Source organism: Strongylocentrotus purpuratus, unplaced genomic scaffold (genome assembly GCF_000002235.5).
Source record: "Strongylocentrotus purpuratus isolate Spur 01 unplaced genomic scaffold, Spur_5.0 spur5_scaffold_6, whole genome shotgun sequence".
In the NCBI taxonomy this organism is placed as follows: Eukaryota; Metazoa; Echinodermata; class Echinoidea; order Camarodonta; family Strongylocentrotidae; genus Strongylocentrotus; species Strongylocentrotus purpuratus.
Genome location: NW_022145612.1, coordinates 56,877,238 through 57,021,416, shown reverse-complemented (window position 1 = coordinate 57,021,416; position 144,179 = coordinate 56,877,238). Strand labels below are relative to the sequence as shown.

At 35.8% G+C, this 144,179-nt stretch overlaps 5 protein-coding genes across 7 annotated transcripts; 3 read left to right on the top strand and 2 right to left on the bottom strand.

Moving 5' to 3' along the window:
• The first annotated feature begins 44,930 nt into the window (after positions 1 to 44,930).
• On the top strand, positions 44,931 to 99,808 carry LOC100888944. Of its 2 annotated transcripts, none has more exons than XM_030972357.1 (14): positions 44,931 to 45,106; positions 68,096 to 69,967; positions 82,492 to 82,719; positions 83,268 to 83,360; positions 84,826 to 84,948; positions 86,715 to 86,930; positions 89,242 to 89,364; positions 91,119 to 91,227; positions 92,413 to 92,548; positions 94,641 to 94,689; positions 95,047 to 95,159; positions 96,722 to 96,868; positions 97,158 to 97,257; positions 97,875 to 99,808. In XM_030972357.1, exons 2-14 carry the CDS (start codon positions 68,099 to 68,101, stop codon positions 98,019 to 98,021), a joined length of 3,453 nt encoding a protein of 1,150 aa, XP_030828217.1. In that variant the 5' UTR covers positions 44,931 to 45,106; positions 68,096 to 68,098; the 3' UTR covers positions 98,022 to 99,808. The 2 variants fall into 2 exon arrangements, with proteins under 2 accessions (XP_030828217.1, XP_030828216.1); XM_030972356.1 differs by lacking the exon at positions 44,931 to 45,106 and adding an exon at positions 60,858 to 61,425.
• Positions 99,809 to 103,691: 3,883 nt separating this feature from the next.
• On the bottom strand, positions 103,692 to 108,920 carry LOC580690 (mitochondrial substrate carrier family protein ucpB). Its single transcript, XM_011675252.2, has 6 exons — positions 108,313 to 108,920; positions 106,866 to 107,025; positions 106,285 to 106,424; positions 105,518 to 105,723; positions 104,875 to 105,040; positions 103,692 to 103,947 (listed from the first exon to the last, which is right to left on the bottom strand). Exons 1-6 carry the CDS (start codon positions 108,380 to 108,382, stop codon positions 103,760 to 103,762), a joined length of 930 nt encoding a protein of 309 aa, XP_011673554.1. The 5' UTR covers positions 108,383 to 108,920; the 3' UTR covers positions 103,692 to 103,759.
• A 1,495-nt stretch (positions 108,921 to 110,415) lies between these two features.
• Positions 110,416 to 118,551, top strand: LOC763729 (U3 small nucleolar ribonucleoprotein protein IMP3). The gene is made up of 6 exons (XM_030972160.1): positions 110,416 to 110,625; positions 112,383 to 112,490; positions 112,981 to 113,135; positions 114,834 to 114,885; positions 116,328 to 116,400; positions 117,500 to 118,551. Exons 1-6 carry the CDS (start codon positions 110,492 to 110,494, stop codon positions 117,521 to 117,523), a joined length of 546 nt encoding a protein of 181 aa, XP_030828020.1. The 5' UTR covers positions 110,416 to 110,491; the 3' UTR covers positions 117,524 to 118,551.
• A 4,815-nt stretch (positions 118,552 to 123,366) lies between these two features.
• LOC580807 (mitochondrial substrate carrier family protein ucpB) lies at positions 123,367 to 129,870 on the bottom strand. Of its 2 annotated transcripts, XM_780841.5 has the most exons (6): positions 129,737 to 129,870; positions 128,815 to 128,974; positions 127,878 to 128,017; positions 127,025 to 127,230; positions 125,760 to 125,925; positions 123,367 to 125,308 (listed from the first exon to the last, which is right to left on the bottom strand). In XM_780841.5, exons 1-6 carry the CDS (start codon positions 129,858 to 129,860, stop codon positions 125,121 to 125,123), a joined length of 984 nt encoding a protein of 327 aa, XP_785934.4. In that variant the 5' UTR covers positions 129,861 to 129,870; the 3' UTR covers positions 123,367 to 125,120. The 2 variants fall into 2 exon arrangements, with proteins under 2 accessions (XP_785934.4, XP_030828019.1); XM_030972159.1 differs by lacking the exon at positions 128,815 to 128,974.
• A 1,334-nt stretch (positions 129,871 to 131,204) lies between these two features.
• Positions 131,205 to 142,424, top strand: LOC115919160 (cadherin EGF LAG seven-pass G-type receptor 2-like). The gene is made up of 2 exons (XM_030972184.1): positions 131,205 to 134,275; positions 139,977 to 142,424. The coding sequence occupies exons 1-2, from the start codon at positions 131,392 to 131,394 to the stop codon at positions 140,780 to 140,782; spliced, it is 3,690 nt and encodes a 1,229-aa protein (XP_030828044.1). The 5' UTR covers positions 131,205 to 131,391; the 3' UTR covers positions 140,783 to 142,424.
• Positions 142,425 to 144,179: the final 1,755 nt, after the last annotated feature.

Below are 144,179 nucleotides of genomic sequence, written 5' to 3'. Positions count from 1 at the left end.
AAACAAAAAAAATCATCAAAACCTGGAAATTTTCTGTGCATTTCTAATAAGCATGTAGTCATAAATGGACTTTTGGTAACAGGTTTTCAAAATGGACCCTTACAGTAATAGAAGTTTTCAATCCAGTCATTCCAGCTCTCAGCAGACTATCTGTAGCCAAGATATAGATTTCATGTTTTAAATGTAAACATTGATGATGATTTGTAGCCAACCTTTGTTGTTTATGTTATTTCATATCCATGTATGTTTTAAATGTCAAATAAGACATATTGTATAGCTGAATCATGACTGTTTACATTATTTCCTTTGACATATGGGGATCAGATTCTGTATGAGGTTCTGCCACAGTTTGACCCTTTGGTTGCATCAGAAGAGGAATTTAACACTACCATACAATGTCTAGGTCCACAGGTATAGAACCTTGGCTTGCATCCATTCTGCCTGCCCGGCTTCCACATGCTTTCTTGATTCATTCATTCATTGATAAAAACATTGCTACTTTCACATCAAACTGAGATGAACATTTCTCACATGACATAATAAAACCAGGACAAAGTTGGGAATAATGTTTTGTAAAATCATTGTAAACCTGCTAATGTTATAACATGGCATAATGTGATTGCAAGTTGTACTTGATGGGCTTAGATGTACCACTAATTGTTAATATTCTAAAATATAACTCTAAAGAAATATGAAATATGTGATGTACACACTATTGATGTAAACAAGAATGAACGAACATATGGATGAAAATTGCAAAAAAATATTCTATCCCTGTTTAGAAGATTAGTGAATATGACACCTTTGTCCAGGTTTTGTCTTTAAAGATCAACAAGTTAATTTACTTAGTCACATCGGTTAGAAGAAGAACATTTTGTTTCTGTCTTGTCCTTCATTGTTATGTGCCTGTGAAATCTTGTTGTTTGTTTGTTATCAATTGACTCTCTACTTTATGCTATGGTCACATTACCCAAAAGTAGCCTGCTTGGCGGTCGAGCAGCGGCCGCCCAGGCACCGCTCGGTCGCCGCTGAAGTTTTAGCGCGGAGTTAAAATTTACGCTCAGTGCCTGGGCGGTCGCCGCCTGGGCACCGACCTAATCGCTGGGCAATGCCTAAATTCCAGCAGCGACCGAGCAGGCTACTGATCAGTCGGTTGCTGCTCTGATTTGTGACCATAGCTTTAGTCTTGAATAAAAAACAAACATCTGATCACCTACTAGTTTTCAAAACTCTATAGATACATATTATTTTTCATTTTCATTCTAATAATAATATTTTTAATATTATTTCTTGATTTAGTGAAAATTTGCTAGGTGATATTTTGAGCTGGAAAATATCAGAACAAATATATAAGTATATTGTCAGATTTGTACACATGGTTGCATATGTTGGTTGCATATGTTTTAGAACTTTATGTGGGTGTACCATTAGTTACACCCATATAAAAAGGCTATTGTTTAGGAGTATATGTAAAAAAAAAATACATTAGAAAATACATGGGTATAAATACTTTAATATAGATTGCTATAGCAATCTTATTTTGGAAAATTGAAAACATTTCATGTAGTATTTTCATGTCATTTCACATATCATCAAAATATGGGTAGAAGCTAATTTTCATATTCACTTCATAAAGCCTCCCTAATACACATTACTCATATGCCACTCATCAACATGCATCACAATACTTAATCAGCTATGATGAATAACGATGGCTAACAGAGATATAGAACTGCTATAAATAACCCTTCGAACTGCTCCTCTGCATGTTGGAATCACCCTGGCCTGAGCTGAAAAAAGTCTGCGATTTTTGCCAATTTTGTAATTCTGCCATTTCCGTTGCTGCCTAGCGAGTTAAGCCTACGTATCAAATTGATAGTTTGCTGTCAGTATTTGATATCGCCAGCCTGATTAAGTATATTATGCTTTGGAATGTAATGGCATATAGCATAATAGCATTAAGGAATGAGATATGGAGATAGAAAGAAACTATAGTCTTGTGTTGCATGAAAGTGTCTGCTGATCTGTACCTTCAAAGGCAAAGTTTGTGTCCTCTGAAAACGGAATTCGGAGAGGATTAGAGTTTCACCATAGAATTCCTCTCAGTATTGGTTATTTGCAGTATCATTGTATGAATTTTGCTGACATTTTGATTCTGATTGTCCTTATCTTGAATATATCACACAACATGTATATACATTGAACTGGTTATATTTTCCTGATCAATTTTTAACAGTGTGTGAACTATACACATTTAAAGCCTAATCTGAATTTGGTACATTTATATTAACACTAAATGCCAGTTCTGAAAATGTATGATAAGAAAAACATAACCTGTATATTTCATATATGTAGTTATTAAGCACTATTACACACAACATCCATGTACCACCTGGGCACAACAGAATCAGATCTACATGTGTAGAAGCCTCAAGCTCTAGATCTGAAAGCAGGATCTTACAAGTCACTCCATTGTCACAGGGATACTCATAGTGGCAAGAGACCAAATGTCTGAAGTAATCTTCTACCAATATGACTTTGGCTTTTCAGGATTTATTTTGCTATTTATTATTGAATGAGTTCTCACACAGAGTGAGGTGGTATTGGGGATGGAGTTGAAGACATTGTTAACAGATTATACCCCCTTTCTATCTCTCTCTCTCTCTCTCTTTGATTTATGTAAGAATGGTAAATCTGGAACACAGTATAATAAACTTTATTTCAAGTGAATGTAATATATCTTAAACCTAAATGACTGAGTATCAACAAGCTGCAATCACTATGCATTACCAATCTTGAGAGAACCAACATATCTGCAATTAACAGAAGAAGTCACAAGAGAAGGGGCCAATTTGATACTCACAAACCAATGTTGTCTGGTAATAGTTGGCAAAATGGAGACTTAATCATTAAAACATGGAAATTATCATTACTTTGTAAAGGTCGATGTATAATCACTGAAACAAGTGTGGAAATCATTATTTGCAAATTGAGACATTAAATGACAAAGCTTAGTGGAGATCATGGTTGGTCTGCTGAATAAGACATAATCACCCTTTAATATGTGTAAATCATTATTGTGGACTTTAGGACAAAATATGTTTCATATTATTAGAAATCATTATCTCAGACCTGTATTAGTAAAGGCTCTATGTTGTGTGGTTTGTGGAGCCAGGCAGGCCTGGGAGTCGTTACGTGGCAGACAGATAATCTTGGTGTGAAATCACATGCTCATCCTGGATTAACTCCTGGGATTCTGCTAGCTCTCTAAATCAATATCATTTACTGCACTCAATCTATATGCTCCTCTTATGTTTCAAAATGAATACAGCTCAAATGTGTGTTTTTAATTTAATGATGATTCAATTAAAAGAGATATAAGTGTTATATATGATGATTGATGTCTATGCACAGTGTAATATATTGCCATCACTTCAGACTTGCTCACCATGGCTGCGAGGTAATAGTGAGGTTCACGTGACAATCCATTAACTTTAAGTTTAGGTTGTGGTAAACTTCAGAGTTATCTTGTAGAAAGGGGCCGTGCAGATGCACTCATGGTTTTAAGTTAACTCAAAGTTTCAAATCACTACAGATATTAAGGTAAGAGCAATAACTACAAGCAGCAGCTGGTCCTTACCTTAAAGTTATGTCCCATGCGAATGCAATTAACTTTAAGGTTACGCCAGCTTGTAGTTCAAATGAATGCTTTGCCTTAGATGTAGTTTACTTTGAATACTCATTGTTTTGGTCCTGTGTGAACCCTCATCGTTGTTAGGGGATCCTTGTTTATAACGTAAAGTTTAAAACTATAATAGATCCATGTGTATAGAGGTAACGTTGACTTATTTCTTTTATTTAACTATTTAAGTAGCCTTAGTGAGAGAGAGAGAGAGAGAGAGAGAGAGAGAGAGAGAGAGAAGGAGGGAGAGAGATTGGTTTCACTCCTTCCCCAGCAACAAAATATCAATGTTCATGTAAATTTGAAATTGTTTCTTGAAAGACCAGTGAACAAAATAGAAGCAGGGATTGTGCAATGTTGTACAAAACAGAAGGAAATGTGACTTGACAAGCAATAAGAAGTAACTGGGTCAGAGGATTCTTCCAAGCAAATTTCATTTTATTTTAACTGTTCGATTTATCACCATTGAAATTGACCTTAATATGTTGCAAAAAATAGCATCTTTTCTTCCCTTTGTATTGAAACTGTAACTTAATTGTGTCTGCATGTGGAAGGTAATGGCACACTGAAGATTCTTTCAGGCAGTGAGTAAAGCAGTATACTTGTGACCAATGCTGAGTCTCGCGGGTCAAAGATGTGGTATGAAACGGGAGGCCATATTATGACCAAAAATATGTGTCACTGTTCTAGTTTTTCATCACCTTGAATGTCATCTTTTTTGAGAAAAACTATGCTGTTGTGGAAAAATATGACTATTACATACAAGCCCACATGGACCAAGCAATGATTCATTGCATTTATAGAGGGCAGCAAACATATTATTGGTTGACTCCTCATCAATTAGGCTGATATCTTCTAATTTTGCTGTGTGAAAGGACAGGAAATATGGAAAATGGAAAATGAAAACAGTTTTCTTTTGTTTTTCATTGTATTAATAACATAGTGTTTAGACAAGTGAAATAGTAATCCATTGGTAGAAAGATCTTCTCTTTCACTGATGCTCTATAGATTTTTCTAATTTGTTTAATATGTTTCTTTTCCCATGTAGTAAAATATAGAGACTTGATTGAGACTCGGAGGATAAATACTGGTATATTTTACACTCAACTTTTTTTACTTGATAGATTAGAAATAGAAGGTGAAGATTGGCATAATCTCACTCTCCATCAAGGATCTCTTCTAAAATTAGCCATCCATATCTATCAGACACATCTCTTAAGTCACGAGGGGTATCACCAGCCCTTCTAACTTGGGGTGAGGGGGGGGGGGGGGTATGTGTCATCAAGACTTGTACATCATCTCCATACACAAAAACATATTCAAAAATTTTTATTTTGTTCACTACCTGGCGCGCAACAGGCGTATTGCGTTAAGGATATCAAAAACAGAAAAAATCAGGGAAAATATTATCAAATTGACTGGTGATATGAAGATACGCGGAAAGGATAAGAAACGAGAAGAAACAATCCTCAAGTAGGATGTAAAATACTTTGCAAGATTTAAGATCCCTGTTAAAGAGAAGGTTGAGTTCTGGGAAGAGGTGAAAAATAATTTGTGAGCGTTACTCATTCTTATTATGCAAGTGTGGAAGAACATCATATAAGACATGTTCCCTGAAAAGCATGGCTCTTCAAATGCCTTCATATTCTATATATGCATGTAAAATCGTAAAAATCGGGGGGCCGGCTTTTTACGCCACGTGTTCGTGTAGTCCCATATACATCTTTCTGTGTACAGTGTTTGTAACTTTACCAAGACTTGGCCAAATTTCTTATCATTTTGATGATTCCAGAACCTTGCAATACACACAAATTCTTATATGCTAGATGATCAACCTTTTCTGATCGATTCCACACCGTTTTTTTCACAATGCAATCGCATGACCAGAACTCAACTTCATCTTTAAGGGTCGAAAACTCTTAGATGAGGTATCAAAACTAATCTAGACTTTGATCCTCGTATAGGGTGCTTTTCAGAAAATGATTTATGCGGATGATGTACAGTACTCAACGTGACACCCCCTCCTGGGGCCCTTACCCTCCCCCGCCTTGACCCATATCCTCATTCTCATTCACCACTTCCCCTGGGTAACAGAAGAAGACAGATCAGGGGTAGGGAGGTGTGAGTACTTGTACTTTGTTCAGTTAGTTTAATCCTAAATTGGCTCCAGCAGAGATCCCCTTCATGATTTTCTTTTAGATTAAATTCCTATTTTAAATATCAATTTTTTACAAATATAGTTCTCATTAAAATCAAACAGTTAATTTTTTTAATTATCATGTTCCAAGGGTCTCATGCATAAAATTGTGTTTGCACACAACACCAAGAAGTATATGCAAGTCCTAAATATATTTGATTTGTTGAAAATCAAGTTACATATTGTTCTTTTCTTTGTTGATTTATTGATTGATTGATTTTCATTTATTTATTGTTATATAAAGACAGACCAGCATAATCTGATAAAGGATGAAGTAACAAGGAGACAAATCATGCACAAGGCCCAAGATGACTATTTTTATCAAATGATAGTGTTCATCTATCAACAATGTTAGGTTTGGATTTAAGGTTTGGATAAACTTTTAGAAGTAATGGTGTTACTATAATTAAGTTATCTACAAAGTGTGTCAAATTTTAGATTATTAACCCAATTTTTATTTTGTTCTCCAATGAAATACATGAAACACCCTGAACTTGTAGAGATGAAGTTTTGAGAAGGGGGAGGGGTAAGTGTGCTTGGTCTACTCCTTGTAACCTTCCATGATGAGGAAAGTTCTTTTCCTCTCCTGTCTCCTTGATCTAAAGGCCAGTCTGGGGTGCATCCTGGGAAGGCCGTATCTTGTCTCATCATCTCCTGATGTGTTACCACGGCACCCTCCTATCTTTCCTTTTTATCTTAGCCGCGAGCGAGAACAAGATTGTCTAAAAAGGGGCACCATGCTTGACTCCTGAATAAGGAATTACTCACATTTTTCAGATACCTTTCGATATTAATTTTTTTTTTAATGACACCCCAGCATAAACAACCTGGAAAAGAGAGGTTATCACACTTTTTAAGGGGTCTAAAAGGGGGGCATGTGCTCGTTGGCCCTCCCTTTCCCCCTTAATCTGTACCTAATGTTATTGTAGCATTCATACTATGTGAGCTGTGCAGCTGATAACTGGTCTTATTCACATGAACTATCAGCCTCTGTTCAGACTGTACCGGATTACAATATTGTTTCAATTACCATTTTATGTCAAATGAATGAAGGCTGCATGTAGCTTGAATGCACACATATTTAATCTTGTTATTGCTCTCACCTCAGAGAGAAAAAAATGAATACAAATTTGCTTTAAATTGCTGCTCATATAGTCATGTAGCTATTTCTCGAGGAATGTATACACATTTACTATCCATTGAAGTACTATCAAGATTGTTTTGATGATTGTTTCTATGTACTTTTGGATGATGGTAATTAATGATAGTGAAAGTGAAAAAGTAATAAGTCATTACAAGAGCAGAAAGTTATAGTTTTATAGCCTATGGTACATGGTTGCTATGAATTACTGACTGGATGCTTGTAGTGTACTTTATAAGTGTCTCTCATTTAAATGACCCTTCCTGTCACTTCTCACCCCCTTTCCTCCAAAAAAGACATGAATGAACTGAGAGTAAGAAATAGATATAACCTCAAATTTTTCCTAAAGCTTTAAGCTTTCTTTTTGTTAAAAAGGCATTAGATATTAGTTTTGTAGTTTTCTCCTTACAAATATGCCTTTAAGACCTTCATCACTGACATCGCAATACCAATATCCAATACCTTTTTATTTAAATTGGAATGCAGAAACAAGGAAAACATGGGGGAATTAAGATCCTGGCTTTATTTCTTTCTTATTACATACATGAAACAGAATGTAAGAATTTAAAAAAAGATTTCTGTCTTTAAAAAAATATATATATAATTTCTGGTTTTTCTAACTAAAGCTTACATTGGTTTATGAAGCAGGGAACTGAAGTAGATACTTGGCCTAATAGTAGTGTTTTAAATATGAAGCCAAATCTTTGTATTTGTCGCATTTAGAAAGTGTAAAGTCTACGCATATTGCAAATACCAAGAATGAAGCCAAATCTTTGTATTTGTCGCATTTAGAAAGTGTAAAGTCTACGCATATTGCAAATACCAAGAATTTAGAATTTTGTTCCAAGTAAAAGTTACTAAGGTTCATGCATAAGATGAGTATGGTCCTGTGTGCCTGCATCTTTTTGCTGATATTTTCATTCAATAATATGTTTATAAGGAATCGATTATTGCTATTAAAAATGTTTAATATCCAGACTTTTAAAGCTGAACCTTGGGACACTTGAACTTGAACTTGAACTGGTGAATGTAATTGTATAGCATACGCCCTCTACCGTTCAAATAGTTTAAGCTGTGCTGTTTGGAGCAAAAGTTTAGACCGTAAACCAGAACCTAATCAATGTGCTTGAGTAGATGACTTACAAAAAGCCCTCAACTGTTTGAAATAGGTGCATCTATAGAGGGTAAAAGTAATGTGTCAGAATCTAGATCATGAAATAAAAACCATGTTCTGAATGATATAGGATTTCAAACAAATCGTGGCAAAATATATGCCTGGTCAACATGCAAGTTTTATTTTCAACCATTTTTAAACTTTATTGCTACTCATGGATTGTTTGTCTCATTAATCCTGCTTTCAAGCTCTCAGGTTCTTAAACTTTTAGGGATGACGTCATAATCATATCCTAAATGGCAATGCAGCCCAGTTCTTGGGGTGGCCTGTCAATCTCTTGAGGAATTCACAGAAGAAATATTTTATACAAATTTTTAGATAGAAATACCATATGAAGAATCGTTTTAAAGTGAAATGAATGAATGTACTGGATTAGAATATTGTATTAAGAAATGGCTAATTTATTTTTAAAAAATGAATTTGAGAAGGCCAGCCTTTGACACCCACTTTGTAAGCTTAAGTCATGGGCATTTAAGTCTAAAGAATCAGTACAGCTGGCCAATCATACAACACACGCTCACGATAACCCTTTCTATTTGAATACCATAATGCAGTTGTCAAACGAGTCTACAGTATATGAATATAAGGTTGAGAAATTACTTTTATAATACAATTTTTTAAAAACGCACAGTCATGGGATCCGCCATTTTCTTTGAATGACATTATAGTACGTAAGCGCAGCTCAAAAGTGTATTGTGCATCTCAGTTTGGGCATCAGGAAAATTACCATTTGAAACTGCGTGCACTTCATTTTGCCTACCGGTATGCGCCATAGAAACGCGTAGGGGAATCTCAGCTGTGCATTATCATTGTCAGCCATGGGTCATCACTTTTTGATTGGAATATTTTTTTTGGACAGTAGGCGTGGTAGGCATTCAGAATGATGCATGGTCAAGTAATGTCATTTAACCAATTAGATTGACTTCATTCTAGAACCTAATTTATGAAAAAAGAAAAAATTACCTGTCATAACGCTATAATTTTATTGGTCTGAATTGGGTATATTGACCCTCCTGAAGTACCCCCATGTATCATCAACATATGACACCAGTGGTCATCCATGATGTCCTTGCATGGAGCCTTGTTAGACATGACAGGTGGTACCTTCTGGTGCATTTGTTCTCAGGAATTATTATCAAATATTGCCCAATGGCAGTCACCATGTATTACCCTCCCCCATCGGCCCCCATACAATTGTACTACAGGGTCATTCCTTCGTATATGATATGAACTGATCGAACAATTGCAGTAAAGAGCTGAACGAGTACGAGCTGAACATCAATACTCCAATGAAGATATTGCGCTTTGTGCTCCCTAGCTGGAAATTAGTTGATTTTGATATTTATCAGAGAAAAACAGGGACAATGAATCATTTTCTTGAAGAAGATTCTTCTATTTCAAAAGGAAGATATAAATGTTAGAATGAAATGCCAGTGATATAGACCATTATATTTGGGAAGCATTTCTGAAGGCTGACATGGTTGAGACAGAGGATCAGAATGCCTAGGCTGCCTGGCGGAAAGGTATGTTTCACAATATTATTCTTGAATGTTAAGTTGAAAAATAATAAAGAGATGGCGTTCTAGATTTTGGAATGAAGATCCATTAGTTTGACAGCCCTTTTTTGGCCAAGCAAAGAAGCACAGGGAGATATGGTTCCTGACCTGAGAAATTTAGTATCAGAATATTTGTCCTATTTATAATTGAAGTTCCGAAAGGCAGCTAACATTATATTCCCTGATATGAGTAAATGCTTTGAAAGAAAGGTATGAAGGAAAGAGGATACAACTTAGCTGCCTCATATAAAGGAAGGAATGAAGAAGGAATATTTTGTGTTTTAAAAAAGGAATGGGACAGGGTGAATACCCTCAATGAAGGACGAGCCAAAAACAGAACATAAGAGAATCAAGCATAAAAAAGGAGTCGATCCCCCCCCCCCCCAAAAAAAAAAAAAAAAAAAAAAAAGTAAAATAAAAAATCTTGCAAAATAGGAGAAAATTCACCTGAGTGCCGGGGGCAGGGAGAAGGGGTTGTTCTTGAAAACCAAAAATAGGGGGTCTATGACTCCATAGATGTGCTCCATGAGAGGAAGACTGTATGATGCAGATCTGATGAGTGTCTGTTATTGGATCAATCAGAATGTCTGTGGAGCATGTATCACCTGGAAATGTTGTCTTCCTTCCATCCTGAAACTAGTCATGTCTTTTCCATCATCAACCCACGACTGATTCACTTTCCATATCCAGTCAACAACTGGACAGTTTGTGTTTTCAGAGGTCTTTTTCATTTCTCATATTTCATTTTTGATTTTATGTTTATATTGTAGCCCTGTAAGGCTTTATATAAAACAAAGAAAGTAGTACCCAATAACATTGAAAGTTTCACAAAAATTTAAATTTCCTTTTTCCCACAGGCTTATTTATTATTGTTTTTATTTAATTTTCACATTTTTTTAAAAATGTTTGTTTATATTTGCTGTTGAGCATTCATATAGTAAACTGAAGGTAGTACAACAAAACATACCCCAAAAGTGTCATATAATTTAGTTTCCATATTCATTGAGGCACTGGATACAGTTTGTGTTCTCATAGATGTATTCTTTGCCGTTTGAGTCTCTTATTTAAAAAATAAGGAGATTAGAAAATTTTCTGGAAAGTTGAACATGACTTAGGATGAGAGATGCATAGTAAATGCTTCAGTAGACATAACATCAGTAGTTTTGTCTTCATCCAATTCCATATTTTGTAGGGAAAAACTAATCGCATCCTTTTCCTGCCTACTTGAAATAAATCTTGGTTATGTTCAAGTGCTTGCATGTTTTGTTTTTGTTAACAAAGAAAAAAAAACCATAGCAGTGATATCACATACAAAGATTGGTTAAATAAATGCTTAATTATTAGTTTCCTCATAATTTGATGATTGCACTTTGAATCATTACAGCAGATTTATTCTCAGCATCATATTGCAGTGGTAACTTCCACAAAAGTTGTCCCAATTTTTCCCAGTTAGTACAAGTGCACTTGAAAGTGTTTTAACCTATTCAGCAAATGCTGCTACTTAATTTTGTGGAAGGTTACACTCTGTCTCCCTCTCTGGATGATAGGATGAAATCAATTAAAAGAAGAAACTGGAGTAGAATGCGGCCTGCCAAGTGACACCACGGCAGCTTATAAGTTTGATGGGGGATAGAAAAGGGTTCTAAATGTAGTGCATGATAAATCTTTGTCATATAAGCTATGTTCTACATTGCAGGTAAGCAATTTGAAAGAGATATGCCTTTATGTTAGATGTAATCTTCTGTTTGGGGGATGCATGGGCTGTCTGCTAAATGTTCATATGGCATTCTAAATCAGTGAAATTTGTTTTTCATTGATTTTCTACTTTGATTGATTTAAATATCAATATGTCAAAGTCTCATCACAACAATACCCAGTAGCAAAGAAAACAAAAGATTTGAAATCAATTCCTTTTCACTATGCCACCTGCTCGTACATAAGTGTATTTTACATATATTGAGAGCCCTTCTTGCTCATAACAGAGATCTGAATTATATCAACTGCTGAGTGCTAAAAGAGCATTAATCTGTCTTTAATTGACTCTTTTGAGTAAATGCCTTTCTCTCAGCAGATTATGGTTATTTTTTTATCAATGTGTCACTTATTTTATGCATTTCCTCAAGATTCAGTTGGATTTTTTTTTACTAACTTAAATTGGTTGATTCTGCATTGAACTCTGGATCATACTCGCATGTGACTCATTATAAGAATGTTTTACTCCACCCCACCTGGCCTTAGAGGACCTTGAATATACACCTGCCTTGGGGAGGGGGGAGGGGGGAGGCAATTTTCAAAGAGGGTATACTTTTTTAATACAGGAGTAGGTGTTGTCCAGATACAGTATGAATGGTATTCATCATAAATTGATGTTCATACACTCTTTTTTTATGATTTCAATCGCATATTTGAAAGAATATTAAATATCTTTGTGGAAATTGATAATAAAATCTTATTTTAAATCATTTCTAGGTATTAAAATTGATCATCTTTGTGAATAAGAATACTATGCATATTTCAATATAGTGTTCCCCCATATACACTGCTCTTAGTAAGCTCAATTCTATTATCTCATCACAGCCTGTCTAATGCTCCAGGAAACTGTTGAGGAAATTTGACTGCTGTAAATAGCTCAAAATTTGATGATACAAACTACGAGGTGAACAGAAGTTGTTCATCTAATTATAGATTGTGCAAAGTATTCCAATGCTAGCTGAATTGTGCAGACAGACTAACATCATTAACTTGCCAGAGTTTTGCAGAAATTAATTTATTCAGTTAACTCTGGTAATTCGCAACCAGGAAGATCGTTAATCCCAGGATAAGAAAAGAGAGGAACGATGAATTAAAATGATTTCTCAATGAAATATGATACTGATGTCTGCAATCTCATGGTTTGGTCTCAATCAAAAGTGACATATAATGTGCAAGCAGGGCTTGAAAGATTCATTAAGAACGAGGAAGCTTCAAACAGCATCATTTCCCCCGTCTTACTCAGACACTAAATTTAGTGAGGAAGATAAATGTGAAGAGTGTGTGTTTAATGTAAAGAGAGATTCAATTGAAATAAGAGAATTATCCTTACAGTTTGACAGGCTCTTGCATTTATCTGTGTACCAGTAGTCTAAATTCACAAAGTTATCAAGATCACATTGTTTAAAATAAGTGAGCACTACCCCAATGACTGTACATGATACTTACATGAATGTTACCTCTGTCCCCTAAACATAGATAGAAAAGGGCTTATTCCTTTTGTAAATATCAGGGTTAGAATAACAGAGATGCTCTATTTTTATTCTTAAGAAGGGATGACCATGCATACAAAGACCTCATTCAGTTAAGTGCTTAAAAGAAAAGTTGTGTAATTGAATAACCATTAATGGGTACAAACATAGCCGCTCGTCGTAAATAGGTTTGTAAGCATGATATCTGTGCAACATTAGCAATCCAAGGCAATATCAATACCCCTAGGGTTTTTCCCATATAAATTACATTTGAATTGCATTATTGTATGTTGACATGTTTCAATAGGTGTCGGATAAGGCTATTAAAAATGTCTTCAGTTTCCTTATTTTAAAGATCTCTGTGATCGATCATGCGATACGCGATAGCTCAGTCGGTAGAGCAGTGGTCTCGTAATCCGGTGACCCGGGTTCGAAACCAAGGCGATGCGCTAGTGCCCTTTGGTAGGGCATTAATCCTCATTACCAGGTCCCTCAGAGAGGACCTAAAGCCGTTGGCCGTCTGGTTGCTTACTTACAAGCATTTATGCTTCCTTAGCAGTCAGGTAAAATAACCACCAGCACCAAAGTACAAAAAAAGGAAATGTGAATTAAACAATGCTTAAGACATTAATTTTTCTACGTCCTATGGTCTTTCAAGGTGGTTTACCATGTCATGTATAAATAAGGCTTTTCTTGAGTACATAATAAGATGAGAAGGAAATGCTCAAGGTGAGCAAACTGTCAGGTTTGGTTCTATTTTAGGTGACTTGAGGAAATGCACCTTGGGCCTTTCAAGAGAAACATGAAAGACAAAGCATGTTTAAGATACATGTTCATCAAGTTTTGTGGATTATAGGTAATAGATTTATTATCAAACCATGGTAAACCTGTCATAAATTTCATTTGCTCCAATCTTCTACATTTAAAACATAATTCTATAATGGGATTGAAAAACCTTTATTATATTCAATTTGGAAACATAATCTTTGTGTTAAAATTCAATTCAATTCAATTCAAATGAACATTTATTTTCTTCCAAACAATACAATTTATAAGTAGGAACATAAATATAATTAAAGAACTTGTATTACAAGGAAGAAGGCGTGAAACTCGAAAAGCATAGTTTGTAGTGGGTACGCCCGAATACATAAATACAATTATACATTATAAATGGGAGAAAGGAAGAAAGGGATAGGCAAAGAGGAGAGGAGGATAGAGAGCTTGGAGAAAGAGAAAAGATGAGAGGAAAAGAAGAGGACTGCAACATAGTATCAATGGAGTGTATGGCATGCATAAACAACATAATGGCAAGATATAGGTGAAGAGTGTAGTGTTGAAATAGTAGACTGCATATATACATATATATATATATATATATATATATATATATATATATATATATATATATATATATATATATATATATATATATATATATACATGTATTTACTTCGTTACAAGTTCATGCATTTATACAACATAGGCCTATATATACATACATGTATGTTTACATAATTATGCACATGCATACAACACATACATATATACTTATACATCCATTTTTTGGTACTTACAGGTTTCAATGAGGAATATATTGTTCTACAGAAACAAACAATGGTCTTTTTGTACAAGTTCCAGTGAGAAACTCCATTCTAGAGAAACGAAAAGGTCTTTAGAGACGAGTGGTCTTTCTGTACAGGTGGTTTCTTAAGCAGGTTTTAATGTAGCTATATTTAAATCCCATCCTCCTCATCCATCCATCATCTACTGTGAAATTTAGTCACATCCTTAAGGCACTTAAGCCTCAAGCATGCTACTTATTATTGTAGTACCGGTATGCATCAGTATCTTATTATATTCTGATACCAATTTTAGAATATGACAGATAGGTAGTGGCATAGATTTGGTAACCTCAAAGATACAAATAGCATCCTTCATAGCCAGTGGCCAGCATGATTCAAGAAACCCAACATTTGCTTGGCTGGATATTAATAATTTTTAAAAAAGAGAATGATAAAGTATTAGAGACTTAGTTAGAAGAGAATGGTGTCTTTGGAACTTCATCTCAATTTGAAAACACCTAATTTTCATTAAGATGAGATACAAAATGAGAAACCAAAAACTGAAAGTATTTTCTGTTATTTACGTTTCACTGATACATTATGAACCTGATCATTTGAAAGATTAATGAGTGCAATATATTATCTAATTTATATAAGTTTTCCTGAATGACACATTTAAGATTCATTTTTCTTCCTTTAATTATTCTTCGTACTCTCAACTATTCATTTTCCATGTCTTTTACAAACAGTTACATCAGCAATGTCAATTTGTGCTATTTGACATCAACCCATTTTGAGAGGGGCATTCCAAAGAATATGCCCTCCTCCCATTGTGACACCCCTACCTGTCATATCCAGCAGTTGTAACACATATCTATCACCATGTCCCATGTCACTCCAAGTGAAATTTCACTCCGAGGGCCTTTCAGTCATCAAAATCATACCTATAACTATAGCATACTCATCCCAGACATAATTTCAAAATCGTTTACCCCATATTTTGTTGAGAAGAGCAGACAGCGACAGCAGCTCGACGGAAACATCATCGATGAGACCGTCTCATGCACAAAACAGAGCAACAGAGGGGATGACTCGACTAGGCATGATTTCAACATCAGAAGGGAGTAGATATCTGTGGTTTTTTGTGATTTCCTCATCAATCATGTCACCGGTGTATTATGTAATGTTATACTGTGTACAATAAATAGTGAGAGAACATCGGAATATGTTCTATTTATAGTAGTCTAGGATATGATCTGTTTTCATGCATTACATTATTCATGTACTAGTTTTATGGGAAAACCTGAACGTTGAGTGACATGGTTGCTACACACTCTGGAAAGTGAAGAAAAGGGATGGTTCGAATACATTGTTTTTAAAGATTTAGGAGAAAGGCGCAAAAAGCTGTCTGTTCACAGGTCCCTGCCACATGTCTTTTTATTATGTTTCAATTACAGTTGCAATATTTAGATCTTTGGGCCAAGAGGGGCAAACTCAGTTTAAAAGTATAATGAATATGTACAGCTAAAGTGAAATTGGGATGTGAGGCCTATATTTCTTTCAAAATAAGCTCAATTTGGAGAAAACAGAATATAGGGAAAATAGAAACTGTTATTAAACAGACTCCGTAATGAGTTCATATCTAAATGAGATTAAGTAAGGTTATCTCCTCAGAAGCTTGATTGATAAAATTGATTAATGCTTGTAAAATCATAGAATTCTACAACAAAATAATTTACAACCTTTCTTAGAAAAAGAATATGAATAGTCCAGTGAAAAGATAACCTGACATGAAATATTTCATTGAAGATATTTTGAGAAAGTATTCAACTTTGAGTCTATCAATCAGGCTTTTGTGGGATTAAACTCCAAAGGATTTGTCTGTGTCTGTCTTTCTTTCTCTCTCTCTCTCTCTCTCTCTCTCTCTCTCTCTCTCTTCTCTTTCTCTTTATCTTTCTCTCTCTCTCTCTCTCTCTCTGTGGCAGCCATGACCAAACAAATTAGTAGTACAGTGGTTTTCTTTGAAAAACCATCAATCATACAAATTTCAAAACAAGTTAGCTCTATAGATTGGCATGGATTAAGAGGAAAAGGAGCTCAATTCCAACGCTCGGCTTTATTTTCAAACCACAAAATTAGAGATCTGTCGAAAGGCTAAAGACCACATTTTCCTCTTCAACCACAGTACACTGCTATATGGCAGTAGCCTAGATAACAAAATAATTCCTCATCAAATATCCTTATGTAATGTCATTATTCATTTGGCTGTATTGTTTTATTACTTTTTGGGGGGCTATTGGTGACTTCTTCTGGAGGGATTTAACAAGAGGGAAAACGGATGCAACAAAAAGGTAATTTGGGAGATTATGCTTAATATTGTTACCATGGCAGCACTTTGTGGTGATGCAAAGTCTTGGATGTTTTTGCTTCGTTGTGGGTGCAAACCATATACTTTTTGTATAGAAATATAGATCGATTTCAGGTTCTGTATATTTTGTTCATCAGTGGTTTGTATGAGAACTTAGGATTTCAAGTCATCACAGACATGAAATGTAAAGAATATTAAATATAAGGTGACCCAACACTTGCTCTCGTAACAGTTGCTCCAGGCTTTATTTCAGCATTAGAGTTAGGTTTAGTGTTGGGGTTAAAGTTTGGCATAGCGTTTGGACCAGATAGGCATCAGGAATTTGATTTGTGTAGGATATTCACTCCAGAACAATTGTTGTCAGAGTACCGTATGTGCCCTAGTACTTTTATGAGTTGGATTATACCTAGTTTAAAATCTGTCAAAGCCATTTTCATTTGAAAATTGATTTTTTTTTTTTCTTTTTTTTCTTTTTTTCCCCTCAATTCTGCCATTCTCTTTTATATGAAATCCGCAACTGCTGATTGCTGTTGGCATCTGTGTTACTTGGTTTTAATTTAGCTTATTGCTAGAAATCATTAAATTAAATGTTAAAAGACAAGAATATGTATACCTTATCAAACATAACCTGGTAACTTTGACATTATGATATAGTGTGTTTATCGTTTAATGAAGGAATTGTGAATTATTCTAAAAACTTGCCTTGATGTCCATTTAAATTGTAATCGGCCTATTTCAATCTCTTTCCACCATTTAAAAAATCTGTTTTCCGCAGATTTCTTGGCATACATGCAACAAGGCCATACACACACCAGAAGTATATTAATAACTCAATTGTTACTGAGGGGATTATTCAATTGGGTAATTTCTTGCTAATTCAATCTTAAACTTCCCCCAAATCATAGTACATACATTTTTCTCAAAGTGAGTCACAATTCATGATTATAGAAGATGTTTGTCTATTGTCTACATGCTATTTTAAGCAACAGATGTTCTAAAGTCAGGTTATCAGGACAATCTTCTTATTTTTAGATAAAAGATTTCAAAACATAACATTGTTGGGTATGAGATCCATGAGAGGAGCATCTTCAAGGAGCATTTGTGTTGATAACTGTAGTTTATTTTGATCAGTATGCTATTGGAGGAGAAAGAGGCCATTTGTATCTATGCAATCAAGAGGTACAGCTGTAGGATGAATAATAATGTCACGAAATTAAAAACACAGACCTCCATAGCTTCATGTATTTATTCATGTTATTATGAACATAATTCTTTTCAAGAACACTATCCCAGTCTTCAGCCACTTTCATTTAAAATATTCTGAATTGGTCTGCTTGTTGGGGTACAATTTTTGGAAATTTCGCTATATTATTTTGTCACGTAGAGGCTAATGATGTTTTCAATGATTTTTTTTTTTAATTTAATTTTTAGTTTCAGCTTTCATTCAACCACATTCAATAAGAACTTTGAATAATGTTAAGCACCCTTTGCTACCACAAGCAGTTTTTGTTAGAGTAGTGATATATACTAGCCAATAGATTAGTTAAAGAAATTAACATTTACAGGATTCTTTTGCCTATTAATATTACAAATATAAAACATGCCCCATTGCATGTCTTTTCTACTGATCTATCAATTAGCAATGTTCTATGTTAATCACATCATGTGTTTCAAGAACGTGGTAATGTCACCTTCACTTTGGTCACAAGCAATTAAGTATCTAAATTGGAAAGCAATTTTCCTTAAATAACTCTGAGGTTTACTGGAAAATAAGTTTTGACAATGCACCCAACAGCTTTGATAACATACGTTACGTTATCCAAGAGGGCCCGGAGAGAGGGAGTGTGTGCATGCAAGAAAGAAAGAGAGAGAGAGAGAGAGAGAGAGAGAGAGAGGGGGCAAGACAAGTGTGAAAATAGCAAAGGAATAGATAAAACTTGTTAGTTTGAATTAAAAAAAGGGTAAAGACAGGCATATTTAGATCTTTGAATACCAGAAAATCAAAGAAAACTTGTCATCACTTAATTACATTTTTATATTTTTATTCTTCTAAGAGATGCAACTAATTTTAATTAATTTCTTACATACAGACCTCAATTATATGAGATTATTGACCTTCATCTTTCATGCTGTCCTCAAATGGGCAAAAAAGTGATGTTACGTGATGTTGAACTAAGATTATTGACATTTTGATGGTAAACATGTTAATATATTTTAAGTTTATGTGCACTAACGCCTCTGTCAAAACTGATTATCTCAATGTAGTTTAGAGATTTGTGACTCAATTAAGCTTCAAAACACTTAATACTAATAAGACAGTAATAGACCACTAATTGAGTGACCATGTTTGTAACGCCACTCCAGGATTGGATTAGGTTAAGTGACCGTAAGATTGAACAATGCATAACCAAATAGCACCTTGAGGGACAGTGACATTTACATCCTAAACTGTTCGTTAGGAATCTGTGATGTTGTTATCAATATTATTATCATCATCATTATTGATATCATTATCATTATTGTTATCGTTAGATATTCAGAAGTTTTACATAACCTCCTAAATTTAGACAAGCAATGTATAGAATCATAGAGATGCGAACAAAATCAATCAATCTTTAAAAAAGATTGCCTCTTCTAGCTAGGATTACCATCCTGTCACCTGGATTAGAGTTATCCCTACCCCTCAGGGAGGAGGATATAAATGGGTTCAGGTCCGGTCTCTTAATCCCAGGTAGTGGGCTTGGTTGGTACCAAAAAGCCAAATTGGGGGCTAAGATCGGATGATGTACTTTAGTCCTGTAAACATGAGGTAGGTTCACACAAGAGGACATAAAACTTTAATTTTAGCTCATGGTTTAAAGGTAAAGACCAGTTATGGTCATGCGATTGCATTGTGAAAGAAACGTTGTGGAATCGATCAGAAAAGGTTGATCATCTAGCATTTAGCATCTGCAAGGTTCTGGAATCATCAAAATGATAAGAAATTTGGCCCATTCTTCGTAAAGTTACAAGCACTATACACAGAAAGATGTATATGGGACTACCCTATATCTCTCACAGACCATGAGAGAAACAAATTTACCAAATATATGAATGAGTAGGCGGTTTCCCGGCAAATCATCATGTATTGGTCAAAACATATTCTTTCACATGATTGGTAATGAGAGCTTCCATTTTATTTTTTGAAATTGGGGCGTTTCCAATACTGGTCTTTACCTTTAAACTTTGATTTTATCTTATAGGTAAGGATCATGTAAAAGCACTTGTTTCTAAACTTTAAGTTTACTAAAAGTTTCAAACCAGTAGCAGTCGTATGGTTAATGGGAAGTCTACAGCAGTGGGGTCCTCACTTGAAGTTATGTGTCGTGTGGATTCAATGTACTTTGAGCTTTTGCTAGCTTACAGTGATGCAGTTTCAACGGCTGTTTGCTAGATTTCTAGTTTTCAATTGTCAAATGTTGGAAGTTTTGGTCGCATGTGAAATCTCGTCACTCTCTGTGGATCACTCCCGCTAACATAAAACTTAAAATTGCACATGGTTCATGCGAACATAGCTATGATTATAGCTATAGCTGGGTTGGGTCTAATTGGGCTAATCTCTAAGCTGATGAGAAATGGTTTACGGTAGTGTGTCATACGATCAGCCATTGAAGAGGTGTTGGACCGATAAGAGGGATTATGTCAGTGATCTCTGGATAAAAGGATAATTGATATCATTTCTACAAATGTATCTAAAGCAGATAGAGCTGCTCGCCTCACCCAGACACAAAAGCATATGACGTTACACATATCATTTACTATTTTTTCATTTTATTATCACGTTTTTTTAGGGGGGGAGAGGGGGCAATTAAAGTGGCTTGTATTAGGAAGTCCATCATCTGTTGAGAGCCAGACAGGCATAATCAGACATACTTTTACATGAAGTTAATGCCCTTCTGGCTCTCAACAGACATTACATCCCCTGTTGAGGACTAGAAGGACATTGTTTAATTTTGCAATTGCTTTAGAATTAAGTAGAAAACTGATAATGACCTGTTGTATTTGTGTCAATATTACTTGAATTTTTCCTCCCAGCTCAAATTTCAGTGATACAAATATATTACCCTCCTATTGTATGGTGGCCCATTTATGACTCACATAATAATAAGATTACTGGTATAAGTAAATGTATCCAGAATCAGAGTGCTTGCCAATGTTTAGTCCTCCAGAAGATAATCCATCAGAGTCAGGTGCACCTTGTAATTACCAAAAAGCTATGATTCACAAGAGACTCTTAATCAGATGGACTTTTGATATCAGGATTATTCCACCATTTTAGTTTTCTTAGGCTTTCATTTAGGGTCAAAACAGGTATTTTGTGACAGATAAGGGTATACTCAAGGTATAACTGGATACTCACATATAGGTATTACATGAATATATATGCATATTATACTCCTCTGAGTAATGAGATAAAGTTTCATATCATATTTCCTTCTCTTATATATTAAACATATTTCAAACATGTACTATATAATGTGGGTGACTTAGAAATTCAATAAAGCGAAACTATATATGACAGGTTGACTGTAAACATCATAATCTCTATCTTCATCAGTATGATATTACATATTTGGGTTGAACTAGAAATTCAAGAAATAATACTTGGATTGTGTGTCACTGACAGATAGTCTTAAAGAGGTCAAATCTTCATAATTTGATATGTCTAGAGGCAGATTGAGAGCAAGAGAATCCTGGGGCAGTTCTGTGTCTTCCCCAGGAAATTGACCCTTGTTTGGGAGGGTAGGTCCTGGGTAGGTCCAGGGCATGCCTTATCCTGCTCCAAGGCTGCGTGCGCTCAACGTCTCATTCCGTGACTTCATCATAATTGGGGATAACTCTGCTCTCAATTCGACGTTTAATATTCAGAGGACTTGCTACCCATGACAAGCAATCAGGGAAGCCGTTTGGAAGTTGGGTTAATTACTTGAACAACATGTGATTGCCAAGACCCTAACTTGTACGTGCCTTAGGAGAGGTTGGTTTTCGTGAGACATCAAGCTCTCTCTTTGAACTTGAAGGTGGAGTGATGGACGTTTATAACGTGATGAGATTACAAGCTTATTTTAGAAGGTGTCCTGCAGTGGGACTATTCTCTAATGTTTTGAAAGGAAACCTTCATCCATGTGCAGCCAGACAACAGCCAGGGCCGGGAACCTGACTTGGCAGTTTCATTGAACATGTCTGACGTCTTTTGTTGGTTTTCCTTGGAAAAAGATTGTTCATAATTAAGCAAACAGTCATGCAGTGTCAATGTAATAGCTACAGGAAAAACATGGCATTAGCAAAATCAAGTTGAGACTATTTGATATTCATGATCAAAAATATCAATAAGCTTTGACATACTTCCTACTAACATTGATCAGTTCAATAGAGGTGCATTTAACAGGTAGAGCAAGGAGTTAGGGTAGAGCTGGCATGTGAGGTATTATGATTTGGCTTTCCCCTCCCCCCACCCCTTCACATCAAGCGACCTTCTTGTCACCCCCACCTGTTAAGCTGAGGACAGTACAAACCGCAATCGTGCTCTACTACGAGGAATGACACAGCAAACAGACTCATTGTAACCACCCTAGCTCTAAGATTGTGTAAACCTAGCTTGCTAATCATCTGTAGATAGTTTTTTCATGGACTGCTTATCAACATGTACTCCTTATATTCTTCTGTGGCATAGGAGCAATGAGGATTGTGTTGCATATGGTTTTTGTGAATGTTGTTTTTACTGCTGTGACAAGTGTTATCGTGCTGTGACTATGTTCCGTCAGAGATAACAATCATGCAGTCACAGGATTTACCTCATCACCTTACCTCTGCTTTAACGTGATGCAGCCTCTGTCAATCTATTCTCGTAGCATCAACTCTTGGACACTATTTTGTATATATGCAGCATTGCTTTAAGAAATTACATGAAGACATTTTTGTTTTGTCAGTGCCTTTTTAAACTTATTTTGGATTACTCATGCATGGGGGATTTTTGAGGAAGAAGAAGCAACATAAGTTCACCAAGTGTTCATTGTTTAGAAAAGTGCATGCAAAAGTCAATGTCACTTTTACCTTTGTCTACGTGTGGGACTGAAGCAAAGATGGGAACCATTTTGTGCACAACACTTGTATCCGTGCCAACTTTACCCTTTCCTCGTGTTGCTCACTCATTAATGTGAGAAAAAGATTGCCATGGTGTGATCACGCTAAATGTACTTGTAAATGTATTAGCAAAACTTCATTTGCACTTTATTTGAATGTTGACAAATATTTGCTGGCATAATTTTAAGCGGATGCAAGGGATGCACATCATTTGTGGAGGAATCAGTACTGCAGCATCATCTCAAAGGCCCATATACATAGCAACTTGTAAAGCTTTGCCATTTGTGGAGAATTGTTTTATTAATTCACCAGGAATTGAGAACCTTTGTGTGAGGATCATTAAACTTACACTGATATCATGATGGGATTAACTTTGGATTAATCAGCTTGTACCTGAATGTATTATTTTCCAAGGCAGCAGGAGCACATCTCCATGCCCATAATGATCCCAAGACTGGGATTTATGATTGGGGTAAGTTGGTCATTTTTCGTGTTCCTCCTGCTAATGTCTAAGCTACCAGCATAGTCAAATGTATTATTGCTTTATAGCATGATATCAGATATACCTATACATTTAGCAACTATCATTACATTATTTCATTATCTATAGCAGTTTGACATTTTGATGAATATTGCTTCAAAATACTTTAGCACTGTACATGTATGTCACTGTCAATCTGTTCTCATTGATATTTTCACCTCATAGTTAACAGGAAGTGATTGTCTTCTGTATACAAGATCACCTAAAATGCTTTTTTTTTTTTTTCATAAGGTGAAATTCACTCTCACTCTCTCTCTCTCTCTCTCTCTCTCTCTCTCTTTCTCTCTCTCTCTGTCTTTAAAGCTTCATAATCCTTTCTTTGCTTCTCTCTTCCTTTCTTTACTGTTACAGTAATAGTGCTCATCAGGAATAAGTTCACTCAACAATATAAAGCTTTTCTGATCTTTGGCACATATTATGAATTGAATTATAATCTTGTATGCAAATGAGCAGCTCTGGATTTCCCTGAGTGTATTAGACCTATTTCTATCCTACTATAATCTCTATATAATCTCTATATAACTGTTGCGAGATGAATGTCCTTTTAAGAGGTCAACGGCAAGGATTTTGTAGGGATCACAAAGATGCCAACAAATGATTTTAAAAAATAGAATGAGAGACTCTTTGCCATCTCCACATTGCCAATGACACTTCCACAAGTTTGTGTGACCTCTCGTGAGGTCAATGGCAAGGAATTAGTGAGGTTTGCCAAGAGGGCTTAATCAAATAATATTCTTTATTTCCCACTCACAGATGTGAGTCTCTTGATCCTTCTTTCTACCTTGTCTTTGATCACATGACTGGATTAAGAATAGATTAAAGCATGCAGTGATTGATAGGAAGTAAGCTTAAGTATCTAATTGCTTTCTAAACTTAGATCCAACACCTCCACTGTTTGATCTTAACACTTTGCAGCTAAAGCACAAATGCATTTTAACACATGGACTTTAATATCCACTCTCTGCTGTTTAAACATTGACATTAATGTGAACTTGGTGGATTTGATTTTTAGAAAATTGAATCTACCAATCACATTTTGCTTCGGGAGTTTAGGAAGTGGGCACGTCCATGCCTTTTGGTCCCCCTCCCCCCCCCCCCCCTCAAAAAAAAAGTCACACAAAAATGTGATTAACATGAAAAGTACTACTTTCTTTGACATTAGACTGTTGCAAGGTATATTGGTTGATTTGCTTGTTTTACCTCACTGCTAAGAAATCATGTGTGTGCTTGTAAGTAAGTCACCAGGGGACTGAGGGCTATAGTAGAGTTGTTTATATAATATGATCATCAGGTATACAACATCTTGAATGCTGTAAGTAAGATATGGGACAAATTGTCTGAGACTTTCTCAAGGTCAAGGATAGAAATGATAAGAAGATGCTCTGAACTATATAATATTAAACAAAAGAATCACTGATTTGGACAGATATGTTGCACATTGTATTGACAACATCATTTATCATGAAAAAACTGTTTTCTTTAAAGTTGAATTTAGTTTGTGAATAGAGGCTTGCACTTTTCAATAACACATGAAGTTTCCAACTTTAACAGATGAAACAGCATTTTTTTAAGCAGAGAAGAGTATTTCATTACATATGATACTAAAGAAACCAAACCACTGAATGGTTTGTGGTCAGTTTGATTAGTGATTAGTGATTAAATTGCTGTTTTCTCAGTAACCAAAACCTAGCCATTTTGGCGTGGTGATGATTTGTCTTGTCTTCCAATGGGCCAATTAGAACCAAAAGACTAGACTTTGTAAGCTAACCTTAGCTTTTCATCTGTGGAGATCAAATAATGCACTATTGAAAAGCTGAGATTTATGGCTATCCTTGCAATTCTATCCACACATTATTTAAGTGCAATAACATGGAACGGAATATATAATTAAAGAATGCTCCAATATTCTGAGAAATGATGTAAGAGTTTGGTAAAAGGCCTGAATGTACTTTTCCAGCAATCACAAACAATAAATTTTGCTGTACAATAACATTTGCTTTCTTTCATTGCAAAGTGTAATTACCATCTTGACTATGTCTGTCTGCTATCAGCGTTGTTTGCAAAGTTACTGACATCAACCACTAAATAGGAGTTCTGGCAGGTGGCCAGCAGGGAAGGGGGTCAAAAAGGGACATTTTATAATATTCTGTATCAAAGAGTACAGTTTTAGTTGCAGCAATATAAAATTTCAGCTTAAACAGGATTCCATTAATCAGGATATATTGTCTATTTGGTGCCAGAAAGAACTTAACTCATTTAGTCTTAACACAGAGTAGACACCCTTCTGGCTCTGCACAGATGATATGCTGTGCTCCTATATCCCTAATTCTTGTTAATAATGCCCTTTCTTCCAAATGTTTTATCACTCGTGCAGTATTTCTTATATATTGGTATATGATTAATTGTTGGGCACCACATTGACACATCTCATTGTTTCCAACCCTTTTCAATATAGACATATTGATGTATTTAATTAAATGTATGTTGGAAACAAGTAAGAAGTGTATTTTCACTGCTCACTCAGAGCTGTTTTAACCCGTTGGCTACTGAATTATCTAATCCCCATAGGCTTCACACAGGGGCCACCAGGTTCCAGTAAGCAATGGGTTAATGCATTTTTATATATTTGACATTTCAAATAATGGTAGCAGGCTAAAATTTAATTGACCCCACTTCTCACACAACATTAAGAATGACAGCAAAGGGCCAGCTGTTCATTGATGAAGAAAGCGGCAGTACAGCCTGCTGTATACTTGTTTTACAATGTTCCAATTCTTCTCATGTCCTGAGCCTCTCCAGAGCTCCACCTAATCTCTTTCAAACAAACCTTACTCATAATCAACTTGTAATGATCCACCTTCAGGATTTAAGGATTTGTACCTGTCTATTAATCTGACACAGGGCATTGTTTACAAAGCCCAATGGACTATATATACATGTTCACATCTAACACGATCGCAATGACTTTCCAGTAATGATCTCATGCAATGTCAATACCGTATTGTACTGTATAGTCCATAACAATCATGCTCGGATTAAGTAATGTTCTCACATTTCAAGAGGTGATGGAGAGGAATTTTGAAATTGTGAAAAATCCTTGCGATCACATGCTCTTCTTTTATGACCAGAATGTACCGTGTACACATCATGAATTTAATCCATAATTTACTCGGATAGCAACTATGATAAATAATCAGCACATACATTTAATTACTCTAAGAGGAAATCTTGGTAGCCAATTGAAAGAGTTTCCAAGCATGGATGTATTGCCCAAACTTAAAAAATAAGCTTATGATACATAATGTGCAATATTGGACTAGGGGCAAAAACAGTCATGAACTTGATATGCTTGCATTCAGGAGATGGCTTTTGTCCAAATAAAATTGCAGCACCCTAATGTTATCAATACTGAAGTACCAATACAAAATGTAATAATTTTGCAAACTATTCTAAATTCTTCCAGATGATATAGATCACACCAATGTGAATGATATTTGTATCGAGAGGTGGCAGAGTTGGGAGGGGTACAATCAGCTTCCTTGAAGCTTAATGCCTTGAAACCTAATGCCTTCCCCCATTATTTATGTAATTTTCAAACAAATCTTGGATCTGTGCCCAGACTCAAGGTTTGTTTTGTTGTCTTCCAGATATTTGTTCATGGAGGAGATTAAGATGAAGAGGAGGAGGATAGATGATATGAAATCAGAGCAGGAAGAAGATAGTTCATTACAGGGTGACATTGAATTAACATTGAGAGAGGATACATGTCTTCAGATCATAATGATATTAACATTTCAAAACATCAAGAAACATGTTGCAAAGATTTGATTAAAAGAGTTTACTCTATAATGAACATGAAATATCAAGTTCGATGCTTGCTCTTTGCCAACAAATGCTCCAGGGAAACTGTGTAGCTGCATCATTTTCCCAACCAGTCCTTGAACTTGCCTGGGTTCAACTTGTGAAAACAGTTCTAGCTAATACATTATGCACCCTATTGAACTAGCTTGCTGTTAGGGTTAATTGTTACAGGGCTCATTTTCTGGATGAGGAATAGGGCTAGTTTGACAATCTTATGAAAACATGCCCACCATTATTTCATTACTTCTTATGATTTTTTCACAATGAAATCAATCCAGTTGGATTCACTCTCTGTGATGTCCACAGCTGAAATCTTGGTCCTTTGTATATTAAAATTGCTTACATTAAGTCAGGTTATCTAACTTTCATTTTACAGTGGTTGTTCTATCTAACTGTTTGGGAAAGCAAGTTTATCCTGTAGACGGTTAGATAATACATTGCAGGAGATATACATATCTACATCCTATCCATGAGACTTGATGGCCATAACCAGACTGTTAGCTGCCTTTTTTTCAGCCATGTTCCAAGATACACTTTTGTCCACCCACTTGACCACTGTCATCACAGAGCCACAATGCTTATAACAATCACGTTTGCATGTAGATACTTTAATCCCAGTACCTCTTATCTTATGAAGATCTGAACGTATTATAAAGGGATGGGGTCTTTGGGATTTGTATTCAAAAAGCAGTGAAAGCAGTGTTGAACAAATTTCACTTGGTTGAAGGCTTTGTACATGTACATCCTTATACTATTCTATGTAATATGATCAATCAAGTACTTCAGCTTATTTTATTCACAAGCCCTATTATCAGCCATTTACTGTTTCACAGAAATTGAGAAAAAAATTCAAGAAATTTGTGAATTCAACATGATTGGTACATGAACAGTTGTATATACGTAGGCTTCTATTGTACTCTAAATGTTTTTTTTCCTGTGAGTGTGTACTTGTCATACAAATAAAACCCAGGATAGAATGGCAAACATGAAGACAAAAAATAAAGGTTTAATATGGGTCTGAAAACAGGAAAATCTATTGTGTTTAAATCTATTGCACAATATAGACACAAATGACAACCTTTTATCAAGGGAAGATTTATGAGTGAAGGTATAACTTGTTATGTTTCTGAGCACATAACAAGTTACCTTCACTCATAAATCTTCCCTTTCAATTGAATATAATTTACATGATTCAATATTTTTCAATGATCTATATACACAAACATGCATTTTACCTACTTGATAAAACATTGTCAGAAAATCACATTTTAAGGACCTGCCATACAGCCATGCCCTTTTAGTACAATGCACTGCCCCCATTGATCAAGTTTGGGAAGTGTATGCTAAGATTGTGATGTCATCAATGACTCAGTCATGACATGAGAGGTATCAGGTCCCACATGGGATTGGCAGTGATAGGCTTTTGATACCTGACCTCATATCATAGTCTCCTTGCAACTCTTATTCACTCTCCTTCCTATCCAATCTTTAATCACATTTAATCAGTCATATCCTAATTGGTTTATTTTTCTACCTCTTGTCATATGAGTGCTAAAATTTGTGCATTCATATACATTCTTCTCTTCAATCTCTAGTACATTTAGATTAGCTAGGCTTATTTTCCTTTGGATGCCTAGAAGGCTAGCAGGTCTCTCTTTCTTTTTTTTGTATGAATACTTTCATTTTTGTCTTCTTCCCTTTTTCACCTTGTCTTCCTCTTTTTTCTCAACTTCTATTGGCATGTCTACAATTATTCATATTCCTTTGTCCACGTGGCCTCACATATCTGAAGCTCTGTTAGAAATCTTTTTATGTTATGATGGATATAGGAATTCTCGCACCTTGTTTATAAATGCAGTAAAATAATAATTTTCCTTTGAGAATTCCTCTTCCGTTTCTCATCATGGCTCCTTCTTACTCCTTATTTGCAATTTGCTTTAATCTGTTGGGGTGGTTTTTATTTTCATTTTGCATGCATATCCGATGAGTCTCATCAAGAGTGATCTCGAGCTTAAATTAGCTGCTTAAATGACAAATCAAATCAATTTATATTTATGCGTTGATTCACTGCATAACTTATTCCTTATTCCTTGGCCTTGTTGGATGAACTCTATTATATTTATACATAGGACATGAATCATCTAATGTGGTCATGATATATTTCTTAAATATGACAATATACAATTTGGTGAACCATAAAACAAATCATATGAAATCAATTTCACACACTCTCATATCTTTTTACTGCAGGAAATGTTGCAAGCACAGTGAATGTTTCTCCTTAACAACACATCTATTTCAACATACCGCAGTTCTTTGAAATGTCACATTATAGACTATAGATGGCAGGGTTTAACTTCACCAGAAGAAGAGTCATTGAGTATCCTCATTCTGTGCCTCTATCTTTCTACAGTTTCTTCCTGTCTTTTCAGCATTCGGTTATCCTTCCTTGGTCTGCCAAAGTGTCTCCTTCTCATGGCCAATTTCTTCATTTTTTCTTGACAGCTTGAATCGATTTGTTATCTTAACAGCTTTCTTCAAATTAGATTCAAATCTTTTAAATTAGTAGGATATTATGCTAATGTCCCACTGTAATTATGGACCTTAAGCATGATTCTAGAAGCCTAAACCATATCTTAAATCACAACTTATGTCTTAATGTGAAGGTATGAGAGAAATGAAACAAAGTAACGGTTACTTTTACTCTCACTTGTTACTTTTATTCTTTGATGTCATTTATCAGTTCCATGTCTTCCTCTCCCACTCTCGCTCCCTCCCTCCCTCTCTCTCTCTCTCCCTCTCTATCTCTCCTTCTCCCTCTCTATTTTCCTTCTCCTTCTCTATCTCTCACCCACACTCACACACATACACCCTCTCTTTCTTTCTCTCTCTCTCTCTCTTTATCTCCCCTACCTGTTATTTTGTATCCCTTTTCATCTCCCTCTCTTTCTCTTGCTGTTATTCCTCATTCACCCCTTTCGGTGAACTGTGTCTCCAGCACAGTCAAACATTAGCCAGGATATTGCACTAATTGCCCATTGCCACCCTGCAACAATCCTGACATGCCACCATGCATATCCTCTAGCGTTGACAGTGTGTTTTAATCTTGTCTGTGCAGGATCTCTGTGGTGCATGACTTCAGTGTGATATGTTGTATTTCCTGGAAACTTGTACAACAAAATAATGTGACAAATACCCTTCCAGACACTTGATAAATTACTTATGTTTTACTGTTTTACTGTCCCTACTTATTCTGTTCTCTTGTCTATTCATCTTGATAGTCCTACAACATGATTCACCTGTTGCTTTTAATATAAATGGCAATGCTTGTAGGGGGTGCATTGATACATTCGCAATGCTTGTAGAAGGTACATTGATACATTCGCAATGCTTGTAGCGGGTACATTGATACATTCGCAATGCTTGTAGCGGGTACATTGATACATTCGCAATGCTTGTAGAGGGTACATTGATACATTCGCCAAAGCTTGTAGAGGGTACATTGATACATTCGCAATGCTTGTAGAGGGTACATTGATACATTTGCAATGCTTGTAGAGGGTAGTTTGATACATTTGCAATGCTTTCCTGTCCATGTGCAATGATTCAGTCACGCTTTCCCCCCTTAATGCTTGGCACATCAGCAATCTCTGACCTAGTTCTCGACATTTGACTATTTCACATCTCATTCCGTCATCCTCATTGCTAATTTGCCAGAGATCGGCTGCAAAAGTACTTTTAGGGATTTTTACCGATTGAGATACCTGAGAATGATTATGGGAAAATCTTTACTGAATGTTGAAATGATTGGATACATTACATGTCTTGATTTAATTTTGCATGAGATGAGACCCTGCCAAGTATATGATTCATCCACTCAGGGGGTGATCCCAAAATGAAATATAAAGATTTCTTGAGGTCCAGACAGGGCTCTGAGTGTCTTAAGATACTTTCCTGTTGGAAACAATTTGATTTTGGTGTAACATGCTTTTTTTTAATAGACTATGTTGGCTCTCTATTCAAGAGATGTAAAAGCTCCTACCGATAAAAGGTGTTACTGTTAGATTCTTTTGGTTGAGTGTGTGTCTATCTCTCCCACTGTATTTTGTTATGATTCTTATCCAATAGTTATCCAGCGATAAACTTTATACTTAATAACAGTATCTGTACAATGCAATTTATTCATGTCTAAGATATTATTCAACCGGTCCAGGTAACATATTTACATTGCTTGGCTGCCATACGAAATTAATTTTCATTTATTAATTTTCTAGATTAACATTTGACTTAATGGAATGGATATAATGGAAACTATCATTACAGGTTTAAAAATCATTTTCCTCTCCAAATGGTGGTAACTAATACTCACTGTTGATAATGCATTTATCTTTGATGCTCACTGTCTACTTCCACCGCCAAACCTGGATGAAGTGAGCATTACAGGTGATTCTGCTTCCCACCTGCTGCTGAACAAACCTAGTCATAGACTCACCAGGAAAACAACCTGTTGGGTCAGGGCCCAACAATGATATGCAGTTTTAAAGGCAATGAACTAAGGCTGAACACCCCCCCCCCCCCCTTCTTCAAACTCATATGCCTATGCTGTTAAGGGTTTGGATTAGGGCTAAAGATAGGGATACGGTAAACATTTTATTCCAGACAGTCCAGTTGTAAAGGCCCGGTCACACAGCCTTTCGCGTCTGTATCGCGGGTAAAATTTCGCGATTTTTTTTTTTTGCCCGCGGTTGCCCGTGGTGGAAAATGTGCAAAATTGGCTTACCCGCGGTTTACCCGTGGTATGCCCGCGGAACAGACGCCGGCGACTGTTCTGCGTGCTTATCGCGGGTGAAGCGCGGCGGTACCGCGGCCTACCACGCTTACACGCGGTACACACGCTAATGCACGTGATAACAACGCGGTACAGACGCGGAACAAACGTGCTATGACCGTGCTCCACCCGCGATTACCCGCTAAAATTTCGCGTCCAATTCCGCGTGTAACCACGTCTTAACCGCGGCCGTAGCACGTCCTAGCACGTTCGTTCCGCGTCTGTACCGCGTCTTTACCGCGTGTGTACCACGTGTACCGCCCGCGATTACCCGGGGTCTAAATTTTTGGGCAGCCCAAAACTTTTTCGCGCGGCCAACCGCGTGTGAATTTCTTACCGCGTGTAACGACGGGTAAAGTACGGCTGTATCGCGTCTTTATCGCGACCTCAAAGCGTCCAACAGCGTCTGCTTCACGGGCAGAAATTTTTGGCCGTGATTCGGCCGCGATACGCCCGTGGAGGGCTGTGTGACCGGGCCTTAAAAGGGAAAATAGTTATGTTAACCCCGTCTCAAAAGAGAACAGAGTACCGCATTAATTCACCCTTTTGGGATAAGCAGGGGGGCTTTTCTTGAAAGGGTGCGTTGAACGCACCTTACCGCACCCATTAACAAAGGCCCAGAAATGTGTAATCTGTAAAAATCATTTATTGGACAGAGGATAGTAGGACAACTATGTGTAAAGTGCTACCTACAGGAATCTTATAACATATAATAAGCAAATAATTACTGTTGGTGAAGGTGATAGATCTGAATGTGTATTTGCTATCTTTCCGAAGCGAAGCTGAGTAAAGATAGCGTATACATTCAGATCGCCGAGTAAGTGATAGTTTGCCTTTGCCTGAAACCAAAAGGTGATTATTTGTTTTATATTCCACGTCGGAAACAGTTCACTTCTTCTGCCGTTTTAGAGCAACAAATCATCAATTAATAGCTAGCAAACGGTGTACGATACGTACAGTGCATACAGTACTTCTGTACATACGTACAGTGCATACAGGACTTCTGTACATACGTATACGCAATGTATACAAGAAAGTGCGTTGCACTGTGTAGATAGTACTTATATCTTAAGTGAAAGTATGTTGCACTGTGTAGATAGTACTACTATCTACACAGTGCTACAAACTTTTCTTCTTCCATCAATGATGGGGGAACTATCTTTCATCACATGATTTATTTTTGACCAATCGTAGAGCAAGATTCTTAGTACGTGGAATATAATGTGGTATATCCTTTACGTGATCACTTATATTCTCTCTGAGAATATATCTTTGTGGCGAAGCAGACATTGACTTCCCTCAATGCTTTTAGAAAAGAACACAATGGGTAGTAAGGCAAATGTGGCTATTTTTTGTATTAATGAATGTATATTAAACTTGTGTAATTGTTTGCTTTGCTGAATTCCTGTGGAAGGTTTGCAGGTATGTATGATTACATAATCATGCAATAATGCCTTTCTGGTACTAAGTAGGTCACATCTGGTATGAGATCTGGATATTATATCTATAAAATATAGGTTATGTGAGAGAGGTGGGAAAGTGCCATATCTCTTCCCAGGCATTCTGAGTCACCTACACAAATGAATTAGTCACAGTTGCACAGACGTAAAACCTCACTTGCGTTTGTGGTAATATCTAGTGACAACATAGTTATGAAGGCTCTCACAATGATTAGATTTTGTAGGTATTTCTTAATGCTGCTGTAATTTTTTGAATCAACAAATCGAGATGCAACTTATAAGATGATTATAGATGATAAAGGCTAATATAGTATATGTACATATGATTGTGTTTTTGGTCTTTGTAAAAATCTGTTCCAGCTTAAAGATAAATTCTATATCATGAGTAGTTGCAATCATGTTTTATATAATAAAGTACTGTTCTTTACTTGCTATGTATGACAATACATTCATTAAAAGTCTCTCTGGGAACAAAAGGTTTATATGAATATGATATTGCTTTTTATTATATGATGTAAGCCTCATCCTAAGATTATATTAATCCACTTAAGAATAGAATACCTTGGAAAAATAAGACAATGTTACGTGCAAACAAATGAAAAACTTGTTAGAAAAAAGCTGCATACATCAAAGGCACATATATGTAGGTGTACTTGTCACTGTGTTATACGATACAGAAAAGTGAAGCACATTACAGTGACATTTTAAGTCATTCAATATTGCTGCAGCAGATTTTTATTTCTTTTATAGAGGCCTTGATGTTAATGTCAGGATATTGAATGATAGAGAGGAGAAGGGGGGAAATGGCATCAGCAGTTGGTTGAGGTGAAGGAGGATGTAATTGTTTTCATAGGAACCCCTGACATTTCCATCTTCTCACTGTGATGTCATTGATATGGAAACTCCTTTCCTCTATCTGTTTACTTGCATTTTTTCTCTCCTTCTCTCTTCTGATTCATCTATTGTCTCGTCTTTTTCAAAAAGTTTTGTCAGAATAGGATACTAGGATAGGATTGTGCAATTTTACCCTTTTTACTTAATAATTGTATACATTTCTACCTAAATCAAATAGGCATATATTATTTGCCCTTTTTTCTCCTAGTAAATATCTCTCCTCACAATATTTTGACTTTATGCTCTGTCACCTATCTTTCTCTGTCTGTCTGCCTATCCCACTCTCTCTCTCTCTCTCTCTCTCTCTCTCTCTCTCTCTCTCTCTCTCTCTCTCACTCACTCACTCTCACTCTTTTATACTTTGACACTTTGACACGTTACAATACTTTCTGAATCTGACTTTATGCATATCTTAGCTTTTACTCTATCTCCATCTCTTTGACCACCTTTCTCTCGGTCAGTCAGCTCCAGACCACTGTACAGAAGTTTCCTTTTAATAGCAGTCTCCTATACATTCTTATGTTATAGTCATTTATTTTTCTCCTACCTGAATATTTTTGTCCATTCTTGCTAGATCTTTCCATCATATTCTGAACACGATATATCATATTATAGAGTGTGACCTCAGTCCTATATATTGCATCCTGGACAAGGACAGCTCACTGCAAATATTAATAATCTGTATCTTCCAAAAGAACATTTCCATTAGCCAAAGCAAGCTCAAGATCGATCAGCAGGTCATTCTCTAGAAAATGTCCAGTTTGTAGTTCCTCATCTTCATTAGCTCAAGTCAAGCAACCCTGCTTACTGGCTCAAGAAATCAGCTTATCACAGCATAGTTCAAGTGCGTATCTCCATTAGAGAATTAGCAGGTAATTGGCCAAATAGCAAATTATTTCTCAATAAAGCCCTAGTTTGCGAGTGAAAATAGAACGATCTACTATCCTTAGTGCAATTAAGGTTAAAGATATTGCTATTTGTGTCTTGCACTGAGTAATTGCATTAGGGCAACTGCTAATTGTGATCATGCTAATTTCCCTGGATCAGAATTAGCACATTATTTTGAAAGCTTGGACTAGTGAGAGATGCATCATACAAGTTATGCAAATGATAATATACAGCTGCTAGCCTGTTAAGCTTACCTGATACCTCAATCCATTCTTTCTTATTACACATCCTGTATTTGATCAAATCAGTTGTATTTACCCCTTCACCTCATCTGTACTATTCCACAACAACTGTTTCTGTTTAATTGTAGCAGAAGGGGAAATGCATCTTTTAATTGAAACTATAGCTTTGATTAGAGTATATTACAAATAATTGGGGGCTCATTATTTATAATACTTCCAAAGAGGATGACATTGTATGAAAATTATGTTGTCCTGGAATTTATTTCAGAACATCAAACGGAAACAATTATCCATTTTGTGATAAAGGTAAGCAATGTACCTGAACAAAATATGCACTCCTAGTATGTACAAAATAACAACTACCTGGTATTCTCTGGATGTACATTTAAGAAAAAAACAAAGCATGTAAAAGGATAGTATCTTCAAATTATTATCTTTTTTAATGAGCTTGTGAGTAATCTACTCAGAAATTAAGAAAGTATATAAAGTTGTTATTTCCCTTATTATATTTAATACTGAGAGCTGAATATTGGGGAGAATTTTTTGTACTCTTATGAAACCCATAATATCAAAGTACAATATTTGTTGGTGATTAGTATCTTTGATATTATGGTATTTCCTGTAGCCCCTTTCCTATTGCAGCTATTGTATTTGACCTTAATAACTGGAGTCTAAGAAAAGTACTTCAGAATTTATACAAAGTCAAGAATCCACAGGTAATTTTTTTTTTGTAATGGTGAGGTTACTTTTAGACCAAATAAATTTGAACCTTTACATATGAGATCACTTCATTTTCTTGCCAGGAAAAGACAATGAAAGGCAATTGTCCATATCTTGATTAATTTGACTGTATGACTCGAAACCATGTCAATTTTTTCATTGAAATTCAATTAAAAGTCTGTATTGAAAGTGTGGTTTAAAACCAACAAACAACACATGGGTATATTTTTTTCTTTCTAATTTCTGTTATGTCGCTTTTAAAAGTTATTCCTAAGTTTTATCAAATATCCTAAATAAACACCAACAAATTATTGAATTCTAGAACCATATATTTCATAAAAGTTTCTCTAATTTGCTTTTGATCTTATTTCCATTTTCATCCGCACCATGTCATCTGATGCCAAGGAAAGCCCCTTAAAAAAACCGGGTTAACTTGGCAGCTAGCAGACATTTATACATAAATGTGAGTAGGTGTAGTCTGTTGTTTAGGCCGATCAAGTCATGTTTCATCACAAATATTGATAAATTCATGACAGTTGAATGAGTATCATATATATATATATATATATATATATATATATATCAGATTCTGCTTTTTGAGCAACTGCAAAGCCACTAATTGTTGTCTAAATTTTAAATTTTCTTGCAGATGTTCTACTTTAAATAAAAGATATATATCTTCTGTTGAGAGTTAGAAGGGTGTAAGTAATAGCACTGTATACAAAGTTATTGACCTTATGTCTCTCAGCAGATGATATGCTTTTCTGCCAGCTGGGCCGGGCTTTGTTTAATTCTGAAAGCCTGGAATAATGTATTACTAAAAAATAAAGTCAGTTTTTTAAAATGTGTCTACATAATTATCTATTAATCATTAGTTTTTAGAGCTATTGTTTTAAGTTTGGGGCCCTGAAAAGGAGCACCCACATGAGTTGCAAATTTAAAGTGAAATAGATTTCCTATTTATTCCAAATTAATTTGCTTAAGCATTGGTAGAAGAAGAAAAAAGGCAGTTCTAATCACATTTTCAAAATTAATGCGAAACAGTAATAACAAAAATACGTAGTTTGAAGTATTAATTGATTTGATCAAGAATGAGTTTCTGCAATTAGTAAGACAGGGAAGTGAATTCAATAAACCTCCCACTGCCCCTTTGAGAATTATTACATACAAAAACAGAATGAATCTGTGAGCTATTAATACCATGACATGCTAAATAGTGACAAAGTATTCTATAGCATGCAGGAAAATATGAGCCATGCCTGTGAAAGAGACTTGGCAAGGAGGAAGAAGTGCAAAGGGAGAGGGAAGGAAAATTGCCAAATTTTTCTCCTTATTAATCCCTGTACAGCTCACCCTAATCTGTTGCATTTTAAGGTCTGAGGATCGACTGGAGAGAAGCATATCACAGTCCAGCTTCCCTATGTCTGGGATCGATCCATGGTACATACATGGAACATCTCTGCACCCTAATCCCAACCTCCCTCCCTCTCTCTATTCATTCCTCGTCTAGTTGGTTGTCTTCTGAATCAGCGAGAGGAAGAGAGAGCCTCCGCATGTCTCTTGGAGAGAACCGTCCATGGTGTTTAAACCTTCGCTCCCTCGGACAAAAATGCTTTGTTTGGCTCATGAGTAAGCAAAGCAGGGGAAGTGATATTTCAAGCTTTTTTTCTCTTTTGTACTTCGTGGGGATTTGAGCTGTGAATTGAATGATTACAATGCAATTCTAGAATCTGGTGTTCTCGTCACCAGACAAGGAATGTACATAACTGTGTGCTCTCATTTCCCGATTGAGAATGCCTTGCAGAGAAGGGAAGTTCAGAAGTGGATTGATCAAACTTGCTTTTTCTGTGCTTCTATGCTGAAATTGGAATATATTGTTGAATATATATTATGAGAATATATATATATACTTTCACAATATACATTTCCCAATCACTAACCTAATTGGACTTAAGCTACCTTATCCTCCTTTTCAACTTTGTGGTGACTAATTCCAAAGGGATTAAAGTGGATACAACTCATACCCTATTCAATATTCTTGGATAGATTATGCAACCATCAATATGAAAATGTTCTTTGTATAAAACGTTTGTTTTATGACTCCTGGAGTTTCTTCAGGATTGCTATTGGATTAATCCTTACCTGTACAAAGATCGCCGCCACCTCAGATATTACCCTTTTTGTTGATATATTTCTGTGGTTTTAGCGGACCTATTATGGTATTGAGGAAGCGATATTCGTGGGAGAGAGGCGAAAGGACCAGTCAGCGATGCAAGGTATTGTGGGATTGTGATTGCTCAAAAAGGGGGACTTAGACTATTTTGGTGGCTGGGATCGTGATGGATTAAGAATTGGGTAGAGGGATTAGTACAGGATATCTTTGATCCAGACATTTTCTTATTTCTTGCCATACATTGTTTGATGTCTCATACACTAATTTTAGGAATAAGATTTTAGGAATAAGTGGGTACCTGGTGTCTGGTGATGTTGACTATGCACTTTTTAAATTTGGGATTTCTTTCTTCTCCCCTTTATGTTCTACCTGCCATTCAATTTTTTTACACTGTCTTTTCATTTATTTAGCTTTATATCCCTTTTACCCCTGTTTATCCTTTTCAATTTTGTCTCCTCTCTGTCCTAAATGATTAATAATACTTTCTTTTATTTTCTTTCCATCCGCCCCTCCTCTCTCTCTCTCTCTCTCTTTCTCTCTCTTTCTCTCTCTCTCTCTCTCTCTCTCTCTCTCTCTTTCTCTCTCTCTCTCTCTCTATCTCTCTCTCTCTCTCTCTCTCTCTCTCTCTCTCTCTCTCTCTGTATCTACCTAGCTACCTCCCTTCCTCTCTCCCTGTCACGATTCTCCTCTTTTCTATCTCTGTTTTTCCTCCATCACTTTCACGTATTAATTTCTTCTCACACTCTCTTCTCCCTGTTTGTCCATAATCCTTTTCTAATATGTGGGAGAAAAGTCCAAATACTTTCAGTTCCTTTTTAATTATAATAGTATACTTGTAATAGAAAAAAGAAAGTAAAATATGATGAACTTCAAAAAGCATTCTACTAAAACTCAATTCTGTCTAGAAAAATCGTAAACTAATGACACTGGATGATTTGGTTAATTCAACTCTAATACTTTGTAATGAATTATACTGTGCTCTCAAAGTGTATACTTTACTTTAAGGGGATTTCTGTTTTTTGACATTTTGATTGCTGTTTCCTGCTGGAGTAAAAATAGTGTGTAAGATGCTTAGATCTTGCTAAATTTGGCTGACATAATTAGGCTCTGGCAGAATATGCAAGGTAAAGCATGCTTGGCTATGCAAACATTATCAAAGTCATCAATCAAATAGTGGTTATTAAACTTTCTGTTATCATGTTAAAATAGTGAACTGAGAATAGAGATTTGAATATAGAAACTCAAAGGTCCCTTCTGGGGGCCTTAATCTGGTAACATCTTAAAGTGCATGTAATCAATTACAAAGTCAAGTTTCCTTTTACTACTCATCGAAATAAAGAATATATTTTAAGTAATGTAAGTGTTTGGATCTTCTTTATCATGGATAATTGACAATAATTAAAAGTACTATCAACCATTTTGTCATTGTTGCAAAAGTAGTTGAATATCTGATAATTGGCTTTGAATGTTTAATGATCAATAACAAAATAAAGCAGAAATTCACATTCATTTACGACAAGAATGAAAGAATTCTATGCAGACTGTGGTATATGTTACTCTTAACTCATGCCCAAAGGAATAGCTCTATACGAATTTAGTTGCATTGTCTGAATTTATTTCTGTATGTACATGTATGTAACTATACTGAGTACATTACACAAATTTTGAATGCTTTGCATGGACAATATGAATTGTATGAGCATTATAATCTTGCTCCTAACAACTTTTGGACGGATTTTCAAAACAAATTTTCAAAAGTATTACCTTCCAATAAAGAGTAACACTAAACAGAGCTATGTCTTAGACAGGTCAAAGAGAAATGACAAATACCTGTTACTCAAACAATAACACTGAACCAGACCTGTCTAACATTCATCATGGGAATAATAAAGAGTTCAAGTTACTCACACCTAGACTATCCTGCATGGACGTGGACAAAATTATGAAAAGGACAAGAGAAAACAAATAAATTCAATTTTAAGAATATATGAGTAAGAGTGACTTCACCAAATAGGTGATCTTTTTGTTTGAACATGGTCCATTTCTCCTTTGTGTTTCCATGGATTGCTCAGCTTTACATTTTGATTTCTGTATCATATGTTGTGTAGGGTTCAAAACGTGTTTTCATAAATTGAAACTGACAGGTCCATTTTTGTGTCAAATGGGTGATGTATATCAAAGACGTTCAATCGTCTTCAAGATTGAATGCAGACAACTTAAGATTTAATTCCTTAAATCAAAGAAGGAAATATATATCAAAATAAATATTGAGATATTGATAAAATGAATCAAGTGAAAGTGACATTTGTATATTTGCCAATTTCACTTAATATAGTTTGATCAGTGAAATTGACATAACTTTTAACTAGTTAACGTTGGATTTAGAATTTGAAATTGTGTGGAACACACACTTGCTTGGATATGGAAAGATGTTTTTTCTTCTTGTGGTTCCAGCCATGTACAGAAATGAACCAATATCTTTTCCTCATTGAGATATTTTTTCATGACTACTATCGTATATCTCCCTAACATACTAATAATAATTTAACAGAATACTACCCCTTATTGGTACATGATCAGCAAGGTCCAACATGAAATTAGGAAGACCAAAATTTAATTATAGAATTATGAATAAACAGGTAAAATAACCTTGTAAAGACCTCATTAAAAGGATACCTTATCATTGCTTGATATGTGCATCTTTATTTTAAATTTTATGACAGGTTTATGAGGTACCTTGAAAGGAATTAATATACCTAATAAGCCAGAGTTTAATTCCTTTAAAACTTTTACAAATTCATGCCTTACATTTTTTCAATCAAAATATGTGTACAGATGATTGTAATAACTTTTAAAGTCCTTTCAGAGAGTTTACTTTGAATTGTTTCAGGACATAATTAGAATGTCATCTTTTAAAACGTGATATAATTTAACAAGAGACATTCTAATATGTATGTATTGTTTAACTTTCTTAAAGAAATGCACACACGATCAAACCATGTGCCAAATAGTGATGTTTTTTTAAAGAGTCAAATGATATCTTTAAAAGATAATAGATTATCATCACATCATTGGCTCGTATCAATCTAAATTATAATCTGATACCTTATTGACCCAATTATCCTAATCCATTTCAAATCATATCCTTCCCAAAATCAGAGTAAAGAACGGATATAACGTATCAGTGTCATACATCTCTATTCAGATCGACCCAAATCGCTGCTGATTTTATGTAGAATCAAAACATTCCTTTTCTATGGCACACAAATACGTATGATTCACAGGGGCTGGGCATCCATGCCCGCAAACTACTTTGTTTTCAGTTTGGGATATTTTTAACTTTTATGGTACTCTGTACCTTTTTGCAAACCTTTGCCTCCAGTGTTTCCTAAAACTCTGGGGTACTTTTGAAATGAGATCATTTGTTTCTCAGATTTTGTTGTTGTTTTATCTGGTCACAGTTGCGATTGTTTGTTTTGTTTAGTTTTATTTCTTATCGCATTTTTTTGAATATATAATAATGTCAAACATGTATATAAATATATAAATAGATAGGATAAACTAGAAATATACAAACTGAAACACTTATTAATATTTTCCTTCATCTTATGTTTATGTAATATAAGGCTATATTATTATATTTTAAAACATTTACATATTTGACAGTTTGCACTACAGCTCAAGATGTTATTAAATGGATTGATAAGTGATGGTAATATTCCAAAGACCGTGTAAGCCAATGCTCACAGTGTAGTATCTTCAAGTTAATCAATATTTTCCTTAAAGAGGGGCGTGTGGAGTAAAAGCCCTGTAATTTGTTTCACATATTAATGAGATTATCAAGAAGTAATAGTTTCATACTTGAAAAGAGTATGAGGGAGTATTTCAACATGACATGAAAGACAATGTATAACAAGAATATATAAATCCACTTTAATCCACAGATTTAGTGAGACTGCAACATTGTTTCCATTTTAAGACATACTCGGCAACTTTCCAGGAGTCATGAGTAGTCATGGTGATGAAACACATGTAAATGAATTCAAATACTTTTTTATCGATGCCTTCCTTTTCTCTCCCAGAATTGGATTTCCTAAAATAGGATCTTAACCTGAATTTCCTGAGACAAAATGTTAATAAAGTGTAGAGAGATGTTGCAAGACACTCACAATATGTATGTTGTGTGTGATAGGAAATATTTCCAATGTTACTTGACCAAAGATTGTCTATACGTTAAGGGCCAGTCACTTTTTCTCTGATCAGTGGCATGTGATGAGTGGTATTGCAGCACCAATATCTAAAAGCATTTCCACACATGCATTTAGTAGTCCTATTTGGGAATGATTTATAGCTATAAGCATACTTAGTATTACCATTCAAATGGGCTAGTCCTTTGAACTTGTTTAGTTGTCTATTTGGATAGTTGCTAAGAGCACGGAAGAGTTCACTGTATTGTATTTGATTTGACTGATAGGAGAGAGTGAACAAGATGGACAAGATAGCTTCTTTGCTTCTAGTCCTTTGTTTCTTTTTCCCAGTGTAGGCTTCTGTGTGTATCTCTGTAGAATAATGACACCAGGTGTTTTTTTTCTCCATCTTCAACATACCATCTTGACTAGATTATCTCCTATTTTCTTCCATCTCCTTCTGCACCTTTTTGTACCTTTTCTCTGTCTGTCAGGTGTTTTTTGGTTGCTTTCAATCTCCCTTTCACATTCATTATTAAAATGCACCCTTTTTTTGTTGATTGATTGATTAATTTATTCGGTTTATTCCATTTCATATCAATTGTTTGCACAATAAAGAACATAGTTGACAAGTAAGTTCAAAATTATGAACTGAAACAGGAACCTACTGGAAAGCATAGCTTGCTTTTGTAGGTTCCCGAGAATAAATATAATATAAATATTTTTTCATAAATCATAAATCTTAATAATCACGAAAAATGAAAGAATGACAAGACGGGACACAAAGGACAGGAAGCTTACATAATAAGATAAGACAGGACATGACAAAACAATTCATAACAGGCCAAGATAAAATGTTTCTCTCTCTTTCTATTTTAAAGTTGCCTCTTTATTTTTTGAGTGAGTGCGTGACATCATGATCATGGATGTAGTAGGTCCATAGTTACATACACTAATCAGCCGCCTAACAATAACACATTGAATGTAGATGTAGAGCTTAAGTGAAAAAATCTTTCCCAGAGTACATACAGAATACTCAACAGGTAATTAACATTTTCAATGGCATTCTGTTTTCTCTTTTCCATGTTGTCAGCCTGCACACTTCCTTTCCATGTTCCTCCATGGTTCTATCTATAGCTATTACCCCCTTGTGGGCTTCCTTACCCCTCACCCAATCCTTGCATGGGTACCCCCTGGGAGCCTTCCCTACACTCTTGGGAGGGATGCATACCCAAGGACCATGGGGGTAGATAGGTGTCAATGGATGAAGGTGCCATGAAACTCATGGCATCCTCCAGAGAATGTCAAATGCCACTCACACTTTACAGTATTAGAGTGCACTCTTAGGCATATATATCCACAAGTACACATGGGGAAAAATCAATATCTAGACATTTTAGCAGTTATGTTCAGCTTAAGTATTTAATGTCTTAAATGTTGTTAAGTAAAAGAGATTAAGATACACAGCTTTGTTTTTTTATTACATTTCTCCATTAAGTATCTGTTTAATTATATTTGATGACAAATTCTCATAAGTATCTAAGATCTTACTGATAATTGTAATTTGTACTATGTATTAAGGGTTACAAATATTTGTAATTGTTTCACAGTGAAATATATACTTTGCTGTTACTGTGCATGAAACTCTACTTGCACATGTATTCTACTTGGATGTGTTGCATCATGCTGTTTTAGTTTGTGTCTTTTCAACCCTTTGATCTAATAATCTTGTCTTGTGTACCCAGGGTAGCCTCATCAGCATTGATACTGTACTTCCTGAGGGACCTGAAATAATAATTTAAACCATCATTCCCAGGTGTAACAATTTGATATACCTGGGACAAATGAGGGTAAAATTACACACTGTCGATGTAGATACCGAGCAAGGATCAAACCTGGGACTTAATCTCGTATGAGAGTCAGTCGGTAGCTAAAAACCAATATACAACATTAATACACCGAGTCAAAAGAGACACATGTGGGTAAAACACCTTGTCCAAGGGTTTACTGTAAGCACTGGGCAAGGATCGAATCCAGGAATCCATATACCAAAGTTTCTTCAACAATTGATAATGTACCAAGCCTCTAATTTCTTTTCTTTGTTGCAGGAGCTGAAGGCAACAGCCACTGCCTTGCAGGATGCTATCAACAAGCTCCAACATGAGTACAAACGTCTGAGCCAGATCACCATCAGCTCTGGTGATGAGGAACAGGATCCTAACAAACTCTCCACCTCGGAACAAAAACTGGTCCGCCTCTGCTCCAGGAACAGGAGGTGCCTTTCTAGGGTGAGTCATTCAATCTCTATCCCCATTCTATCTGTGTCTGTCTCTCGATCTGCCCCCTCCTCTCTATCTCTTTCACTTTTTGCCTTTGTCTCTCTCTATTTATGTCTCTCTCTTTCTCTCTCATCATGATCCTGATCTGCTGGAAGCAATCCTCATGATATTGTTTCATTAGGAAGCCTTTTCCCCCCAATTTTCAACAGGAACATTTGTCTTACAGGGTAGTATATGATGTGTTTAGAGCCAGATTATTAGTTACGGCCCTTTTGAGATGATACATTTCTGGGACAAAGTAGAATACAAAAAGGGCTACAAGGGAAATGCCAGTTCCTTCGAGGAATAAATTTCTTGTAACCAACTTTTATTTGAGTACTGGCTGGAGATAGAGATTGACATCAGAATTGTTACTCTTTATCAAAAGCTACACACCTTTTATCTTGATTGTATTTCTTATGGACCTTGTGGCAAATTAGCATTCTGCGAAACAGGTTGTCTGATAGAGTAACCAACTACTACTACCTTTTGCGATTGTAAGCAAGTGGGGGAGTATTGTGTAGGCAGGAAAAAATGACCTTTAGACTATGATGAGTCAAATAAATTTCATATAATGTGTAATTATGCCTCCAGTTATAAACTCTAGTGAAAAGATAACTCTATGACTTCCTCTTCAAAGGTGATTCCCTCCATGTTAGTCATAATAGATGACAAAGTCATGCCCTTAAAGGGTAGAAGTTTTTCTTCTGTTGTTTATATTTCCTGTGTTACATTTGTAAAAGTATGTACAAAGAATTAAAGAATATTCATCAATTGCAAGCCTTTTCGATTTCTGATCCTATATGTCTCTTTTTTATATTCTCAGTAAATATATATATATATATATATATATATATGAAGTACCTGTAATCCAAATATTAACATAATTGTTGTACTTGAATCTACAACATATGAATCAGTTGGACAATAAACAAAATGAGTATGCTCTTCCTGTCTCTCTTTCCTAAATCTGGGTAGAAGTGTAAGGAGCCTAATATCTTAAGTAATTGTTTCACTACAACCTATAAAAGCTAGGTTGATTAGTTAAAATTAAAATACTGTGATTCACATTTCTTTCACATTCATGTTACGGAATTGGGTTAAGATATGAATAAGTGTGTGTATCAAATTGGAGATGCCTGCCTAAAGGCATTATGTTTCATACAATGGAGCCTTATTCACATGATTCATAGCACATCAAATTGCCTTTAAGATAATCCACAACAGCAATATGAATTGACATGCTCAAAAGTGCAGTCTGCTTCACGTTTCTATGTTGTACAAACACACAGATAAGAGATCTGGGCATCGTTTCACCAAACCGTCCAAAGTATAATTTCACCTACATCCAATTAAAATGCTTTTAAAAGACATAACTGTATTTCAATGAGATGTCGGTGCACATGGAGTTTTGTGAAATGCTGCCTAGGTGTACAAGCCTCGGTCTGCTTAGCTAGACAGCTACCCTCTTTTCAACCCTACTTGCTATCATAATGGCTTATATTTTGCCAAAAATAGTTTCAAAGACTGTATCAGAGGCACAATTTGCTTCTTGGAGGTGGCCTATCATGTACTCTGTATTCATGATTTTTAATTCATTTTTTTATGATGCCAAATACATTGAATTGAATCACTTCAGATTTTAACAGACTTTTATTGGATGATTCAAACAGTGTGATTGTCTTGAATTTTGAAAAGACAAGTAAGGGGAAAAGATGGGGCAAATGTACAATTCTTGAGAAAGTAATTTGAACGTGTCTGAGCCGGAAATACAGGTCTACCGTGTCTCTAAAAACCTCTAGAATTGCAGACTTCCTCTTCATATTAGGCAGTTGGAATCCCCGCACAATTCAACACTTGCCAGATATCTTCATGCAGATGTGCATCTGTTAACCCATTTCATACTAAACAAAGTAGTGTCTATATAGCAGCTGCATTGGAAAGAAATATTGAACTTCTTTTAATGGCAGGAAAGTAAGGATTTATTAACCCGTTGACTACTGAGTTGTATAAGTCCCATAGGCTTAACACAGGGACCACCAGGTTCCCGTAAGCAAAGAGTTAAAACATGTACCCCAGACAGAATCTCTTTCCAACTGCTGCCCGTCTTTGAAAATTGCTCCCTGCCCATGTTAATGTAGGACACGTTTCAGTTAAAGGACTTCAAGCTTTGGATACCTCTGTGGTGCAATGTAATTTTGTTACAATTAGCCTCTTATCCTGGTGCTCCCTTTCTCAAATAGGGTTCAAAGACAAATTATGTGCAAAAAAAGTTAACTACAGCAGTCTAATGCCTGTTCAGGAAATCAACTTAAGCAACAAAAGAGTTAATGTGTGTTTCCATTGCATATTAAGGGAACTGTCTCTCAGTCAAGATTTAAATTTTTTTAAACGAAGTGGGTTTGTAATTTTGGACATATGGAAACAAGATCTTTTGTTACCATCTGATTGGCCTGTAATCCAGGCACTTCTGTTTTCAAATGGGTCATGCCGTGACGGAGTTGGGTTATATTTATCTTCTGATTCACTCTAGGATCATTCCAGGATCATTCCAGGGATTGGGAAAGAAAGAAAGAAAGAAAGTGATGTATTCCTAGATAGAACTAGATGATTGATGTTGAGCTGATCCAAAAAATACATGCAAACAGGGCAAGATATCACTTACAGGGAGACTTCTATAAATATTTGTTTTATATTTCAACCATAAGATCTTTTAAATCTGCTAAAGGAAGAAAGTACTGATAACATTGCAGTGTCTACTTATTTTTGTTCCACTTCTTAACCTATATATTATATTAGAAAGTCAACGATAAATTGGGCTGGTGTCCACTAAAACTACCCCCAAGGACAATAACCCCCGGAATATTACCCCCCAAGGACAACCCCTCCCCCAGAACAATTACCCCCCCCCCCCCCGGAAATATACTCCCAAGGGTTGTATAATGATAGTTATCTTCTTTAGATATGAATGTAGGTCAGGGGTTAATTAACGTCAACATACACAAGTGCACAAGTGCAAAAATGAAGTATGTGTTGTAGAAGGTTATGTAAGATAATAACCGTCATGGCTTCAGTTTCTCTTTTCTATCATCCATTCTTTCTTCATCTATCATTTCACCTTTCCCTATAATTCCATCACATAGATTCCCATATTTCTCTCCATCTTTCTCTCTCTCTTTCTCTCTCTCTCTCTCCCTCTCTCTTTCTTTCTATTTATTTCTGTATATTTTGAATGTATTTTACTCTATGCGTTGAAGATGTTGTGAGTTGCATTATTGTTGCATAGAATAAGAATAATTTCCTTCATTATCTGGCTTTAATATACTATTCTCATTTAATAAACTGTTACTTTTGATAATGGCAATACTCTCTACACAGGTGACTTTGAAAATGATGACTCGAAACTCTCATCCAAGTTCATTTATAGGCTCCATTACAGCAAACATCCACTCACAATATTCACTGTTTTAATATTCGTCTTGTTCTGCAAATCAGAGAGAATTGATTGTGACACTTTTCTCTCATAGCTGTGGGTTCAAGGCAGGTGAGCTGTGCATGGCCAGTAAACAAACATTTCAAACGGCAATCAATTAAAAATGCCAAGTCAGCACTGTTACCTGTGTTATCTCAGAGTGCAGGTCCAAACAGGATTTTTGGTCTGGTGATGTAGGACGTAAACAACAGGTGAAGCCAAGAACCAAGCCCTCTCAACTAATATTATTTTGGAGAAATTACTTAACTTTTGAAAGGTCTTACATTTTTTAAGAAGGCTATTTTTAAATATCAGTTTAATTTTTGGTGGCTTCATTGAAAATCAAACAAAATTTGTTAGAGACAGCAAAATAACAAAGAAAAAGGGGCAGGGGGAGAATACAGGTATTTCTTTATCATATAGGAATGCAATTTTCAAGTAAATATGGCAAGGATCTGCCAAGTTCAATGTGTTCATAAACAAAATAGGGATATAAATTGTAAATACTATTAAAAAATTGTTTAACACATGAAAAATGACAATTTCCCTTTAAACTACCATAGCTTATCAGTATGGTATATTCAATGCTTAAAAGGTCAATGCACAATTTAACCACTTCTTTTTTTTCACTCTAAAATGTGTTACAAAACTCTTAAAAAAGAAAAGACTTGTGACAAGCGAGGTGTGTATTAGAGTGACAGTCCAATATAGTATTAAACTTTTACATGTATGTGCACTGGAAATTCATTAAAATGTATTAGGGGGGAAATTTGGGCAGTGGGGCTTGCCAGTGCTCCCTCGTATACTGACGTTAGCTTACTAACGTACTGCCAAGAGTGACCAAGAGAGGGAGGCCTCACACATTGAGTGCCAGGGTGGTTTTACAACAGTTGTTTTGGTGACAACTGCTGTGCAGTCAACATCTTACACTCGACCGATTTCTTAACTTTAATGTTGGACCAAACAACTCTTGCCCTATAACTTTGATGAAATAAAGTATAGAGCAGATGTGGCTGGGGCAACTGTTGGGGTATTGCAGGTCACTTCATCTTAATTCTCTGAAGTTTTCATATGTCATTGTCGCTACCACTTCAGAGTGCTTTCTTAATGAAAAATTTTGGATATTCTTTACCCTTTTCTGTCTTTTTATTAAATAATTCATGATTTACAAATGATGTATGTTTTAGTAAGCTTGTTGTTTGCTCTTTAAGCTTAACACATAGTTTAATTGCTGCTTTCATCTCAGAATATAACTCGTTTCAGGACATATAAGGATATCTCTTTTAGCATGTTAAATCAAGGTATATTTCTGGACTCCAATTAATTACAGCTGTAAGTTGAAGTTCAAGTTCACTTTGTTCAATATTTACATTAAAAATATACTAAGGTAAACAAACATATAACAGTTAAAAAATAATATCAATATATCACATGAGAATAAAACAAGCAGAGAAGACAAGAAGAACAAGGGGGAAATCATTAAACTGAAAGCATTTGGAGACAAGACAGAAAGGCCTTATGTAAAAGTCTGTCTCCAGTGATTGTATCAGTATCAAAATAACTATGTACATTATTTAGGTTATAGTTTTTTTTTTTAAATAGGCTTTATAAATCATTCATGATCACATTGAATGCTCATTCTCTGAATCAGATCAGAGTCTTCTTGATAAATCATACTTCTTGGCAAGAGTGTGGTAACCATGGGTAATTGTTGTTAATATGTGAAATCTGTTCCATATCTGTAAGAAACCTTGGCATATGCCAAATGGACCCCATTTGTTTAGATAAGAATATGAATCAAGCCAACTAATTGTTATTGAAAGTCTAGTGGTAAAAAATAAAGTTATGACGTCTGCCCATCCTAAATTTAGCCTTGATTAATCTGTAACCAAAATAGACAATACATGTATAATATTTTAGACTCGTTCTTTAAAAGAAAATGGATTTCTTCTTTTGTTTTTTGGTTTGTTGACTGATTTTAGTCCAGCTGCCAACTGTTGTGCCCAAAGGTATTACACATAATGTGTATGAACAAATCAGGAAATGTGTGTTCAAAGTAACATGAATATTAGTCATTATCTTGAAATATCATTTTTCATTTGCCAGCTCGGGAAGAAAGAGTAACAAAACTATCAAAGCACGAGCCAAATAATCACAGCATCCGTAATTAATATTTTTGAAACCTCATTAAGATGATTTTGTTGGTGCCACTTGTAATCCATAGACTTGGGGGTTGATCTGAACTGTACTTATTCAGTAACCATTATGTCCTATTACCGAGGTTTCTAATGTAAGTTATCTGTATACTATAATTTAAGAAGAAAATGTGTTTTCTTTTTCACCCAATTAGTGTATATATTCTTGACTACTATATATTGCTTCTTCTTCAAAAAGATTGGGATGTTAAGAGATTGTTGGTTTCTACTGGGTAGCACACAACTTCTTGCAAGACAGCACTAGAACTCTCAATGATTCATTTCCCATTTTCTAACAACCGCCATCTATGGTCACAGCTGAGTCAGTAAATTCTTACATGGCCATGGGTTGTTACATGTTGCTTTGTGTTTAACAGTGTGCTAGATATCTATGTGATTAGTATTTACTTCTTTGGTGTATTCATATTCGTTTTGTTGACAACCTTTCATATTTGGAGGGAGTTATTACCAAACTTTCAGGATATTGAATGATGCTTAATACTGTACCCAATGTGTATTTAATGAACTGATTACACATGTTGACAACTTGGTTTTATGAATTCTTTTAGCAAACGTAGTAGAAATTTATAAACTTATTGTTGTCTAATCTTAAACCATTAATGGCTGTAATTGAGAGAGAGATATTTATAAAAAGAGATGTGCTTGTTTTTCAGATTTTATTCGGTTTTGGGTTTTAGACATTAAGAATAATTTGAAGTAAAGTAGACTTTACCTATCTATATACATCTAAAACTTATTATGTTGATAAACAAACCAATTGGTAATACAATTTGTTAACTAACATGAAACAAGATCATTCCTATAAAAAACCAACTTATTGTACTCTCTTAATCGCCCAAGCTCCTCAAACTTGATTGGGGCTAAAATTTGAGAAGATTAGTCCTAGGCATGTTAGTCTTTTGCATGGGTCATTGTTGATTCATTGTATTCTTTGTTTCTATGGTAAATTGAAAATTCCAGTGTACTTCCGTCCCTTCCTGGTCTCTTAGACAGAGAAAAAGAGGTCATTCTATTCGCTGACATTGACGTCATGAGGGCAATGGTAGTGTTCCCCTTCTTATGCCCCCTCGGTCTCCCTTTTCCTGGTTCCTGTCTTACCCCCTTCCCTACACTTATCACAGCTCATCAGGTATGTGTCAGGAAATGTGACTTGCTATACACACACTTTCCCTCTCACTTGCTTTCCCTCTTTATCCCCCCCCCCCCCTCTCTCTCTCTCTCTCTCTCTCTCTCTCTCTCTCTCTTTCTCTCTGTCCCTCTCCCTTACTCTCTTTAGTTGTTTTACTTTCCTTTTCATGGTTTTCTTCCTCTAAAACGTTTGTATCACTCTTATTCCACTTATTCTCTCACTTTCTCTTTCTCTCTGAGTCCGTCTGTCTGTCTCTCTCCGTCTCTTATTCTTTATATCCATTACTGTATCTCAGTTTAATTCAAGTTTGTTGAATCAATCTTAGAAAACATCTTTTAATGAAAGATGTATATTTGTGGGGTAAGGAAGACACCAAAAAGAGAAATATTTAAATGAATTGTATTTTATCCTTCACTGCAGAATAACCAGATGAGTCGATTCTTAAATAATACCTCCGAAGAGAGGAAGTATACTTTATACTGCAATGAACTTGACCTTAATCAAATATCCCCACCCTAGTCAAAAACATCTGTCAGCACCCCCTCCCTAACAACCCCTTAGGGTGGGGCTGTATCCTTGAGCTATTAAAAGTCGGTGTCAGGTAAAACAATGATATCCATAAAAAGTCAAATGTGAAAAGGATTTAACCTTTTAAACATTTAATCACAATGGAACACTTAAACCTTAGACTTTATCCTTCCATTAAAGCAATGTCTCTATTTGCACAGAGCTCAACTTCATTATGTAGATTAAGCCCTGTCAGTATTTTAGAAGTAACATTTGAAGGAAATTTGGACAGTTGTCACAATTTTCTGTGGAAATAACACTTGAAATTTCAATGTAAGTATGAATTATACATTTTCAGTTCTTGAAATTGTTGTTCAACTTTTTATATAAAACTCTTTATTGCATTTTATATGATAATGAGCATAAATAAACCTGTCATTTAAAATGTCCCGTATATAGTGATGACCTATCTTTCTGATTGCCGTGTTGGTGACTGACAGAATAAAAAGCAATTTCAGAGCAATTCAACAAGTGTGAAGGGGAATTCCATGGGCTGAGATGATGGCGTGTGACTTTGGCAGAAAAGGGAAATCCCTTTATTTAGACGGAAAGGTGAAGGTTACATGAGGCTCACCTGATTGGAGAGATACTCACATCACTAGCCCAGAATTAACAACCTGCAAGTAGACACCTAGGAATAGAAGGACTAAACTTTGAGAAAAAACTGGATACAGTCAAAGAAAAATGCACAGTTTATCATGTGTTGAGAGCTTGAAGGTTTTGATTCGATTTGATTTGATTTGATTTGATGGATCAATCATATTATACCCAATGTATTGATCACTAAGTCTGGGATTCCAATCCCAGCCCAGCATGAATGTCCTTTTGAAAGAATTAATCTGCATTTGCCACTCTCTGCCCAGGTGTGAATGAATACTTTTTGAGCTAGGTACTTTGGAAGCTAAGCTGTAGTGAACTGTTTATCATTAGTGTCTTCCTATCAACTAACAGTGATTTAGGAGAGCACATAACTTCTGAAGTTAATCAAAATTATTTTCTAGTTTTGTGCTTATACGTGGAATAATCATGTTTGTGTTTAGGCAATTTCAATGCTTACAAAAATACTCATCAGTTCACCCATTATCCAATAGAACTCCCTTTTATTGTTCAACGCTTTATTATTAATAAAATCACAAATCATGCAAAATTAAATAGAATATCAGGGGGATGAACACTTTCAGTGATCCTTTGAAGGTCTATTTCCAAGTTGTACTTGAAAAATAAGTGCAAGACTGTTTAAAACCTTAAGCTAGCTCTCAAGAACTGTCTCCTCCGCATCTTGTACGCTTCCTTCCCTCCAAGGTATTCTTGATGGCCACACAAGCATCCCATCAAATCACTTAATCTCAGTCATTAGGAGGGCCGGAATCCTGTCTTAATTCAAGGAGTGACTCCTGTTTCCCCCTGACCAAATCATCCTAGATGGGCCATTTTCATTAGCTAACTTGACGCTTGTCAAGACCGTAGTTCCAGTTTGGAGATCCCTGTGTCCATTAGCCCAAGTCAAGCTATACCAACTTGCTTGAGGAGTAGTTTATGAAACAGAGCATGTCAGTTGAATGAGACCACTAAGTGATCAAATAGTGGGCTATTTCACAAACTAGCCATAGTTTCTGTAGAATAATAGAATATGAAGAAGCCCACTATTAACATCTTAATTAACTGCCATATATAGCAAACATAATTTGATTGGGCTCATTTTCTTGATCAGAATTAGCAGGCTATCTTGAAAACTAGGTCTAATGAAAACAGCCCCTCAAAATATGATCTTCTTTTGATGAATGTTAACCCCCTTAGGGACATGACAGGTCCCATATGCTGTTCTGTTTCTTTGGAAGTTTCTTCATCTGGCAAAGTGACGTTGTTGTTCTTGTTGACTTTAGGTTTCAGGATATGGACCAGAGCATTACACATGTCTTTGACCTAATATTGAGAAGTTGTCTGAAACATCTGGACTTTCATATTTTTTATCTCTCCAGACAAGAAAGGCTGATGGCTTAAATCGTTACATGCAAAGAAAACTTGTTCCCATCACAGTCAAATTGTTATTTACAAATTGGGAAGAGCTACTATTACATCCAGCTCAGTTGTTTTCCTGAATATCCTATAAGAGCTATATATTGTCAATGGCAGTAACTGTCTTTTTGTGGGCAGCTGACAATTTCAAGTTTCATTCTAGAAAAAATCTTTACTGACAGTCTAATAACATGTTTGTTGTGTCATTGCGGTTCAAAACAGCTTCGGTCTACACTCTCAAGGTCAGAACTTCAGGAAACATTACTTTGTTGGACAGCATATGGAAATTGAGACAGGCCTAGAAAAAATTGGTATCCTTGTATTGAATTTTAACCCCCTTAAAGATGGGACAAATCCCACGTTCTGTACTGTTTCTTTCTTCATCTTGGAAAGTGACGTTTTGGTCCTTGTTGACTTCAGGTCCAGGATATGGACTGAAGCCTCACACAAGTCTTTAACCTAATATTGAGTAATCGCCTGAAGCATCTGGTCATTCTTGATTATTTATCCAGACAGTTAAGGCCAATGGCTTAACTTGTTAAATTCAAAGGAAACTTGTACCCAACGTTACATGGTCAACCTTTTATTTTTCTATATTGTATGGTAATCATGCAGGAGAGGGCCGGGGCAACCTATAAAATCTAGTTCAGTTGTTTCCTTGAATTGCAATGCAACAAAACATTAAAATCCATTCTAGGAAACGTCTATACCGAGAGCCCAAAACATGTTTGTTGTTTTCTTGAGGTTCAAAGTAGTTCAGTCTATAATGATCTCAAGGTCAAGGACTTCAGGAGACTCTACTTATGTATGAAAATTACGATTAAGGGAACCATATCTTTCCTGAGCTGTCTGTTCTTTGAATCTTCATTAATGAAGGATACAAACAGAATGTACAGAAAAGATGGGGCTTCTTTGTGGAATTCACGTGAGGTAGCAGGTTAGCACTATACATGGCCAATATTAAAAGTTGATCTTGATAATCTTTAGACCCCATACCTAAGAAACATGAGAGAGCTTACATTGGTCAATTACAGTTACCTTGGTGTTTTGACAGTACAACAAATAATGTAATCTTTAGATTTCATACATTTGAATCCTGAAACGCTACCGATAATGACTACTATAACTGTAATGACCGAAGCTTAATTGCTCTTGGTTAGCTGTAGATTTGATATAGAAGCCTGAGATAAGATAGAACAGAAGTCATACCGGTAATGCCTCATTATAGGAAATGGTTGGCATCCAATGAAGAAGATTTAACAATGCCTTCAGGATTCACTGTCTGGTTTATTTTTGGAACATGTTTCTGCGGTCCTTTCTTTAAGTCCTGATGGTTACTAGAAGTGACAGAAGAAGACCCAAAATGGAAGTAGAGCTCAAGAGCCCAAGGAGGCCAAGTCCAGAGGTAGGATAACAAAACCATTCGCTCTCGTTCAAAGGCAGACAACATGCATGTAATAGATGATCAGTGACTTCATGTTTAGTAACACTTATATTAAAGGCTATGTAATTATATAATAGTGAAGATATACATAAAATCTTTGTCAAAAGAAGATATGAAGTCATTAAAAGGCTTGGTTCTAAAAAAACAATTTGAAATTTTGAACTCATTTTTATTTAATTGACTCAAAAAAGGCAAAGCATTTTGCAATCAAACTGAATTTCTCTCTGAATTAATATATTTCTATTTGACAATTTTGTTCTTCTATCTTATCATTAAGCTTTTATAGAGGTTTAATCACAAGGTTTAATTATAGGTTTATTTCACAAGTTCTTTATTTAAAGGTTTCTTCATCTAAACACTTATCAGAATATCTAACAGTTGAAGCAACAAACCTCTTAAAGTTCAACTCTTTGTTCAAGTGCCAAGGTGTGAATTAATGTTGTCTATTTTCTAGTGTGTAACACCTGTATAGCGCTTTACACAGCGTGTTCTTATATTTGGTTTACAATTATCAGACATCTTATGAATGTCTGGCAAGTAATTACCTGTAGCTGCTGCCAATAGCTTGGTAGACAACATTCACAAGCATTTAGCATTATATCTGTTAATGATTCATTATCAAAGACTTGGAACAGGTACACATAATTTATGTTTGCTTGTATAGGTTTACTAGTACATACATGAAAAGAATCATATTTTCCCACAGGTTTATGTCTTTCTATTCCGATAACTCTGAGAACAAAATGTCTTACATGAACTTTCAAGAGTGAATATTAGAGTTTAAATTCCATCTTTTGGTTATACACGCTAACAATGACACAAATGACAAAAATGATTGTGAGAAAGGCTGTACAGGCAGACTTAATATGAATCAAATAATCAAAGTAATAGTTATATCATAAAATAAATCATATTACTGAGCTTCTCATGTACCTACCCCTACTAAACACAAAGTATGTATTTAATAACATGTCTATCAGTGTCATACCAAGCTAGCTTGATATCCAGGGCCCCCTTATGGAGGTAGGGGTAACCTACTCTATAAAAACCCTGAAATGATGCTGTTGCTATTATTATACAGCAGGAAATCATTTCCGGATGAAGTGTAGAGAGTGCAATTTTCATCACATCCCTGCATCACCCTACTCTTTCAAAGCTATTGTGTTGTATATAAACCCTGCATTCAGACTAGAAGGATTCAGTGTATAGCTATTCGAGAATCATATAGCTATGATATAGATACAGAATCCAGGTCCTGTTCTGATCTACATGTCGTATCATACAACAACTGTATTTAGCTAGGAGGGGCTTATTGGGAGACAGTGCTGCTGATGGGCCAGCTGTATTGTCAATTAACCTCTTCATATCCAGTTTCTTTATATTTGTCTTTATACGATATATTGTTATCCAGTCTGTATGCCCCTTTCACTGTACGATGATTCTTTTTACGTTTCTTTGTACAAGTCTCATATAAATTTCCTATGGTCTGAATTGGCTACAACTTTGGTTTGAATTTGATGAATCTTGTCAGAAAGTTTGGAGGTGGGTCATAGGAGATGGTGATACAGTTCCAGAAGGAAAGCAGATGGGAAGCCAGAGATGGGGCCGTCGAGAGGGGGGCCGGAAGTGTGTAGCTAACATGGAAAGTCGATTTGAAACCTCGATGCATGTTGCCACCGTCCAGCTGCAACCTGGAATAGCTTGTGTTCTGTTGAACTCATGTTTGCAGCTCGTAAAATGTAATTGATATAAATCAGATTGATGATTGCAGCAAGTACCTTCATGTTTGGTATTGATTTTTGGAGGAAGCATACCGTATCAATATTTGACACTTGTCATATCAAATCTGTCATCATAACCCACTTGCCATAACCTTCACTCTGAAGCTGAGAAATATAGACTGAATCAGAATAATCCAAAAGACACAATTTTATTCACTAATTTGATGTTGACATACTGAGAGTAATTATGTTAACCATTTCATATCAGACAAGTTGTAAAAAGCTTTTTTTTTATATTTTAATTCAACTTTTGGTAGGTAATACAATTACTTAAAAGATTTTACGTCATACTTCTATCATCTTTTCTTGAAAGCCAAGTTTCATGGAATTAATTACTGTCAATGCATCTTTTTTTTGTTAAAGGCGACTCATCACACTCTGTGGAATTATTGACTTTTTGTACATTAAGAAGAAAGTATTTTTTTGTACATTTAGAAGAAAGGATGTAGAAGAAAAAAGTGCTAATGGTTTTACGACACATAGAGCAATTTTGCTCAAGCAAACATAGAAGACACCGGTGCTAATGGCTGTGAAAAGCATGCATCTAAACTTAAAACAAAACTGCAACTCTAACCCTTCATCTATTGTAAAATAAAGCAAAGAGCAAATGTTGGGTTACTAGTTCTATTGACCCTCCAAGGCATGCCTCTTGGCAGTCATCAGCCAGGCAGGAGATTAATGAACCAAGGTGATTACTTGAGAAACGGAAGAAGAATACCTGAAGTTCATGGGCGCTACCGCCAAGGAGGTCAGGAAATGGCTACTAACAGTGCCTCTTACAGCTTCATTAATTACATCCTTCTTTCAAAATCTGATTAACTTCATGTTGTAGGGAGTGCCACAAAGGGGGACATTAGGCTTTGTTATATTTGCTTGATATCAAGGCCAAAGGCAAAGTATTTCACTTAGTTGAGGTATTATCTCAAATACTGGTCTTAACAAACTTTGTTTTCAGTATAGTCATATCAGTGTGGTAATTGCTTTGTTACTCAAGACTGAATCGTGTATATTTATGGTTCATTTTGATTCATCAAAAGTGTATTCATCCGACATTTGCCATCAGGAAATACAATTTGACAAAATTATTTTTTCAAATAATTAGCTAATTTCCCATGACAGGATCTTGGTATTTACAACTTTTTTTTGTGCAAAGAATATGTTTTATATACCTGTTCTTAACAGCTGTGTTTACAAAGTACAATATATTTTCTGTTTGGAGCCAGAAGTACATTCCCTCATCTTAAAGATAAAGTTGATGCCACTCAGACTCCAAACAGACAATATGATAATTAAAACAATTCACTCTACATTTATATATATTCATGGGAGCATTCATGAGGGCAACAAGACATTAGTATATCCCCTGCATGATACAATCATATATATATATTTCTCTCATGTTTCTTGTTTTACTCGAATTTGTAATTATTATTGTAAGTTCTTATTTTGCTGTAAGTTTTCCTTACTTTTGTAATAACTATTTTCATGTTTTCTATTTCTATAGGGACCCCTCTGTAAACCAGCATTGTTATGCTAACAACGCTGAGTAGGGCCATCCCTCCGTCTTTCTTTTTTTATAAGTGTGTCTTTATGATTGTAAATATATATATATATATATAATTATGTTGATGTATTTTTTTAAATGACGGAAAATAAATACAATACAAATCAGAATTGGGGAGAGGGGTGTATGTTATTATGTATATAAATCGTCCGTTCTGAGCCAGAAGGGCATAACGTCATATACTTTAGCACAGAGCTAATGCCTTTATGTCTCCAAACAGGCAAAAGAGTTTCCTGGGGGGGGGGCAGAAGGGTGTTAACTCTGTGAAAATAATAAGTTGATACCCTTCTGGCTCTCACAGATGAAAGGATCTGTTATGACATCTGATTTGACTCACTCTGGTCATAATTGAGACAACAACATCAGAGTTACAATGTTTGACATGGTCAGATGGAATTACATGGAACATCAAGCAAATTGGAAGGAAGGGGGTAAATTTGTGAGACAGGACAAGGGGAAATTGTTCCTTATGAATTGAATTAGGAGAAGATGAAGAGGATGAAGCTCATAGATCAGTAAACAAAATGATCTGTATTTATAGAGATTGGTGGGAGCAGTTGATAGATTGGACAAGTCAGATGAATACAGTGAGGCCCAAGTATTTTTGGTATCTTCCTACTCTTTTCCCTCTTTTTGATGTTGTTAGCTATCATTTAATGACATCTCCTTGAAAATCACCTTTAAATCAAGCATGTTATTCATATCTACTTTGCCTGACCCCCTCCTCCCCCCAAAATAAAAATATAATAATAATAACGATAATTTTAAATGAATAAATAAAAATAAATAAATAAAATAAATAAATGGATACAAATAAATTTGTATTGTCCTGAAACAAATTATTAAAAATGATATTTTACAATATATGTGTCACTCTCAATAATAGTGAAATAATAGGAGTGCTACAAAACTAAGCTTGGCATGTAACTAAGAATAGCAGCTAAGGGACATACCGAAAAGGTTTAGTGTACATTACACATATTACAGATTTACCCAAGGCAATAGGGAGTTTTGTTTCACTTACGTACTTCAGACTTGGAATGTCCCTGTTCAAAGACCACTTAGTTACCCATTAAAGTCATTGTGCTTCTATTTAATCTTTACACTGAAAAACAAACAATGAAAAACAAACAATGAAATAATGATATGTAGATATGACTACTGTGACACGACAATTAGCTATTATGTTGAATCATATTTCAGGAAGTGATGGCTTAATTTTTATTCCCATTTGATGTTTCTCAGTGATGATTCTGGATACTTTTCCATAGAACCAGAACCAAGTTCTGTATTTCTTAGGTAGTAGCCAAGTGAATAAAGAATCAAGTAGATCTTTTTCTTTGAATTGCAAAATCAGTTACTCTCCCTAGGATTACTCATAATACTTTCTGAGAGATCCCACCCTATTCCCACACCCACACCCACACTTAAACCCTTACCATGCACTCAGTCTAACTTTCACACTCACTAACAACCCAAAGATCTTGCACATAGCAGGAACTTAAAACTTCTAGAAGAACATTATGTTGCCTCTTACAGAAGTCAGCACACATGGCGTGGACAGAGATACACAAACTCTTGCACTTGCCCACTCAGGCAGGCACACTCACTCACGCGCTCACCCACACATACATACACTCATTGGGGCCGGCTCACTTGCGTATTTCCCCACGAGGTTGTAGCATTGTCATATCAGTAGCCAGTGAGAGTTTGCCAATGTGTGATGGCGATGACATCATACACCTGAGATTTGCATGTGGTTTTCTTGTCGTCTTGCAATGTGATTTTCACACAAGTCTCCATTTTTATGCAGGCTTTGGGGGATAATCTGCTCTAAGATATTTCTAGTCCATGAAAAAGGCTCTTCAATGTATGCCAGTTTCAAACAGTGGAATATACATGGATTTTTAAAGGCTTATTATTATTATTCATCAAGTCAGACAACTTTCAGGACAATTGCGGACAGATGAAGTGTGTGCTTCTTATACTTGTACTGGAGTCATCTTGATTTTGTGTGATTTTACTTGGATATCGTAGTCTTCACACCAAATTATGGTTTATTTGGATATGTACTTACCCCCTGCACAGGGATACGTCAAGGTAGGTTGTTGAAGAATTCGATTTACGTCTGATTGATATTTTTCTATGAAATCAACAAATGCAATTTGCAAATGTTAAGAAGGAATTCAATGAATTGAAAATAGAAATAATTTCCACTTTTAAGTTTACTTTAGAAAGTACTGAAGCATTAAGAAAATGTTCCATATTTCATAATGATAAAAATAGTTAACTTTGTAACTTCGCCTTGATTTATGTGGCACCCTTTCCATGCTTGGGCAAGCATTTACCAAGCGGTTACAGTTTTAATATCATGATTGAAATAAGTTTCAGGAGAGTTTACATTGTTATTGAGCTTAACAAATGTTCAGTTGTTTGTCTCAAAATCTGTGGAACTTGTTGATAGTCAGTTTTTTTTAAGGAGTCGGAGAAATAACTGTTTTTCCTCAGGAATTGCATTAAGAGTTTAACTAATTTTTACATAATATAATTATATAATATAATTATAATCAATATAATTTTTCATAAACTTTACAAGGACATTCTATTAATTCAATGTTATATTTATCTGCAAATGGTTGACAAATTTCAATCATGGGGTCACTTTCAATTTAAATTCTTACCTTCCAGACATTGATGTTAATCAGCTAGAGAAATCAAATAAAGAGTGGTTACCTATCATTTTTATTATGTATGTCTCATCAGCAGAAGACTGGCCATCAAAGTAATGACACATACCAGAGAGGCTTCCACCAGTCTCTTCCTATTTCCTGTCTGCACAAAAATGATTACTATTGATCCATTTCCTAGTGGAAATTAGAGGAGATCAGCTATAAAATATTTGTTTGTTTCCATGGAAATCATGGAGAGCATTAAGGTTTTAATAAAACTTTTCACACAAACTTTTCAGAAACTTTTGGTAGGTGTATTCCTTCTTGTTACTCTCATCCTTTTGGATACAGTTAACAGTATATATCTCTTTCTATCAATCACATTTGTCTTCCTTTTAAAGGATGGAAACCAAGGGAATATAAGCAGCATCTTTGCATGCCACTCAGTACCTTTCATTTATTTCTTTAGGGTTCAAATGTGTACCCTTCAGGGATTTTCCAATTTTACTGATAAACATATACAAATATAACTATTTAATATTTATTGTTTCCACATTATTCTCCTGAAGATGTACGGACAAATGTATTGGGTGTTAAAAACTTGTTAAGAACGTGTTAAGACGCCACCAATATATGAACACTGATGCTAAAAGGTTATTAGCATAAATTTGGAGGATACAGACACAGCTCTCCTTATTGTTATTGGACATTAAAAAGTACAAGACTAAACTAATAAGAGGGTCTGATGATGATTTATTATTGCAGTGTTTGAATTCATGTTATAATCACAAGTAAGAAAATCAATTCCTTTAATATATCTGAAGGAATACATTTTAGAATGACATTGCAAACATTAGTTTTTTAAAAGTTTTGTATCAGATTTCTAAATGCATGTTTTAAAGTTCTTTAGAAAATGATGGTAGCTCAAGTACATTTTTCCGTCACATTGCTGTCACTATTAAAGTGCAATTGTTATTATCTATTATTGCAAAAATGACAAATGTCAGTGGTTTCTTTGTAGTGGAAACGGGTATTCCCCTAATCCGCAACCTGATTTGTCAAGATCATGTGAAGTTCTTGTCAGGGATCTAATCCCTAATATCTTAATAAACTAGGGTAGAGTTTAATGCGGTTCATGCATCAGAATCATATGACAATCTTTGTTAATCCTTCCTTGTTGTTTTCGGAAGTCAATTTTGGAATTCATCACAGAATTCTACCTTTCCCTCCTCCAACCTTCTCTTTCACTCTCTTCCTCTATCTCATCCTCCCTCTCTCATAATTCTCTTTATCTCTCTCTCTCTCTCTCTCTCTCTCTGTATATATATAATATATATATGTATATAGATATATCTCCCCTCTATTTCCTTCCCTCCATTTTCTATGTCTTTCTCTCTCTTCATCTCCCTATCTCTTTCTCCATCTTTCTATCTTTCTATGTACTCCTCCCGTCTCTTTTTTCTCTCTTTATTCTTGCATTGCCTTCTATTATATTAAATAGAACTGGATTAAATATATCATACATCTGGGCAAACAGGCAGGTATTGGTTGTAAGAAATATACAAATTTTGCCATTCAGTACTCTGTTGTAACCGCAATAAAAATTAAAGGCATTAAGAGGCTCTCTTCATATTTTCTGAATTATGACCCTGGTTAAAATTCCTTAAGCTACCTCTGCAAATGTCCCGTTGACCAAGCCTCTTCCCTGGGCCTCCTTTCCCTCTCTTTGTAATCTCTCTTCTTGTTTTATTAAGTCCATTCTTTAATCCAGCATTAATCAGTGTTAGTCAGCCTTTTTTATTCCAGTTTCCTCCCTTCATCCTTTAGCAGACTTAAATATAGCCAAGGCATTTCACTAGAATTGGATTTATTAAAATCATCTGTCTTGTACCCCTGGTCAGTCTCGACTGAAGAAGTGTGTGAGCTTACTTATCAAAAACATTGTTTATACATGTTAAAAGTGAACCCATCACAAATGTGCAATCTATGCACAGAGGAAGTTTTTCCCCCAAGTTTGTCTTGGTAAGTTAAAGTTAAAGTGAAGGTATTATTCAGCTTAGATCAGATGTGATTTAAAAACACTTATTAGGACTCCCAATAGTCTACCAAGAATCAATCAATGTAGAAGAAGAATTGGAATAACAGAGTGTGGTGTAGTTGCTTCTTTAGATGGGGGGTTGTGTACACATCAACTCTATATTCAACTTCTACAAAGAACATTGGTAGCTTTTGGGTTAAATTTGATGGTAGGAGGAGGAGGGGGAGGAAGGAAGGAAGGCCATCTAGACAGACCTGATCTAGTAAGATTAGGGGCGAGGGGAATCTTTAAGATGGGGGACTCTTAAGAGGGGGAATCGATGTGGAGATCTAAGGCAAGGGCATTAATAGTTACCCTCTGCAAATCATCCCTCGCTCCCTGGGTATATTTTAGGGTACAGGACTCCACCTACTAAGCTTGGGAAGCTACACTGATTTGTAGTATTTGTATGGTGATGGTCGTTTTAAATCTGAGGAAAGCTTGTGATTAAAAGGTCCCAGAAAGTTTTACTCAAGTCACACTGAATGAAACAATACTGATGGACAAACTAAATATTACATAGCTCTAAATGGCTAAGGTTCTTCTGTAAGGTCTAGTTTGATTAGGACTCATTCATCTTGCCTTATTTTCATTTAATTTTTTAAAAGTATTATTTATTTAATGGAGAGCATCTAACAATACCATTCATACAGATTTCTACAGACCCTCTTTTCACTAAAGCCTTTCACACAAAAAGTTATTAATCAACTTTAGTCACCTAAATCTCTTTTTTTTTTCATCAGTAGATTCATTCATCAAGACATCTAAATCAAACTACATCAAATAAAATGTGCAATATTAAGTCCTGTTCTATAACCTCTTGATGAACTTCTTTATGTTATTCTTCTTGGGTTGTCTCTTTCTTATCATCGGGTCAAACCTTGAGGGTCCAATTTAACGCATGACCTTAAAAGCTTGGTTTTGTGATTCATCCGGACCGTGTCTAGGCTACCTTGCAAAATATCTGATCCCTAATCGTTAAACTTCGAGAAATGTGTCAAAATCAATTTCATCTGAATTCACAATTTGCCAAACAACAGTTCAATCTGAAACTCCTCTATATGGGCTTTGGCTACAATAGCTTTCTCTCGCGACATGTGTCTGGAATTCGCGTGCCATGTCTGCCACTCTGGAGTCGGAATGGCAGCCCTACTTGTGCGTAAACAGGAAGCTCTCTGTACGTTTTACGTCTGCGGAGGACCACACAGGGGTGCGGAGCTTCCCCCTGGCCATGTTTGTCCTATGCAAGGGGTCCCCAGATATGGAAGGGGGTGGGGTGGATTTAGGGAGTGGTGTATCGTAGAGGTGCTATGTGTATAGTAATAATGTAATAAATGAAATTGAAAACTACATTAAAGGGAAGTGATATGCATTTTTGTTCCCCTTATGTGTACCTATTTGATTAATATTATCCTCTCTTTTCTCAACCTTCATGTTACCCTTAGATGAGCTCAATTCTTTACACTATAAATGCACATATTTGAGTAAACCTTTCACAACTCTTCAATGCTATGATATGTGAAATATTAAGGCTAATTAAGTAATATCTAATTAATTTCTTTGTAAAAAGGTTCACATCTTTAGATGATAAGGCTGGTAAACTAAGATATGATACATGTATATCTTATCTTTACATTCAAACAAATTTAAAATTAGGGGAGAGATTATTGCAGTAATTGCACAAATCATATGTGAATCTAAATAGTTTTATTTTGAGCTAGCTCTTAGCAGACAGTATGTTTCTTTAGCAGTTTTATTTTGTTATTTTTTATAGTTATTGCATTTTACATCTATTAAAGTTTTGTATTCATAGCATTGACATTATGTGATTGAGTGAGTAATTCTGCTAAATGTAACAAGTCAATCATGTGAGTCCACAATGACTGTTACTTGGCTACCAGACAGACCAACCTTGTCATACTGCAGTGTTTAGAGTGTAGGAGTCGTAGTAACCAGCTTGGGTTATCAAGTGACACCAACCGTGGTTCCTCATAGACCCTCCTTCCGCACCCTTTGGTCTGCAGAATTGACCGACTTGTTGGGTCTTTAAATGTCATTGGCCTCACGTCTGTCTTATTTGGAATCGAGAGGAGTGTCTAATAGAATATCTCCTAAAGCTGTTATTATGATGACCATGGTTTGTTTTTGATCAGTCTGTTTTTTAAGTCTGTTTCCACGTACTGCATGGTGTAGAGAACAGCAATCTGACATTGATCCAGTGACATTCCCTCCAGTCTTTATCTCATCAAAGTGTTGGATAGGATTTGGGGTTGAAATTGGGTTTTTGGTTAGGATTAGGGTTAGTGTTTAGTGTTTAGCCTTTTAAAAATTCTGTTAGTGCAGGAAATTAACTACATAGCAACTCTCGCCAGAGGATGTGTCACAATATGTAGAGAGTCAGTTTTAAGAAAAGGGTGTACAGAGGTACCCCATTTTTACAGTGATTGAATTATGTGTACGGTATACTGTATTAATTATTTTTATAATTATGTGCTAATGACTGATGGGAAGCAACCAGTTAACCACAGACAATTTTAGTTTGATGCATAGTTTGGGTACCTTTAGCACATCGATTACTGTTCTTCAAAATTTGACTATTAGCTTTAATATTGCCCTGTTTTTCATCTTCCCAAAGAAAGTGATTGTACCTTGCAGCCCCACATCAATATGACAGGGAAGTAGAGTGTCTAGCAGCCCTTTCCTGAAGCAGCATCCTCATCCCTTCCCCATTAACCTTCTTATTCTGCCCTCCTTGCTGCCCCCCTCTCTCCATCCTTCCTCTCTCTCTCTCTGTCTCCCTGTATCTCTCTCTCTCTACCTCTGTCTCTCTCTCTCTCTATGACCCCTTCTCTCTCTCTCTCTTCTCTCTTCTCTTCTCTTCTCTTCTTTCCCCTCTCGTGCTCTCACTCTCTCTCTCTCTTTCTCTCTTTCCATCTCCCTCTCCCTCCTTCTTCTTCTATCTCTCTCTTTCTCTCTTCTTCTTCTCTCTCTCTCTCTCTCATTCCCTCTGAATCTGAAACACATATTCCACTGATATTTATCATTGATTTATGTATTGATTTTTAATATGTTTTCATTATTTGGTTTATTATTTTGTTATCCCTAAGTTCCCAGCTCATAGAACAACTTTGAATGTCAAGAATAAAGACATGATTCTCTTTATCAATAATAATACATACAACATGACTACATATTGGTTGATTTAAATTACATACAGAACTGAGAGGACTGATTATCTAATTTACACAGTTTCCATCATTATAAAAGTGCTGGAAAGTGAAGCTATTTTCTTGAATAATTGTATTTTGACTTGTGTCCAAATGATATAAGTTTAATTGTATCGATTGTCCAGGATAGCCTAGTGTTGATGAACTCTCTAGGAGTGGGATGGTGCTGTAGTGGGTTTGGAGATTAAAACCATGGATTAAATGTTTCTAGAATACCATCCTACTCACTCTGATATCATGTGAGCCAAGCTTAAATGTTGTATGATTCACAAGCAATCCCTAAAACATTTGTAATGGTCATTTAGCTTTGCGATCACCAAAACACCATTCACCTGTTTGGTCTCTAATGTAACATGTTGCCAAATGCTTCAGAACCTTGTATTCATCTTCGAGTATGGCACATGTATGAGACGTCCACATCTTGGCGAGATAGCGCTAATGTTTTCAACCACGTAATGTTGAACATTCTGAGCTACTGGAATGTGTATTTTGTTTACGTTGGTCTGTCAGCTCTTTGGGATTTTCTACTGATGGTATTTTTTTCTCCATATTTTATATCCTCTGTTTAGAGCCTGATGGATATTAAGAGTGTGATGGAGTTTATGAGCTAATGCCTCTTTAGAACTTAGATGATATCATTTTCTTGTCTAAACTTCACAATAGAAAACTTGCATTGTCAGTTGTAACTTCTTATGAATAATGTTCAATTTATGTAAAAAAAATTCTTCAGATTGTTGAATATTGACAGAAAAGATAACGTAATTTGTCACTTTTTATCTTTCTGTTTATCTTGACAGTTAATGGCGGTCGAATGGGATGCAGACAAGAAGTCAGAGTCCAGCTCCATTGTATCTTCAGAGTTGAGCTCGGAGGATATATCACCATCATCGGACCCGCTGGACTCTGACGAATCAAGTGACTCACCTCCTAATGGCCCAACCAGGAGGGAGTACTCCAGAGAATACAGTCTCAGGGACTCTGGTAATGGCGATTCTGGAGACTCTGGGATCTACCGTCGGGATTCCGACAGGTCGTCTCACAAATTGGACACCTCGAATTGCGGTGACTTGGATACAATCAACGAGGAAGATTTGTCGTCAATTTTGAGGCCAAAGACTATTGTAACCGACCTGGAAACATGTAAGGATTTTGTGCAGAGCTTGGCAGAGCAGGTGCAAGCCATGCAGGAGGCATTGAGGAAGAGCAAAGACGATTTGTTAGAAGTGGATGAGGAGGAGTTAGAGGAAGATAGAGATATGGGTGTAGAAGATATGGTAGTGCAGCATGATAGGGAGAGGGTGCCTGAGGTAGAGGATATCTACGAGACAACACCATTGGTTGAGGTTAGGCTCAACTCTGAGATGGATGAAGAACATCAAAGTGATGGACATCAGAATGGAGGAAATATTTTCTGGGAAAACGAACCACTCTCAGTCAGAGAGCGTGTCATGCAGATTGACAGGGCTACGCTCGGACGGGAACACCGGTTATCGTATAGAGGGCACTCTCCAATAGAACGTGATTCCTATGCCAGTCGGGAGTCCCATTTCAGCCTTCTCAGTCATGAATCACACAGTAGTCACCTGTCACGAGGCAGTCAAGAGTCGCATCAAAGTCTGAAATCATCGCTTGATTCCCATGCTAGCCATGCTTCCTTTGGCCATCATGAACTGCACGGAACCTTTGACTTACCTGGTATGAGGGAGTCATACAGCAGTCATGGGTCAAATAACACCTATGATTCCAAGAGCAGTAGTCTTGTCAATGGGGATCACAGTCCAATCCCAAAACGTATTTCAAATGAGAGCCAACCCAGGGAGAGGTCACGTGGTACCCCTAGCCCTCCACCATCAAAATTCACCAATGGGCCATTAAGGTCAAGCAACCCTATAAATAATGTGCAAAAGATCAACAATGGTACAAACAATGGTACAACCAGTCAGTCCAATATGAACGGTACTTCAAGTAAACCTAGACCACCTGCCCGGCAGAACATCCCACCAACAAAACCCATTCCTCCTGCAAGACCAAACGGGATTACTAAAATGAATGGACAGCCACTCCCTAATGGAGTTGTGAAGCCTACCAGGGATGGTAGGACAAGTGGTCCACTCATTAGGAGTATACCAACCAATCAGGTTATAGATGATGGAGGGTATGAGACGCCAATCCAGTGCAAACCCATTCCACCTGCACGCAACATGGCTGGCCAAAAACAAAGATCGTCACATGTGCAGGCAGACTACGAGGAAGTTATCCAATTACCCGGGAATGTCTGCGATAATCAAACTACCGGTCTGTGCGTACGGACCTCTAAGAAAGACGACTATATTCACGTGTCGTCGACCTACGAAGTGACCGATATTCAGGCCAATGGAAGTCAACCCAGCCGTAACGATAGTGACAAAAGCACCAACGGCAACGGTGTCCAGAGGACTGTGACGGAAGAGGGCGCAATTTATGAGTTCCCTCCAGACACATGTCATGTGGAAGAAGTGCCTCAGCCTGTGTCTGCCATGGAGGAGGAGCCCCCTAAAGAGTGCTTTGAGGAGCATCCCCTACCAGAACCTGTCATATACAAGTATGATGGACCTGAGGTGTTTGGAGAGAATATCAAAACAGAACCTGTCAGGTTTGAGGAGAGAGATGCTATCAAGAAATGGGACCCGGTAAGAACTGAACTTATTTTTGAACCTTTTTTGTTTTGTATTACTGATGACAGTGTAATTGTGAGATTTGAGATTCATACATTAACAACATCATCTAACATAAGGTGTTAATGTCTAATTGGCTTTTGTGTTCCTGTAACTCCCTTCATAGTAAATTCTATAAATACCTGGAATTCTACTCTTCAGCATTTTGTTCTATAGTGCCTGCTTAATCATGGCCTGAATTGAAAGATTGCCTTTCTATTGAGACATTTTTTATTTCTTTGATCAGTGTTTTTTATTGAAACTTTTACTAGAGTTGCCTGTACATACCCACAAGCCTATAAAATCCATATTTCTGGTACCTTTTGAGTGGCCTTTATATATAGCTGTAATGGTTTTAAAATCTGTTCTTGCCTGCCTTTCCTTCAATAGACCATTTTCTGTTTGGCAACTTTTAAGATTATACCTTATGAGTTTCTATAACAAATACTCAGGAAACTAACCCAGACATTATTACTAGACAATTAGAGGTACAGCCTAAATTTTGCAAATCATCATCAAATCATTTTTGTTTATTTTCAATATTTTACACTGAAATTGGCACCGGAAGTAAGTGCGGGAGCACTGGGATATGCTTTCAGAAATTGTGCTTGCCATAACGTTGGTCATACAATGATTCTTGGCTAGAGTTCCCTTTTTAATGATTGAAAAGAATATAATATTAGGTGGATATTGTTTTAAGAAATAGTTTTTATATTTTGGTGTCCTGAGGCTATCATTCTATTTTTATGTCATCATGACCTAAATTGATAAAGGTAACTCAATTTACTCTCATTGTTTGTTTGCTAGGTGACTTGTCTGTTCCATACATTAGCAATCAAGGTTGTCCATCGACTTTTATTTCCGGTTTTACTCTCAATACTTTACACTTGAATGTAATTACTGCTTAAAATTACCCTCAACTCGGGTTGTTATGCATTATGATTACATGAACTTTTAAAGATATCCCTAAAGTTAGGAAGTCCATACAAATCCTTAGCCCTAGAAAAGAGAATTGTTATAATTGATGAAATACCACCATAAAGGAAAAACTCTATGATCAGAATTCTTGGAAGTAAATCAATGGTTTACATGGCCTTCGTGTACAAATTACGCATGTCCTTGTGTCCAGTGCACAAGTGATTTATGCTTATATATACATATATATATATATATATATATATATATATATATATATATATATATATATATATATATATATATATATACACGCTCATTTTTGTCAATGGTTCAAACAATTTTAGAGCATGGTTGGAATTCAACCCTGCCTTCATGCATTTTGGTCTGTACGTCATGTTATGGAGCTTCAACCCCAAAACGTATTTCAAATGAGAGCCAACCCAGGGAGAGGCTAAAATTGGAGAATCCACACATTCTTAACACTTTCTTAACAAGCATCTATATCCTCTGATGACATCATCACTTAGAATGGGAGTTGATTAGATGTAGGAATCACTCACTAACCAGTCCTTGAAGTAATAAGATTCCTACCTAACCTTCAAGTTATAATACACATGCCCCATTCCGCACCAGCGCTGGCTCAATCCTCAGCTCACTGCAAGAGCAATTATCACGCAATTTTGAGCTTTGAACCGATTTAGCGACAAGCTGATTTAGTGACGAGCTATGGCTGATGGAATTAGGAGGACGAGAGGTGGGACGAACACGCCCATGACAAGAATAGACCGGCTGGAGGTCAGGGTTGATGGGTCTGAGAGTGTTTGGACAGCAGGAGGGTGAACAAGAGTGTTCCAGACAGAAACTTAGTATTCAATCTCTACAAAGATTGATATTCCCTCTTCAAAATGCACATGAATGAAATTAAGGAACATTTCCAGCCAGGTTATCAAATAATGTTACATATAGAATTTTGCTGAGCAATAGTCTTTGCAGCTAGACTCAGAATCCTGAAATATGAGGGAAAGACCACTTTATTTGTGCCCAATTATAGGGGTAATGAATCCAAAATGGAGACACCAAAACGTCTTAAGCTTGTGCCTTTTGAATTTTATGTGTTTAAAAAATACCCTTTATTGAAAATATTTGAATTATCATATTGCCTTTAAAATAATGACATGGTCATGTAAGTGAATGTTTGCTAATTGTCACAACTGCATCACTATTGACTTTATCAATTTGTGAAACGTTTGTGACTCTGTGACCGAGATAAATCTTTAAAATTATGGCAATAAATCATTCGTAACAGATTTCAAAGGTCAGTTACATTGCAAATAATAGTGCCAAAAATCTGTCTCTAATCTTTGGACAATGCTACATATCTAGGCTCTTGAGTATTTACATATGTTGCAGTTTAGTCCATAGATATATTAAGCTGCTTACTCACCCATATTGTCATCAGTTTGGAGCCAGAAGGATGTTAAACCGGTGTACTATTATATGATTTAATGCCATTTAATGCCCTTCTTGCTCCAAATTGACATCACATGTGATTCATTATTCATTACTACGTCGTGCTAGATCTGGGTCTGATTCAAGTCTTTTAAAGGAATAACTACGTAAGACTGGTATATAAATAGCTAGAATGCTACACCCTGGCAACAGTCATAAATGTCAAACTACAAACACTTTGCTGGAATTACGATTTGTGACGGCTTATTTGTAGTGTGAGGCTTGCAAAGGTTGATTTCAAGATGTTTATCCTTAATTTTTATGTATGCCTAAATGACATTTCTTAGAACTTTATAATGTTTTTAGTATTGGAGAGAGAGAGAGAGAGAGGAAGATATTGAGAATTAGAAGAGATGATGAGATTACGAATAGATGAGAGGGAAAAGAGAAGGAGAGTGTGAAAGGAGAGAGAGAGAGCCAGATAGAGACAGAAACAGAGGGGAAATGCAGTCAGAGAGAGAGAGAGAGAGAGAGACCAAGAGAGAAAGAGTCTTAGTCATAGCCTAATAACTTATAATTTCAGATTATACACAGGATACTCCAATTTCTCATAATTATATACATTTGAGGAAGCTAGAAGTTGAGCATCCGTGACTGACAAATCCATTTAAGTTATGTGTATTTCTGTTAAACTTTAGAAAACCCATTTAATTTCTATTGGTTTTCCATGGCTTAGAAAAGAAAGTTTAAAATTTACATATTCTCAAAGGCCCTTTGTAATCATTTGCCTCTCATCAATGTATCTTCCTTCATTCACATATTTTTTATATAAAATATTTGTGAGGAAAAACTGTTGTATTGATATATTAGGGTTGAGCAAAGGACCGATTATTTGGCATGATTCATTATATCACTTTGCTTCTTCCTTCATTGGGAAATATGTCACTATAACTTTTAAAAAGAACAAGCAATGGATTATGCACTTTTTATTATATCAAAGCCATGAAAATACCTACCATAATTTTGGATTTAAGCACTATTTCACAAGAAAGATTGTGAAAACCTCTCTTGTGTATTAGACAACGTATGTGTGTGTGTTTTATGTTGACGTAAGAAAGGGGTTGCATTAGAGATAAAGAAAAAAGAACAAATGTTGTATAGGCTGAATCCAGGCATGCATGATGTCATCAGTGATTCATGAAACAGAAAGCAACTAGAGAGACACATAATATTCAGAAAGATGCATTTCAATAACAACACATAAAGTATCACTCCACATAGAATTAAAGGTCTGTATTCTACTAATAGAGTTAAACCCAACCCTTGGGTGTAAAGTCATGTTTATCAAAAGGACAATTTAGACCTCAGACTAACTTCAGGTGTTAAACCCAATTTTGAACACATTGAAGCCTGAACCCAGCATATGGTGTAAGTTTTATCAGAATACAGGCGAAACTTATATCAACTAAAAATGGATATAAAACAAAAAAGCAATGATTTGAAACTTCTAAGAATCAGACAGGAGGGTATTGATGACATGAAGAAGTTTCTTTGTTGGGGGATTGGGAGGTCCTCATTTTCATGACCCCAGTGAGCAACAACTTCCTCATCTTTTAGGGATCTCTTTTCAAAGCAGAGAAAAGGGATCAAAAATAATACGATGAGTAACAATGATAATGCAGAATGTGTCCATTATCCAGGTATCTAGAATTAAATGTAGTCTCATCTACTGGCTTATTTCAAAACATCGGGCCATCTCAGGTAGTCGCGTTATACAAGATTTTGTGAAAAGAATGGGGTAGACAATGTATCGAATTGTAGCTGTGTTTTCTGCGCTTTGACATCTTCCTAATAAAAGTTTTGGAACATAATGTACCCTAGGTTTATTTGTCTATCATTCAAACTCTTACTTTGATTGAATGTAGTCTGTTATTATTCACCTTTAAGAAAAAAGAATTTTATAAGCCATAAACCTCATCTTCAAATCTTTACACATGAAGCTAGGGAAAGATATATAACCTTCTGGTTCCAAGCATAATTACTCCACCTGTTGATTTCAAAGACCATCTTAACTGTGACCTTTCTCAGCAACCTTTCTCAGCAAGACTCATGATCAAATTATTGCCATGGCATTCCTATAAACCCTCCAATCTTAAACATCCCAAAACACTCAAACCTTCTTATTTGGGTTCTGCAACAATAATTGATCAGCTGTCCACTTTTGTAACTCGTAAACAGGAACCCGTCCAATTGTGTGACTTTGTAAACGGGATTCATCAAGTCCCTAGGTGACCACATATGGCAGGTCGATGGTAGCCATTAGCAGCTAGACAACCTTCCAGGAACCCTAACCCCTATCCAGTAGCGGGCTCTTAACTAACCCATCAGTTTACACCTGGGAAGAGCTTCCTGTGCAAATCTTGTTGTTCCTGGAGAGAAATCTGGGAGGGGGAGTTGAGGAGGATTGCCATGGTAACTTGATAGTCAAGGGCAATCCTTATCTTTGTGCTTAAAAAATCCAACTTCTCATCTGCTGATGACATGTCTCTTCTAAACCAGTCATATTCCTCTAATACCAATAGCAATGAGTGTTATTTTGATCAATTTATTGTTTTGAATGGGCTGAAAGCAATGCATAGTTTTGAAATATATCTTTAAAGTCCCCTTCTGGTGAAAAATAAATAAATAATCGTTACATGCAATCCAGTACAGTGAAAAAGTGTTATCCCGTTGTAACCCAGGACACTTACATCCATATAAAACCACTCAGAGGAACTATACAAAATTGGTTTCATTAAGCAGGTGGTCTTTGAGAACAGGTTCTTTTGATACATGATTTAATTGACAACACTGGTCAAGGATAACAAAATGAGGAACACATTACAGGCAGGTCTTTATAGACAGGTGGACCTTCTACATAGGCAGTCAGGGAAAGCCATCAAGACTGCTGGCTGTGAGTTTACATGGATGTGGCTTGTTGTACATGCACGGAGGTCCTGATGATGAAGCACTAATGTTGTGGCTTGGACTGCCATTATCTCTAGCACACCATAAGCTCTCACTAATGAGTGCATCCCTCCCAGACCTCCATGTCAAAGAGTCTACCTGACACAGAGGCATGGCATCCTAAAACAGTAGGGGATTATGTCTTTCATGTTAGTGTAGATTTGTTTAAGGTTCAATTTAATACCCTTGTCATCTAGATGAGACTGGCAACAGACCAATAATAAATAGGTAACAAATAAGTTAATTACAATGAATGGTAAAGATTTTGTTAACTAGCAAATGTTTGGATTCATTTTGGCGATTTGATGGGGGGTATATTAAAGGGGATTCTGAATAGCTGTATTGCTTATCAAACTATAAGTTAATTAGTGTGTTCTGTATTTGTTTAGGTACTTGTGTTAATAAAGAGTCTAAGGAGTCCTTTAAATTTTAGGAGATAAGAGTGTAATGTTGGTGAATGTTTTAGGATTAGTGTAGTGAACTGATGAATGAGGTGATTACATAAATTTAACAAATTGTGTGTTTCTTCTTTGTGTAGGTGTGAAGTGTTGAGCGTGGGTGTAAACCAATCTAAGATTGCTTTACAAAACATTTGAAAATGTTATGCCAAGCCTCTGTATTTTGTTGATTAGTTTTGGTCCTTGGACCTTTGAATCATGTATATTTATATGTCTTTTTAAACCAAAATAAATAAATAAATAAATAAATAAATAGATAAAAATAAATAAATAGCTTTGCAACATAGACCATATTTTGGTTCTTTGGAGAATCAATGGTTTCATATCTTATGATGATAATTATTCTTCTGTTAAATCCTTTGCATCTTCTCCTCTGAATATATAGCAATCAACTCCAAAACCAACTCCAAGACAGAAAGATATTTCTGTAAGTAATTCTTGCAAAATAGTACAAGAACTGGAAACTGTGGTTTATAAAATAATAGAGGTGTAACTCATATTTTGCACTTACACAAATGATACCCTCAAGTGTAATCCTTCTAAACTCGCTGTCTACTGAAAGAGATATTACGCAATCACACTAAAACATTAGAGCGTTTTAAGATGACGTTGAACCTCTATTTTTCCATTGAGTGATATGTAGCTGTGACGTCACAGGTAGGAGCAGGAAGTGATGCCTCAGTCCAGTCAAGGAAGTTAGCAATTAAGTTGTACGTACAAGTCTAGAGTTTATGCAATAATTTTCCAGCCATAAAGCCACAAAGTGACCATCAGAAAACCCCTAGGAAGAAATGAACATGATTCATTGTTGATGGGTATCTAGGAAAACACAATTTCAGTGAAATTCATTAGTCACGTGACACCCTTTGCTGTCCCTCAAGATGAGATATTAACTTTCGTCCGGGTGATTTGTAAAACGTCCCTTCCATATCACTTTAAAACATTTCAAAGGCAAAATTGGTTTGGCAGACCATCAGAATATGAGTTGTTAAAGTTGCATTGGGTTTCATCAAAGATAGGGTTAGAGCAAATTGAGCCTTAGTTAGGTTTAGGATAGGGTATAGGTATAGTTTTTGGTCCTGGTGTGGATTAGGAATGGTAATGTTGTTAAAAATTGACTGTTGATCAATCATTACCAAAGAATGGAAACTTGCAAACCTACAAGTTTGACTTCTTTGTGTCATATGACTCATATGTTTTTCAGACGCATGGTTAGAGATCATGTTTGCCCTTGCCAAGGAATCAATATATCACACAAAGAGTGGAACACAGGTGTAGTGTAAGAAACAGGCACTACGTGTACCCAGATGTAGATGTATGAGGGACACCCCTTCCCCTTTAGGCCAGAAAAGCACTGAAACATGTTTTTTTTTTAATGGAGTAGGGTATTTCAAAGTTCTTTTCTTTTCTAAAAAATGATAACTGAAAATTGGAGAAATTCCTATTTTTGCTTGTCAGAGATTTTTTGGACCATTTCCTGCCCTACTGAAAAATCCTGATTCTGCCCTTGCATGTTCATAACCTTTGATTAGTGGTCCCCCCCCCCCTCCCCCACCCGCGCAGTGTGGCTGAGGGTAGACTGATCATTTGTTGGCAAAACTTCCTTTCGTGATGGCCCAAACATAAGTAATGGATCACATATTATGAATACATTGTGTGAAGTCTGGAAGAAAAGCTGACAACGTGATGAAATCTGTGAATTACCGGTAACCATGAGTAACAAAGCTATTATATAAGAGTGGTAAAATAAGGGAAACTGCAATTTGTTGGCCCAACTTTCCATTGCGGTTTCTCAAACAACTGATGGATCAAATACCGTTTCCTTGGCCTGAAGTTTGACAAAAGCTGACAATGTGATGAAACCTGCAATTTAACCATAAGTCACTTAATTGGATCATTAAATCTAGGAATGCAATGTCACCGGGTAGTGAAATCAGGGAAAAATCTAAATTTTTGGCCAGACATCCCATTTTCATTGCCCAAACATAATTGATGGATCATATATTATGTCAACTTGACAAAGATTTACCGGTATACAAAGGCAGACAATGTGATGAAATATATGATTTTTATGAAATAAATCATTTGATTGGATCAGTTTTCTCTCTGTTTTTCTGTTGTCAAATATTTTTTGGGTTTTTTTTGTGGGGGGGGGGGGTGTAGTTAAATATAATATGTCAAAAAGGAGTGGCTACTCATTCACTTCCATGTACTACCATAGATGTTGTGTGATGTGTTTATTGTGTACACTGAAGATCTTATAAATTAATAGGATACAGTCCCAAATGATGACTACATGGATAGTTCACTTTCGCATTTTACCTGTAATGGAAAATCAATGCATACCTTTTGTACCCATGCCTATGTTTTCTGAAAAAAATGTTTTGGTTACACCTGAAAATCTTCAGAAGTATAATTCAATTACCAGCACAATAGCCTTTGAATCTGGAAGTTGTCCAGGTTTTCATCCAAGCGGGTTCCATTGTTGTGTTGGTAGGGAGCCAAGGGCTCTCCTCGGTTCCATCTCTTGTGGCTTAGGGCGCGTTCATGCTTGATTTTGACGGCCAGAATCAGGCATCTGTTACGCGTTTAGTTTAAAACACGCTTGCGTTCATGCTCACTTTTGTAGAATCACCGAAAAACGGCGATCACGATCGCCGATCGTAAACTCACAAAAAGATGCGTTTACAATTTGTAAACGCGTTTAAATGGGGTCAACGCACTGACCTCTAGTGGGTCTACGTAGCATGCACAGTGAAGGTTTGCGAATCCAGCTGGAAGACCAATTAAGGCCACACACTGAGAATTGCCTGGGGGAGCCAGAGAAGTAAGCATGAACAGTGCATCGTGGAACTGCGATCACGATGAGCGTTTACGATGAGCGTTTCAGATCGCTCATTCTGCCTTCAAAATTTAAGCATGAACGCAGCCTTAGTGCGTCAGTAAGGCCAAAGGTGTGAAAAGATGAGAGCATTAGCCTCTGGCACTGATCAGATCAGGATTAAAACATGGAAACATGATATTGTTTTTCATCATTCCTTTGTTAAAGTATATGACCATGATTCAAGTTTGACAGAAGTTTTTCTTCTCTGATTCTTCCAAGTGAACATTAAAAGATGGACACATGATACTCTGTGTCATCATTTTATTGTTAACATATGTAACAATAATTCAAGTCTTACTGTATTGCAACATTTGCTATGAGAGTAAGACTTAAGAATGCTATTTCTTTCTTCAAATGTATTAATCATACATCACAAGTAAAACAGATATAAACCATACTGTACTGTAGCGTTGTTACAATAGATGAAGAATACCTTTTGAAAAGCATGAAGCTTGTGCAGTAGAAGGCACCTGGAAATGTTTAATGTTGAGTCCTTTAATTTGTAGCATTTTCCTTCAAGGAGAGCCCCTTGTGTTCAGCTCTGAAATTCACCCTCCTATTCCAAGCCCCTCAATTAAATACATTTATTTCAACACCTATTAAAAGAACAGACTTTAGAATACAATGCCCTCTAGAATTAATACTTTGTAGCAAGTTTCTTCAATGAAAGATCCTTGTCATCAACTCTATAAAAAAAAAACACCATGTAATTCTAGTCCCTTCTTGTTTCTGTATTTCAACAGCTATTATGAGAAGAGACTCTATTGTAGAGAAAGGATATTGATATATGAGTCACTGTCACCCATCTTAATTCTTAATTTGTCGCTATCAATCGACTCTTGTTAATTCTGGCCTAGGTAATCGGAATGATTTCAAGCTTGTTTTTTGAGCTCAGGGATGATTTAGCAGAATCTTGATAATTTCTCATGATTCCTTCCTGAAAAAGAGAATCTAGAAAATTGTAGTCTATTAGTATAAAGGATTCTCTGCAAATAATGAAGGTTATGGAGTACTAAGGGGCTGTCCTACAAAAGTAATACTATCAGTATGCTGAAATATTCTTGTATTACATATAGAAAATGTATCAGAAAATTGGTACTGAAGGCTAATTAGCATAAATTAATGAGCAAAACAATATATAATGCCTGGATTTTCTGCAAGGAGACCGAATTTCTGTTTATTGTTACCGTTGTTATTGGTGATATATAGGACTGGCCCCATTTCATAAAAACTAACAAAGCCAATTACGATCATAATGATGATTTGTTTCTTTTAATAGTTCTGATATTTTGTAATGCCTTTGAAAGTGAGTTGTGTTTCTAATGTGAATAGGATTATATTAATCTGAACAAGATATATATTTACCAGCATTTATCAAAAGCAGATGAACTGTTGATGAAAACCAGCTGTATATAGAGGTGCAGAGATTGGGTGAAAGTTGTCCATGCTTACTTTAGAATGCATGGAATTTGTGATCATCATAGTAAATGACACAGGGAAAGCAAATCTAATCTAGCTTAATAGGTCACTTATGGTATTCCGACCTGATTGGCCTGATGGTTTATATGTACAAGTGATAGCCACTGGTGTTGATTAATTAATATTTGGTAAATATTGTATATACATCGGTAATAAGGTAGGGGAAAAGTTATTGATCTTTCTAAAGATTTATAGATAGAGGTCTTATTATGATAGTTTTTCTTAGAATCTTATTGAATTTGGGTTATTATGGCACACATTCATTCGGAGTAATTACTCCATGTCAGCCACATGTTTATTTTTTAATTGTAAATTAAAAGAAATATAAATATTCACCAAAGCTTCATGATCACTTAATTATATTGTTATTACAAGGCTTTTATCATCATGTGAAGTTTTAAAATGCAAAGACCATAAGAATTGTTTCAGTCATGCTCCTAAATACCACAATCTTCTTTTCTCTTGTATATAACGTATGCTTTTCAGACGCTCTAGTACTATGAAAATCTCTCTTTCTGTTTTTGTGGGAAGCTAGCACTTTTAAACGTATCTCAACCTAGATTGACATCGTCCTAAACATGTTACCCTTGGTACATAGATGTGAGCCATAGGGATTAAGTGGTCATGAATGCTTCATTGTCACTCTAAACCCACCAGAAATAGAAAGAAAAAAGGTCTATTCTTATCTTCTCCCCATGAATGCTTTGTCTTTCACATTTCATCTGCCGAGTTCTTGTCAATTTTCAGGAAGCGATCATGATTTGCTCAATTTGGGATGGAGATGAAAATAGATTTCTCCCCAACTTTATCGGCACATATTCCTTGGGTTCCTAAAGTGAGTCAGACAGAGTGAAATAAAAAGAGGAAGGAATATGTAATTAGACCAAAGCAAAATATTTCAGGCTTTTAGAGAAAAACAGGCATGATTTTCTAGAATTATTTGACGAGTGCTGAGTTTTAGCTCAAAAGTGAACTCTGAAAATCTAGGGGAAACATAAAGTAGAGAAGTATTTTTTATTCCTCTGTTCCCTTACTTCTGTCTCTTCCATTTTCCTAGCTTTCTCTTAATCTTTTTATAGAATTTTCCTTTGTATTTCTCATCTCCTTTTCTTCAATCTCATTCACATTTTGCCTTTCATTTCCCCTTTTGGAGTAATGGGAAGAATCTAGCTGTCATGTATGTCATCATACATTTTTTTAAAACATCATGTATAAGAATTGTTACTAGGCTGGTACCAGGAAATCAATTGACCATCTCCCTCTGAAATGCATACTGTATGGAATATGACACTAGCTGAGACATGTTAAGATGGCATATATGAAATAGTTCTTTGAAATTATTTCAACTTACTTTGAAGTTATATCAATTATTTTTAAACCAAATAAATATTGGGTTCATCAAGACCATGAGTTAAAAACCAATACTGGTTGGTGCATCTTACTTCAATATTTCTCAGAAATTAGTATGTCTAATAGTCAACCTTGTTATAGGGAAGTGGGCAGCGAGGCCCTTATCAAGGGTCTGTCTAAACTCTTCGTCAATATTCATACCAATGTTGGCTTCATGAAGTAAGTCACAGAACCTGTTCTGTGAGCTCAGTAGTTAGTCCAAGTCATCAGTAATGACATTGTGTAGGATAGAGAGCTCAACCATTTCCAATGACACCAATTTCCTATCGCATCTAGGTTAATGAACAGGGCTTGAAGTACCACAAATAGAAATCCCCGTCCCGTGTTTGCCTTCACTCTATTTTCACTGAGATAATTTTAGTGCTTATATAGGGGCTGCTTTGAGATGGTTTCCTCTTTATGCTTCCCTGATTTACTTTTTTCTTGAGACTACCGTATGGACTTGTCTGCTTGTTATTTAGCTGTCCTTTATGTTTGAAATTTTGAATTTAATTTAAGTTTTAAAAATCAAACAGGATAATGGAAGATATCATGTAGCCAAACTAAATGATTTAGTATGCTTTATTCAGTCTCAGATTTTAGAAATGCATTGTCTTGTGTGAGAAAATTATGCATACATGTAGGTCATTAAGGTCAATAACATTTAGTTGAGCTATGATTGCTTATTCATATGATTTTAGGTAATGATTTGGTATTAATGCCTTACTAAAGAATAATAATAGTGCATTAACTTGCTTTGTTACTTGACCAGGCATCTTCTGGTTACAAGGCCACTGTTCTTCAACTAAGCCTTACATTTCTTTGAAAATTTACAAGCTTATGAGCTCATTGACTTAGAATTTGTATTTCTATGCATTATTTTAAATTTCTTTTACCATCTCTGTCTCCCACTCCAGGTACCACTACTGCGAGAGCTGTACTCCAACGTCCAGCGACACAAGGACCAGACCACTGGTCAGCGCTACTCCAGGAATGACTCCAGCCCCAGGTCAAACAGGGCGGGGGAGATCAGCATGGAGGGGTACATGGAGAAACTCCCCATGGGTAGAAGGAGAGCGTCTCTTATCAAGAAGTGGAAGAAGAGATACTTCAGGGCCAAGAATGGAAATCTCTTCTATTATGAGGTGAGAGAAATAGGGCCTCATCAAATCTTTCTACTCCTGTTTGTTTTTCCTTTAGTTTTTTTGTGTATTTATTTTTTTACTGCTTCTAGAATTTTGAAACATGTTGCTTACTTTGAACTGTAGAAAAATCTATCCACATACATTTAAAAGAAATCTGAAGACTTATCTTTTTCTACAAAGCTATTTGCGTTTTATTTTCTCTAATGTGCTATATATGCTATTGATACATCTTAGTGTGCAGCGAAATTTCTAATATTGGTATTTTTAAGCGATATTGTTGTTACTAAATTGAATATTCAAGTCGAAAATATTATCAATTTCATTGAGATTGTGGCTTTACAACCAACCCCAAAACTTTCACATGTTGTAAAGACAGCCATTTTTTTTTGAGAATCATATTTAACAGTTTTTGTAAGTCCAAACCAGTCACACATTGTGAAAGTATTTGCGTTACAATCTATCTGTTTGCATAAAGTATTTGGAAAAATGTTGTAGATTGTATGATTAACATTTTTCTTTGTCTTCATTTTACGATTTTTGTGTTTCAGGATCACAAGGCCAAGAAGTCATTGGGATACATTCATCTGATAGGAGGCAAGGTGACTGAGATCAGTAATAAGGTCTTAGAAGTGACAGACATGGTAAGGACAATATCCTCTCTTCTACTCTTTTCATTATATCTTCTTTGTATCTGTTTAATGCTATGTCCCCTAATATATAGAGAATTTGTTGTCCATGTATTGGTCAGGAGCACTTCACATAATTAAACATATTCTACTAGAAGAGTTGATGTTGATTTTGTATATCTGTAAACTGTTTCTCTAAACATAGCAATCCTAATCAGTCATAGATCAAATCATTCTTAATTATACAAAGCATCTTAAAGTAAAATACATTTTGATGCAGTAACCTTTTCATGATTAATGCTATAAACTAAAGAAATTGAAAAAGAGATTCCTTTCCAAACAGGCAGAGCAATTTTTAAGGTATCTTAACGTCACTGTACATTCGTCTTAAGGAATAAGCTTATATGCTGACCAATCTAAGCTTGGCCGTGACACATGACAGAGCAGCTTGAAGATGAGCATTATCACCTCATCTTCTATCAATCACTGACCCACACCAGACCCACCACCTGTCCCACCCCTAAGCTCTTACTCATTAAACACTCCATTCCTCATGTAACCTGCTACTTCCTTCACATATGGATGAAGAAAAGGAATGGTTAAATCCCCCTTTCCTTGACCGCAGCAATTACGGTGAGACTGCATGTCCATGGGTGGCGGCAGCATCCCTTCTTAATCCCTAGTAATATTACACAGCAGGAATTTCGTTGAAGGAACCAAAGGAAAATTCCCATTCAAAGAAATGTATCTTCCTGGATGACATTCAAGATATCCGATGGACGGACTGAAAGAAATCTAATGGACGAACTAAGAGGGAGATGTCCTCATGGTCATAATGATTTTGTAGCCTTGAAGTTGAAGAATATATATCCTTTTGTTCGCTGAAATCTGTAAGGATGCTAAATTTAGGTAGTTTTACATTCTTCTTCCTTTTAGCAGATTTCCTGTACTTTGCTACTTATTGTGGTACCCAATCTGACAGCAAAAAATTAATGGAAAATAAGGATGACCAATCATTAATTGTAGAATGACTAGGTAAAAGCTAGGTTAAGGTTAAGATGACCATTGTCTGAAACAAGACATTGAGGTGACCTTTCAATTAGGTTCTCTTGCATCCAAGAATTCATACACTTGTCTTAATATGCATGTTGGTACAAACAATTAGTGATGTTATTCTATTTCATTTAGAAGCCTAGTATCCACAAAATCACTGACTTTCTACACAGTTTTCCAATGAGAATGAACAATCACTGCATATTTATTGTAAATTTGTGTAAGGACATGTGATAGTCTATGTATTTCTGATGTCTAGTGTATTTCAATATACACCTTTTGCTTTTTTTTTTTTTTTTTTGCTTTAAAAATGTGAAATCATTTTTTAAAAATAATACAAGCTGCCTATGCTAACAAAAGCATTAAAGAGCTATGAAATGCTATTCTGCTTCTTTATCGAATGGAACGTTTTGTATTCGATTTCCAGAGGGGGAGAGTACTGCTGCTGCGAGGTAATAGTAAGATGGAGTTTGAAGACTGGAAGAACATCTTAACAGCAGAGACAGGTGCATTTGTGCCCAAGTCTACCATCGCCCCTCCCATTAGCAAGGTAACATCTTTGGTAGATGGTAACGTAGTCATTTTCTTATGCTCTATGCACATTACTGTAAAAAAAAAATTAAAAATTGCACACATGAAGAGCTTGCAAATTTGATGAGTGGTTCAGATTTTGGAAAGCTACACAAAATAATCAAATCCAGCTGACTTAAAGGTAAAGACCAGTTATGGTCATGCAATTGCATTGTGAAAGAAACGTTGTGGAATTGATCAGAAAAGGTTGATCATCTAGCATATAAGTATTGGTGTGTACTGCAAGGTTCTAGAATCATCAAAATGATAAGAAATTTGGCCCAGTCTTTGTAAAGTTACAAGCACTGTACACAGAAAGATGTATATGGGACTATACGCACACGTGCGCGACACGTGCGTTTATCTCTCACAGACCATGTAGATAAACTTATTTACCAAATATATCAATTAGTAGGCGGTTTCCCGGCAAAATCTTTATCATCATGTATTAGTCAAAACATATTCTTTCACATGATTGGTAATAAGAGCTACCATTTAATTTTTTGAAATTGGGGCGTTTCCAATACTGGTCTTTACCTTTAACATTGAATTGTTTAATGTACCAAAGTTTCTTGCCATGAAAATATCTGTAATTTACAATTTGCGGAACCTTTACATTATGAATTTTTCTAGTTTTAAAGTATATAATCCAACTGCAATCTGAAGTATATATATTTCTTCTTTTAGAAGGGGTGGATCCAGGTTTGTCTGAAGGGATGGGTATAAATTTGCCTCTCTCCTCTATCCTTTTCTATGTTTTATATTCCTTTTCAAATTGCCCCCCTGCAGAGGTCTACTCTGTTGTCTCCCATGTCTTATATGTAACCTCCATCCGCTGTGTGGTAAAGCTTATACATACGTGGTCTTACATAGATAGGATATAAGAAATTCATAAAATCTGGCTGTGTGCCATGTATTATAACGTGATAAGCTTGCAATAAAATATTCCTGTCAGAAACAATTTACATCCTGAAAATAATGCCAGAAATTTTATGATTTCAGAGCCCATATCATTTCCACGTAATCTCCTGAAATCTCTATTGGCTCACCGTCGCCAATTAATGTTATGTCATTTAAGAGCAAACACGCATCCATTGTTTATCATTATCATACCTTTAGGACCAAATATCTTACTGGTAACAACAGTGGCCTTAGGGTTTTCATTAGGGTGTGGTTTTAAAGATTGATCCTTTAGTTGTCATCCTATAATCCTTTGTTTCCCAAGCGTAATGATCAAATTTTGTGGTAGAAAAGTAAATGACGTCATTGTTACTATGTTGTAAATCAATTTGACAGAACATAGCAAGGAATATGAGTCATTGGATCTTTGTTTTTCTTTAGTTTTTAAAACTTTGAGCAAAGGGTCTCTGGGCCAGAATTCTATAACAATTAAGCATATATGTTTATATGTATGTCTTTTCTCTTTGTGATATGCGTGTAGTTAAATGTTTAAAGTCCTTTTATCATACCTGTATCTTAACCATTATTTTTCATTCACTGAGATATATTTGTTAAGAATATTCATGATTATTATTAATGTGTAAGAATTTTGAGCCAATGAGAAAATATTACTATACCTCATGCTTTAATTGTGATTGAGTTTTTGGATGGCCTTAACATACATGCGTTTGATGCCGGAATTGTTAGTTTTTTAAAAAGCAGATTATGAACTGTTAGTATCCATTTGTACTAAAAAGAAACTACTTTCTTACAACTTCAATGTACTTCCTTTCTGTGTCCCATCAGAGGGTGCTGGTAGTGGATCTGGGTGGTTCGTCCGTCAGGGCGGGGGTACTGTCAGAGTCAGAGACCCCCTACCCACAGGTGTTCTTCCCCTGCGTGGCCGCCACCCATGGGCGGAGTAAAGACAAGACCGCTTACGGGTTTAACGCTCTTGCCCCTGACTGCAGGGCTAGCTCCAAGCTGCATTTCCCATTCAGGAAACAGGCCAAACTAGAACAGGTGAGTAAAAAAATAACAAATAGGACTATTAATTATAGGATAAGAATTAGAAAATAGGTTATTAATCTAATTGATACTACAGGTGTGAAAAGAGGGGATGTGCAACAAGAAATAGAGTAAACGATTAGAACTTGAATTCTAAACAAGAATGGTTTTTGGCATTTGTGATTCTTGAATCGTGAAAAAAGTTGAGTGAAACTTCCTTTGCCTTTGAATGTTCTTTTTAAAATGCTAGGACTTCAAGATTACATTGAACTGTAGATTTTATGGAATTATACAGACAGCCATTTGAACTCATTTTTATTCACCCTAAGGATATGAAAGCAATTTCGGACAACTTAGTAAATTCTAGCAGGCATTATTCTCCTTGTAGACTGATTCAATTTCCATGATGACATGAAGGTAATGAGGTCTAGACTTTCAGTAAACATCGTTGATGACTTTCATAAAAGATATTGTTCACATGCAACCTTCATGTCTTGACATACATGTGTACGTGAGGATTTAGTGTCTTATCATCTTACGAAAAGAAAAGGTCGTTTGATATTCCATGACTAAGTAGCTAAAGACCAAAGCTTTAGATTTCTCCAGAGTAATTCAAAAAAAATGGTGTATTTATTTTACTGATACTTGGAAAAGTTTAAAAGTTTGAATTCACCTGGTAAAAACCTTCCACACTTTGAAAAAGCAGTCTGTGTTTAATGAGCAGCTCCTTAACTCTTTGTTGAATCTAAGATAATAAGCCATTAAAGAAAGTTTGTGGACTTTGAAATGTTTGGAAAATTCAGTTTCCTTTCCATGCTCAAATAATCCAAAATTTCATAGACTGTTATGTCCTTAAAAAGATTTTTTTGTCATTCTAAAAGCACATACACAGCCCTAATGTATAAATGTGTTTTTAAGTCTTGTATAGGCAACAGCCTGTGAATATTTTCATAGTAACAAAAAATGAAAGTTATTTTAGATGTATAAACATCTCACTATGTGTATTTTCGATCAATTTATTCTCCCAAAAATGAAAAAAATTGTCTTTAATTTCATTCTGTTAAATCCATATTACCTTTAATAATTGTGGTGACAGGATATGATTCAAGTAGGTACACTCCAGACGAGAGGGGGATAGCAAGATACTAATCCAAGAGCAAGCATTGCCAAATGGCATGTGAGAAACCTTTTGCTAAGGCCAAGTGGAAAGTCCCAAATATAAGCCTCATCTCTGCTTCTTCTAAAATAACCCCGGCTCATGCCACCCAACAGGAAGGGTGCCTAGAAATTTCACATCTCAGAGGGAGTTTGGGGAAAGAGACAAAACATGAAACTTCAGGAACTTCAGAACTCCAAGAACATTTGTATCATAGCGGCAAAAGAAAGATGTGTGTATACAGCTGCGCTCTTAATAATGGATAGTGATGTACATTCGTATTACATTCATTAGCATATCATATGGGGCATTGCAAGAAAATTGTGATAGATTGCAAGCTGCAAAACTTGCAACTGATATTTGCAATCGATTGGAACTCAACTTTCTTGCAACGCCCTACTTGTCTCCTAAATTTCCTAAGATTTTGTTAGGATTAAAGTTTTAACCATTAAATTAACTAAACTACATCTAGCTTTTATTCTCCCCCCCCCCCTCTCTCTCTCTCTTTCTCTCTCTCTCTTGCAAGAAAGTTGAGTTGCAAACAATTGCAAGATTTATGCTTGATTTTAGAGATTTGCAATTGATTGCAACTTTCTTGCAACGCCCCAATAGTTTATTTATGAATCACTCATCCTACTGAATTCTTTTGAAAGAAAAAAAACTATTAACTTCTAACTATAATCATCTTTAGTATCATGACTTCAGCAAAGCTGTTCTTCTGATAATATAATGGATTGTGATGCAAAATGTTTCAATCAATGTGCCTAGAAATTGAAAATCTGAAAGAGAAATTTTGAAAGAGACAAGCTTTCAAATCATCAAAGCTTTGGTATCATACAGCTTTATTTATTAAAATAGATGACTATGCACCAATGTGTGTGTGTAGAAGTTTATGTGGCATCAGAAGCATACATATGACACTGTCATATTTTCTCTGCATACAGTAAAAGTTATCACAGGTAGATATTGACTTGGAGCTGAACTTTTGAAAGAAACAAAACTCTGAACTTCTAACCTTTATAATCTCTGATATCATGACGGTTAATGGTGTTTGGGACAATGGAAATTTGTCCTTGCCTCTTAATCATAATATGCAATAAAACCTTATAAGATAATCCCATCACACAGTTTGTGACTCAGTTTTATATCTCTGTTTCTCATTTTCCCTAGTTCAAGCTGAACATGTCCGTCACAGAGGGGCTGCTGGAAACAGCTTTCTCCGAGCTATGTGTGGATCCCATTGCATATACTGTGCTTGTCATTGTACCATTCAACATGGGACCAAAGATGACTGTAAGTATAAGGAAAAGCTAGCAATACAACATTCTTAAAACATTGAAACAATGCTAGCTGATGGCGTTCAAACATGATATAATTTAATCCTATCCAAGTATTTCCCTCCTATGCTCAACAGTGATGCCCCTGTCACACTAACAGGGCCACCACTATGCCAACAACAGGTAGCAAAGAACCTTGCATTACCCTGAATGGTCATGGAGAAGTTGGTTTGGAATTGGTGTTGTTTAGAGTTGCAGTGTGAATGGGGTATTAGAGCTTGATTCCCAAAAATTCCCAAAATGTCTGCTTTTACTCGCCATACGGGCCCCAGAGTGTACATGTGAAAGCCCCATAACTGTCATTAAACAGAAAAATGTGTAATCAGTGATGTATACTGAAACGTACAGTGTTAAAGATCAACGTCTTGCTTGCCTTTCATAGTTAATCCTTCAGAAATCATTTAGTTCTTATATGATTTTCGACTATTCAACCCATAATTAGTATTGTGTATCATTGTGTTTTGATTACTAGCCTTTGCCTTGTCATGAATCATTGTCCTTTAATAAGCTTCCAAGGTTAGCTCCCACATTCATTCTTCATCATCATATCAATCATCACTGTGTCTATATCCCAAGCTGTCACTCTCTAAGTTTTCAGTGTTTTACCAGCTTTACACCATCATGTAATAATACACAGTAATTTGGCCAGAGGACCCTACCATTTTGGGAATTGGAAATCTTGAACAAATTAGTGACATTCTCATAAACTAGTAGGCCTAGTCACAATTACTTTTTAATCACTTGATCCTAATGTGGGGTTCATCAACTCCTTCACACGCATTCAGGTATGACTGTATTTGTTAAAGGGGTCTTTTCCCACTGTCTCAACTGTTCTGTTGTTGTTCTGTGCGCTACCTCTTTTTATGTTCCTTTTAATAATATATTTCTTATCACCTTAATGAGGAAATGTGCTCTTGAATTCCTGATTGACCAGTGATTGATTGAAGGATTGAAAATTTTCCATGTCCAAGATAAATATTAAATTTAGATTACATAAAGTATGTCTCCTTGGTAACAGGCTTTACCAGAATAATAAACAGATATTGGCATTGACCTCTGCATCTGAGTATCACCCCAATTATTACTGGCTATAGGAACACCCCCTGGGTTGGTTTGTTGTTATTGACATTGGCTCATCGGTGCTGTCGCCACTCAATTACAGAACTCAGCAAAATGACAACTGTACGGCCATCTCACCGGTGACTCGATCCATGCGAGCTGTTCAGTACCGCATGTGGTTTCAGTTTGGTTATTATTATAATTTCCTGTTGTGATCCGGCCTACCCCTCTCCGATCCTACCCCTCTCTGCTTAGCTTTATGAAAGGGGGTGGGCTCTCGATTACTTGAATGTGAGAAAATGAAACTGATAGCGATATCTGATATTATCTAGTTTGCAGTCATCGCTTTCCTAAGCTTGTATGGCAATATTTTCGCCCATTTGATTATTTACAGATGGCATGATTGCAATAGATAATCGCCCTCATTAAGATCTACCATACTTAACTATATATTCAGGATATGGGCATCAACAATTATTTTATTAATTGTTAGTAACTTCCGTTCCTTTAACTGTGATATAGCATTGCTTTCATGTGAGTTTCTTTGGTGAGAGACTCTCTCCTTCTGACTCTCAGCAGACAAGATTATTCCTTCTTGTATCTTTTCAATCATCTTTCTTCAATAAACCCATAATTTTGTTCATACTAAAGGAGAAGCTGGTTGAAATGATCTTTGAACGATTCAATGTAGAGGGTATCCTGGTTCAAGAACAGGCACTGATGGCACTCTACTCATACAAAGCTACCTCAGGCATAGTGGGTAAGAATCAGCACAGTTATTACAAGTTTGTCTTATTTATCTTCCTCCTCCTCCACCTTCTCCCCTTTCTCCCTTTTTTCTTTTGTTATTGTTGTTGTTCTTAATCTTCTTCTCTTTTTTTTTTCTTCTAGCTTCTTCTTCTTCTTCTTTCTTCTTTTTCTTCTTCTTCTTTCTTCTTTTTCTTCTTTTTCTTCTTTTCTTCTTCTTCTTCTTCTTCTTCTTCTTCTTCTTCTTCTTCTTCTTCTTCTTCTTTCTTCTTTTTCTTCTTTTTCTTCTTCTTCTTCTTCTTCTTCTTCTTCTTCTTCTTCTTTCTTCTTCTTCTTCTTCTTCTTCTTCTTCTTCTTCTTCTTCTTCTTCTTCTTCTTCTTCTTCTTCTTTTTTTAAATGTGATCTGCTCCCCCCTTCTCTATCAATGACAATGTTAGATGTAACACACTTTAAAAAGCAATCAAATATTAAGAAATGTTAAAGGTAACTTATCTGCAAGCTCTTCAAATCATCCATGTGTGTTGATATACACGTATAAGTACATTTCCTGATGAAATGTTATTAATATATCCGGAGCATAAATCTTCCCCAGCCATGATTTCTTGGCACAGTAAAGTTTTGATACAGGTCTTCCTCAGTTCATGGACATGCAGAATTTACCTAAGTTTGATTGGAAACATTTTCTCTGACCCAAGTAAGTTGTCTCAAAGAAACCAGATAAAATTTCAAAAGGAAGACTTTTTTTCAGGACTGGGCATTGAATGTATTAGAGATCCATGTATTGCAGCAAGTAGTATTGCTGATCCCTTCAGTATAAAACCATGGAGTTAGTAACTCCATGATAAAACACACAATTTTAAGGATAAACATGACAATTCATCTTGCATCACTGCACTAAAAAACATTGATTTCCAAAAAGACAAATCTTCACATGTTTTTAATATTATACTGAATAAAACCTTCTATACATGTATATATATATCATGTGTTTTGTATTTATTTATTATATATTTAATATTTTATTGCATACTTGACATATTTATGATAGATATATCATGTTTCAGCAAAAGCATATCACAACTAGTGCCATCAGTGTGGTCAGCCATGATTAGTTCATGCAACGCACCCTAATTTTGTGGTCTATAATCTTTATTGACATCATATTTTTGTTTTTGGTACTTTTTTTTACTCATACAGTCAACATTGGTGAGAGGGTAGACATCGTGCCGATCGTGGATGGTTACATTGTGGAGAAGGGGGTGTACAGGTTACCGTTTGGAGGGAGGCAGATCACAGAGCATCTCACCAGGCTTCTAACAGAGACAGGCCACAGGTAAGCAAATAAATCTTCCAAATAAAAGAATTAAACAATTTAAATGATATATAATTAATATAAAACCAGAAAACTGGTGTCTTTGTACATTTTCCTTATATTTCCAGCAACATGCAACTGACCATGCTCTTGCAAGGATTAATATCCAACACAAGCCATATTACAACTTGAATGCTAGACTTAATATTTCATCTACACATCATACATCTATGTATATCATTAACTGCAATCGTAATGAAGTAAATGTAATTACAAAAGTTTGTGTGCATGCTTATTAATTTAACATTAATTACTTCCATTGTCTAAAAAACAACTAATCCCAACTGTATCATGTGTCCTATAGTCTGTCAATCAAGTATAATCACTCACATCTGGGACCCCTGCTATAGGTTGGTTAAAGCCATTTTAGTCCATACCTGTGCTAGATGGGATACGCCCACTAAAATTTGAAGTTCAGCAATCTATTTATAAAATCAACTGCCTATATCCTCATGATGGCTTCATTCATTCCCAGCATAATTAGCTCCAAATTGAGATCTGCCCATGTCACAGTGTGGATTGTGACGTCTTTCATTTGGTTGATGGAATTGACAAAGCTGGATGGAAATTTAATATTTGAGATGTCATAATTGACTAACTGTACCCTTCCAGAGCAGTTAAAAAGTTGGACACACCCCCAGAGCTGGGTGACTTGATTTGTTGTGGAAACTGCTCATTTGTAGCTTCCGTGTTTGATAGAGGAGTAGGGGCCCCTAGCTTGAAGTGAGAAAGCTGTAACAGAAATAACAACATAAACATCGTCATACCCAGAGTTTTTCTGGAAAAACAAACTGTACAGTTTCTACGCCCTAAATTAAATTCTTTCACCGAGAAGAGCATTTAAACGGCATGAGATGATCTGTCAGAACCCCCTGGAATTTTCAAGCAAAATGGACAATTGTTCAGAATTACAGGAATGAAAATGAAGCGTTTTAAGATTGTTTAAGGTGCATTTTCTCCTGTTCTTATAATACATTTTTTGAATTCTCTAAGAAAATGATATAATTAAATCATCTTTCATAAGTGATTTAACCAGTTAACAGCTGTTTGTGTATCTGTGTTATTTTCTTTGATTACACAAAACAGTCTATGTGTAATATACAATATATCTCCTTTGTCTCATTTCAATGACCAAACATCAATTACATGTAGATATTGTTATAAACCTTTGAAGACTTGGGACACTGCCTGATAAATTTATGTGTCTTATTCGTCTAAGATATACATCTACCACATCGTCAAATCATAATCTCCATTGTTAGGTTACAACAAATCTTTGCAAAATTGGAATCCCTTTAGTATCCTCACAGGAATCGTAAAGCATGAAGAAAGACATAGATGCAAGCTTGATTGGCTCCTGTTAATCAAGTCCAGCTGGACATGATACACACCTAATTTACAGTAATTTACTAACTGGTCTCCCCACAGCTGGTCTGAAATTCATTATTTCCTGCCTAAATTTAGAAGTCTTTTCCTCCCTGCCTCCAGGCGTCTCAATCTCATGTCTCAGCACTCCTCTGGGGCTCCTTTCCTTGCCTTATCGGACTTTCTGACAATCAACTTTGACATTCTAGAGTTTAAGGCCTATCATGAGACTAGGGAGTATAAAACACGTGAACCATGATGCCTTCTGGTTGTAGTAGCGTAATTATTGATAAAAAAAAAAGATTCCACACAAATTCAAATCATAATAAGCTTTGAATGTTTTGTTATAGAAGTGCTTGAAATTTGTATGATCACTCATAAACATGATAGGAAAGACATTCAGGAAATAAGCTCAAGTTCAGTTAAAACACTATTGTATTGACTGTAGAAATCATGTACAGGTTATCTTATCTGCCATTGTTAACTTCAAAATGTAATGCATTAAGCTATTAATATGTCAATAGATTGTCTTTTCCCCATTAACATTATAACCATTCATTGCTGAGACAGGTTTCTTTCATGATGACATTGATTGTAAATGTGTGCAAGGATATAAAACGCTGTCTTGCCAGTCACTTTATAAAATGAAGAAAGTTTAATGAATTAATGGTATATTTCTTTTATGCAGGTTATTCTCTGAGGTGGAGAAGTACATTGGAAGACTGTTGAAAGAGAAGGTATGCATATCTTTACATACATATTAGTCATTCACTTCAAATTTGCTGGAACAATTTATTTATTAGAAAGCTATATATTTGGAATTGTCATAGATACATTTTTATCAGAATAGAATGAAAAAAATTGGTAGCATGTCTAATACTCAAGGTTGGTCAAGAATAGTTACAGAAAATATTGACTAAATTATAGGGAGAGATATAATGATAGCTGAGGACAGTTATAGGTGCAAGGAGGGAGAGAGAGGGAGAGGGAGGAAAAGACAGAAACAGAGATAGATGGGGGTAGTATGGATAGTATTTGATTGACAAGTTAAAAAGGGCTAGATTTTAATGGATTTTCTACTATTCACTCTACAGGCCTGTTTTGTAGCCCAGGACTACCATGCTGAGCTCAAATTTTGCTCCCTGGACCCAGAACTCTGCAGCACGTACCTGGACCTGGATAAATATGACGTACCAAACGGAACAGGGTGAGTCTAGAAACCTTGCAATTGTCACAATGTAGTCTATGGATATTGAGGGTGACAGGACAGTGCAGTTTCGTCTCAGAAATAAAGGAAAGATATGCTCGTCACAATGGAGTGACAAAAGGAGTACACATTTTCTGATTATAATTTTCAAAAGCTTCTTAATAATTTGTATTGTCAGAGGAAAAGTCTTTTTTCTTGATATGAGTATTTGAGTGACAGTGCACTATCTTTGTACCTAGGGATAATTCAGATGCCCTTAGAGCAATGGAGAGACTTTTACAAAAGTAGCTCACAATGTGAGCACTTCATCAGATTGAGGAGAGATTGTTGATTTGTTTTTTTCTGTTGTTATTGCTTTGAATGATATAGTTCCCTTGGTTGAAAATTAAACAAATTGAATATTGAGCAAATATATCTGCCACTTAATTAGTTGTAATGAATAACACTCTCCCGGAATCTAGTCATAGACAGTATCCAACAGAAAGAAGGGACCTCTGTAATAAGAAAGGTCACAGCTCATTTAATCATTATTTCATTTTTGTAGAAATCTAGTCTTCAAAATTTCCCCTAGCCTTTATTCAAAATGTAATTTAATCTACTGGAAGGTTATTTAAGATGCAAAACAAGTTCCAGGGCAAAACATCTTGATTTATCAGGAATCCGGAAGCCTAGGGGCTTCCCCAAACCTTGCTGGCAGCATCATGTCCCTTGGCTAGATGAGGTCATCTATTTTGTCTATAACTTTCTATTCATTATATTGCCCAACAAGATAGCTGCACTGGCCCAAAGCCAGACATCTAGTTTCCCTCCTCGATCATAGGCCGACAAAAAATAAGAGAAGTAGATTTGTGAGAACAAGGGTTAACCTAAAACCATACTACCCGAGGGAGTTTGAGAACGGAAGAGGAAGAGGGGTCAAAATGGGTTGCATAATTGGATGATGAAGAGGAAGTCTGAATCAAACAATTGAACAGGGCCAGGTGAAGGTCTGATCTTAGACAAAAGAGTAACACTGGAAATTATCTGATTATTAGAGCTTGAGTGATTCAATATTAGGTATTGTGAAAAACATCATTCAATGCTTCCAGCTACTTACCTGCTAGTTCTATTTTTTGCAGTATCAAGCAGTGTCTCTGCCATGATGAGACAATAATGTCTTCTGAAGCTTGAAAATGATTAAAAGTTTGGCTTTAAAATCAATACCTAAAGTTTCAGAGTTGGAAGTAATCCCTCATTATGTGAGGAAGGAGTTTGATAACTGTTTATTCAATCCTCAATTCCATTCTTCTTGATTAGTGTATTTCATGTAGTCATTAACTCGTCAGCCACACCACCAAACTGATTTCAAACCGACTTTCATGAGCTTTTCCTTACTCTGTGGGTGGATTATTTAGTATGCAGATTGAACAGGCTAATTCAACTCATTCACTGCTAAGTCATGGGTTATAGGATAATTTAATTTCTATTTGTACACCTCTGCCACTGACAATGATGTTGAAAATTAACTATCTTACTTTACTTTATTATAATATGTGCTATTCCATTGTATTACCTCTTTGCAGAACTATCAAGTTGGACTACTCCAGATTCCGCTGCACTGAGGGCCTGTTCCACCCTGAGGTTTGGGGCAAGGACCATCCTGGTCTTCATACACTGGTCTACAATGCAATCCAGGCATGCAACATGGAACAGAGAAAAACAATGGCCAAGTATGTCAATGTTCTCATCCCACTTAATTTATCATCATTCTAATTTTGTATTTATTTTATTATCAATGTTTTAATTGTTTAGTTTACACAAATTTTACAACAAAGATAGTGATATTAAGATGACAGAGCTATTTGAATTGTTCTTTGTATCCCAATAAACAATTTATTAACAAAGGGGAGGAACTAGAAATGTTTTTATGTCTGTTTAATACTGAAGGGCACTTTAAGGATAAAGACAAAAACTGTATAATAACTCATGTGTGATTGAATTTATTTTCCCCTGTATTAGGAGCATCTACCTGTGTGGAGGTACAACTTTGCTACCAGGCATTGCAGAGAGATTGAGAACAGAACTCACCAAGATGCTACCAAAGAGTACATTGGTCAAGGTAATTACCATTTTAACATTTCTAGTGCCTTAAATAATTCCAACCCCCAAATTAGATCTTGTGAAAAGATATGACAATATTTTTTGACCAACAAAACAATATCATTTTCATTCAGCTAGTCTATGAACTGTGAAGTTGGATATTATTTGACATTTTATGTATCATGAAAAAAAGATATTATGCTGTAAAAACCTTGCCTCATGCATTGTGTTTGACATGACAAGGTTGTCTATGTGCTACATATTTGGAATATGTTGTGTGTGTTTTTTTTTAAGTCAGGAGGGCATTAGCTCTGTGTGCAAGTACATGAGTTAATGCCCACCTGGCTCCCAACTTATAATGTATCAAATAAAATATAGGTTCTGCAATACAAGTACAAGTACACTGCAGAAATGACATGAAAAGGAATAAAGTTGATGTTACATCTGTTAATTTGTTTGTTTGTGGTTCCTTGCATAGGGATCTGGTTAGATTGAGCTATCTAAATCTATAATTTCCTATACAATGTTCATATTTTCTTTTAAAACTATCCTTGGCTTTCAATATCAAAGACTAAAAGTGAACAATAAGCTGTACGCATTTATTGAACGTGTTGGCTTCTTGTATCCCATATGCAGGTCCATGCTGCACCAGAGCGCTACCATGCAGCTTACAATGGAGCCAACGTCCTGGCACCTCTCTCAGCATTTGATAACATGTGTATCACCAAGGAAGAATGGAGGCAACTAGGACCTACAAGTCTCACAAAATGGACAACCTCATAGACTTGCTCAGATGCTCTGGTGACAATTGCTCTTGGCTGGTTTTCTGTACTTGGTGAATTTCAAACTTCATCCTTGGACCAAACACTACATCTAGCCAGAACCCTTAACCCTTCACCTGAAATGAAACCCTAATGCAACCTTAACCCTTTGACAAAATAAAGCCAAGAGCACTTGTTGGCCTAGCTAGCATATGTTGGATCACAATGAAAGCATATTTTGACTGGATCTCAAAGTTCAACTGTTTATCAAGTAGCCATTTTGGATTAATTTATTAGATTACAAGCCTTTTTCGTTCTTCACTCATGCAAGAATTTTTTTTTCTCTCCAAATACATGTAAGCTGGATGATGAGGAGAGTAAGTATGTTTGACAGATTCAACTTGTTGGTGATTGTGTAAAAATAATAGGGAGTTAAAGCTTATAATCTTCTAGAAATTAAAGATTGCACTCGTTTAATGGTATACACGAGTTCAAGACATCTTGTTAGTGACAATATTCTTATATGTAAAGAGGATTAAATCGATGACATTGACTCTGTATATAAAAGTTTGAACTACAGGTTTGGTAGTTTTTTTTCTTTTTGTCTATCTTTTTAATGCTAAAGAGAAGCAAACTAGGTGGATTACCTACTTTTGTCTAGATTTGTCAAATAAGTTTCAACTACAATTTCCTTTGTCTTGTTGTCGAAAAGTACCAGGGTTTTTTCTATTCTTTTGAAATAAAAACCGAATTGATATTTCAACTTATAATGTACGTCATCAAATAATGAGTCTATATTCAGTTTGTAAATATTACAAATATTGAGCTCACTTTAAGAGAAAACCCAACTTATAAAAATTAAATTCGAAACAAATACAATATTTTTCTTTATCAGTGACTTTAATGACTGGTTGTAATGAAGTTTTGTAAATAGAGAGACAGGATTACTGTATAGTGAGGAGACACATATATTCCCATATTCTATTTTGTATACAAATTGTCCATCGTGTATATAGTTGTATATAGTTGATAGAATGAACGCCAGCCAGTATATAGATACATGTATGTGCCTTCCCAAACTCTTTTTTTAAGATGCTCTTGTAGAAGACCCATTTTAATGTTGTTGTTTTTTACTTCGACCTGTGTTTTCAAGTAGTTTGTAAATCACAGATTGCATCAAGAATATCTGAGAGATAATATTTAGTACTGAGTTTAAATTTTGTGTTCATAATTGACTGTCTGTGAATAAAACAAAGTTGTATGAAGTCTTTTAGATGGAATATTGTGAATGTTATGTGTATCAAGTAAAAACGTGTAGTTTTGTACAGATAATAGATAAAAACATGCACTCTGCTTGAGTATTGTATTCCAGCTGCATACAGGTTTATTGCAAACTTTTTGGGGTAGTATTTGAGCATTCAAAATGCTTCTTTCTAATTCTTTGTTATCACCATGTAGAAGAGTATTGTATGAACACATATACCTGGCTTCCAAAATCTCTAAGCATGTCTTTCATTATTTAGAGTTAGAATGTTAGAGACTATGTTATTATTATCCATGAAACATTTATATTTAAAGCTCTTTCATCAGCATGCATATTTTCTTATAATTTTGGTCATTCCTATTCATTGCATATTATGTTTATCAATATCTCAATACTTCTTCTTCTTCGCTATAAGTACAAGCCACCGTCAGGTGTATTATCGGACTGATGTAGGTGCTGTGCAGGTGTATATGTACAGGTAGTGTCTCAATAAAAGGTCTACAATGAGCTATGTGCAGTTAAAAAGACATCCGTAGCTTAACGGAGCTGGGTCTTGAGTACCTCTCTCTTAAAGCTTAGCAGAGAGGTACAGGCGACGGCGGCGGCCTGCAGCTTTTATACAACTTATCTCTACTTATTTCTTTCTGTCTGTTTTTATTTGTTAGAATGTATTCACTCTTTCAAAAAATTTTATTTTTATACCCTAAAGTATAGGATGTACAGCCTCAATTTGGGGTTTAAATCAAAATCCAGAATTAATATCATTGTATCTGTGTTGATTTTGTATTCTCCTATTCTTGTTTCATATTTTTATATTCACAAAATAATTTTGTAGCGTTTTCACAAATGGGCTTTCTTGCAAATAAAGAAAAAATAATTTTCATTTGTCTACTTTCCATGAACCATATTATATGTTAATGTGATGTTTATTGATCTGCTTTGAAAGCAATTGTAGTAGGTGTATTACAATAAACAAAAGTAGTTTTACTACAGATAATCACCATGTGTAATTAAATTCATTCTGATTAGCATTTTGATAGATATTTTGATATGTATTCAATTTTACTTTAACTTTAAATCATTCTTTGATTTTGTATAACAATTTAAGCAATACATTTGCCATAAAGCTGGACTTTTCTATATATTTGTTCATGTGAGCAATTTCAAGAGAATGGTAAAAAATAGCTGATGCTTATATAACTCTTATGTGATAGTATCATTATTCCAGAGTGTTACCAATGTATTAAATAAAAGTCTATTATGGAATATAAATGTATTGATAGTAAAATTTATGATCACTGCAATAACAATATGACAAAAACAAATTTATCTCTTGTGTTAGATCCTTTATCAGCTGAAGTATGTCTCATTTAGAAGGAACTAACCCATGAATATGACTGAGGATTTTAAATATTTTGTTTGGTAAAAAGCAATGAAAATAATGAAAAGTTTACATGTACAGAAGGTGCATTCATCATGTGGTAACTATGTGTGAGTAAATTTCAGGAAAGAGAGAATGTATAATGGTATGAGAGAAAGAAAGAGAGAAGGAAGAAGGATGTAAAGGAAAGAAACAGAAAGAGATAGCAACACCAACAAAATAAATCAATGAAAGAGCAAAAACTAGAGAAAAATTATCTCTACAAGATTTAAAGTTGATACCACATTCCTCCTTGTTTACAGATTTTGGCCAAGAAATGATATAGATTTCTTCATTCCTGTTGATTTCATGTATATTTATGCATTATACTATTGTAAATATCACCAAACTTATATGTTACACACCTGCAAGCGTAAATTGCACCTCAAGTATTTCCTGTGCAATAAACTACCTGCCAATCAATAATAATCTACCATAGAAGTTATGACCTACTTTTCTTTTGAACCCATTAAATTTCACTGATGATGTAAACAGTGTTAAAACTGTAAATGTTACATACAGTATTTTACTATAGCCACATATATTGCATCAATCTTATTTTCAAAAGCCTGCTTATGGGCCACTTAGATTGTAACATTAGTTGTAAAGTTGGCATTATATGCGCCATGAGCGTCAGAGCCTGGCGGATACCGGCGCTATATAAATATCCATATTGTTATTATATTATTACTGCTCATTACTGCATATTTTGGTAAAAACGTGTTTCATGGACCATAAAAGTATGAAATAAACTTTGGAATATCTGTTAAATTATTTTAAAGAAAAGTCAATGCATGGCGAGACAATGACAACAAAATAATTTCTCTTTCTGAACTGCATTTCCCTTGATGACAAAGACTAAAGTATGAATTTCCAATGGAAGTTGTTTCTGTTCAGTTTTAATAAAATAGATGTATAAAATCTATATAAAAAACTTGATACACTAATATTTCATAACATATGACAATACAAAGTTAGAATATCAAAATATAATCTATGAAATACAGTTAATAGGTACATTAAAAAAGATGACCTGCGTATATAACAAAATACCATCCAGTTAACTGCATAGACATAATGATATACGATACTGGAAGCATTTGCATTGTTACATCAGTCGTATTACAATAATTGTTATTATTTTAACAATATATCATCTCGGTACATTTGTGCGTGTCTCACAAATTGATAAGTTTTAATTGCACTAATACATATTTAATCATTGCACTAGATCATAACATTTTAACAATAGGAAAAGTTGTTCTTTAAAAAGCACACCTGACTTATTGCATGGATTGGCAATCTGAGATTAGACAAGATTTAAGGTAAAATTCAACTTTCAATTTAAAAAAATGAATGACACAAGTTTGGTCCTATAAAATGGCAGCGATTTATAATCCTCTGATTTAGAAATTCTTCACTAAAGATTATCATACCCATATTTTTAGATAGAAATTCTCTATCACCATCATATCTTGATGGTAACACCTTTCATAAGTTAATTTCATTCCATCAGGGGGGCGTTTCACAAAACTTGTCATCAGTGGCAAATGACTGTTTTTGTTATGAGCTACTGAAATCCTTGCTTCTGATTGGTTATCAACAGATTTGTCACTGATTTTTGTCATTTAAATTGTCATAGAAAAGGGGCTTTGTGAAAAGGGGTCCCAGAATTCTACATACAATTTGCTGAATATATTTGCCAATGAGGTCCTTTTTCTTTTTTACTAATCCTTAATACATATATCCCAGCCGTAAGAAACATCAAAAGTCAATGAAAAATTTGATCACAGCCAATCAAATACTGTTATTTCAATAGTCTACTTACATTTACCATAACATGTTATTCATAACTAGTTTATGAAACAACAGGGACCTGATACAAACTATTGCTATATACTGTACCATACAGTAAATGCTGGGTCATTTAAAACATATCACAAATATTTTTGGTGTGATTTAGAATTTAGAGCTTATTATTTATGAAAAAATAATCTCTGGTAATCTATGCCGAAATTCATTTACTTGATATGTCCAATGTGGGCATCTTAATTTAAAAAGCTCAACTTTGGTCAGGATTGGTAGATCATTATATGCTTGGCCTACAAACAGTGATCATTCTTGGTATATATGATTGATTAATGAGATGTAATGTCAAAATCAGGAAGCCTTATGTTATTGAGTACTGAAAAACAACACTTAGAGGTGATATACACTGTTGATCAAGGTCACAAAATTTGATGAAAATGAAGTTTTTTTTGTTGTTTGATTTATTATGACATGTGATTTTTTAAAGTAAACATACCGGTATCCCAAATTCATTTTTAGAGGTTGAATCATATTCTATCCTCATAGATGTATGAAACATTATGATAATAAAGCATTTTATTTCTTTACACCTTCACCTACTACAAACAGTATGTATTATATTATAATTCATGAATTTAAAAAAAAAAAAAAATTATTATTACTTTAGACAGCCATTTATGTCCAAGTCTCAAGTTTTTGTGCAGCATTTCTGTTCTGTCATACCCAATAGTCACCACATATCACACAGAACACTGGCAAATACATTGAAATGACATTGTATTCCTCAAGGTTCTTATTTGCTTTATGACTTCAGCAGCAAAATGTGACTGAGTTCTATACCTATGAATGTGAGAACCTACAGTATATATCCCCAAGGGGTGTTTCATAAAGCTGTTCTAAAGTCATGCGTAACTTTATGAACAGCTTTATGAAACACCCCCCGGTGTATAGGTGGATCCTTGGGAGCATAGGAGCTGAGGGGCCAAAGGGAGAGGTGCGACCCAACTCCACTAAAGCACATCAAGGAATTATTTAATGATAAAAGAGGCCAACGGCTCCCATTTTTGATTCTCAGAAGGCCTGTCAGAACTTTTTGTTGTGTTGTTGATCAAAGATTTTTCTTTCCTGTGCCAAGCTGGAGATCATCTGCAGGAATTTCCGAAATAGTGTTATCAGGCAAACTTACTATAAGTAAATATTTTGCCCTCCCTCCCCCCATTTGGAAAATCCTGGATCTACTTCTGCCTAGCAGGCATAACAGAGTTCTTCAGAGTGGCTGTATTCCAGCACGACGTCTGAGCTGCTCAAAGATCAAGAGTGATATACATGTATGAGGTCCTAGTCTGAGCCAGTTTGAGAAGAAGCCTTTATAGAGACCATACAAACCCTCGCTTCGTAGTGTCTTAAGAAGACAGTCTAGGGAACCTCGATACAGTATCTGGTCCTTCGGAATACCTGCATGTAAAGATGGTAAATACATCAACATGTCATCAAAGTCAAATCAGCATAGCATGCTGTGTTTTTCTCACACTTTTATTTAAATCTCGTCTGTTGTAGTTTGGCCAGGAGGGATTAGACCACCCAGCATGGTTACTGGCAGGTGGTTATCTCATGAAATCAGCTCTCAATTAACATAAGAAAAAGGGGACCATGGGGGACCAGTGGTCACCGATTACCATAGGCATTGTTTGCTATATAGAGGGCGTAGGTAGCTATAAGTAGTGCAGTGGGGCTTTAACCCATTTGATATGATTTTATATTTTCAACAGACTCCAACTTTACTTATTTCCGGCTTAGCATCCAACAGGTTAATTGCTGTACTTCACAACAACAAATCCCAGTTTTTAATACTTGTATTTTCATGTACCGGTAGACTGCACATCCAACATCATTTCTATGCGTAGTGAAGGTCAGAGAAAATATAAAAGGACCATCTTTTTTACATCCATGAATACTTTAATATGGCCGTCGGTGTAAGAGCTAGCTGTCCCTAATGGGTGGTTCTATGCCACATACTCTTTCCACAATGGCTCCCCAGACATTTCCCACAATAACCGAAGTCCTAACTTCAATTCTGGACACTTAACCCAACCTTGATCATAAGCCTTAACATGGTAACCTAAAACCAGATTGCTAAAAGCAACTGTCACTGGACCAACATTCAGATCACATTGTTAGTACATTTGGTTTACACCATCACCCCCCCCCCCCCCTCCTCCCCCCCCCCCCTCCCCCAATGTTAGGAAACTAGGTTCCTTGGCGAATCATTTTACCCTCCATAAAATGATCATATTAATTAATTATCATATAAATTCATAAGAATAAAATGTGATATTGCCTTTATGGAGGGTCCTTTAAGATCTGCTCTTGTTGATTTCTCACCTTTGATTTTCTGATTCATAATTCTTGTTTTAATCACATCTACTGGTGAGGTAGCGAATGCTGTGGTGAAGCCTGCCCCCATTGATGAAACAAAATGCAGCTTTGCCCCTTCTGTCATCCAGCCATGGTTCAGTATAGAGTGCTTTGTGTGATCATAGGTGGGTACCTGGAGAGAAATAAATGAGAAAACAAGAGTCAAACTAGCGGCATGTTGGCCAGAGGGGGATTGCTGTAATTGACTTTCAAGAGGTGATAACCATAAAATAGAATAACAAAAAGGCTATTCCAATTTTTGTTTCCATTTATCACGATATTCCTATTTATCATTATTTTGCGGTACTCTAATTTGCAGGTTCAGTGTGATAAAAAAGATCAATGTGGGATTTGAAAATGTTTTATTTAGACAACAGCAGACCTTCAGCTGTTGCCCTAAGCATAACAATCCTCATAAGACATAATATGAAACATTATAACAATAGGTCTGGATATGCAGGACTCCAGGTGATCACTTAAGTGGTTGATTAAGGTACCGGGAGAAATCTCAATACTGTTTTGAGATCATCAATCCGTTCACTTCTATATCGTCTATTGAGAGCTAGTAGGACATTAACTTATAACACTTTAACCTAACAGCTTCCTGTACCTGAGCAGCAGTAAGAATCATGGCCCTCTGCACTGTGGGGACGGTTCCCCTGTACAGCCCTCTCAGACCTTCAGCTTTAGCTATATCAGTGAAAGCATGCAGGAAGCCCCTGTACCTTGGCTGCTGTCCTGGCAGTGGTTGTCCATCTCCCTGGAGTCTAATCCTGACGATGTCCATAGGGTTGGCAAACCAGCTACCAAGGGCACCTCAAGAAGAGAGAGAGAGAGGAAGAGACTAGAATCATCAAATATTCATCAGATTTAAAGATGAGTCCCTGAAAATCCGATTTGCCAACTAGTTACACTCTCTTGGAAGGGTCTTTTTTTTTTTTTTTTTATGAAGAGGGTATCATTTTTGAAAAATTGGTGACATAACCAACAAGGAAAAAGATAATTTTTATAATTTTTAGGTGCCTTCTGGGTGAATAAAGTTGAAAGGGGCGGGGCATATTTCTTTGTGTACTCAATTGAGGCATGCAACAATTGATTTGAAGCAGATGCACAGGCCAGATGTACCCCTTCAATCCACTATCAATTTCATACCTAAATTATCTCATCCTTTGCTCATTTATTCACTTTAAAACCGAGGGTTAAAGACAACAGGAAATGTGCCATTTGCATCCATAATCCATATACATCTCTTTTTCTTTGATTCATCTATCCTCTATCTCCTTCAACTCTCCTTTGTCATGTCTACTTGTATACAAAATCTCTTCCCTCATCTCTAGGCTAGAAAGTAACCAAAGCTAAAATCTCTAAATGCCTTACCTGCTGTAGCACCAGCAGCAAGCTTTATACTGAGGGGAGTTCTAGTTGGATCCTTGGCTCCATACAGTTTCTTGATAGGCTCATAAGAACCAAAACGTAATGTGCTATAAATAGCTTCTCGAATCAATGAAGGGATGAGTCTGCAAATATAAAGGGTTCAAGATTGTTTTTCAGCTATGGTAGATGTTATCACAGGGAGGATGGCAGGTTTTCTCATTATTTTTAAGTTTAACACAGATACATTATCAAGGAGTATACATAAAACCTGAATCTGTAAGTTCAGACAGGCAAGATCTTAATGGCAATTCAATGAAAATAATTTTTTTTATAGGCACATGTTTTTATATTAGTTTTTGTTTTCTAGGTGGTTTACTATACATAGAGTGATCAAGGAGATATGATGCTCATCATTTTTTACCTTGAAAAAGCTAGCCAATAAAAAGTGCTAAAAGCTAGCCTCTGCTGCGAGCAAAAACAATTTATTTATAACAAGAATGTATATTATGTCAACCTTATCTGCATAAAACACTGTGAATAATGTCAACCAATCAAATAAAGTGCAAAAATCATGATGGACCAACCCCTTATAAAGTCCTCTGATGCCTTCATCCCTAGCAACCGTTACCAAGCCCCTGAGGAGTCCTTTATAGTATCGCTGTCTGTATGCTGTAACTGCAGACTGTTGTATCAGCTCACCTTCTAACTGGATGCGTACCTTTGTCACCTCAATCGGGTTGGTACCTGGGATTTACAGCAGGGCCGGGTAGATCCAGGATTGCGTTAAAGAGGGAGTGGGGCACAATAGAGAAGAAAAAAATTCAGTTTAATTATTTTTGGAAAAGTAGAAATAAGAGGCTCATCACACTTTTTTCCTTTTTGGGCAAATTACGGAAAGGAGCTAGGGCATGAGAATACAATAAAGGGAAATAATTGGGGGTTTACCAAAGTTTTGCCAGATTGCATCAGTAAATGAGAATGAAAGTACAAATGGGAAAAGTTACCAAATAGAGTAAAAATACATGATCATAGAGGTGACCACTGGCCCACTAGCCAAAATACATTAATAGTTTTCTGCTAGGAGCCAGGCAGTGGTACAAAACCTTTTTAATGTTTATACATGTAGTGGAGTAGCACTGTCAAGATTTATTTAAACATCTAGCTATACCTTCCACATTCCCTCTCAGCGCTACAGTCCCTTACTACCTTTTGCATTTTTACTTTTGGAATTTTGACCTCTGACTTATTCACCTCTGGTACTGTTACCTACTGGTATGCCAATTTTACCTCTGCCAATTTTACCTCTGACATATTTACTTCTTGCGTTTTAATCTCCAGACATTTTTATACCAAACCCCCTTCCGGCCTTCCTCCCTCCCTACCTCTCTTCTTCTCTCTCTCTCTTCTTATATATATATCTCTCTCTCTCTCTCTCAGTTTCTAGCTCTTTCTCTCACATTTTCTCTCTACCTTTGAAGCTGCTCTGTAAAGTACTCTTACAAATAGCATACACATTTCACAATAGATATGTGAAACTTGCAAAGTTAAAATTAATTGGTCAAAGCTAGGCCAATGTACAAAACTATACATATGTAACTAATTATGCCCTCCTTTCTCCAAACAAACACAAATATATATTCAGTATACATATATACAAATTAATTAATTAGTAGGCGGTTTCCCGGCAAAATTTGTATCATCACGTATTAGTCAAAATATATTCTTTCACATGATTGGTATATAGAGATTCCATTTCATTTTGTGAGAGGGGGCGTTTCCAAAACTGGTCTTTAATTATATTGTGGTGCATGACCAGAACTGATCTTTATCTTTAAGAATTATCCAGGAGGCTATATTAGGCTAGCTCATACATGTACAGCATGGATCTGCATGCTTACTTATGACCGCTTGGATATACACATGTGCTTTGTACACAATAGTTGAAGCTCTACTACTGTGTACATATCACAATAGTTGCATATATATATATATATATATATATGCCCCACATGTCCATAAGCATATACTCACAGCAAGAGGCACACATGCAAGAAGTACCTGCAGCAGCATACCTTAGTCCAGTTTCCTTCCAATCCGTCATGTTCAGCTATACATACAACAGAACATGGAGACATAAACCCAGACAGACGTTCATCAATACCCTCGGTTCAGAAATAGAGCTACATTTATAAAGAACTTCATAGCTATACATAATACAGCGCTGCTCACTGCAACATGTCGTGACCTCTCTGTAAAGCACTATACACTATATGCAGATATCTTTAGCAAACAGTGAGACTCAACTATATAGTCTATGTATAGTCTTCTCTTTCACAAGGGGGTATTATTATATAAGGCTAGGCCTCTTGAAAATGATGTTGAAAGTACAGTATTTTGATATTTTAGTAATCTAATTTATGTTTGGATTAAATTTCTGCGAGTAGACTATTACATATATGCTTTATATACAGAAATCAGAATTCTTTTACATAGCAAACTAAAGTGACCTAGGAATGACCTTTGTGAGCACACAAATACAGACAGTTGTCAATGTAAATCAGTGACTGTGGTCCCACCCCTGAGGAAGAAACGTGTAAAAAAAAAGGGGGGGGGGTGCGATTTTTCAAATTTTCAAGGGCAAAAAAAAGAAGTGCTCACTACCCCCCCCCCCCCCCCCCCCCCCCCCCCCCCCCATCGAGCAAATTATCGGTCGGCTATTTCGCCGCTAAATATTTTCTCATGAATTGGGCCCTCCCCTGCCGCCGACTGGATCCGCCCCTGCAGGAAGTAATACCTCCCTTGTATAGAGAATAATTAACAGTAAAACATAATACAATATATAATGGCCTATATGCTAATTACTCAGTTCATTAAAAATACAACAACATAATGTAATAAAAAATAAAATAATGAAAAGCAACAACAATGATAAATAGTAATAATAATGATAGTAATGACGATTATATTAATGATAAAAATAATAATAATAACAATAATAATAATAATAATGAATAAACTATATAAAATGAGTAATGTAACAATAAATATTCAAAATTCCAAAAGGTCTAACAAAAGAAGTGAACATTGGAAGCTGTACTTAACACAATTACGTATTTTAACAAAATACTGATCTTTTAAACAAAATCCTTAATTTTGGACAAGCCCGCATGGTAGTTTGCGTATAGATTATTGAATATAGAGGCTTGTTTTGATTTCCTTTTGTCTTATTCAGGCAGTTATTGTCAAATTTGAGATTGATTATTTGTTAGATATTATCAAAGGTAATACAAAGTTTTTGTATGGGGTCATGAATTTGGTTCAAATGAACATATTGGACGCATATGCGGTCTTACAATATTCAGTGATCGTTGTCGCGGTTGAAATCGAGTTTAAAGTTATGAAATTGTAAATAATAAACTCTTTATGTATAGCTCCCTCTCAAGGTTAAGATATAAATTAAGCTATAAAACAATGTTTCTTGACTAAAATTTACCGATTAGTTGTTCCCGTTTGGAAATTATATATCACAACTACAGATTCTGAGATTTTCATGGTCGCAGCTACCATTCTATGGCCGTATGCGCTATTTAAATTACCGGGAGCACCGGTAAATTTTTATATTCAATTTTTCTCGAAAGCAGAAGTAGTTTTGGGGCTAAATTTTCTAGTGCTTATAATACATCTACAGGGGCATCCAAATATATCAAAATTGTAAAGAATCACTATCCACCCAATTTTCAAAATTTTCAAGATTTCCCAAAATTTTGTATTACCTAGATAGATAAATATAAAACGAAAAAAATAAAATAAATTATAATACTATATACTTGGTCTACTACAAAAAGGAAAGATATAATCACGTGACGCAAAGTATTTTGGTGACAATAGTCACAGCCAGTAGCGTACGCAGGAATTTTTTTAAGGGGGGGGGGGGTTAACATTTTTAAATCGGGCCGAAGGGGGGGGGGGGTTCCTCCAAAATACACACATAAAAAAAAGGGGGGGGTAACCCCCCTGCGTACGCGCCTGGTCACAGCTGATTGGTCAATATTAGCAGACGTCTGCCTGTTATTTAGCAGACGTGTGCCGCGTTCCATACGTCTGGGGCACGTGAATAAAGTCACCAACGGCTTTCCATAGTCGTCCACATACACACGTGTGCGAGAACATTTTCTTAGATCTCTCGATTATCTAGATTACATTCTGAATCATGCGAAAATTAAAGTATCATGAGCAGAAATTACTTAAGAAGGTTGATTTTATATCATGGGAAGTAGACAACAATTTACATGAAGTTAAAATTATGCGACGATACCATATTCAGAAGAGGGAAGATTATACAAAGTAAGTTGAGTCGTAGAGTCTACTAACTAGATTTTTTTCAAGAGACCGTCACCATGTACTAACTCCTATGTAGGCGTAATGTGCAAATTCACACATAGCTGCGCAGCTCAGCTATTTGACCCGAAACTCCGGGGTGGAGATATCCGAGATACCCTTACTAGAACATACCAAAATGAAGTAAATATTCATCAAATGTCCAAATAAAGATCATGCTTTAAAAGTCATTATGTTTCTTACCTGTTTCGTGTCAATTTTCTTGTTTTTTTTTTTGGGGGGGGGTATTTTTCAGAAAAAATGTGATGGATCTCGTACTTTTTCACAGGTTTAACGGCAAACCGCTGCACATTACAAGAGCATACTATATGGTGGGTTGCGGGCGAGTACTTGCCTGTGTGAAGTTATTTACCGGGCGCTAGCTCAGAAGTCCATCCAGACTTTGACCAGGAACTCCGGCGAGGAGATACCCTACTAAAAACGGCGCTTGTTCAGAAACGTATCCAAAATTTGACCCGTAACTCCGGCGTGGAAATACCCTACTAGACTAGTTACATACCCAAAATGAAGTAAATATTCATTAAGTGTCCAAATAAAGATCATGAGTTAAAAGTTGTTATGTTTATTACTTGTTTCGTGTCAATTTTCTTGTTATTTTTGGAGTATTTTTCGGAAAAACGATGATGTTAGTATACACATTTTCTCAGGTGTCATGGCAAACCGCTGCAGAATACATCAAGTGCATACTGATGCTGGGTTGCGGGCGCGGCCGGGCGCGCGCCTGTGTGAAGTTATCTCAGCAGGAAGTTACAAAACTGATTTATTTTGCTCGTTTACTGTAAGGGCATGATTTTGGAGCTTCGTATTTAAAAGTATGTACTAGTAAGTAGTAGGCCTATAGTTCAACAATGACATTTCTTTTTTCACATTTTTTGATGTGGGTGAAAATTTTGTAATCTTTAGCACTTAATAGGGTTTGAGATCAATACCATTTACGATTGGACCTCGTGTATTGTAGGCCTGTAGGGTATCTTTGAGTGACTGAAATCAACTAGATAGTGGGTCTGGTCTATGTGTAAACCTTCTATTACTCTTTTCACACTGGTTTTGCTTAACCCCGTACTTTGCTTAGCCCCGTACTATCCTTAACCCCGGACTATTTTTTTGGCTTTTCACACACGCTTTTTTTTAGTCCCGTACTAGCGCCTATTCCGGAATAAGAAAACTCCCGCTGTTCTCACTGCATTTCGTTAACCCCGGATATCGTGTATGTTATGATTGGACATACTTCGCATCTGGCCAGCTGCGATACGCTCCATTGCGTAGTACCGGACTATTTGTCGTTTCTGTTCTCATTCATTTGCTTAGCACCGCAATTGCGGGGTTAGCAGGAGTTAGCACCACAATTGCGGAGTTAGCCCTGCTATTTTGCAGGGTTAGTTAACCCGTACTATAGGTGGGGTTAGCCAACTTTAGCCCACTTTGGTAAAAACCAGTCTGAACAGAGAGTGGAATAGGCTTAACCCCGTACTATAGGTGGGGCTAAGACCCCCCCCCCCCTTAACCCCACCTATAGTACGGGGTTAAGCAAAATATTGCCAGTGTGAAAACAGTATATGTTGTTTGATTTTGAGCCAAGGATTTAGATCTAGGTCTACATATATCAGACTTGCAAAAATAAGAAACACTTGATGACTCGTGTTGCCACTCATTTTCAACTGGACTATCCCAATTTTTAAAAAGCTTTTCTTGTTCCCTTGCAGGTATAACAAATTAAGCCGTCATGTGAGAACTCTTGCCAATAAGATTAAGCAGCTAGACAGCAAGGATCCCTTCAGAAATCAGTGCACTAGTCAGATGTTAAAAAAGTTGTAAGTCGCATAAAATCTGTAGAAAATTCATAACCTTGCTTCTTCATCTCTTTCTTTCTCTTCCTCTTCCTCTTCCTCGAAAACTAATTTATTTAATATGCAAGCATTACTTTAAACAAACAGAACTTTGCTATGCCTGGCTCATTTTCCCTGATTGAGGTGCTATATGAAAGGGCAGAAAATTAACTGTCTAGAAATGTGATTTTCTCTTTGCAATTCAGATACCGTTCTCCAAATGACTTTTTGGTACCCTTTCTTTCAAATTGTTTTTAATCACTCATGCATAAACTATGCATCATCGAATGCATTAAATGAAAGAGGACGATCTAAGCTTTACAAATATGTGTCATTTATTAATTATAACTGTGATTAAGTTATGTTAAAACATTGATAATTCTGGGTTTCGTTTTTTTCTGGGACGCACTGTATAGCATCACTTTTCAGTCACTGATTATAACTCATGAATGACATGTTTTTCTACAACATGTAGGTACAACATGGGTATCGTACCAACCAAACAGAATCTAGCCCTCTGTGATAATGTGTCAGCATCATCATTCTGTAGAAGACGGCTTCCTGTTGTCATGGTGAAAATAAAGATGGCAGAGACAGTGGAGTCGGCAGTAAAGTTTGTTCAGCATGGACGTATCCTTTTCAAATTTAGTATGATTAGATTCATAAGTCAGTATGGAAGGTCACTCTGATCAATTCAAGGTTTGCAGTCATCATGAAAAACAATGATTACCCATTTCTATCCAAAAAAAATTCTTTCTTTTATTTCTTATTTTCCTTTTCGGAGGCCGACCGAAGGTGCATGGTGCTGGAGGCATTACGTTATCCGTCCGTCCCACTTTCGTTATCGTGATATTTCAAGAACCACTTGAGATATGAAGTATAACTTGATGAAAATATGTATCACCATAGGAAGACAATCTCATTAGATTTTGGAGTAGCTACGGTAGGTCAAATATCACAGAGGTCAACTTATTAAATTCCAGGTATTGGCCTCATTATAGCAATATCTCAAGAACCACTAGAGATATGAGGCTCAAACTTGTTGGTAATATGTATCAAAATAGGAAGATGATCTGATTAGATTTTTGGTTAGTAGGACAAAAGTCACTGACATCAACTTCAGAAATTCCAGCTATTAGCCTTGTTATTGCTATACCTCACGAACCACTAGATACATGAGGGTCAGAGATGGGGATAGCATGTATCACAATAGGAAGATGATGTGGTCAGATTTTGGGTAAATAGAGCAAAAGTCACAGAGGTCAATTTCTGGAATTACAGGTTTTAGCCTTGCTATTTCGATATCTCTAGAACAACTAGAGATATAGGATTCAAACATTGTGATAAGAAGGTCAATGGTCAAAGGTCATAGAGATCAATTTCTGAAATTAAAGATTTTATCCTTGTTATCGCATTATCTTAAGAACCATTAGGTCTAAACAAAAAGATGTGGTATTGCCCTTTAGGTGCCAGAACCTGGGTCGGTCGGATGGATATCATTTCTTTAAACTTTTTTTTTCCCCTTCAAAACAGCAACCGTTGCCCAAATAATGATAATATTCAGTTCTTGTATAGCGCATGATACGTTATGAAATAACATCTCTTATGCGCTTCCATAGAGCTTTGGATATTATTACTAGTACCCTAGCTGGTTTCTAGCTGGTGCATGGTATATACACGTAAACGAGGCCGGGTCTACTTGTTTACGCTAGCAGGATTTTGAAAATAGGGCAGAAGACGAGTGAGAATTTGGGAATAATTTGATTCTTTTATGCATTTATATCTTGTTAAACAAACAAAATACATATTTTGTTATTCATTAAATGTTTGTTTTTCTAAAAAATGGTTTTAAAAAAAATGGTCTCAAAAAGCCGACCATAGATTTTAAGATTTTTGGGTCGGTAGCAAAGGGCTATACAACATCTTTTTATTTAACGCCTTAGAGGTATCAACCTCAAACTTGATAGTTTATATCAGGATAGAAAGAAAGTCTCATTAAACTTAAAGGAAATAGGTCAAAGGTCACAGAGGTCCATTTCTGAAATGAAAAGGTTTTAGCCTTGCTATCACAATATCTAAATCAGGTTACGGTATTACTATAGAAAGATGATACAGCTACAGTTTGAGGCTAGTATGTCAAGATCATAGTTCTCGATTGATATTTGATTATAGGCTTTTTTTTTCTTCATTGTGATGTGTTTCCATCCCATTTTTTCTTGTTTTATTTTCATGGGGGCTTCATTCTGATTCACATCTTAGATATGAGGATGACTGGAAATCTGTGTGTCTATTTTATGTCAGTCCATTTCCTTGACTAACTTTCTTCAGATATTAGGGTTGGACCAGAATTAGTTTTAGACCCAGCCTTCCTTGTTACCAGGTACAATTCTTTTTAAACGTACGCAGAGGGGGGAGGGGGTGTTTAACACCCTCTTTATTGTTTCTGTCAGTGGCGGAACCAAAGGGAGGGGGGGGGGGTGGCCCGGACTTGTACAGAATTTATTAGTTTTAAAATGATATTTACAGTGCAACACAGGTTCAAAGATCAATTTCAACCAAATAAGAAGTAGGGATGTACATCCCCTGTAGCATTCTGTGTAGATTTCTTTGAATTTAAATTTCAAATTATGCATATTTAACAGAAAATGCAATTGACATTTAAATTACATATTAGGTAATCTTGTCTTTTTAGGGGGAAACAGGATAATAAAGGCGATTTAAAATGGTTAGAAAAGAAAACAGTTTTCACAGCTCTGCCAACAATCCCAAGATGAATGTACTACTGATATCATGGGTCTTGTTAAAATGAAGAATCACTCGTAATGCGCGATAAAAGAACGAACTATTATTATTATTATTATTATGAAGAACTCTGCGCACCAAATACGACAAAACAACATGACAATTAGACAGGCTAGGCGACCAAAAACAAAAATCGGGTTCACACCATACATGGTTTTTGCCTAAATATTGTGTATGGTGTGATGATGATGTTGTGTTTGATGATGGGAGTGTTGTGATGGAATTCATTTCAAATCCGTGATTGGAGTCACAATAATAATTGTACAAACAAGGTAGAAGTTAAATGCTTTAATTTTGTAAATCATTCTTTATTTGGGTTTATTCAATTAATCATTTCATTGACTATGTTAAACAATGCAATAGACGATTTGTGCTGTTATATGGGCCTATTCGAATAATCAAATCTGGAATCAATGGCGAAGCCTTCATTTCTTTGTTTTTTGTACAATCACTGGTCACGTTTTGTTTTATGGACAAAAAGCATATTTTAGAAAAATCTTTGCTTATGAAGAAAACTCTAGTGCAGGCTTATTCATGGTATATGAGGTATGTGGACCAAACCGTTGAAGGGACAAATGCAGGAATCTTTTCACACCCTCCTGTCCCCCTAACTAACAAAAAAAACAAAAAAACAAAAAAAAAAACCACCCCCCCCCCCCCCCCTCAAAAAGAAAAAAGTGGTCCTCAAAAAATAGCTTAGCCCACTGACCTCATTTATCAGCTCTACTTGAATACTATTATGACCATGATAAATCTGAAACTCATCTCTATGATAACCTCATGCACTTCAATTCTCTTCATTCTTTCAAATCATACATAAAGGGGAGAAGTCTGATGTCCTAGGTATATTATGAGAAAAATAAATATATTTTATATAATCTTTATCACACATAAAATCCCATATAGAGATTTGAGCTAGAGAAGTGGAAAAAATTTCTGTCATCAATTACCAAATGTAGAGAAATTTATAATATTCAAAAACCTTTTTCTTCTTGTTGTTTCTTGTTTGTGTTTAATTAGATCGATGGAAGATTTTGTAACGTGGACAGATACATCAAAGATCAAGAAACACATTGTTGAATACAATGAGGAGGTACTGTTTTAAACATGATACTATCTGTTGAGTGCCAGAAGGGCATTAACTTATATGATTTACAAGGGGAAATTCATGGGGGCTCGGGGTGAATTAGCCCCCGAAATGCCAAAAGAAGCCCCCGAAAGTCATAAAAGAGCCCCCCAAAATTGCACAGAGTTCAATGCAACACAATATAAAGAGTGTTCTTTTCATGCAAGCAAACGTGAAAAGTACCCCCCGAAATTTTAAACTATTTTTTTCCATGATGATTTACACAGAATCAATGCCCTTTTGGCTCTCAATATACTTTGTATTAATTCAAATTATTCTCAAATCTGTCTATTGGTAGCTAATTCCTAATTAAAAAGTTGTAACCAATATGAATTTGAAATCTATTTCATGATGAAATTTTAAGAGTAATTTGTTTTCTGTCCAATGGTACCCCATTCATGATATTTCTTCTAAGTGTGCCTGAGTCCCAGGGTCTTTAAAAGTATTGTCACAATTGCATTGTACCAAGTTTGGGCTGTTGGAACGAATGTGGGTTAGGCCATACGGATGTGCTTCTTCGGTCTAAAATTCTTTTAACAGTTATATGCCTCTTGTTTCTGTGCTCCATTGTTCAAAATAATCCAATGTATCATATATTGGTAGGCTTGCACAGAACCTTGTTTCAATCCATAGGATAATTGATTTGGAAAATTAAAAAACGGTTGGAAGAATTTACTGTTAATCACTGTTAGAGGGTGTTGCACAGTGACACCTTCAAAGAAAACCATAGATATCTTTGTGGTTCGAGAATATTTTCAAGATTTTTCGCATGTTAGAGGGCTAGTACAGTAGAAGGAATATAATAAGTAACATTTCATACAAAAATTATGCAATTTTTTCATCAACTTTTAACGATGTTACAGAGTCACTTTAAACAATTGGAAAATATACCCAAGAACAAAAGTGACCTTAATGGTAATTTTGGGGGAAAAAGTGACCAAAATAACACAAACGTTGTGAGAAGGTTCCATATGAATCAGCACAATATTTTACCCAAGATAAGCTATTCAAACCTTCCCCACCCAAAACTTCTCAGGCTCTATAATGCCTTTATTTTCTATTGCAGAGGGATGATTTTGATCTCATGTGAAAGGACCTCAGATGCTCATGAAGAAAGCAGCTTGTTGCAGTAATGAACAGTTAAGGAGGCCACAGCCTATATAGTGCTGATGGAGACATCTGGTCATCCAAATACTAAATGCTTGCTTGAGGAGGATGCCATCATGACCAAGTTGCAGGTCTGGAAAGTTGCTTCTGTAATGTTGCCACTTGTTAATGGAGACATTGGAAGGATGTTTTTACTACATCGTTGGAGCATGTTCGAAGAAGATCTGATTCTAACCTTAGCCAAGCCCAATCTGCACTTATATCACAAAATCTATTATCAATTTATTTCTGTCTTTCATTCTCTTCTTGTGTCTCTCAATGGAGGCATGATGGCTCAGTGGTCCCAGGTTTGAAATCAAGTTGATGCTAGTGCCCTTGGGTAAGGCATAGTCCTCATTACCAAGTCCCTCGGAGAGGACTTATTAGTCTCTTGGTTGCTTGTAAGTACAAGCACATACATGCCTTCTTAGCAGTGAGATAAAACAAGCAAACAAACGAAACCGAACCTAAACGACCATCTCTGACAGTGCTACTCTTTCCAGTTAAACTTTGCTCAAGCACTGTTCTTTGTGAAGCTGAGGAACTCGATAAGAAGGTGATCCAATAATGAAGAGCGCTTCCGTCACAAAGTCCCAAGATGTAGGTCCTGTGGTATGCCATCAAGGATGTCCACAAATACCCTACCAGTAGAGGTACATGTACTCTACCATTATTGATGATTGAACTGACTTTTGTTATGAATTTGAGGTAGAATTTTAGATAAAGAGTAGAAAGTCATGAACCTTTAAATGTTGAGATCACTAATGATATATATCCTCACATTGGCATTTAAGACTTCATGTTTCATATCGTACATGTATATTGCAATTACTCCATTTGTTGTGTGCAAAAGGTGTTAAATACTAAATGGGTACCGGAAGGAAGGAATTCCTTGAATGCTGTGAGCGCTGAAATCGGCTGCCTAGCAGAGCCGGGCTAATAGTTGGAGCGCCTTGAGCACCATGCATGGTGGATATTCATGCTATATTATTTGCACTTTTTTGTTTTGTTTAATATGTAATTGTTTATCAGTCTATTTTGTTTGTTAAAGCACTTTAAGAGACTTTGGTGGTAAGCGCTTTATAAGTAACATTTTTATTATTATTTATTTATCATTATATAAATATCCAATATTATAATTAAACTAGATAAATGGGACTGCGTCTCTAATATGCCTCCTCCTATATGTATGTTCATCAGTGATGATGTGACCTGTAGGGTCTGACCTCACAAACCCAAACATTCTATGTCATCTTTTCATGCTCGTACAGACATACATATACCCAAGCCCAGTTTGGTCAACAATGGTTCAACTTTTGTGAAGTTATCACAGTAATGAGATATTTATATATGGCTTTGAGTGTGATACAAGAATATATTGTCATAGCAAGAGCAATATATTCTTGTATCACACAAAAACAAAGCCATACAATATTATTATTGTTATCTATATCAGGTTGACTAGTGAATATTTGACTTACCTGTGTAAATATGGCTTTGTTTTTGTGTGATCGATTTCGATAGTTGAAGTTCCCGGATGACGAAAACCATATTGATCCGTCATCTGGGTACTGGGCTAAAGATATTAAATACACTGATGTATTGTACCACTTGGAAGCCTTATATAGATAATAATATGGGATCTTTTACACTTTCCATGACCCTGTGATCTTTCACATTTTGACCTATAACATATGTGCATGGCTGAGATCAAGGGTACCCTTTACTGACTTCAACTTCATTTGGAGATAATATGAAATCGGTTTCCCTACAATGTTTACAATTATTATTAATGTGATGCTAATAATGTGAGGAATCTTACCAAACCATCCATTATGGCTCGTCATGGTTTTGTTTTGCACTAGCACGCATAATGCCATGAAAAATGCCCATATATGGACATTAAAACGTTACACGGGAAGCGCATGTATTTTTAAATATCAATTTATCATATTTTTGCCATGTTTTTTTAATAAAATGAGAGAATGATATCTCTAATTGATTTTTCAGTGTGTTTCATTCACTGATCCTGGGTGTTGAATGTTTTTAATTGCCGTTTGAACATTAATGAATCGTACATAACCTTGGTGTCCGGCTGTTGACCAAAATTTGTTGGAAAAAATTAAATGAAAGAATAAGCCTCATAAATTACACCCATTACAAGAGCACACACACACACACTCGTATGAGTAGGTCCTTGGTGGTCAAAAGCATTTTTTCAGAATGATAAATTATTAAGATACAAAGAAAAATTATGTCAGTCTTTCTAGTAGATACGTTTTAGATAACATTTTAAACCTAGAAAGAGTTGTACTATTTTTTATATCATCAGGCAAACTGTTCCATTCTTTGATGCAAGAGATATGGAAAGAGGTCAGAGTGATATTTGTTCTTGCAAAAGGCTGATGAATAAGACCCCTTTGACGTATTTTATAATTATGGATTTGTGAGTTCTGATGGAATAAATATAGATTAAAGGAAACTGTCAGAACTATGAAAAAGTATCTGTCTAAATTTGGCATATAAATAATTAATTGTTCTTTGTTTTCTTATGTTCTATCTTACTCCTGTTCCTTTGTTTACAATGCAGCTGCTTTCATGTGATCCATGTTTTTGTTTGTTTTTTGTTTGTTTCACAATTGGGCCTTGAGCATTTGCTTTCAAGAGGATTTGTTGCCTTACAAATCTCATATTATTATCATCATTCTCTCATCATTTCCTCTTCATGTTTTCCTTCTACTTTTCCTCTCCATGTTTTTCCTGATTCATTCCTTTATCGTTTACCCTACTCTTCCATGTAATACATTCCTCTTCACAGCCATCTCCTACCCCAGTCACAGTGACTGTCACACCAATGAAAATGATGCGAGGTAAATCCAACCTTAATAAACAACTACCCTAAAATAAAGCAGAATGGTAAAAGTATGAAAGAAATCAGACAAAAAATAAGAATTTTGGAAGCTGGAATCACTATATGTATGGGTATTTCAAATTGGCTGCATCGTACTGTCACTGTGACGTAGTATTCAACAACTTTCCAATTTGTTTCATCACACAAAATGTCTAAAATGTCATTTTTGCAAGATGTATGACTCTGAAGGGATTTTCCTTTTAAGAGGACCTACAACTATATGCTACCTAATATATTTCGAGATGTCCCTAAAGGAAGAAGGCACTAAGGAGACAAACAGAAATTAATGATATTTAGGTATACAACAAACAAAAGAGTAGTCTGTGACTATGTTACAATCCACTGACCGAATTGCCAATTTGATATTCGTATAGATTTAGTGATTTTAATTTTTCAATCATTCCAAACTCTTCTTATTTGTCCAATTTATTTCAAACCTCTGCCATTCTGTTGTCTTATTTTTCTGATTTCATACAAATGAACATATTACAAAGGTTACCCTTGAACAATACTTACAAAGAAAGTTCAGAGTTGGTTTGGTATGTGACTGAGGTACAACTCTCTTTGATTGAAGCATGATGTTATTTTTTCGTCACATCAATAACAAATAAATACATACATCCTTTATATATTTAATAGTTCATATTCATGTTTAATATACTTCATATTGCTATTTTACAGTTAAATCAGTTCAATTCAGCTTATTCACAGTAGAATGAAAATTCAGCAAATCACTTGTGTACATTTACACTAAAAAATTACATGTGCTATAAAAATCAAGAATACTTTAAAAATACTTGGAAGATACACATTTACCCTGTTACATTTGTCAATATTGGAAAAAATATATAAAATGTGTGCATCCATACACTGTACAATTGTGCAAATTATGATATCAACTACGGTACAATATTACTGGTGTCATCATTTTTTGTTTTATCTGACCATTCCTAATTATGGCAAATTGATTATATAAACCCTTTACACTTCACACAGACTTTAAGAAAGGCTATATTCATTAACAGAAAAGTTGCTAAAAAATCTCCCATTGACATTATATACCTGACAACAGTGCACTATTGTAGTCTAGTTTATTAATAAAAACATCCACAACAAAATGTAAGAAGGGCATTAAATATACTCTCATGACAAGACAGTATCAGAACTATTCAAGAAGCCAGAGAAATTGGAATAACCATAGAAGGAATTCTTCACGCTTCAGTGGTACATACACAAATATTATCTCTAAATCATTTAGATTAATTTATTTCCAGTATATTGACATTTGGAACTAGTAAGGCCTTTATATAGTAACAGTATTAGTTATTTGACAAGAATTCAACTTCTATCAATAGACCGGTTTACAAACATATTCAAATTTTATGCATACTTTTAAAAATAGTTGTTCTTGACAATGTCAATCTGAAAGCTCACCTGAGGCTTGCCCGACATACCAATAAGTAATGTACGCTGCAGACTGGAATCTGAGTATCGTAGTTCATTCATTAATAACGGGTTAATGGAATAACTCATCAGTAGGTCCCCAGGAAAGATACATCCATGAATTGGAATATGTTAGTAAACTGGTCTATTTCTGATAAAAGTTCAGAGTCTGTAAATGAAGACTATCACTACACCTGAACTTTTGTTGACTTTACAGTGAGTCATACGGTGTCATGAATACATTGACTAGCTAGAGATGCAAACAAAAAATGAACTGCATATTTAACCTTGGCAAGTGTTTTGTGCAATATTATACATTCATATTGTTCACAATCGCCATGAATAATGTACATAGTTCTCCACACACATTCGTAGAAGTACAAAACCTGTATCACTAAATGAGGTAGATATGCTATTACACTAGTAGCTTCATATATACACGAACATAGAATAACTTGTGAAACAGCCTCACATAATATTCAGCACAATATTAACTTTGTTAAACTTTTTTGTTTGAAAGAACACAAAAATACAAGTAAACACATATCATGAATTCATACATAACTTCATCATTTGTGCATAAATATCCACAAAATATATCAAATTGTTCAGTTAAGACATTTGATACACTGAGCATTATGGTCCTCCTTTAAATGACATACAGATTTAAAAACATCATTAAAATATTTGAGCAAATGCTGACTTGAATACATTATCCACAGAAACGATATCGGTAATCATGATCTAGTCTTCCTAATTATGTCTCCATTTGATTTCACAGTGTTTAAATACAACAATTTCAATAATTTACTTGTAAATATTTAAATCTATTGGAATGAATTCAAGAGAAATTTGGATATATGATCTATCAAGTATATCAATTCTGCATGATTATTTTATAAAAGGCAAATTTGTATCATTACTAAAATCTTGCACATAAAACAAAATATTTTAAAAAGCTCAAACTATACTTGCCATTTTAAACTTGTTTTTAAAATATATATTGTAATTACTGTATGAGCAAGTCCAACATATTTTGTCCCATACATTATTGACCACATCAAAGATTGTAGTACACCCTATAGTAGCATCAAATTGCTAGCTTTACTACAGCTGGGTTCAGACAAAATTATCATGGAAAAATATCAGTTTCAATGTTCATTTGTTATTCATTCTATGATTTGGGGGAAGTATGGGACACAGAAAGACCATATACACTGTAGTTTGAAATTGCCTGTAAATAGCGTTTTATCAACTTTTGTTTAAATATCTGGGATGCAAACCAAGGTTTTTAAAACCATTTTCTGCATCCCTAGACATTATAGATGTTTGAATTTTATATAATCTGCCTAAATAAAACAATGGAAAACAATACCATTTTGACCGAGGATGAGAGGTAGAGTATAGAAATAAAACCCTGATAGAGAAGCATGGCAAGCTTCATGAATGTTAAATGAATGTTTCATTTACTAGTCGTAGCGCTGTGAAATGCCCCTAACGATGACATGACTGATAGAGAATGTATTTGAAATGTGTGGATCATTTATTTTGAATAGCTGTGGAATCAAATTTTCATTCCAATTTATAAAATGACATATCATTTCTGCATGATTTTTGTAATATACAAAGCAAACATTTTGTATTATTACAATCATGCAGATAAATACCAAAAATATTTGCTTTATCAAAGCCCCAACTGTCAATGACATAACAGTTGGGTTTTTTTATCAAAGGAAAGTTAGAGGTAGAATAGAAACAGGAAATGCTGTGATACAAAGGTAATGCCATTTTATTTGAAGAGCAAAAAATGAACATTTTATTTACTACTAGCATTGTGAGATGATGTTAATACCATGATTGATTGAGAATGTATTTAGAATGTGGATGATTAAATTGAATAGACAAAATTAATATAGATGCTATGTGCACTTCCACTTCTTGGTAGTTTTGATTAAACCGTCTTGCAATAAATATTAGTGTAATTGATAAGTTATTCTCATCATCGGTTAAATTGCATTGAATATATATATATGTCAACAGATTATTCAATAGGTAGTTCTGGTATAGCACACATCACATTAAAACATCCCTATGCGTTTCCAAAGAGCATTGGAAATTATTATCCTAGCTTTAGCTCCGCCAGTCGTTATCAGCTTACAGTGCATTTCAAACAATAATCCTACTGTGTACCCATTTACCTCACCTGGGTGGAGTGTGGCAAATGCAGATCTAACGTCTTGCCAAAGGATGTTAGAGCTGTGGCAGGGATTTGAAACCCGTACATTGTGGTATATAGTCCAGAGAATTATCCACTGGACCACAACACCTCTACAATACACAAATGTCAATGTACTAAAAACATATTTTAAATGCAAGACATATTCATTTTCAATTCATTTTCAATTCATGATTCCAAAATATTTATCCAAACTACAATATGTTTGGGAGCACTCAATATAAACAACATCTTTCTTTATATACAAAAATATAAAGTCTATAACTTGCTTCCTATTCTTTTGCATAAGGTTAAAGTTTGCCTGTAATACATTACTGTTATTTCAAAAATAAATTCATGATATATTACCACACAGTGAAATTTGTACAGTTTGTACGATCAAAAACCTATTTCAGGCCTTGATGTTTTGCACAAAACTTTTGCTTTGTCCCATCATGAACAGTACAGGTATGCATGTTTAGTAGCATTTCAAAATGAATCTTTAAATAATGCATTGAAAGACTTAGTCAAAGCCACCCTTTTGAGGTAAATAGTGTAACAGATAGAAGAGAAGAAGGAGAAGAAAAAGAAAGTAAAAAGAAAAAGAAGTAATGAAACCATGTTATCAATTAGTTACCCAAGAAGTACAAGCAAAGTTACTTTTCTGCACCATGCTTTACAATAAACTCCCCATTACCATTAGGCATTTAATAAACATCTTCAACTCTATTCTATACCTTTGACCTCTGACTCTAATAGTACTCAGTTACAAACAATTTAGAAATGCTGCATTTTATTGAAAATATCCCTTGTAGGTTATATGTTGCTATGAATTTCTCTAAAATCCTAAGTCTCCTTATGGGCATTTTCTTTAAAAAGTAACTCTGTATGAGTTAAAGCCCTTCTGGCTCTGAGCAGGCATATTATTTCTATCTATATTTATATTCTGACTACCTACAATGCATGCCTATGTTAAATGGGGTCTATACCAGCTAACCTTCTTAGCTGTTCAAATAAGATGAAACTGATGATGGTATGTGGTCCTATCCTCAGCCAGTTTGGAAAGAAACCTTTGTAGAGACCGTATAACCCTTCTGACTTTACCGTCTTTAGGAGACAATCCAGAGAGCCCTTGTATGCACGCTGTTCTACTGGAAGATCTAGGCAAACAAAACAAAAATGTAGGAAATAGGAGGTATGTTTAAAAATGAAACACAGAATCAGTAGCCAATATTAAAGAGGTAAGGATCTTTACAACATCTATGTGCTGCAATTTGGTTTGTCTGTGATACAAAGCTTGATATTGACAGGAAAAACACAGCAAAAGACATCAGAGGTAAATTAAAATGTGACCTGACATCAAACTTACTTCCACATCTTGTATGATAGTTTTAACGCTGTACAAAGAGAGAACAAAGAATTCAAAAAGCACCACTGTCTGCAGTAGTATAGAATGATATCTTTCTAATCACTAACTGAAAGTGTGTTTTGGGGCATACCAAACTACAGACTACAGACTTCAAAGAAAATAATTACAGAGGAACAAAGATTAAATTTTAAAAAACACAAAGCATTGTCATTATAAATCCTTTCATTTTTTGTTCAGCCTACCTTTAATTTTCTGGTTCATCACCCTTGTTTTGATGACATCCACCGGTGAAGTCGCTAGCGCTGCAACAAAGCCGGCTACCATGGATGAGAAGATGTGTAACTTCAAGCCCTCATTCATCAAACCTAGGTTCAGCATGGTGTGCTTGGTGTGATCGTATGTCGGAACCTTTGTTTGTAGAGAATAATAGAATTAATAATAATAATAATTTGTCTTGTTTACCCAGGGTAGCCTCATCAGTATTCATACTATTCTCCCTAAGGGCCCTGCAATCATAATTGGTTAACATAATTGACAGTAGTAAAGACAGGAAGAATATCAGATGTATCTTTACAAAAGATCTACTGGTAGCATGGGTTTAATGTGAAAATCTAAACAATCTATAAAAAAAAAAAAAGCCTGTTCTACCCAACGCCATGCTCCTCCCCCTGTAGCAAGATGTTAAACTATTGTAAAAAATAGCACTAACGAAATATCTTGATAAAAAATGAGTTAGCATCCAATCAAGCATCATTTTGTCAGCGCACTATGCCAACATTGATATAAATTGTTTCCAGTAGTTGTCATTGCTGCCATAGCAATTGTCGCCATAGCAATTGTCTTTCCCCTAAAATAAACATATTGAAAAATGGAGGTCCTACGTTTGCTATAAATTGATGAATTTTGACTTGATGACAGTAAGTGATTTTCATATACAGTTCGTCCCAGAAAAAACGAAACCGAGAACTATCGATGTTTAATCATAACTTAATCACAATTATAATTAATAAATGACACATATTTGGAAAGCTTAGATCCTCCTCTTTCATTTGATGCAACTAATATGATTCATATCTCACGCATGAGTGATTAAAAGCTATTTGAAGAGAGGAAACCAAAAAGTCATTTGGCGGGCGGTATCTGAATTTCAAAGAGAAAATCACATTTCTGAAAAGTTCAATTTTTGCCCTTTCATATGAGACCTCAATCAGGAAAAATGAGCCGGGAATAACAAAGTTCTGTTTGTTTAAAGTAATGCTTGCATTTCAATAATTTTGATCAAACGAGTTCGTTTTCACTGGCTGCCTGCCATAGCAAAGAACAGAGTTAACAAAAGACTTAACTCCGTTTCGTTGAAGATCAGCCATGCATTAGGTCTTTTGTCTTCTTTGTGCCCCTGAACCTAACCTGAAACCACACTGCAATGCTCATCTTAACCCTGTATCTTTGAGGAAGTAAGCCCCAGAGCAAATGTCACATAATCTTCTCAAGGAAGCTCTTACTATACCTGAGCAGCAGTAAGAATCATGGCCCTCTGCACTGTGGGGATGGTACCCCTGTACAGCCCTCTCAGACCTTCAGCTTTGGCTATATCAGTGAAAGCATGCAGGAAGCCCCTGTACCTTGGCTGCTGTCCTTGCTCTAGTTTGGCCTCTGCTTGGAGTCTAACTCGTATCAGGTCTGTTGGGGTTGCTATCCAACTGCCTAGTGCACCTAACACAACCAAAGGCACGGATAGTCATTAGTTTAAGTGGTCAAATGTCACAGGGACAAAGATATATCAAACCAACTCCAACCCCACTAATGATTTGGCCATCCAGGGCTATGCCACTTCTTTGCTCAGTTTCTTGTCCATCCCGTTTTGGTTTTATTGGTATGAAAATTTACTATTTAAAATCTTAGTGGTGCAGGGAACATGTATATTCATTACCTTTCAATGGGTTGGTAGGCAGGAGACTGAAATCTCAGAAATCTCACTTACACAACCAAAGTCCTATTATATCAGGCAGAGCTGGCAATTTTAAAACACTGCGTTCGAGATCGAAGAGCTATAGTTTTAACATTGACCCCCAAAATGTGCAGTCAATATTTGATTTATTCTCTGCATCCCGCATGTTGATACTTAATAAGGGATATTATGGAAAAAAGTGCCTGTCAAAATGTATTAATTTAAAGGCAACTTTACTGAAGAGAAGTGCATGTCTCTCAATGTGCATCTACCATGTCCTCACAATGTATACACAAGTTTAACTAAGCCCAGGCACTATTTTTGCCACACTGCCCAGCAGTCGATAGGAACTTTCATGCCTGATGTTTTGGCAAATCAGAGGCGTAGAATCTTGATGTGCGAGATATCATACCTGATGTAGCCCCAGATGCAATTTTCTTGTAGAGTGGGGTGTGGGCTGGATCTGTAGCACCAAAGAGATGCTTGATAGGTTCATAAGCACCGATCCTGATGGAGCTGTAACTGGCTTCTCTTACCAGAGCTGGAGTGATTCTGCAAGAGAAAGAATGCAAGATATGAAATTTCTGCCTGATCTTAATAAAGATCATTCATTTATCAAATAACCAACTTCCATGAAAAAAATTAAATAATCCTGAACTTCGATACTCCTCTATAATCTCCATCATAATGCTCATAATTATAGAAAGAAAATGTACTGTATTGTAATGCAAGCAAACTGTGTACCTCGTACACATTGAAAATTGCATCCATGTTTTTTTCCGATGTCATTTTCGGATGAGTGAACAATATACTGAACTTGATAACGTGTGATTTACAGTCTTACTTATGCCTTGTAATCTACTGAATGGTTCTAAAATGAAGAGTAAATATCAGTTTCAGGAAATGTATGCACTGTACAGGGTTAAAAATGACACAATCAATGCACTGTATGATTGATTTCATCACTTAAACATTCGATTCAGTCTTAGACACTCTTGAATATATCACACTGTTCTATTCTTGTAAATGTGTAAAATTATATTCTTATAAATGCGTATATAACAATAGTTGATATTTAGTGGTAAAAAGTAAGGATCAAAGATATGAAAGGTAGCGTCTCATAAAACTATCATAAAAATTTGCTGACATCCAATGATCCAAGAGAAACATATCATATTAAATAAACACATGCATGACAGGTGTCATTGGGATGTCAATAAACTAGTTGTCTGTTCAGAGCCAGAAGGGAGGCAACTCTATGTTACGAGTTAACACCCTTCTGGCTCCAAACAGACGATATTATGGTTTCGTTAACACTCCAAGTGCAAGGAAAGGATTATATATCTGACCCTTTATACAATCCTCTGATTCCTTCGTCCTTGGCGATAGTCAACGCTCCTCTGATTATTCCCTTGTAGTATCTCTGCTGGTAAGCTGACCTAGCATTCGCAGAGTTGAGCTCCCCCTCCAGTTGCATACGAATTTTGGTCACATCGATCGGATTGGTTACTAATTTGAAGAATAACATTTGTAAGTAATAAATTCAATTAATAAATAGTAAGTTTATACTAGTACAGATATTGTTAACATTGATTTAAAAACATTGTACTGTTATTTATGTAGCACATAGTAAAGCTTACAAAGCTTACATCTCCGTGCATGTGCTTTACGTTCAACCGGCCTCAGCCTCGTTTTCAAACACTGGCGCTTTTTGCCCCTACTACTAGGCCTCTCATCTCTACTCAAATCAGAGGCCAACGAACGAAAGAGACAACATTTTCGGTCTAGGCTAGTCTCTATGTGACACTTTACCTTTACCTTTACCGCAAATACTGGAAGAATGCTGAGACAGCACTCGAGCTTCCAGGTCTATCTTCTTGGTCTATCTTCTTGTAGGTCTACTCATACTAAAGTTAAAGTTCATCGTTTTCATTTGGGATCTGTTATATCAGATATACTGTTAAATCTGTCTGTATGACAAAAAAGAAGGAAGTAATTCATTAAATTAATAGATCTCTAACTTGTTAGATCTAGAATTACGTCTAACAAATTAGGTTTAGACATATTCATATAGCAGCGACTTTAGCTACGACGTAGTCGGAGACCTAACTCCTGGAAGCTCCAACACCGGCGTCGGAGCTTCCCGGAGTTATCGGGGACCCAGCCCTTCAGTCACCGGTGATGTCGGACTGCAGAGGGGCCGGTGGCGAAAAGTTTTGTACCCGAAAATGTGACAAAAGAAATGTGCAAAAACGCGTTTGATTGTCTTACCGAATGCAGCACACATGCATGATATCCCTGCGAAGGCATATCGGAGTCCTGTCTCGGTCCATTCGTTCTTTTTATCAACAAATATGGCCTTTCCCTTGGACTCTGGCATGTTGCCTCCGCCCATTTTATCTCTGCTTAGGACTAGGTAGCTAGAGCTCTCAGTACAATATAAAGCATACACCGAAAGAGGGCGGAATAGTTGAAAAGTTTCAAAAGTGTCCTTTATAGGGTCTATATCAGAGTGAACATGGATTGGCGGAAATATCGGACCGGGGGCCAGTGTCGGGGTAAGTGTACCATCCCCTCCCCAGAAAAAAAAAATGAGCTGGTGCCCCTCCCTTAAAGATATTAAAAATCCTGAGAGATTTCAACAGAGTAATTCCCTCAAAATTCTTCCAACAAGCCACGGACTGGCTCAACAACAATTAAGAAGCCACCATTTCAAGATAATCAAGCAACATTTCAATACAGGACTTAGGCAGTATAGTTTCTTAATAAGGAGTGCAAATAATTGGAATGCCCTGCCTAAGGAAGTAGTCAATCCTGCCACCATTTAACCAAGTCATCCCTAGAAAGGTAATGGAGAAACAATCCCATCAAACTTCAGTGAACCATGCATACTTGAGACGGGATGGAACAGTTAAAAGGGACAAATAAGCTAAGCTTCTAGTCTCTAGACTCAAGTATACTTAAAGTAAGTAAGTATAAAGTCAATGGTGTAGTGTTGAGTGGCCGATCAAGGATTAGGTTGTACCACTTGCACTAAATGGATGGAAATTAGATTTGAAAAGCTAGGTGCACCATAGGGCACGAAAAGAGAGGTGTCTTATCATCTTTTGGGGGCCTTCCCTTCGACCCCTTTCCCTTCTTCTCTAGTCTCTTTATTTGTGAACCCCATTTTATACCCTTCACTTGCATTTGCAACTACCCCCACTCAATTCAATTCAGCGAGGTTGTGCCAATTTTCAATTTTCAGTGAAACATTTTCTAACAAATAAAAACACAGAGAGAGAGTAAAGCCCCCCCAAAAATGCCCCCCCCCCCCAAAAAAAAAAAAAAAAAAAAAAAATATCCCATTTCTCCCTATTGTATTCAGGGGGCACGTTTCTCCGGCAAAACCACCACTGCCACTGCTCCAATCTACAACAATTCAATTTCTATCAAGATAATTCCAAGCGTCATGAGATTCGAACCATAAACTTTGTCCTCCGTGCTATCGATGAGCCCATATTAGACCACTATCCTCTAACCCCCTCTAACGCTACACGTAGTGTGAGAGTTCATTGTAGTAGACCAATATACACCTGTCGCATCTTCCAATTAGCTACTGCGCCATCTCGCGTGCAGGCATCAAAATGATACCGGCTCGAGTCATTTTCCAAACTCTAAGATCGGCGACGCCAAAATTCGGGTAAGAGATAACAGCGACTTCGGAAACAGAACTGGTGGAAACTCCGTTTAAGAAATCACAATGGAAATTTGGGCTTTATTCTCACCGAATGGATAATAAATTTGTGAATATATTTCTTGGATTATATCTCGAGATTCGGACGCGTTTAATTGCTGAAGGTGAAGTAGAATAAGGACCAATTGTGACGGGGAGAGCCCCCCGTAAGTTTCCGTTGTAACTCCGTAAAGCGAACGGAAAGTTTGAAATGGAGCTGCCTGCCGCTATGGCTCATCTCCTTCGTATCCTGTGGCTAGCCGCTGCCGTGTTTCACGGGGCGGCCCTCGCAGCTTTCGATGGTCATCTATCCAATTATGAGGAGCCGGGATATTCAGTATTTAACGCATCTCTCGGAAGTGGATGGTCATATGCTCTTCATCCATCATTAACAGGAGAAGATGCCAAAGAAAACATTAAAATTGACAGTAACTCTGGGGAATTATCCTTGTCAAAAATAATGGAGTGTGATTTGCTTCATGAAAACCCTTTCTTGGTTTATGTGCAAACTCGTGGAAGAACTACAGATACTGGCTCAGAAAAAGTGGGCTCATATGTTATGATACCCATAGCAATTTCTGTTCATGGGATCGGTTGCCATCCAAAGAAAGCGAAGAAAAAGAATTTTGATAGGGATAATATTGAACACACACCTTTATCTGCAACTCGACCTCTGCAGATCATGATGGAATATCCAGAAGGGACTTGCTGGTTTCCTGGGGATGTCTTGCTGAACCTCAATAACTTCCTTCCTAAATCACTTTCAGGTTGTCCGATTTCATACATTTTGAGTGATGGTAAAGAGCATGATTTTGATCTTGATGCTATGTCAGGTAAACTACGCACAGAAAAAGATGTGGTTTGTGTCTTTGAGCACCAGTCGGAACATATAAGTGGATCAGTGCAAATTCCATCATCTTGCTTAGCGAAACCGCCATCTTACTTGTCGGACAAATATGAAGAGGTTCCCATTTTGATTGAGTTGCGAGCATCAGACACCAATCGTTTGAATGCCGACTTTTCTGAAGATACATCAGGAAATGGAGAAGTGGTACTGAAGCGCTTTAGAAGGCAACTTAGAAATACATATCCAACGTTTAGCCAGCCTATATATAGCCGTCAAATACCTGAGAATGAAAATGAAGGATTTGTTGTGGCGACAATCACTGCAACGGACAATGATGATGGTGATAATGGTAGGCTGTCATACAGCCTGGTTGCTCTGGGTGATGCTCGCAGCCAAAATATGTTTGCCGTAGAAGAAAACACAGGAATAATCACAACCACCACGGCACTTGATCGAGAGCAAATTCCATCTCACTCATTTCGTCTCACAGCAACAGACCATGGGACTCCTCCAAAATCTGCTCAAGTTTACCTGACAGTCAATGTAGATGACCGCAATGACCATACTCCTGTTTTTGAGCAACCAAGTTATGTAGAGACCACTAATGAAGGCCAGAATCCAGGAACATTGATTGTCAGGGTGCGGGCATCAGACAATGATGATGGACTTAATGCTGAAATAAGGTACAGCATTGTCAACAACGAGAGCCCAAATGATGTCTTCACAATGAATCCGACGAGTGGAGAGATCAAGACCTTGGTGCGACTGGACAGGGAGCAGACTGAGAGATATAATATCCTAGTGATGGCTCAAGATATGGGTACCGATCCTGGAAAGAGGAATTCAACGGCAGAGGTACTACTCACAGTTCTTGACTTGAATGACAACTCACCACACTTCTCTCAGTTGACTTATGAGGTATCTGTACGGGAGGATGTCAGTCCAGGTGACCCTGAAAGCCAGATCCTGCATGTCATGGCCACAGATGCAGATGAAGGCTCAAATGCTGATGTCCACTTCAGTCTGACCCACGGCAACTTTGAAAACCGCTTTAGGATTGATTCGGTCAATGGCTTCATCTCCCTTCAAAATTCCTTAGACTTTGAAACTACAAGAAGTTACAGACTGAGCATTCGTGCCCAAGATTCTGGTAATCCACCAAGGGAGAACACCACGACTGTCACAGTAACAGTGTTGGATGTGAATGACAACAGTCCTCAGTTTTCCCAGAATGTTTACCAGGGTATAGTGAGGGAAGATGTTGATGTCGGGCACTCCATATTGTCTGTGATGGCAAGAGATGATGATGAGTTGGAAAATGCCAGGATAACATTCTCTATCCCAAACCCTCCCAATGACTTTCCTTTTGAAATTAATCCTACTTCTGGTGCTATAACAAACAGTGTCAGTCTTGACAGAGAGTCTGGACATAGTTGGGAGTTTAATGTTATTGCTGTGGATCATGGGGAATCCCCCAGTTCGTCGACTGCTTCAGTCACCATCACTGTAACTGATGTGAATGACAACGCTCCGATCTTTTCTGAAGAAGTCTACCATGCTGCAGTGGCTGAAAATGCTTACCATGGTTTTGAGGTGATAACCGTTACAGCAACAGATCCTGATGAACAGAACACTATCTCCTATAGGATAGTAGATGCACTTGACCCTACTGGTCGTATCCCTTTCAACATCCTTACCCAGAACAATGAAGGCACAATTACTGTCACATCTCAACTGAGTTACAATAGCAAGTCCTTTTATGCTCTGACAGTTACAGCATCAGACAGGCAGTTTGAAAGCACTTGTACTGTGTACGTCAACGTAACCGATGTTAATGATTTTGCTCCAGTATTTCAAAACTCGCCCTACAATGTTTACGTCAGCGAAGGTGCTGACATCGGAGAGGTTATTGTTACAGTGTCTGCAGCAGACAATGATGCCGGTGCTAATGCTGAAGTAAGCTACAGTATGGATCCTTCTCCTGAGTTTGAAATCAACGAAGAGAGTGGTGAGATTGTCACCAAGGTTCTGTTAGATCGTGAAGAGATCTCGTCGTATACCTTGTACGTGACTGCTAGTGATCATGGAATAAACCCGCAGCAGTCAAGAGCATTTGTTCAAGTCACAGTCCAGGATATAAATGACAATGCTCCAGTGTTTGAACAGACCAGCTTTACCGCCGAAATCCAAGAGAATTCTCCAGCCTATTCTAGTGTCATCACGATGTCTGCATCTGATGCTGATCAAGGTTTGTATCAATTATTTTCATACAAATAGTATTTCCTGTTATTTATGTTCTACTATACCATTCATTTTGTGAAGTCTTAAATGAACTGCAAGGAAAATTTATTTAAGTCCTTTAAACTCTTCACTGTGATTATCATGTAATTTTATAAATGAAATGTTTTTCTTGGGGAGTGGGATTTTAACAAGATCTCCTTGAGTCCCTGATCCTAATAGTCATGAGAAGGAGGTTGCTAAAACTAAATGAAGCTGTGTTCATGTAGACCTGCATGATTCATTGAGTGCCCCCCAAAGTATTGTGCCGTTATATTTGCCATTTTTTTGCCATTTTGCTTATTATTACTAATTACAATGCTATCTAAATTTGCCCCTTAAATGTACTCGTAGTAATTCTTTCCTTAAACCTGCAGTTACTGATTTGATTTGATTTGATTTATTTATTCACCACTCTTGGGTCCGATTGCTCTTGTTAGCTACATGTAATAGCTGTTTTACAAAGTTATTAAATAAATTGGGATTTAAAAAAAGATTTTAAAAAAATTAGAGGAAATATAAGTAAAGGTTCTAGATTATTCAACAAAAATTATATTGCGTATTATATTTTATTTAAGAACGATGATAAATGGCAATGCTTATGGAGGCTGAATATGACTTTAAATGTAACTTTTTATGATTTTATAATATTTGAGGCAGTCTATAACATACATGTGCTGTTAATTATACTGGACTTGATATATACTTTGTAATTAAAAGAAATGTACATTTATGTTACAATTGATTGGTACATGAGGTAGAGACTGAAGGGAATAATTCAGTTAAATTTAAGGAAGGAGTTCTAACTCTAGGGGATCAACTGTATTTCACCGATCATGGAAACATATTCTATGCATCCTTTGCCATTGCAACAATCCAACAAAGTGCTCGATCAGTAATCAGGCAGCATCATTCAACTTATGCAAATGTTGTAAACCTAGGAAGATGGCGGCAGACAGATCAAAGATACGCCGTGTGCAGGGACAGTATTACTACCGGTAGTACTTCTTTATGCAGATACTGAATTACATCTAGAATTGTAAGTCATCTAATCTACAGTGTACATATGATATGAGATTTAATTTCATGTTGCGGGTCATTGCCCATATAATGGAGAGAACTCTCACTTTACATTCTTTTTGGTACATGCAGATCCTTATGTTGGCTCTTAGAAATATACAAGAGAAATAAGCTGTATTTGATATCACGCTGGACAATGCAAATAAAGAACATCTACCAGTATGTAAACTGCCATCCAATTTTCCATCTTTAGATTTAAAAAGAAATGGTTTGCAGTTTACATAATTTGAAAAAAATGATGTTTGGTGTTTATAGTTCTGGATCTAGAAATTGCTTGTATTTTGCTTTACTACTGTACATTGTAAAGCAACAAAAAAAATCAACAAAAATGATAATACATACCATACATTTAAACATGTTATAATAGATGGTCTTATACATAAATGCCATTGAAAATTGGAATGCAGTTCCATATCTCTAGTGTGAGAAATATCTATCTTCTTTCAGGAGCACCAGATAAAAGATGTACTGTCTATCAAATATGCAAAGCGAAAATGCATTTTTTTTTCCTGAGAAATTCCCAGGATATTTTTAGTGTTTTATTGAAATTTTTGAATATTTTGTTTTTAGATTGGAAAATGCATCCATGTATGCAAGGTACAGGTGGAGCACTTTGAACCTTAGATAGGGCAACCAAGATTCTTTAGTATTTAATCTTCCCTAAATGAAGGATGATGTTGACAAGTTTCATAGTCCGCACAAATTGGGCAGTTACTTCAGACGCATGTGTACAAAAGGGACTCTTTTATTCAAATGCGATTTTAGCATGGGACAAAGGGAGTCCAGAAGTGTTGACTCACACCCATTGGACTGTATGGTTGTTCTGTCTATTTACTCATTGATGGAGTGTGCATGCAGAGGGGCACTGAGAAAAGAAAACCCCAGTTTTTGTGGACTTTAGGCAGTAGGTGCCAGACGATACAAAAGTCGATGTCCGTAATTACAATGCCCTGACTTGGAGAATAAAGAGAATGAATTGAATGTGATTTGAGATTCTTTATTTGGTAGAAGACATTCCAATCTTCTTGGGAAAATACATGTACCTTTGGGAAAGGAAATGAATTTGTTGAGTTTTAATTTAAATATAATTAGACAAAACTATTATATTACAATACCGCAAATCTCCATGTATAAGACATTTTTTGTTTTTTTGTTGTTGTTTTGTTGCCGAAAACCCACGCGGGGAAGGACCTTCATTTAACATCGAGGTGCAGTTGAAGGCGCCGATTTGTGCTTGTGAATTTGTCACAAATAATAGTAACAATGTCGTTTTTAGAAGAATGTGTAAGATCATTAATGTAAATTAAAAACAATAGAGTACCTAGGATAGAACCTTGTGGTACACCATGTGTAATAAAATTTTTTTTGGAGGAATTATTATTATACATGTAAACTATACATATTGAGATCTATTAGAAAGATTACTTTCAAATCAAGATGACAGACAAATTTGAGTGTTGTTAAAGTTTCCGAGTAGTGAGTTAACACACCGATTACTGAGCTGGGAGACATTGCCAGGCATAGCACCATAAATCGAAACTTTAAAAAAAAAAAAAAAAAAAAAAAAAAAAAAAATCTGTTTTTTTCTGTACCCGTGTATAAGACGCACCCCCTACTTTCAATTATTTTGGCGGCAAAAAATTGCGCCTTATACACGGAGATTTACGGTATATAGTTTATGGAGTGAAGAAACAACAAGGGCCTGATATTTTTAGGGCTGAATAATTTAGGTTTTTTACAGACTGTCATCCAAATATTTATGTACTTGTATATAACTTTGAAAAATAAAATCACAATTGGGAAAAAGACATTCCAATCTGACTTGCGAAATTTTTTAAAGAAATGTGCCCTAAAAATTAAGAAAAGATTTATGCACATTTATTTCAATTTATATATGGAAGTAACATTACATGAAAGGCTAAACTATAAACATTTAAGAGAAAAATATTACAGTGAATGTTATCCAAAAAAAAATTAAAATGTTTTTTTTAGGAGGCGGTAATCTGGGGGATTCCTTGAAACTTATTCCAGAATTTTTTTTGGTTAATTTAAGAATTTTGAAAATGTATATTCTGATTAAACTTTTGTCTCTTAAAACTCTACCAACAGCCGTAGGTGTTGCATTTGCCATTGTGTATGGGTATCCAACTATCCATGCACCTTTGAATGTTTGAAACAGATAAAGGGCACCATACAAGTGCTGTGGATCATCATCATCATATTTATAAAATACATGTATGCTGGTCTGAAGCACCTGGAAAAATAAAGTAGGTAGTTCCCATGGTAACCTATGCAGCAGAGGCAGCTAAAATGACCCTTGAGATGCAGCGGACAGCTAGGCCAGATCTTTGGTCCGACTGGTGAAGCAGTAATGTGATGACTACAGTACTTTACAGTGTACATGTACATCGTTCATATACAGTACATGTACACTGTCACATGTGCATGTAACACTACCTCTATACAAATTTATACACCATAAAAGATACATTATTTATTTGCAACAGAAAATATGAGTCAGGATGATCATGCTTTGAAGTTTACATACATGTACCGGTAGATAGAGGGACAATGACAATTCCAAGATGAGTTACCTACAAATGTATACAAGGCTTATAGATCTCAAATATCAAATGTTACTCTTTGAATGTGTAGGCCTACTTAAATGAGAAGTAAAATAAAGATGTTGATATGCACCTGTACTCATCAACCATTACTCGATTGTAGATCATATTGAATTTATGAGCTGCATCACAACTCTGCACTATTTACATGTAGGTAGGTTCTAGGTTATAGAGTAATTACCTTTGCCAACATATAATATAGCTTGATAAGGCAATAATTTTTTAGTGATATATAATTACATATTTAAGTTTTAAAATTAAAATCGTGTTTCAGTAATAACTTTGTTTTGTCCTCATATCTTAAGCAAATTATAAGCAAGGAACAGAAACAGGGGAAAAGGGGTAGAAATTTTTAGATATAGCAGAGGGGAAAGATGAATGAGTCTACTTCATTGTGGAACAACCTACAAACTTGGGTGAAAACTTGTAGGGAAATTCATATTAGTTGACATTTCATTGACAAACTAATTTATGTTCAGAGTTTTATACTAAGGTCCTTGACAATTGCTTATCTGTGATCAAAATATTACTATAATTCAAGAAAGTTCAAGTGTATCAGAGACTTCCAGAATCATACAAATTCTTATCATGTGCTATCTGCAAAACAATTAAAGAGAAGCAATGGGACATGGGGGATTTTTAAAAAGCCACATGTTTGATTATCTTTCTACTCCCAAGCTTTCACCAATCCAAGGGAGGATCAAGAATGATAATTGGCATTGATTGGCTAAGCCCAATCTCTTATTGTGTGATGTTTGTGTGTGTGTGTAGGATCTCTGAACCCTCATTCACAAAAGGTGTATCTATTGATATTCAAATTCTATCGCTAAAAGCAGCCATCCATAGAGCACCATGATGCTCATGTAACTGAGTCCAAACAGGATGAGTCAATGGACCAGACCTCCATTGATTCATGATCTCTATTGTAAATTGGTTTATTTTGTGTGTGTATCTGCATACTTTATAGATGGTCATTAGAATGTGTGTACATGTTGGAGAGCTTTAATGGCAGTAGTGTTTAAGTGGGTGATGGTTTTAATTGAGCAGAGTGCAACTATTAATGGTTATCTTGTTAAAATGCTCTGTCAATATGTGTGCAAAGTAGTTAAGGTATTTGATGATCCACAGGACTTGTATGACGCCATTTACATGTATCTGTTTCAAACATTCAAAGGCACCTGCTCCTCCAATAGTCATGGACTACATATTTTCTTTAAAAAATTGTTTTTAAGGCCTGGCGCTATACATGTATATTACACATTATTAAAATGAACCTCATACAAATGAACACCTCAGGACCAGGGAAATACCTCATTTATCAAAATTGATATGAAAAGTTACATAGTGGCCTATAACTGGTGGCAGCGGTGGGATTACATCATTGCGTACTATTAAGAGTATCTTCACCTTTTTTTCGTTAGAACAGTCTAAATCTTATCCTTCATTTATTTCTTGTTATTCCAATTATTCTTGTTGATACACTATGTGTTTAACCGGTGCCAGAGTTGGGAAAATACACAAATTGTGAATGTGTGTTTGAATGAAAAGGTTCAACGCAGGGTAACTTCAAAGTAACAAGAAAAACTCCAAAAAAATAATGCAAAGAAAAGATAATCAAGGGGAAAAGACTATTTTTTATATTCAACTACTAAGAATAAGATCAAAATTCTTTCCAGGATCCAAACAATATTTATATCATTGATATCATAAAAACTTTCACAATATTTACTAATTACCAAATGATTTCCCTTTAAATAGGAAGATCTTTTTCTTGTCGAAAGATGGGCAAACAAATAAGTGAAAACAAATCTCTTGTCTTACAGACCTTTAGAAGCTGTTCTAAAATTAAGTAATTTCAATTTACAATAAATGTGTTTTTCTGACGACTGAAGTTGACTAAATGTTTTGTATCGTGAGACAGAAACAAACTTTAATTTTCCAATTTTCTTATTTCTATATGCATTATAGGTTCAAACAGTGATGTCAAGTACACCTTCGTAGATGGTGATAGTGGGGGAGGACGATTCACAATTGACGAGACATCAGGTGTCATACGGGTTGCCTCTATGCTCGATCGTGAGTACCAAGCCGAATACATCCTGGTGGCTTATGCATATGACCAGGGTGTACCATCACTGAGGACCTCAGCCGAGATAACGGTAGAAATCACTGACATCAATGACAATCCACCAGTGTTTGGTGAACGGGACTACTACGTTACGATCAATGAGAATCGCGATCCTGGGGAGCAGGTGATGAAACTGGTAGCCTCAGATCCCGACTCTGGATTCAACGCTCATGTCCAGTACACCATCGTCAGGGGTGATCAGGATTTCTTTGAAATCAACCCGGACACCGGACTGGTCATCTCTTTGGAAATGTTTGACTACGAAGCCAGGAATCAGTACGAGATCATCGTCCATGCGACGAACGTCCCATATTTTGCTGAAGCTACGGTTCACATCCAGGTTCTCGATGTCAACGACAATGCACCCATCCTTGGAGACTTTGAGATCTATTTTAACAATTATGTAGGATACTTTCATGAGGAGGATATAGGACGGGTTCCTGCAACGGACCCTGATGTTTCTGACACCTTGACGTATCAGATCACGAGCGGGAACACCAATCAGCATCTGATGCTTAACACGACCACAGGTGGAATCAGACTCAATCCTACTCTCAGAGGATCAGATATCCCACAGACGATTCAGTTCACAGTTCAAGTCTCAGGTAAGATAATTTTGATATTTTCCAAATTTACTTATAAATGATCAATGGATCTGCTGCACTGTGTTCACAGTCATAGAGCTGTGGAATGATGTCATTTTGATTTAGGATATTCCTATTTTTTGTTCTGTCCTCTGACTTTCATTTCATTTCCCATATATGCTTACATTTGAGTTGCCACTTGCTGGTATCTTTCTACCAGAGGACTTGTTAGGTTTGAATGAGGGCTTCCTGTAGGGACGGTACTCATTGGGAGTACAGTTCAGTATAATTCAAATGGCACTGGAGCCACAATATAGTGATCGCTATGGTAACAAATGCAACAAGTGGCTGATCGTGATCGCATCACTCATTGTCCATTCTTCTTCCTGCATACATGTGTCATCATTAGCACCAGTTTGCATAACATACTTTGAAGCCCCTATTCAGACATGACACAATAAACCACTTAAATGGAGAAGAAATATGTAAGAAAAAATAACGACAAAACAGCAAAATTAATTAATGGGAAGGGGCACCGTATTCATTTTTGTTGCTGAAAAATATAGCTGATATTGTGTTGTACCAGACACAATTTTGGGAACCACACCATGCTGATTTATTTTGATTTTCTGTGCCAGTATAATTAAAAGGGGTTTACCTCCTGATGTATGCTGTATAGTATGAATTGGCCTTTCAAGAGATAGGATCATGAGATATAGAACAAGCAAGATTTAATCACAATATATTTTATTACAAACTCCTGATGTTTGAATTAATCCAATAGATTTACACGTACTGGAAGTTGTTTTTTTTTTAATAAAAAGAAGGATGAAATGGGATTAACACATGAATTACATTCTGTGATGTAACAAATATGACGTTTTGCTCTCAGAATAAAGCAATGAGTCACCATTCCATCACGGTGGGTGAACTGAGATAAAGGTGGATTCAGGAGAGTGAGCGGAGGATGATTACTTCTTGTCGGGTGGAGGGAAAGCCCTCGCTCGTATTTTGTCACCTGCTGCTAATCATGTCTCATCATTTTAATTTCCGTCATTGTGAGCTTGGCTCTTGTTATCTTTTATTCTTCAAATGCATTTTGTCGTCAGATATGTTCATTAGTGAGACACCTTTTAGAAGTGGATGATGGTGATTGTGGGAACTGATTTTTGTTTGGTCAAGAAGAAGAAAGATACCTTTGTATTTTTTAAAGTGAATGTGCCTGAAATACTTTTGTCAGAATGACAGGTTTTGTTTCAAACTTTTATTCATATTCATATTCATTCATATTCAAATTTATTGTCCAATCATTGGAAATTTGTTTCATTTACATGTCAGTACAAGATTATAGATTATAAACATCAATACGATACAGATGGGTACAGAATAGAACATTTGACTTGAACATAGGTACCCGGTAACACAAAATGTGATAGTTCAACATGCAGACTAAAATTTGATTCATAATTCAGACTAAGTACATGTACAGTGTAGTTCCAGTTCCTGTTTTTGAGTTTTATAAGTATCTTGTCTCATTATCTCTTTCATGTGGCATTCCTCCTGACAAAGATATCTGTGTCAATATCACTGTCTCGTTCCTTTTATTGCTTGTGTCAAGGATTTTATAGATTTGCTGTCAATATTTCTTGCGAAATGAGGTTCTGTTGCTGACTTGCTGCTAAAATTAAAAAAAATCTTAATTTGTAATGTTTTCTATTTCTTTTTTTTCTATTTCAAAATATATTATATTATGCAAATGTAGCCCCACAATCACCTACCAACTACTAAACCCCAGTACACACATATACCCGGTATATGTAGTAATTTAGAGTTCAGACTGTTAGTAAAACGGTAACGAACACGTTCATTTCCTGCACGTAATCATACTCTGTGAACATTAGTTGTTTACACTAAACAAGATCCTTCATATTATTTGGTCATTATGGAGATCATTACATATTTTATAGATTTGATTACAGAAGACATGGCATAAAATTCAGAAAATATTCCATAAACGTGATTCTTTTGAAAATATTCAACAGATAACTAATCAAACTATAAAAAAATATATCAACATCATTACAAATAAAAATGTGTGTGTGCACTCATAAATGTAGATTGGACTCAATGTGCAATTTTGTTTGAAACCAAAAGTGTCTTTCAACACAATATTCAGAAGTCATATACATTTGTCAACCAATAAACAAAGTGTTATAAAGCGGATAGTAAATGCGATTAATGTAACCATAACATCAGGGAGACAGATAAACATTTATGAGACTTTTATGACATACCGGATCTCACTGGCGCCTAGAGTAAAATAGCTCTCTTAAAGGTAATACAAAGTTTTGGTATGGGGTTATGGGACTAGACGAACATGTGGCATAAAAATCTGTCCCGATTTTTATTGTTACATATTTTTAGACTATAAAGGCATTTGAAGAGCCATGCTTTTCAGGGAACATGTTTTATCTGATGTTCTTCCACACTTGCACAATAACAATGATAGCTCTCATAAATTATTTTTCACCCTTCCTAGAACTCGACCTTTTCTTTAAAGTGTACCGGTACCTATCACCTGAAAATAATTTGTGTAGATAGAATGTATCAAATCAACCTGAAAAACTTCACCTGGCATTCTATTACTTCTATAGGTAAATGGTTAAGGACGTATGCATTAAAAAAAATGATAACATTAAAACCCAGGACTCACATGGAACCCAGGTCTGAAGTACTGTAGTCTACTCCACAAGTTGACTGGGTATGTTTTAAAACCGCAATACAATAGAAGAATTATTTGAAGCTTATAGTATAACCCTGTACACCAAGAGCAAAAGATGTATAGCTGGTTGTTACACTTTTAATTTGTTTTCATCAGAAAACTGCTGCTCTATACACATGTAGATGTGTTTTTCAACAAACCAGAATGTTGGGAATTGAAAATTGGGAACTGGGAACTCAACATAATAAATATAAATGACATAGTTCATGTAAAGCTCTATGTCAAAAATTCAGTCATACATGATGTGCTCTCAAATTACATCATGCAGATGCAGGGGGTGGATATGGTTGGATGCAGTCAGGCGTTGGTGTTTCACAAGAAGGTTTATTATATTCTTGTCTCCAGATGATATGTTATCATGTTTAGACTGTCTGGTGAGATGGAGTCTTCCATGTTCTCTGATTCCATAAATTAATTAGACTTCTAGTGGTGGAACAAAGCCGGGCTATTAATGTCTGATGGATCAAGAGACTAGATGATGTGCATTTTTTCCCTAAAACATTTGACAAGTCTATTTCTTCATGATCTTATATTTAAGATAGTTATTCATTGCTTGGCAGAAATTTAATTAATAATTGATAACGTTAACTTGTAATTTGCAATATGTATTATTGCTTGTTTGAGGCTTATTAACATATCATTATATTAATATTAGATATCATAAAGTACTGAGAAGA

Excerpts from the sequence above, each read along its gene's own strand:
- LOC580807 (XM_780841.5), bottom strand. The coding sequence starts at position 129,860 with ATGGGCGGAGGCAACATGCCAGAGTCCAAGGGAAAGGCCATATTTGTT. Across the intron at positions 128,975-129,736 it reads ATGCATGTGTGCTGCATTCG|TAACCAATCCGATCGATGTG; the intron begins GTAAGACAATCA and ends TCTTCAAATTAG. Across the intron at positions 127,231-127,877 it reads TGCATCTGGGGCTACATCAG|GTGCACTAGGCAGTTGGATA; the intron begins GTATGATATCTC and ends TGGTTGTGTTAG.
- LOC763729 (XM_030972160.1), top strand. The coding sequence starts at position 110,492 with ATGCGAAAATTAAAGTATCATGAGCAGAAATTACTTAAGAAGGTTGAT. Across the intron at positions 112,491-112,980 it reads AGTCAGATGTTAAAAAAGTT|GTACAACATGGGTATCGTAC; the intron begins GTAAGTCGCATA and ends TACAACATGTAG. Across the intron at positions 113,136-114,833 it reads AAAGTTTGTTCAGCATGGAC|ATATTAGGGTTGGACCAGAA; the intron begins GTATCCTTTTCA and ends AACTTTCTTCAG.
- LOC100888944 (XM_030972356.1), top strand. The coding sequence starts at position 61,378 with ATGGTTTATTTGGATATGTACTTACCCCCTGCACAGGGATACGTCAAG. Across the intron at positions 89,365-91,118 it reads ACATGGGACCAAAGATGACT|GAGAAGCTGGTTGAAATGAT; the intron begins GTAAGTATAAGG and ends TTCATACTAAAG. Across the intron at positions 96,869-97,157 it reads CAGAGAAAAACAATGGCCAA|GAGCATCTACCTGTGTGGAG; the intron begins GTATGTCAATGT and ends CCCCTGTATTAG.
- LOC115919160 (XM_030972184.1), top strand. The coding sequence starts at position 131,392 with ATGGAGCTGCCTGCCGCTATGGCTCATCTCCTTCGTATCCTGTGGCTA. Across the intron at positions 134,276-139,976 it reads TGCATCTGATGCTGATCAAG|GTTCAAACAGTGATGTCAAG; the intron begins GTTTGTATCAAT and ends TATGCATTATAG.
- LOC580690 (XM_011675252.2), bottom strand. The coding sequence starts at position 108,382 with ATGACGGATTGGAAGGAAACTGGACTAAGGTATGCTGCTGCAGGTACT. Across the intron at positions 106,425-106,865 it reads ATCAGAGGACTTTATAAGGG|ACTCATCCCTTCATTGATTC; the intron begins GTTGGTCCATCA and ends TTATATTTGCAG. Across the intron at positions 103,948-104,874 it reads TATGAATCAGAAAATCAAAG|GTATTCCGAAGGACCAGATA; the intron begins GTGAGAAATCAA and ends CTTTACATGCAG.